At 41.1% G+C, this 125,412-nt stretch overlaps 3 protein-coding genes, 1 long non-coding RNA gene and 1 other non-coding gene across 15 annotated transcripts in view; 1 reads left to right on the forward strand and 4 right to left on the reverse strand.

Annotated features, from left to right (window-relative positions):
• The first annotated feature begins 20,098 nt into the window (after positions 1 to 20,098).
• Positions 20,099 to 81,255, forward strand: TARBP1 (TAR (HIV-1) RNA binding protein 1). 6 transcript variants are annotated; one of them, XM_043477076.1, is made up of 30 exons: positions 20,102 to 21,082; positions 23,045 to 23,142; positions 25,593 to 25,662; positions 27,792 to 27,940; positions 30,261 to 30,313; positions 31,578 to 31,675; positions 34,195 to 34,330; positions 34,959 to 35,055; positions 36,162 to 36,251; positions 37,416 to 37,557; positions 42,319 to 42,418; positions 43,296 to 43,468; positions 53,360 to 53,457; positions 56,236 to 56,397; positions 59,961 to 60,148; positions 60,574 to 60,835; positions 60,941 to 61,129; positions 62,487 to 62,668; positions 62,846 to 62,917; positions 64,208 to 64,328; positions 65,056 to 65,166; positions 65,845 to 65,994; positions 67,783 to 67,869; positions 70,479 to 70,675; positions 72,438 to 72,519; positions 74,486 to 74,657; positions 79,053 to 79,244; positions 79,808 to 79,932; positions 80,347 to 80,483; positions 80,846 to 81,255. In XM_043477076.1, exons 1-30 carry the CDS (start codon positions 20,143 to 20,145, stop codon positions 81,012 to 81,014), a joined length of 4,842 nt encoding a protein of 1,613 aa, XP_043333011.1. In that variant the 5' UTR covers positions 20,102 to 20,142; the 3' UTR covers positions 81,015 to 81,255. The 6 variants fall into 6 exon arrangements, 3 of the variants coding, with proteins under 3 accessions (XP_043333012.1, XP_043333013.1, XP_043333011.1); XM_043477077.1 differs by lacking the exon at positions 80,846 to 81,255 and having other exon boundaries at positions 20,100 to 21,082; positions 79,746 to 79,932; positions 80,347 to 80,426; XR_006270947.1 differs by lacking the exons at positions 79,053 to 79,244; positions 79,808 to 79,932; positions 80,347 to 80,483; positions 80,846 to 81,255 and adding exons at positions 72,722 to 72,819; positions 73,412 to 73,874 and having other exon boundaries at positions 20,100 to 21,082; positions 74,486 to 74,622.
• Positions 81,256 to 84,801: 3,546 nt separating this feature from the next.
• On the reverse strand, positions 84,802 to 93,315 carry LOC122446637 (cytochrome c oxidase assembly factor 6 homolog). Of its 3 annotated transcripts, none has more exons than XM_043477079.1 (3): positions 92,780 to 93,315; positions 92,430 to 92,589; positions 84,802 to 85,155 (listed from the first exon to the last, which is right to left on the reverse strand). In XM_043477079.1, exons 1-3 carry the CDS (start codon positions 92,782 to 92,784, stop codon positions 85,060 to 85,062), a joined length of 261 nt encoding a protein of 86 aa, XP_043333014.1. In that variant the 5' UTR covers positions 92,785 to 93,315; the 3' UTR covers positions 84,802 to 85,059. The 3 variants fall into 3 exon arrangements, with proteins under 3 accessions (XP_043333014.1, XP_043333016.1, XP_043333015.1); XM_043477081.1 differs by having other exon boundaries at positions 92,972 to 93,291; XM_043477080.1 differs by having other exon boundaries at positions 93,096 to 93,284.
• A 4,521-nt stretch (positions 93,316 to 97,836) lies between these two features.
• On the reverse strand, positions 97,837 to 97,943 carry LOC122446850. Its single transcript, XR_006271010.1, has one exon. It is a non-coding gene; the product is annotated as a U6 spliceosomal RNA (small nuclear RNA).
• Positions 97,944 to 99,497: 1,554 nt separating this feature from the next.
• On the reverse strand, positions 99,498 to 104,633 carry LOC122446638. The gene is made up of 3 exons (XR_006270950.1): positions 104,542 to 104,633; positions 102,871 to 102,981; positions 99,498 to 99,582 (listed from the first exon to the last, which is right to left on the reverse strand). It is a non-coding gene; the product is annotated as an uncharacterized LOC122446638 (long non-coding RNA).
• Positions 104,634 to 125,251: 20,618 nt separating this feature from the next.
• Positions 125,252 to 125,412, reverse strand: part of SLC35F3 (solute carrier family 35 member F3) — a 416,096-nt gene continuing 415,935 nt past the window's right edge. For all 4 annotated transcript variants that reach the window (XM_043477108.1, XM_043477111.1, XM_043477109.1 and 1 more), the window contains one exon: positions 125,252 to 125,412. This exon is cut by the window's right edge and continues 1,335 nt beyond it. The gene's annotated coding sequence lies outside the window, so the exon portion shown is untranslated.

Raw genomic sequence — 125,412 nt, forward strand, 5'->3', positions numbered from 1 at the left:
CCCCGCGTCTAGCTCCAGTTCTGAGAACAAATGGGAAAGAAGGCTCCGAAATTCTACAGACAAGGGGAAATGCTGCTGACGTGTCCCCGCGAGGGACAGGACAGGAAGTGCACAGCTGTGCCGTATGCTGCTTCACACGCTCCTCTGCCGACGAGCTTTCTAAAGTGTAGAAGCGTTGCAGGGCGCTCCGTAAGCGGAGACACACACACACTTTTCCTCTGGGCCCCGGGCCAGCGCTGGGGCAGACGGAGGCCGCGCAAGTGCACTGCGGATGCCGCGCGCCATCTGGTGGCCAGGAGCTGACATTGCGGGCACCATCCGGGCCTTTACCCCATTGATGTGCAGTAATTTCACGGAAGGAGCATTTTTGTTGTTCAGTTGCTCAGTCGTGTCCGACTATTTGCGACCCCTTGGACTGCAGCACACCAGGCTTCCCTGTTCTTCACCATCTCCCAGAGCTTCCTCAAACTCATGTCCATTGAGTCGGTGATACCATCCAACCATCTCGTACTCCGTTGTCCCCTTCTCCTTCTGCCTTCAATCTTTTCCACCATCAGGATCTTTTCTAATGAGTTGGCTCTTCGCATCAGGTGGCCAAAGTATCGGAGCTTCAACTTCAGCATCAGTCCTTCCAATGAATATTCAGGGTTTGTTTCCTTTAGGATTGACTGATTTGATCTCCTTGCAGTCCAAGGGACTCTCAAGAGTTCTTCTCCAACACCACAATTCAAAAGCATCATTTCTTTGACACTCAGCCTTCTTTACAGTCCAACTCTCACATCCATACATGACTACTGGAAAAACCATAGTTTTGACTAATGGACCCTTTGTCGGCAAAGTAATGTCTCTGCTTTTTAATATGCTGTCTAGGTTGGTCAGAGTTGTAGAAAATGGAGAGCAATGTAAAATAATCCTTCCCTTAGACACAACGAGGGGCTTCCCAGGTGACGCTAGTCCTGCCTGCTAATGCAGGTAGATGTAAGAGACACTGGTTCAATCTCTTCCCTGGGCTGGGAAGATTCTCTGGAGGAGGAAATGGCAACCCACTCCAGTATTCTTGCCTGGAAAATCCCATGGACAGAGGAGCCTGGCGGGCTACAGTCCATAGGGTTGCAAAGAGTCGGATGCGACTGAGCATGCGTGCACACACATTAGACACAAGGAAGCCAGCTTTGCCTCCACTTGCTCATTCCTTTCAACCTTCCTCATCCACAAACGTGCCTGTTCTTTAGATTTTCTTTTGAACTCATTGTGACATCCTAACAGTTCCCTCACTGATCATGACTTCAATAAAATCTTTAACACATGTTGATTCTATATTGGGATAAGAGTCATCATTTTCCTTCTTTGAAAACTTTCCCTTAATGTATTGATGTTATTATTCTTGGGTGTGCTCATAACAATGGGATTATAAAGGACAATGTTTTTTGTTCTTAAAAGATACACACTGAAGCATTTAGGGTGGAGTGTCATGCTTATAGTTCATTCATGCTTACTTTTAAACGGCTTGGCGTGTGTGTGTGCATGCACAAATTCTCTCACATACTATATATATATATGGAAAAAGAAAGAAAAGAGAAAGTATATATAGTAAAGTATAAACAACCAGTGAATCTAAGTGAAAGCCATATGATGTCTTTGAGTGGTGTACTACTCACTCAACTTTTCCATAGGTTTGACAATTTTCAAAATTAAAAAAAAAATTGGAAGAGTAAATTTATGTCCTGCTCCCAGTTAAGCGTGTAGCTGGCCTGTGTCCTGTACTTCTGGATGTCCTTTACTTCAGAGTGCAGTCAATTACAGACACTTGTTAGCCATCTGACTCTTGGCAGTGGGTTCCACAAATAAGAATAAGTAAATGAAACATTGATGTTTCTATTGTCACAGGCCTCCATTTTTTCAGATTTTTTTTGATGTGGGATCTTAATTCCCCAGCCACGGATCTAACCCACAGTCCCTGCAGTGGAACTGCAGAATACTAACCATTGGACAACCATGGAAGTCCTCCATTTAAAGCAAAAAAAGTTAATAGCACCATGTGAGCAGGATAACGTAGAATTTTTTTAACTAGATTTCTCATACTCCCCAAGAGTATTTTTAAAGGAAATGAGTCTTTTAAGATGAACCCAGAATCTGAGGACCACTTAGAGCATGTTCATATACAAGCTTGGGGTGCTACTTTCTGGGAGTGGGTGGGCATTGAGGTTCATATCTCTCAATCGCTGTACAGTTATTTCCCCCCCTCCCCTCAGCTTGACATCATGATGGTAATATGGTTAAGGACCCCATGAATTGCAATTGTCTGCTGCTTGAGTTGGGACTGTAAGATTTGGAGCTTTTAACATCCTTCAAGGCATGATGGCAAGGTAACAAAGAAGGAAGAAAGCCAGCTGAATGCTCAAACGCTGTGTCATTTAGTGTGAAGGTTTGGGATTGAAATTTTCTGCCTGAAGGAAGCAGAAAAAATGAGTTTTTACAGAAAGCTGCTGTTTCTAAATCTAAAAGGCGCACTAAAAATAGCTGCAGGGACTGAGCTGCCCAGAGGCTTCTTGAGTTGCCCGGTGGGAGTTCCTGCTTGGAGAATCTGTCCTTCAAAGATGCTGCTCCAGATAGCCCCGATAGCTGGTGTGTGCGGGGCTCTCTCCAGGGCTGCCTTTCATCCGGCCACGAGGAAGCAGGGGCCGGAGTGGACAGAGATGCTTCTTAACTGAAGGCGACCCTGGAGGAAGACTTTCTCCCTCTGACAGAGGCTGATGGTTCTGAGAGAGAAGCACCGTGTGGGCGGAGACCAGACCATTCTGAAATCGACCATGAGCACATGAGTTTTGGCCACGACTAACTTCCCCGTTGTCTCAGAGGGTAAAGAATCTGCCTGCAATGCGGGGGACCCAAGTTTGATCCCTGGGGTCAGGAAGATCCCCCAGAGGAAGAAATGGCACCCCCCTCCAGTTTCTTGCCAGAAAAATCCATGGACAGAGGAGCCTGGTTGACTACAGTCCATGGGGTCGCAAAGAGTCGGACACAACTGCGCAACTAACACACACACACTCACACAGACTCTAAAGGGAAATGTCTTTATCCATCCCCACTGACATCACGCTCGTTAAAGCCGTGATTTTTTCTTACCTGGGCCATCTGCCATAGTCTCTGATCAGGGAGGGCCTTCTATTGCCAATTTTGGCCACTCCAATTCATTCTACTAATGAGTTCCAAAACCATGTTTCTGTATCCCAAAACAGTTCAGGTTTTTCTGTCTATTTTTAGTTTGACTTTAAACAAATCAAACACCCAATAAACCAAGCAAGCAACAACGACAACAAACCCCAAATTCTTCAATGATCGCTACCTTTTCTTGAGTTAACCTAACACCCTTACCCGGCCCTGTCTTTCTAACCACATCAGCCACCTCTTCTTTATTTGCTTCACCAAGTGCCTCCTCTCTCCACCAAAATCTGCAGAGAGAAAGAGGAGGCATTTTCCTGTCTACACTGGGCTGACGAGAACTGCGTGTTTCATATTCATTTTTCTAAGCCCGCATAGTGTTTAGTATAGTGCCATTCCTGAAAAAGGTGTTCAAGAAGTAGCCTTTGCAGTATATACTCGAAGAATTGAAAGTGGGCATTCAAAAAATGCTACAAATGAACCTACTTACAAAACAGAAGTAGAGTCACAAATGTAGAAAGCAAACGTATGGTTACCGAAGGGGGAAGGGAAGTGGGGGAGGGGTAAATTGGAAGGTCGGGGTGGACATGCGCACTGCTCTGTATAAAATAGACGAGCAACAAAGATGGACTGTACAACATAACACTCCACTTGGTCCTCTGTAATGTCCTACCTGTATGGCAACAGGGTCTGAAAAGAGAGGATATATGTAGATGCATACCTGAATCACTTTCCTATACACCTGAATCTAACACAACATTGTAAATCAACTACCCTCCAATAAAAAGTGAATTAAAAAAAAGAACACAGAGACTCAAAGAGACATTTGTACATCCATGTCCACACGGCATTGTTCACAAAAGCCAACAGATGAACGGATACACAAAGTGTGTTAAATCCATACAAAGGAATATCACTCAGCCTTAAGAGGGAGGAAATTGTGACGCATGTTACAGTGTGGGTGAGGTTGGAGGACACTGCGGTGAAATGAGCCAATCAGAAAATGACAAACACCGCGTGATTACACGTACACGGGATCCTTAGAAAGGCCACAGTCAGGGACACGGATGCACAGTGCTGGTTTGGGGTAGATGGGCGGGGGGAACGGAGGGGGAGTTGTTTAGCAGGGACAGAGTTTCAGTTTTGCAAGATGATTGCACAGCAGTGTGAATGTATTTGATGCCACTGAACTGTCCACTTAAGAATGAGGAAGATGGCACATTTTATGTTATGTATATTTTCCGTGCGTGCATGCTAAGTTGCTTCAGTCAAGTCTGACTCTTTGTGACCCTTTGGGACCATAGCTCACCAGAGTCTTCTGCACATGGGATTCTCCAGGCAAGGATACTGGAATGGGTTGCCATGCCCTCCTCCAGGGGATCTTCCCAACCCAGGGTTTGAACCCGAGTCTGTCTCCTGCATTGGCAGGCGGATTTTCTTTACCACTAGTGCCGCCGGGGAAGCCCATGTGTATTTTACCCCAATTTTGAAAGAGAAAGAAATAGGCCTGGAATGCTGAGTTAAGGAGTTTTGGGATGATTTCAACTGTACTTTTGTAGTGCTGCTCTTTCAACACAATGGCTAGACTTTTAAAACATGCAAATCACATCCTTCAACATTCCCTTCTCCCCTCAAAACTCCCTACAGTGATTTCCCATCAAGAATCAAGTCTGGAACTCTTAATCTAGTCTATTGGCCTACCAGGCCAGCCTCATCTCTCCCCCACATTCCCCCATTCTTTTGTCTTTCACAGGCCTTATTTCTGCTCCCTCCCATCTCAGGGTTTACCCCAGGGGAACTGGTCAATTCCCCTCATTCTTTAGATATCAGCTGACGTACCTATTATGAGGAAGTCAGGCCTAGCCCAGGCCAGACTGGGACCTCTGGTTGCAGGCTCTCAGCATGCTCTTGCTTCTTACATAGTGCTTGTCATAACAGTTATTATTTATTAAAAAAATTTTGGATTGTAAGCTCCCTGAGGACAGGACTACTCACTGTCCTCCACATAGTGCAGGTACTCAAGTATTTGCTGGGTGAACAAGTCTGATTTCAAGTTGTCCTTATTGATGTGGACTCTTTCTGCCAGTCCCATCTGCAGGGGTGTGACAAGTGCTAAGATCCCAGAAAATGTAAATACATTTGCATACATCTAAGGTTGGGGAGACAGTGGAAACAGTGTCAGACTTTATTTTTTGGGGTTCCAAAATCACTGCAGATGGTGACTGCAGCCATGAAATTAAAAGACACTTACTCCTTGGAAGGAAAGTTATGACCAACCTAGACAGCATATGAAAAAGCAGAGACATTACTTTGCCAACAAAGGTCCGTCTGGTCAAGGCTATGGTTTTTCCAGTGGTCATGTATGGATGTGAGAGTTGGACTATAAAGAAAGCTGAGTGCTGAAAAATTGATGCTTTTGAACTATGGTGTTGGAAAAGACTCTTGAGAGTCCCTTGGACTGCAAGGAGATCCAACCAGTCCATCCTAAAGGAGATCAGTCCTGAATGTTCATTGGAAGGACTGATGCTGAAGCTGAAACTCCTGTACTTTGGCCACCTCATGTGAAGAGTTGACTCCTTGGAAAAGACCCTGATGCTGGGAGGGATTGGGGGCGGGGGGAGAAGGGGATGACAGAGGATGAGATGGCTGGATGGCATCACCGACTTGATGGGCATGAGTTTGGGTAAACTCTGGGAGTTGGTGATGGACAGGGAGGCCTGGTGTGCTGCGATTCATGGGGTCGCAAAGAGTCGGATATGACTGAGTGACTGAACGGAACTGAACTGAAGGTCCACTTTATTTTGGGGGGCTCCAAAATCACTGCAGACGGCGACTGCAGCCATGAAGAAAAGTTATGACCAACTAGACAGCTTATTAAAAAGTAGAGACATTACTTTGCCAACAAAGGTCTGTCTAGTCAAAGCCATGGTTTTTCCAGTAGTCATGTATGGATGTGAGAGTTGGACTATAAAGAAAGCTGAGCACCAAAGACTTGATGAACTGTGGTGTTGAAGATTCTTGAGAGTCCCTTGGACAGCAAGGAGATCCAACCAATCCATCCTAAAGGAAACCAGTCCTGAATATTCATTGGAAGGACTGATGCTGAAGCTGAAACTCCAATACTTTGGCCACCTGATGTGAAGAACTGGCTCATTTGAAAAGACCCTGATGCTGGGAAAGATTGAAGGTGGGAGGAGAAGGGGACGACAGAGGATGAGATGGTTAGATGGCATCACTGACTCAATGGACATGAGTTTGAGTAAACTCTGAGAGTTGGTGATGGACAGGGAGGCCTGGTGTGCTGCGGTTCATGGGGTCGGAAAGAGTCGGACATGACTGAGCAACTGAACTGAACTGAACTGAACTGAACTGAAGGTTCACTAATGTAAGCAACACCAAGCTCTGCCATAGTCCCTAACCAATGGGAACCTGTATTCACAGAGAACTGTGATCATGTCTTGAAATCATGGCCCCACCCATTCATAGGAACATCACATTTCCATCATGTCAGTTATAGATAGAAAAAGTAGTTGCCCAGGGACTTCCCTGGGGGTCCAGAGGTTAAGAATCTGCCTTGCAATGCAGAAGACGTGGGTTTCATCCCTGGTTGGGGAACTAAAATCTCACATACCTCAGACCAGCTAAGCCCACACACTGAAACTACTGAAGCCCAGGTGTCACAACTAGAGAGTCTATGAATCAGCCATGAAAGATCCCACGTACACAATGAAGACCTCGTGTGCTGTAACTGAGACCCCACGGAGCCTAATTAACTAATTATTTAATTATTAATTATTTACAAAAGTTGCTCAAGTACTAGACTTAATGCTAGTTTACCAATACCTAGATTTTCAAATTGAATGCAAACAAGATTAAGGATTATTTATCTCCTCTCCAGGCAACCCTTGCAGTTGGAAAAGGAATTGGAAGGGAGTGGGTCGGGATGGGGGCAGGGCTTCCCAGGTGGCTCAAGAACACGCCTGCCAATGCAGGAGACATAAGATCCTTGGGTCAGGAAGATCCCCTGGAGGAGGGCATGGCAACCCACTCCAGTATTCATGCCTGGAGAATCCCATGGACAGAGGAGCCTGGCGGGCTGCAGTCCCTGGGGTCACAAACAGTCTGACACGACTGGAGTGACTTAGCGCGCACGCAGGTTGGGGGGGGGGGCGCATTTGGCAAAACCTGACAGCTCTCACCCTCCCGCCCTTTCTTTGTCCTTTTAAAAAATTTGGCTCACACCTCTCCTCTCGCCAACCCCTGTTCACCTGCCCACCGAAGTCCTGCTCTTGATTCTGACCTCCTGAAGTTAGATTCAGAGTCTGCTCTCACCATCTGCTGCTGGGTAAGGGGTGGAATGCTGTGTGTGTGTAGGAGAGAGCAAGGTCTTTTTCAAAGTCTGTTCATCTGTTCTCTGGGTAGAGGATCTTAGAAAACAATACACCCTGCACAGTGAAGAGATCAGCCTCCTCCTAGCATAGCTCCTGTGTGTCCTTAGGTTGAGTGGCTGTCTGCCTCCTCCCACCCCCCTTCTTTTTATCTTAACCTGGGGAGCAAGATGTGTGTGTGCATGTTCAGTCACTCAGTCTTTGTGGGCCCATGGACTGTAGCCCGCCAGGCTCCTCTGTCCATGCAATTTTCCGTGCAAGAATACTGGAGTGGGTTGCCATTTCCTACTCCAGGGGATCTTCCCAATGCAGGGATCAAACCCATGTCTCTTGCATTTCCCGCATTGGCAGGTGGATTCTTTACAATTGCGCCACGTGGGAAGCCTGGGGAGTGAGATAAATCTGCCTTGTTGTGCTGATTTTTATAAGCTATGCAGTTCAGGGATCATATAGTGGATGAATACTAAATAAATTCATCTCGATTGATTGATTACTTGATTACAAAGAATTAAATAAAAAGCACCTATTTCCTCCAGACTCAGAAACATTGAAATATTTATTAGCCAACGAGAAAACACTGAACTTAAATAAAAGTACCCACATTAGAAAGATATGAGATTATCAACTTAAAATTACAACAATCTTTTAAAATGAACTTGAAACACTCAGCAAATACATCTTTTCCTTCTTACTTTATAAACACTGCATTTAATAAACAATGTTCTCAGGCATACTCGGTCATGATTCTCCAGAGAAACAGTCTAATAGGATATGAGAATATAGAGAGAAAGAGATTTATTTTAAGGAACTGGCTCACCAGTTATGGAGGCTGACAAGTTCGAGTCTGCCATGAGGGCTGGTGGTGGACGACCCAAGAAAGCCAATGGTGCAGATGAAGTCTGAAGGCCACCTGTTGCAGTGTTGCCTCTTACTTAGGGGTCTGAAGCTTTTTGGTTGTTGGTCTATTCAGACATCCCCTGACTGGGTGTGGCCCATCCACATGAGAGAAGGCAATCTGCTTTACTCAAAAGTGTGTGTGTGTGCATGCGTGCATGCGTGCTATGTCACTTCAGTCATGCCTGACTCTTTGCAACCCCATGGACTGGAACCTGCCAGGCTCCTCTGTCCATGGGATTCTCCAGGAATGAATTCTGGAATGGGGTGCCATGCCCTCCTCTAGTGGGTCTTCCCAACTCAGGGATCAAACCCCCATCTCCTTCATTAGCAGGTGGGTTCTTCACAACTAGCACCACCTGGGAAGTCCACTCAAATTTATACCAATGTACTATTAGTCTCCACTGACCTCCAGTAGCTTAAAAAAAGTTGAAAGTTGGTTAAAGCTCAACATTCAGAAAACTAAGATCATGGCATCTGGTCCCATCACTTCATGGCAAATAGATGAAGAAACAGTGGAAACAGTGGCTGACTTTATTTTTCTGGGCTCCAAAATCACTGCAGATGGTGATTGCAGCCATGAAATTAAAAGACACTTACTCCTTGGAAGGAAAGTTATGACCAACCTAGACAGCATATTGAAAAGCAGAGACATTGCTTTGTCAACAAAGGTCCATCTAGTCAAGGCTATTGTTTTTCCACTAGTCCTGTATGGATGTGAGAATTTGACTATAAGGAGAGCTGAGCGCCAAAGAATTGATGCTTTTGAACTGTGGTGTTGGAGAAGACTCTTGAGAGTCCCTTGGACTGCAAGGAGATCCAACTAGTCCATCCTAAAGGAGATCAGTCCTGGGTGTTCATTGGAAGGACTGATGCTGAAGCTGAAACTCAATACTTTGGCCACCTGATGCAAAGAACTGACTCATTTGAAAAGACCCTGATGCTGGGAAAGATTGAGGGCAGGAGGAGAAGGAGACGACAGAGGATGAGATGGTTGGATGGCATCACTGACTCAATGGACATGGGTTTGGGTAGACTCCGGGAGTTGGTGATGGACAGGGAGGCCTGGCGTGCTGCGGTTCATGGGGTCGCAAAGAGTCGGACACGACTGAGCGACTGAACTGAACTGAACTGAACTATTAGTCTCAACCACAGATACCTAATTTGACATGTAAAGTTAATCATCGCACCTCATATGTACACATTTACAAAGAAAGAGAACCCGATAGAGAACACACTTAAGTGAGGACAAAAACATAGTGCCACCCTGCCCGAGATCTAGAACCAAGCCTGAAAACCACATGCGGGGTGAGTGATACTGACAGCACCTGCTCTGGGTAGTGTAAACCAGTCCTGCCTTAAGGAAGCAGGAAAAACAGCAACCATACCATACCGATGCACGCAGCCTTGAAAACCATCTCAAGGCCTCACCTTTGGAGCCTTGTCACAGCCCCAAATGAGGAATCAGCAATATCTACTTACTGTTTTCTGGCTCTAAACCCAGGATAAACATTTAAATCTGTGTGCCAAACCCTCTGTCAGGTCTCCTACTCACCCAGCAGGGAAAGGAAACTCCCAGTATTCCAGGAAAAGCTCTTTGAGTCACTGCTATTATTGGTGAGAATTTGATTGGCCTGATAGGCCCACGTCTGGCTCAAAGAAGCAGGTAAAGGGCTTTCTGTAGTGTTCAATCGCTTATCAGTGGGCTAGAAAAATAAAGACAGCCAGTAATGGATTTTACCTCCTTCTTTATTGCAGATGTAGCTGTTCAAGGCCCCTCCAGGGCTCTTCCACTGGCGACAATTCCCTGGGCTACAACCTCTCCTGCAGTGATGAGCTGCTCGATACAGAAGCACAATTCATCATTTAATAGGAATCCTCGTGTGCCTGAATATATTGCCACTGCCTCCCTAAGCCAGACACAGCAGAGTGAGATTCTGCCAGTGACAGAAAGCCTGAGAATTCTGATTCTGCCTCGCAAATAGAGTGGATGAGCAGGCTTTGTCCTGTACTCCCTGCCTGCCAAACTCAGGGATCTGATGAGAACCATGATACCCAAGGCCCCCAGATTGAAGCATTCCCTGGGTAATTCTACCATCACTGCATCAGGGAAGCACACCCACGCAGGATCACTTTGTTTGCAGAAAAACCAAAAAGGGAAGGAAAGATGGGAGGAAGGGTGATTCTTAGATTGCTTTTAAAAGATACGCTAGTGGAAAGTTTGACGGATTTCAAGGCCGTTTCCTTGGGATCTCAGGTGAGATACAGATGTATTTTGCCCAGTATGGGCATGTCCTTCCTGGGGACCTCAGTCATACCCCATCCATTTTCATAGTTAGGCTGGTAAATTGCCCAGCTCCCCATACCTCTCCTTTTGTGCATCTCCGAGTGAGTGAGGCCATCTTGAGTAGAGATGAGGTAGTATCTATCTATAGCAGCATGGTTTTCTGAGTGTTGAAAGGATGGCTCGTCCTGAAAGTTTTTATCCTCTCCCTCCCTTAATTCCTGTGAACATCTATAATGAGTGAATAGGGGCTAGAGCAAGGCCAGCACTTCTCAACCCTCTTGTGGAGCTTTAAAAAAAAAAAATCATATGGGACTTCCCTGGTGGTCCAGTGATTAAGACTCTACACTTCCACTGTAGAGGACAGAGGTTCAAGTCCTGGTCTGGGAACTAAGATTTCACATGCCACGTGGCACAGTTAAAAAAAATTTTTTTTGGATGCTTGCACCTTGCACATGAAGTTTCTGGTTTCCCTGGTCTGGGATGAGGCCCAGACATTCTGTGTGAAGACGCTGCTCCCAGGGATTAAAGATTCCTGATGATTCTACTGGGTACTGAGATGAGAATCTCTGAGTTAAGCCAACAAAAGTAACAATCTTCTTTTTTTCCTGGAAAGGCAGAGCTAACATGTACATATTCAACAGATGCTAGTGACAGTCCTTACAAACTTTACCTTGACCAGTCCCCTGAGTATGAGTTGGGGAAAAGGAAAAAGGCCAGTGGATGCCCAGAACCAACTGTGCAGCCTCCTCCTCCTTTGTTGGACCAGCGAGGACCCGCAGGGCTTGGTCCAGCCAGTGTGCGTTTCAAGGCAGGAATGATGGTGCTCATTTGTCAGAAAGAGGCTCCTCTGTGAGGAAAGAATAAGATGTTCAAAACAAACTGAGCTAATAATACTAAATAATATACAACTGGGTAGGAGTTCTTATCAGGGAGGAATGATTGGCTGCACATACAGAAAAACCAACAAAAGAAGCTTACGCAAATAGGGGCCGATTTTTCTCCTAGAACAGTAAGTCCAGAAATGGATACTTGCTAGCATGGTTGAGCACCTCCAAGGAACCCAGGCCCCTTCTCAGTCTCCTTCCTTGCACCTTTCATGCAGAGTTGGCCCTTTGCTCCTTGTTCTCTTGTGGCTTGGAAATGACCACTGGAGAAGCAGAGAACACACTGCTTTCAGGCAGACAGGAGTAGAGGAGGGATGAGGCTGCGATGGTCTCTTTTCTTTCATCAGAAAACAAAAGCTTTCCCAGATGGTCCAGTGGCTAAGACTCTGCTCTCCCAATGCAGGGAGCCTGGGGTTCAATCCCTGGTTAGGGAAATAGATCCCACGTGCCGCAACTAAGAGTTCACAGGTAGAAACTAAAGGTCCCATGTGTCACAGCTAAAACCTGGCGTGCATACATGCTAAGTCACTTCAGTAGTATCTGACTCTTTGCAACCCATGAATGTAGCCCTCCAGGCTTCTCTGTCCATGAGATTCTCCAGGCAAGAACACTGGAGTGGGTTGCCATGCCCTCCTCCAGGGGATCTTCTCAATCCATGGATTGAACCCACATCTCTTATATGTCCTGAATTGGCAGGTAGGCTCTTTACCACTAGCGCCACCTGACCTGGCATAGCCAAAGAAATAAATATTTTTAAAATTAAAAAAAAAAGAAGAAGAAAAGTATCATCTCTTAAAAAAAAAAAAAAAAAAACCCACAACCTTTCCCAGACTACACAAGCCAACTTCCACTTTAGTCTCACTATCCAAGACTGGGACTCAGAGCCAGCTCTCACCCCTAACTGTAAGGATGGTTGGGTCTTGTGAGCATGAGATCTTGCCCCAGGGGTTAACATATTGTCATCTCGAAGGAAACTGGAATTTTGTGAGCAAGGGAGAAGAAAGTATGAATATCGGGTTAATAACTAATGGTGTCTGACACTGAGCTCCACAGGGAATTTGAGTTTTCTAGATGTTGCCCTTCACACAAACCTATTATCGAGATTGTGTTGGCAATTTTCTCCTTGGAGATTCTCTGAAGGGTTTTCACGGGAGACATCACAAAGCCAGAATCAGGACTCTATCAAGCAGCTTGCTCCCATTCTTAGATCCTCAGAGGTTTACTGAAGACTCTGGCTGAAATCTTGCTCTGCAATTGCTATTTTCTTTCTTTCTGTAGCTGTCTTCCACTTTGCAGCTATGACACTAAATGGAAAGGACGGCAGAAGCACACTGCGTTGACAATAGCACCATCTTCTGTCCAGAGAAATGTCAGCTTCTTGACAGATCAGAGTTTTGGGTTATGCCCGTTCGTCCCAGAGCAGACATGCATGTAAGACACATGCACTTAAGAAGTCTTTGAGTGGGGTCTTGAGCCCTGTGTACCAATCTTTTAAAAAATATTTATTTTATTGAAGTATAGTTCATTTACAATGTTGTATTAATTTCTGCTGGACAGCAAAGTTACTCACTATACATATGTGCATTCTTTTTCATATTCTTCTCCATTATAATTTATCACAGAATATTGAATATAGTTCCCTGTGTTATACAGTAGGACCTTGTCATTTATCCACTCTATAGTAATAGTTTGCATCTGCTGACTTCAAACTCTCAAGCCAACCCTCCTCTGCCCCCTCCCGCCTTGGCAGCCACAAGTCTGTTCTCTATGTCTGTGAGTCTGCTTCTGAATCATAGATGCATTCACTTGTGTTCTATTTTAGATTCAGCATATAAGTGATATCACATGGTATTTGGCTTTCTATTTCTGAATCACTTAGTATGATAATCTCTAGGTCCCATCCATGTTGCTGTAAATAGCATTATTTCATTTTTTTTTATAGTTGAGTGGTATTCCATTGCATACATGGAATCAAGGTCGATCATGGCATCCGGTTCTATCACTTCATGGCAAATAGATGGGGAAACGTGGAAACAATGTCAGATTTCATTTTCTTGGGCTCCAAAATCAATGTAGGTGGTGACTGCAGCCATGAAATTAAAAGACACTTGCTCCTTGGAAAAATAGCTATGACGAACCTAGACAGTGTATTAAAAGGCAGAGACATCACTTTGCTGAAAAAGATCCATCTAGTCAAAGCTATGATTTTTCCAGTAGTCATGTATGGTTACTGAGAGTTGGACTATAAAGAAAGATGTGCGCTGAAGACCTGATGCTTTTGAACTGCATCAGTTGGAGAAGGCTCTTGAGAATCCCTTGGACTGCAAGGAGACCAAACCAGTCCATCCTAAAGGAAACCAACCCTGAATATTCATTGGAAGGACTGATGCTGAAACTCAAGCTCCAATACCTTGGCCACATGATGCAAAGAGCTCATTGGAAAAGACCCTGATGCTGGGAAAGATTGAGGGCAAGAGGAGATGGGGTGACAGAGAATGAGATGGTTGGATGGCATCACTGACTCAATGGACATGAATTTGAGCAAAGTCAGGGAGATAGTGAAGGAGAGGGAAGCTTAGTGTACTGCAGTTCATGGGGTCGCAAAGAGTCAGACACAACCTACTAACTAAACAACAAGTATCCCATTGTAGATATATACCACATCTTCTTTATTCATTCATCTGTTGATGGACATTTAGGTTGCTTCCATGTCATGGCTATTGTAAATAGTGCTGCTATGAATACAGGTGTACATGTATATCTTTGAGTTATAGTTTTTTTCTAGATATATGCTCAGGAGTGGGGTCAGTGAATCATATGGCAACTCTATTTTTAGGTTTTTGGGGAAACTCCATACAGCTCTCCATGTGGCTCTACCAGACTAGCTGCTATTTCAACATCAAAAACAGGTGCCAGTGTGGACACTGTTAGAGTCACCCCTGCCTTCTCCTGAGCTGCTTCACTCTCGCTCACATAGTCATGGATTCATCCACTACTCTCTCCAGCCCCCCTCGGACCCCAAGCCTGCCCACGCTGTTTCCTCAGGCAATAGTGTGTGTGCTTCTGAGGGAAAAACTCCACTGTGCTTGGCCTTGTGGGCATGGGTACCTGGCAGTGGTCTCTGAGGACCGTTTCCTGGGATGTACTCCATCCTCCACCCCTGGATCTCACAGCTGACCGGCCATCCCTCCTACTGTGCAGCACAGGGAACTTTACTCAGTGCTTTACAATAACCTAAAAGGTAAAAGAATCTGAAAAAAAAATGCACACATGTATGTATCACTGAATCACTTTGCCGTACACCTGAAATTAGCATAACATTGTAAATCAACTATACTTCAGTTAAAAAAAAAACCAAACTAGTCATAAACCCTAATTCACTTACAGACAAAACAGGAAACTTGCAAGGAGTAGGGGAAGCAAACTCTTCTAAATGCCTTTCACACACGACTTCCAATTCCATCCCTCATCTTCATGGGGATGGACAAGGGTAATTGGCTGTTTCTCACACAGGTCTCTTCTGTCTATCAAGGCAGCGTACTTTGCATGTTGAACTAGGTAACAAGGACTTCAGCTCTCAAATGCTCATGTTTGAGTCATTATGTCCCAGAGAAGACTTTCAAGATAGTGGAGGAGTAAGATGGGGAGATCATCCCCCCCGCCACTCCCTGCAACAAATACATCAGAGGTTCATCAACATGTGGAACGGTTCCTACAGAGCCCCTTCTGAGCACTGACAGAAGACCTCAGACTTCCAAAAAGGCAAGCCAATCTCACGATGAGGGAGGGCAAAATGCTGTACATCTGAAACTAACTAGTTATAAACTAGTGTCCCTGGAAATCTTCCAACTGGTCAATGTATAACTCGCTCACTATAAAATACTGAATTCTTATTCACTCAGTTCCAAACGTTTTTGAGTAGCTACCATGCTTCTGGTACTACATTTGGTGTGTAAGCTACACAATAAATTAAAACTGAAATCCTCATTTGAAAAGGAGATCATGAGCTATGGCAGAAGCACACATATTCATTCATTCATTCCTACCACATTCCTAGACCTTGGGAGTGCAGATTATGTAGATAGTAAACGTAATTGCAATTGCAGATTTTGCATTCTTGATGTTTCAGAGGTAATGTAGCAGAATGCACAGCTTTGAGTCAGTTCTGTCGCTTTTTCACTGGGTAACACCAATGAAAGAGGGTGACACCCTCTTCCCGCCTCAGTTTCCTCATCTGTAAAATGAGAAAAATAACAGCACTTCATTTCGGAGTTGTTTTGAGAATTCAAAACAGTATTATAGGTAAAGATATTACCATATCTTCTTTTTAAGTATGATAAGTAGCTGTTAGCTATTGTTATTACCACAACTGAAAGTTGGGGAAGACAGAAGTACCATTGAGGCCTTGTGAAGGGCTTCTTATAGATGCCCTATAGTTTGGGTCTTCACTGAGGAGTAGGGGATAAACATGTCTTGAGCGTGATACAACCAGAGGTGCAGATGCTGGGATTAGTATGATAAAAGATACAGCCCATGATATGATAAGATATGATATAATATGAATGAGTGCTCAGTTATGTCTGACTCTTTGAGACCCCATGGACTGTAGCCTGCCAGGGATTTCCCATGGAAATCCCTTCATGGGATTTCCCAGACAAGAATACTATAGTGGGTTGCCATTTCCTCCTCTAGGGGATCTTCCCCACCCAGAGATCAAACCTGAGTCTCCTGTGTGTCTCTTGCATTGCAGGCAGATTCTTTACTGCTCAGCCACCAGGGAAGCCCATAGCCCCCCCATAGCCACCCATAGCCCATGATAAGCCCTCAAATTGCTCACAGGGGGGAAGGAGACAAAGAAGTAAACCTGTGGTTACAACAGTGTGACAAATGCTGTGTAAGAGATATGCTAGGATGTTTGGGGAGTTTGGAAGAGGGGGACACCACCTAGGTGGAATGGGTGTTGGTAGTGGGAGTGAGGTTTAAGGAATGACTTTCTGGGACTTCCCTGGCAGTCCAGTGGTTTGGATTCCATGTTCCAAATGCACGGTGCATGGGGCACATGTTTGATTCCTGCTCAGGAACGAAGGTCCTGCATGTCACATGGCACACCCCAAAATAAAAAAACAAACAAAAAGAAATGACTTTCTGGAGAGATGATAATGTGAACTGTGTCTTGAAAGGAAAAGAACTAGTCAAATGGAGAAAGAGTCTTCCAGAAGAGGGAAAGCCTTTTGAAAAGACAAAGTGGGAGCACATGGCATGTTTTGGGGACTTAAAAATCTAGATGTACATGGGACATGAGGACAAGGAGGCTGGAGAGACAGGCAGGGCCACCTCAAGAGGCATCTGGGATGTCATGCTAAGAAATTCAGCCATAATTCTGGGGGCCATGGCAGCTGGCTTAATTTTAGGAAGGTCATCCTGGTAGCAATGTGGCACGTACACTGGGGTGGAGAGTGAATCAGGCAGGAAGTTATTGTTGCCATCTCAGTAAGAAATGAGGAGAGTCTATATTAGTGTGAGACAGAGAGGTGGGGACACTAAGAGATTTAGAGACTTTCATGGATAGATTTGAGGAGCAATTATATGTAGGAATCAAAGAAGAGAGGAGGCAATCTATTTGTAACCAAACAGGACCCTACGGGGCCTTCCAGGCAGAAATCACAGCCCACCACTATGTCCTCTGCCTGCCTCTTGCTTGTAAAAAAAAAAACTTTAGGCTACCAGACCTTCTCTGAGTTACAGAGTACTTTTAATCAGAGAAGTGAGTAAATGCAGAAAAAAAGGAAAACAGTCAAGCAAAACAAAATGATAATAGTTTAGGGACTTCCCTGCTGATCCAGTACATAACACTCTGCACTTTCACTGCAGGGGGCATGGGTTCCATCCCTGGTTGTGGAACTAAGATCCTGCAAGCCGCCTCATGCAACCAAAATAATAATAATAATAGTTTAGGCACTCGAAAAAGTCAAGAACCTTTAGTTCCATCTCATGGGCTGCAGGTAATATCCTAGGCCATGTTCTTTAAGCTGTTTTGCAGATACTGCAGCCCCCACCAGGTTGAAGAAGTTAATGGTATGCTGCCCACAAGCACATAACTCCAGACCAGAAGGAACCAGAAGATTGAAGAAGGTTGATGATGTTGACTCCTGATTACCTCACTACGAACCAATCAGAAGAACGTCCATGAGCTGATCATACACTCCACAATCTCTCTTCCTTACCCTATCTTTAAAAACCTTTCCCTGGAAGCCTTCAGTGAGTTTAGGCCTCTTGAGTACTAGCTGCCTGGACTCCTTGCTTGGCATCTGCTACAAACTTCACTGCCACCTGGTGTCAGTAGATTGGCTTAACTGCACATCCAGGCAACAGGACCAAAATTTGGCTTGATAACATTTTGGCTCCCAGGTTTTTTGACTTGGGTAACTGAATGAGTTATGGCCCCTCCCCTAAATAGGAAATATACAGGAAGAAGTACATTGGTGGGGATAGTGATGATGGGGGAAGGGATGAAAGGATTAAGATAATAACGTGACCTTCTTAAAAGTGGAGATTGAGAGTGATGCCTTGAGGGACATTCAGTTTGGTAGGCAGTAGGTAGGTAGATAGGTTTGGAGTTGGGGAGAGATTTGGTGCTGGACATCTAGATTTTTTTCATCATTAGCAATGTAAATCGTAGTAGAATCTGTAGTTTTAATGAAGCTATTCAGGGAAATTTTAAAGAGTGAGAAGAACAGTAATCTAGAGATGTAAGTCTGGAGATATCCATATGAGCAGGTCAGGAACAGAAAGAAGAGGATGGAGAAGAAACAGCTGGGGAAATAAGAAAAAGAAAAAACAGAATAAAGGTATATGGTGAAAACTAGAGGAATACAGGGTTTCAAGAAGAGGAAACCCTTAAGAGTCCTTTGGAGGTTTCAGTCTTTAAAATTTTAGCCATTTGCATGGGTGTGAAGTGGTATCTCTTTGAGGCTTGAATTTGCATGACTGTGAGGAATAATGATTCTCGATACCTTCCCAGATGCTTACATTAACCTATGTTTATTTGCAAAAAGTCTGCTCAAGACTTTTGTCCATTTTTGATAGATATATAAAGAATATATGTTGAAGGAAACTGATGTTTATTTATTTGGCCTTGCCACAGGGCATGAAGGAAGTTGCCAGGCCAGGGATGGAACTCATGTGCCCCCTGCAGTGGAAGCACAGAATTTTAACTACTGGACCACCAGGGAAGTCCCCGCACTGATGTTTTTTTAAATGTTGAAGGCAACTGATATTTACTGATACAACCTAAATCATTGTCGTTGTTGTTTAGTCATGTCCAACTCTTTCATGACGCAGTGGACTACAGCCTGCCAGGCTCCTCTGTCCATGGGATTTCCCAGGCAAGAATATTGGACTGGGTTGCCATTTTCTTCTCCAGGGGAACTTCCTGAACTTGTCTCCTGCACTAAGCATGTATTTTACCACTGAGTCACCAGGGAAGACTTACAATAAAAACCTTTTTTGTATGCAGTCAATGGAAAACTGAATGACTCTGAAACTCGGAAAAAAATCTTGCATATATGATGTTGGATAACTTTAAATTATATATTTAAATTATATAAAATGTAAATACAAAAATCAAATAACTTTAAATTGCATAAAATACACTTAGACTTAAGTAACTTTAAATTACACTTTATCCATTGTGCTTATTACACATCAAGCTCTTTAAAGGGGCAACTGTAACTTCTCCATGGACTAACGGAAAGATCTTTGTGGTGTGGTTGGAAGGCAAAGAAAACCCACCTCACTGATTCAGTTTGCCTAGGATTGAGCCGGAAACCAAACCAGTATGGTGCATGCTTAGGTGAGGTTTTTGTGTTTGTGTATTTAGCAGTAGACGCTGTCAGAAATACAGAAAATATAGACAAATGAACTATTTAGGGACTGCATGTGGGAGCACAAGCATTGTGTGGGAAGAACTGCATGCTGGAGTCAGCTTGGGCATTTGACTGCCAGTGCTGGTGTGGGCATCTCGTTTTCAGCTCTATCCCTAGCTCATTCCTACAGTACTTTGCACGGCTCCTGAATCATTCTTGTGTTTTCAGTATTTATTTTTTACGCAGCTGTCGGGAGCCCACTGCAGACCCACTATATCGAAGTCTTTGTGGGTGGTGCCAGGCTGCTCCTTTTTAAAAACAACCTAGGTGATGGTGAGTGCACCTTCCAAATGTACCGCTGGCCCATTCTCATGGCACTCTAAAATGATTTAGAGCCCCATGGGCAGGCCAATCCCCAATTAAGAATCGATGGAGTTGGTGTAGATACTACATTAACGTTTCACGAGAGAGCCTCTTTTCTTCTTTAAAAAGTTACCCAGGCCATTCTGATGGGACCTGCCCAAAGCGCGGCGACCTGGACCAGGGCGGGGCTGCAAGCCCCCTACCTGCGGGCGCGTGCTCGGAACAGCCGCGCACGCGCACGCACTCGCGCACGCTGGCGCCTTCCTCTGGGCGCCCGGGGTCGGCGGCGCGCGGGGCAAATGGAGTGGGTGCTGGCGGATGCGCTGCTCTCGCAGAGCCGGGACCCCCGGGTCCTGCTTGGGGCGCTGTGCCGCGGGGAGGCATCTGCGGAGCGCGTGGAGACCCTGTGTTTTCTTCTGCAGCGACTGGAGGATGAGGAAGCGCGCGGCGGCGGCGGCGGCGCGGGCGCGCTCCCGGAGGCGGCGCGCGAGGTCGCCGCCGGGTATCTGGTGCCGCTGCTGCGGGGCCTGCGCGGGTGCCCAGCGGGCGGCGCGGATGACCCCGGTCCCGCGGCCCGCCAGCGCCGGCGAGTGCTGAGGGCGGCAGGCGCTGCCCTGCGCTCGTGCGCCCGCCTGGCCGGGGGCCCACAGCTGGCGGCCGCGCTGGCTGAGGAGGCGCTGTGCGACCTGCTCAATGCGGGGCCTGCGCCCGGCCTCGAAGGGGCCGCCGAGGCGGCCGTGGAGGTGCTGGCGGCCGTGGGGCCCTGCCTGCGGCCTCACGAGGACGCGCCCCTGCTGGAGCGAGTGGCGCGGGCCGCTCTCGCGCTGGCGCTGGGTGGGGACAAGGCGGGGCCTTCCCAGGACGCTGCGGCGCTGGTTGCCGGGCGGCTGCTGCCGGCTCTGGGCCGCTGCGGCGGGGCGGCGCTGCGAGCTGTGTGGGGCGGGCTGGTCGTGCCCGGGATGCCTGAGGGGCCGGGCCGCGTCGGGTCGCAGCTGCTGATTCTGAGCGCCCTGGCTGAGAAGCTACTGCCCGAGCCCGGCGCAGACAGCGTGCCCGCCGCGCGCGAGGGGGGCCTGGACGCCCGGCGCTGCGCGCGCTTCTGGAGCACGGTGCAGGCCGGACTGGCCTGGTCTGAGGACGCCCTGACGCGCAAGCGGGCGCGCTACCTGCTGCAGCGGGCTGTGGAGGTGTCGGCGGAACTGGGGACCGACTGCGCGTGCGCCGCCGACGAAGGAGCCGGTACTTGCCTCTCTGCCCCCAGGCCCACCCCTACTTGACTTTCTGCGAGGGAGGCCCTTCTGCTTCCGGGGCCTTCTCCGCGATTCTTCCAGAATTTGGTTATTCTCGTGGTCCCCATAGAGCCTGAAAAACCTTGGGAACCTCATCTCAAGGGTGTTCTCTGAACTGTAGCAAATCACTGCAGCATTGTTAGAACAGTCCGCATTTAGGATGAATTCTCTTGCCCAGAGCGGGTGGAATACTGCATTCGTGGAATAATTTAGGAACTAGTCCAGCAGGATATTAACAGACCAAAATTGCACTATATAGTGGACTCATTCAAATAGAAAAGAAGGAATAGCCCTCATCAAATTGAAAGGAAAAGTATTTACATGTACTGACCGACGAATTGAGCCTTGAGTATTAGAATTTTGTCATGGGAAAACCATCACAATCCTTCGGTAGTTCTCTTAGGAGGATTTATTAATATTAGTTAAGTATATGGGCCTTAAATCGACCTTTGGCGGAGGGTATTTTTGCGTTGATTTAATAGAATGAGGTTTTAATTTTTTTATTTATTTTACGTTTTGAGCCTGTGCATCCTACCAGTTTTTTACAGGATAAAAGTAGACAAAATAGCAAGGCCTCCCTTTAGTTTGGTTTGTTACTGTTGATCAGTTTGTTCACTGAAATAAATGTGTGAAAATACACTTCAGTCATCTTAAATTTATTTTGATCTATCAAAGTCCAAAATGGATTGATTGAGTCAAAACTGCCTTAATGGATGGAAAATTTCTATCCTTTCAACTGTGGCTGCCTACCTATTTATACTAGTAAAAGATTTTTGTTCCACTGAAGTTGTGAGTAGATTAGATTTTTATACACGTTTAAAACATCAGACAGTAGATATTTTAATAGCCCGCAAGTTGGTGATCATCCAGTGAGAGTTGTCACTGGAAAACATTTTTTTAAATTACCAAAGTTAAGCACTCATTTATTTTAAAGTGTCAATCATTCTGCAGTTTTAAAGATAAGGAATAGTCTTATGCTTGCCTCCCATCTATATTTCCTTCATTTCAAAGAGCAGCCACTTTTACCTCTTTTAGTTGATTATTTTGGTGTCTATCCCTATATCTTGACGTAATCTCTAGTAATATCATAAAATCCTTTATCCTATTTGCAATTTTGATTAAATGTGAGTTCAACAAAATTACAACTAGGACAGTTCACCAGTGATCTATGTAGTAATCTATGATTTATTTTTTCCTTCCTGCAAGTTTTCCCTATATTTGTCATTTATGTTTGGTTGCCTCCATACTTACCACTAATTCAGACCTAGATTCTTAGTTAGCTGTTTAAATCTTTCCTGTGCAAAGTGAGATCATCAGTCATTATAAATTTTCTTGAAGAAGTCTCTTCTGAAGTCCCATTACAAGCTCAGCCTTGTGCACACCACTGACATTCTTAGATCTGCCTTCACTTTCATCTGGGGGACTCCCTTCACCTGATCTTTTGTTGAAGCTCTTTTCCTGGAGTTCTTATCTTCAAGATCTTGAATATCTGATAATTTAATCAAAGGTTCCTTTATGTCTTTTCTGTCAGTTCAACCTGACACTTTTTTAGTTTCTATCTCCTGGAAATCCCCATCTGTTTGTGCCTGTTGTCTATCTTTTCCATTAGATCCTTTAACCTACTAATCATAGGTATATGTAAGTTCCATTTTTGGACCATCTTTGAGTCTGATTTTGTTTTCTGTTTTATCTCTTGGCAATGAGATTACCTTTTTTCAGTAGCAACTGCATTATTTATGCCTTAGAGATAGGTACTCTGTTAGATTGTTGGGGTTGAGTCACTCTAGTTGAGCTGGCTTTGGATTTTGTTATTGCTGTAGTTGGCATATTGTTGTCTCCTTATATTTAGAAACAACATTTTCTATTTAGAAACTAAATCTAGAAACTGATTTTCTTTTTTAAACCATATCAGGCCCAAGTCTGTTTTGGTGGTCTGAGAAGAAAAAAGATGAACTTCTAAAGTTTTGGGAAAACTATATTTTAATTATGGAAACTCTTGAAGGAAATCAGGTAAGTGTTTTCATATTTTATCAAATCCTGTATAGGTGCAGTTTCTTTCTTTTTTTTCCCCAAACATTCTGTAGAACCAGTACAAAAAGGTCAACTTGGATATAGCATAATGGAATACATTAGCATACTTTGTTTTCCAGCATGAGTGAGTGAGTGAGTGAAGTCACTCAGTTATGTCCAACTCTCTGCAACGCTATGAGCTATAGCCCAACGCTATGAGCTATAGCCTGCCAAGCTCCTCTCTCCATGGGATTTTTCAGGCACGAATATTGGAGTGGGTTACCATTTCCTTCTCCAGGGGATCTTCCGGACCCAGGGATCAAACTCAGATCTCCCACATTGCAGGCAGACTCTTTACCATCTGAGCTACCAGGGAATCCTGTTTTCTTTTCCAGCATAGCTGCAATTTAAGGTTGAATGTGAACTCAGGAAGGAGGAGAGTGAAAGAGCTGGCTTAAAACTAAATATTTAAAAGAAAAAACTAAGATCATGGCATCCAGCCCCATTATTTCATGGCAAATAGAAAGGGAAATGGTGGAAGCAGTGACAGATTTCCTCTTCTTGGGCTCTAAAATCACTATGGATGGTGACTGCAGCCATGAAATCAGAAGACAGTTGCTTCTCAGCGGGAAAGCTGTGACAAACCTAGACAGTGTGTTGAAAGGCAGAGAGATCACTCTGCCAATAAATGTCTCTGTAGTCAAGGCTGTGGTCTTCCCAGTGGTCACGTACGGTTGTGAGAGCTAGACCGTAAAGAAGGCAGAGAGCCAGAGCAAAGAGCCTTCAAACTGCGGTGCTGGAGAAGACTCCTGTGTTCCTTGGGCAGCAAGGAGATCAAACCAGTCAATCTTAAGGGAAATCAACCCTGAATACTCATTCAAAGGACTGATGCTGAAACTGAAGCGCCAACTTTTTGGTCACCTGATGTGAATAGCTGGCTCATATGTAAAGTCCCTGATGCCTGGAAAGATTGAAGACAGAAGGAGAAAAAGGGGTCAAGAGGATTAGATGGCTGGATGACATCACTGATGCAATGGACATGAACTTGGGCAAACTTGGAAAGATGTGGAGGGACAGGGAGGCCTGGCGTGCTGCAGTCCATGGGGTCACAAAGAACTGGACACAGCTGGGGGACTGAACAACAACAACGTAAACTCAGGATCAGGAAATTAAAGAATACTTTGGTTGACTTAATTTATCATTCAAAGGATTTGGTCTTATTTGATCTTCCCTTGACATTTACTTTTAAAATGTTTGTTCGTTTTTAGTTTCTCTACGTTATAGATAATCTCCAAAGAAATACACAGTGAGGAAAATGTTACTTAAAACCTGAGATCAGTTGTTATTAAGTAATAATGACCCTTTGATTTTGTAGGCTTGCTTTCTTTTCTTTCAGTTCTTACATCTTTGCATTCTCTGGTTCTGAGAATAGAAACCTGAAAAAAACCTAAAAAAAAAAAAAACATGAAAAATTATTTTCAGTTGACTTTGAATTAATATAGGAACATGGAATTTTTAAATTAGGAATCTCTTTAGAGGTTAACATTTAGATTGACATTCATTAGAATCATCCTGGTGCCTTATTAAAGTATCAGTTGCTGGATCTGGTCTGCAGAGTTTCTGATTAGGTCTGTGGTGTGGCCTGAGAATTCAGATATTTTACATATTCCCAGGAGATGCATACGCTGCCGTTCTAGGGACCACACTTGGAGACCTGTTATAGGGGTTCCCAGTACGTAAGCTGGAGATCGCTGGGGGGCCAGCCATCATGGAGTCACTGTGAGGTGTCAGTCTAAACCCATTGTTTGTTGACTAAAGGAAAGAAGTACTCATATGTGCTAAATGTATGTAGATGTGGGGATGAGGACTAAACGAAAAACAGTTCTAAATTTATATAAACTATGGTTTTCCTTAATCAGTGCATCCATAACACCCTCACTGTTCAGAAACTCTTAAGTTAGTTGCCTTTAGTTTGTAGGATATGTACATTAGACGCTGGTATTTGCAGGAGTCTAAGAAAAAAGAGCGTTGAACCCTGAGCTGGCTCTATGTCTAAATGTGTGGCCTTGAACAACCTGAGTGACTAGAGAAAGCATTTCAGTATTTTTTCATCTTTGTAATATTGGTGGTGTCAGCCGTACCTGCTTCCCAGGACAGTTAAGGATCACATGACATAATTTATGATATTCTATAAATGTAATGTTACTGTAACTATGTTCTAGGTTATATTTATTAGCTTTGCCATATTCAGTCTTACTTGAATTTGTATGATTTAAAAACTGGAAAAATCAGGCACCTTCTGCACATTTTTTTGCATGGGTGTGGTGGGGTCAGGGAGGGTGGAGGTTGTGGGGGGAAGAACAGAAGAGTGACTTACATAAATATGTAACAATACTTTGGTTTTTAAAGGTGAATTTTCATTTCCTATGGCTTTTTGCTTTTGTTTTCAGATACATGTTATAAAGCCAGTTTTACCAAAGCTAAACAGTCTGTTTGAATACGCAGTGTCAGAGGAAAATGGTAATGGTTGCTTTTATTTTGATTTTTTATGATGCATCATTTTCCCCCTTATTTTATAATTAATTCTTGTTCATTGTGGAGAATGTTATATGCATATATAAATTCACTGCTACCAGGAGACAGCTGCTAATATTCCAGATACATACCTTGTGAATTGTTCATAATGTTTTTTCTCACTCAGCAGTATATCTGAGTGCACTTACCTATGTCCTTAAATAGTCTTTGAGAATTTAGTTTTAAATGGCTGCAGAGTTTTCTGTAATTTAGAGGCATGGTAATTTTATAAACTTATCATTATGGAAAATTTCAAACATTTACAGGAGAAGAGTTTGTATGATGAACCCTATCACCTAGCTTCTGCAGTGATCAACTTGTGGCCAGTTTCTGCCTTATATTGCATGTGGCCTCATTTGCTCCCTCTTCATCAAATGATTTTGAAGCACATTCCTAAACAGCATATCATTTCATCTGTAATTATTTCAGTATATATCCTTAAAAGATAAGGACTCTTTGGTAATGTTTTATGTATGGTGTATTATTCATTTTTTAATAAGCATTGTTTGGTATTATATATACTAACTGCTTTTCAGCTTTGTTCTCTTAATATATCTGTTTCAGTGTTAAAGTTGCTTTCTTAGAGTTTCAGCCATTGTTCTGTAGGTTGGACTTCTGGGGAAGGGAAAATTCTAAGATACTATTTTAAATATAGTTTTTAAGTCCTTAATCAGTACTATATTATGAGGGCTTTTTAGGAGAAATAAAATGAAACTGGAGCTTCCTAAAATTATCTTACGAAATTAAGTTTAGATAAATGAGACAACTAAACGCAGGCTAACGTTTGTATTCATATGAATGATGAAATGCTGCATTATCATGTTTACACGTGAGAGTTAACCTAGGCAAATGGGTTTCAGTGCCTGCTTTAGATAATTACAACTTTAATAGTGTGACCCCTTAGGAATTGAGCTTTATTCAGCTGATTGCTATGGTTGTTTTCTGATACATTGGAATTTTTCACAGACTATAAGAATCTATAGTCCCACCTCGGGCTAGAATTTAATTAAATCCTGTTGTGACTTCACTTACGCATTTACTGTTAAAGTGATTCTCTTATTACCACATTTTGCCCACAGCTCTCGGCAAAACAAACCAAATAGCAGTGACATATTTTGAAAAATTACCACTGCCAAAGAATTGAACAAGCATCTTGATGTAAATAACATACAAAAATGGACCGGTTTATTTATAGAATGCTATGAGTTTAAAATGCTGAATTTTTTTCCTAAAAATGTTAAGGATATTTGAAAAGAGTTAAAGTATCTCTAAGGTACATACTTATTTCATTTTTTGTTTCTCACTCATTCATGTATTTACTTACTAGATGCACACTTAGTGTCCAATACTACGGAGCACTGGGGTAAGTGGTGAGACAGAAGAACTATTTTTCACTTGATTTTTGGTCTGTTTTCCACGGAAAACTGGCTTTGATTATAAAGTTCTAGACAGACAACAAAGAAGTGGCAGGAATGGAATACTAGTGAGGCCATTCCTTGGTGAGGCAAGCAGCTGAGGCCTGCCTTAGGGGTGACTCAGTGGGGCAGACAGCTCTGGGTGCAGAAGCCCTGAGATGGCAGCGGCGCCGTGGGGCAGAGACCAGACTAGTGGGGCACAGCTTGGTGGTGCGGGAGGGGTGGCCTGAGGCTGCAGTAGTTGTCAGGGGCAGTTTCATGCCTGGTTTGGATTTTGTTCTGAGTTTTGAGAAGCCACTCAAGGGTTTTAAACAGAGGAAAGACAGTTTCGGGTTTCTGTATGAAAAATGGATTGAAGTAAGGAGAGAGAATTGGATGAAATCACCCCAAACCTGAAGTTCCAACCTGGTTGTGTGGAGTCACATTTAATTTTGTACACTGTAGTCACCATGACATTCGCTTGCAGTCTTTCTAAATGAAACTGAAAATGGAAGACCAAATACTGAAGTTCCTTTGGTTATTCAGTAATTAAACACCTTTGAACATGATTGTTGTAATGAAGTTAATGTGTTTGTGTGTGTGTTTATTTATGAATATATAGTCTATGTGGAGCAATTTAATGTGAGAATCAAAGTCAACTTTGGGTGTTTATTTTCACAGGATGCTGGCTCTTTCACCCATCCTGGCATCTGTGTATTTATAAAAGAATGTTTGAAAGTGAAAACAAAATCCTGACTAAAGAAGGCGTTACCCATTTTTTGGAACTGTATGAAACAAGGATTCTTCCATTTTCACCAGAAATTTCTGAGGTAATGGCAGCCTCTCCCTTCCCTTGTTCCCTTTGTCAGAAGATAAGAGGCGAAGGCACTTGTTGTATTTTATGTGATCTTCAAAAGTGTATACTGGGGCTTGAAAATTGCAACTAACACTTTAGAGATTTGGTGAAAACAAACCCTTTATCTCTAAATGAGGCTCTCATACTTGGACTTTGTCGACAGGCTGCCTGCATCATTACCGTGATGAAAGGTAGTCCTTTGTTATCTGTATTCTGAACAAAAGTCAGCAGCATGAACCCTGGGATAGAAGTGTGTTAGATCACAATAAACTGTGGAAAATTCTGAAAGAGTTGGGAATACCAGACCTCCTGACTTGCCTCTTGAGAAACCTATATGCAGGTCAGGGAGCAACAGTTAGAACTGGACATGGAACAACAGACTGCTTCCAAATAGAAAAAGGAGTACGTCAAAGCTGTATATAGTCACCCTGCTTATTTAACTTATATGCAGAGTACATCATGAGAAACGCTGGGCTGGAAGAAGCACAAGCTGGAATCCAGTTTGCTGGGAGAAATATCAATAACCTCAAATATGCAGGTGACACCACCCTTATGGCAGAAAGTGAAGAGGAACTAAAGAGCCTCTTGATGAAAGTGAAAGAGGAGAGTGAAAAAGTTGGCTTAAAGCTCAACATTCAGAAAACTAAGATCATGGCATCTGGTCCCATCACTTCATGGCAAATAGATGGGGAAACAGTGGAAACAGTGGCTGACTTTATTTTTTTTGGGCTCCAAAATCACTGCAGATGGTGATTGCAGTCATGAAATTAAAAGATGCTTACTCCTTGGAAGGAAAGTTATGACCAACCTGGATAGCATATTAAAAAGCAGAGACATTACTTTGCCAACAAAGGTCCGTCTAGTCAAGGCTGTGGTTTTTCCAGTGGTCATGCATGGATGTGAGAGTTGGACTGTGAAGAAAGCTGAGTGCCGAAAAATTGATGCTTTTGAAATTTGGTGTTGGAGAAGACTCTTGAGAGTCCCTTGGACTGCAAGGAGATCCAACCGGTCCATCCTAGAGGAGATCAGTCCTGGATGTTCATTGGAAGGACTGATGCTGAAGCTGAAACTCCAGTACTCCAGCCACCTGATGCAGAGAGCTGACTCATTGGAAAAGACCCTGATGCTGGGAAAGATTGAGGGCAGGAGGAGAAGGGGACGACAGAGAATGAGATGGTTGGATGGCATCGCTGACTCGATGGACATGGGTTTGAGTAAACTCCAGGAGTTGGTGATGGACAGGGAGGCCTGGTGTGCTACGATTCATGGGGTCGCAGAGTCGGACACGCCTGAGCGACTGAACTGAACTGAGTGATACTGTCTCCATGGTTCTGAAGCACTGAATTACTGCTCTTTGTCTAGTGATGCTACTCCTCCGGTTCTGAGTCAGTGAACTCCTATCTGCTGCACTGAGCAGGGGCTGCCTTTTGAACTATGTTATGAGAATGTGTACTTCCACTTCTCAGAAATCACACAAAGTGAAGACACTGTGAGAATTACAGCTGTGATTTTAAGTCCTGTTATGATGACGTGAGTTGGATGATCACAGACTTAGGAACAGTAATTTACCTCTCATTTAGAGGTAACCTAAACATCCCTAATTATCCAAGTACATGTACAGTGTTTTAGTATGCATCCTTTTTCTACATTCTCCTAGCCTTCTTGCACTTCCTGAAAGCTTGCTTTTGTCTACTGATGTTTTCGAAGATATACTTTTCCCCATTTATCGTCCAGGCATAGGTGCTTAAGTTTTCTCTTGGGTATCTTTCTGTTTTTCACTGAAGTGAAGTTGCTCACTTGTGTCCGACTCTTTGCGACCCCATGGACTGTAGCCCACCAGGTTCCTTGGTCCATGGGATTTGCCCGGCATGAATACTGGAGTGGGTTGCCATTCCCTTCTCCAGGGAATCTTCCCGCCCCAGGGATCAAACCCAGGTCTCCCGCATTGTAAGCAGATGCTTTACCGTCTGAGCCACCAGGGAAGCTATCTCGTTTTTCACTAGTCACTACCTTTATTTTCTACCATGTGTTCTTTCTTTGGATTCCTTTCCTCCTCCTCAGCACAGCACATGCTCTCTTAGTATTCTATACATTTTTATCAGGTTGGAAAGTTTGGTGTAATACCTGGGATTAAGGTATCCTCCAAGGCTATCATAAATCAGCCTGCAGCATAAGAGATTGCTTATAACAGCTCTTCAGTAACCCTGCATAGGATGTACAGTTAGGGCAAGTTGACTTTTCAAAATTACAGTTACAGCTTAACGTCAAATTTTTTTTCCTGTTTTTTTTTTTAGTTTATCATTGGACCATTAATGGATGCACTTTCAGAGAGCTCTCTATACAGCAGGTAAACATGCATTATATTTAGCAGCAATGCAGTAATATGTATTTGATTATAAATTTAATATGATTATGAAATATGACCAGATTGTTAATAATGCATTTGGTGGATAAATATATGTTGCCTCATAGACATTCTGCTTTTTCTTACCATGTTGTCCCTTCTGGGTTTGTGATTCTTCTTGTCCTTCTAGTAATTATATCTGGTGTTTCTCTTTTTCACCCATCCTTTCTTGGGCTTTGGGGAAGGACACCTCACATAGGGACTTTCTTTCCCTTACTCCTGACTTCTGCCCGCTTGGAATTTATGGTGCCTGCAGTGCAGGAGACCCAGGTTCAATCTCTGGGTAGGGAAGAGCTCCTGGAGAAGGAAATGGCCACCCACTCCAGTATTCTTGCCTGGGAAAAACTATGGGCAGAGAAACCTGGAGGGCTTCAGTCCATGGGGTCACAAAAGAGTTGGACAAGACTCAGTAACTAACACTTTCACTTTTGTGTAATCTAATAGAAAATACTCTTGACAGTCAGCTTCTTTAAAAATTTTAAATCAACCTGTGCTAAGTTATATTAATATTCAGTCCTGTTTAATATCGAAAAGACATATCAATGCTTGGTTTGTCAATTATTTTTATTTTTCGAATAACTCATTACTGTTGAATAGTTTTCTGAAGCAGACAGAGAGCAGATGTTTTACTGGAGAGCAGTAAAACCAACTTGGTGGTTTCTGAGAATTGACAAACACATTTATTATGAAATACCTTCAATTTCCTCCCATACTAGTGTGTTCAGTTAACAGATAATGTTCCTGGCAGAAGCAAAATAAACAAAAAAAAAGTGTCTTTAGTAGATGTTAGCAATTAAATGCTTTTGCAAAAGTGGTTTATTACTAACGTATGTCTTTTACTTAATACTTAAAGATTTTAAGTAGTATGTGTTAGAAATAATAAAATATAATTTTACATTATCATTTCTAGACTTTTCTTAAAATGATACTATTTGGCAAGATTGATGCACATGTGTCAGATTAAGTGTCATAAAAAGAAGATCTATGCCTGCTTAGTATAACCTGTTACTAACTCACGTCAGTTTTTCTGGCATATCCTGATGTTTTTGTAATCAGGGATTCTCAAGATTACTGAAAAATAAAATGCAGGTTCAGAAGAAGATGGTGTTATTGCTGAAAGACGTTTGAGCCGTATTGCACTTAGTCTCAGTATGCTTACTTGTAAGTAGATTTTATATGTTTGTTTTTTAACCCCCTTTGTGTGTAGGTCCCCAGGCCAGCTGATAGGAAGTGTTTCTCCATTGGGACTGAAATTACAGAAGTTTTTAGTCACTTATATTTCTTTTCTTCCAGAAGAAATAAAGAGTATGTATCAGTAAAGAATTTCTTTTTAACTCATTAGCTTAAATTTTAAAATTTTTTTACAATGTTGATTATAAGCACCATCCTACTAGGAGATTCCTAGGACTGTTATAATCAGTATTGTCAAACTAGTTCCTTTCTTTCAGGATAATGTAAATTTTGTCAGAATTATACAATTGTCCATTGAAATTTAGTACACACTTTCACCTTTGTATATAGCACGGTACCAGTATTGGAATCTGTAGCATGGGAGTGATTATGGAATATATACTGCAGTTTGCCATTCTTTCTAAGTATCTCTATTCGGTTTCAAAAATTAGCAAAATAAGTCAAAGAAAAAAGGAACCTGGGCTTAGGAAAAAGTTATAAACAGAATATCCATTGTGTCAAAACTGTTGCTTTATACATACTTAGAAAGATTAAAAAAGAAGAAAAACTTTTTATAAGACCTTGTATCTTAGAAATGTCCCACTTCTTCGGATTGGAGACCTGTGTTTCTTTCTGATGAGCTCTGTTGGTAAGCAAAGCATGGAACCAATGTTGTCTTGTTTGCCGAGTAGCAGGATTTCCTCTACTAAGCCTTTTCTTCATTCTAGGCTTTGTGATGTAGAAAGTGACCCTGGCTATGAAATATATGTATTTTTTCCTTTTGTATTAATATTTAATCTGCATATAGGATGAACAATGACCAAAGGTAATATGTATTCAAAAGTCAGGAAAGAAAGGGAAAAGATGGCCGTCTATATATCACAACCTTAGATTTACAGAAAATTGATTGTTTTGGTTACTTTTTAAAAAACTAGAGTGGAGAAGGTAACTGCCAGAGCCATTCTTTTGTTTGCTAGAGTTCGGAAGTTTATAGCCGGGGGAGTAATTTTCTGACCACATGGGCGCATCCTGTGTGTATATCACAGTGTGAGTGAGATGCTGGTGGTCAGCACCCTGCAGAGTCTGAGAGCCTGGTGTTTGTGGTTGTACCAGATGCATGACACCCTTGTTAATGTGGTGGGTGAGTGAGAAATAGAAGCTTGACAGTTGCCTTCTTCCTTGTGTCCTGAGAGAGGCGTTAGGCAAAAGATGGGAACTTAAATAGTCCAGCAAGAATGAGGGCAAGTAAACTGTCTACTTATAGGTTTTACTTTGTAATTTTTTTCTGTCAGTGATTCCCAGTGAATATATTAAGCATACCTGGTTTTGGGCTAGGCATTTTGGGAAATACAAAATACATGTCATATCTTTTCAGAATTGTCCAGTGATTTCTTAAAAGTGATTTCTTAAAAGATTCCTACAATGATGATCTGAGGAAACAGACGTTTTCATTGACTGTGTGACTTAAAGACCCTTAAGACATCACACATTAGCAGAGAAAGCAGGATAGAGCACCATTGTTGTGTATCTCAAAATAGTTAAAGTAATTATAGTGTAGGTAAGAAATAGCCTGTGAGAAAGAGCTAATATTACTGTTTGCAGATTCCAGAGGCCAGATACCAATGGTATTTTTCTTTAACATCTCCAACAAAAGAATGGTTTCCAACAGTAAAAAATTTATCTTTTACCTTAACTTAAAAATAATATATATATATATATATATATATATATGTAAAACTGCTTGTTATCAGAGTATGTACAATATAGTAGAATACTCATCTTACTAAAAGGGAATGAATTTGAAATAACATTGATTTTTTTTTCCATCAGTTTTATTGAGATATAATTCACACATCATAAAATTTACCCTTTTAAATTGTTCAGTTCAGTGGTTTTTAGTATACTCACAAATTTGTACAACCATCACCACTAATTTCAGAATATTTTCATTATCCCCAAAAGAAACTCCATGTCCATAAGTAATCGTCTCATTTTCCGTCTCCCCTAGCTTCTGTCAGACACTAATTTATTTTCTGTCTCTATAGATTTGCTTATTCTAAACATTTCATATAAAAGGAATCATATAATATATGGCCTTTTATTTTATGTCTGGTTTCTTTTTGCTTAGTGTAATGTTTTAAGATTCACCTATATTGTAACAGGTATCATTCCTTTTTGTAGCTGAATAATAATGTAATAATAGTATTATAGATACTTCACATTCTGTTTATCCATTCATCAGTAGATATTTGGATTGTTTCTACTTTTAACTACTAATAAGAATTACTCCTGTGAATATTCATATACAAGTTTTTATATGAATATAATCTTTCACTTCTCTTAATTATATACCTAGGGGTGGAATTATTGGGTAATATGATAACTCTGTTTTTAATTTTTAGAGGAGCTACTAAACTGTTTTCCACACTGACTGTACCATTTTACATTCTCACCAGGAATGTCTGAGACTTTAGTGTCTCCACATCCTGTTAACACTTGTTATCATCTGTCCTTTTGATTAGAGCCATCCTAGTGGGTGTGAGGTTGTATCTCATTGTGGTTTTATTTGCGTTTCCCTACATGGTGTCTGATGATTTGAGCATCTTCTCATGTGCTTGTTAGCAACAATGATGTCTTAAAACTTTTTCTTTCAGGTAGTTTCCTGTTAAAGTTTATTCAGAAGATGACAAGCAGACACTGGTGTGCTGTTCCCATCTTGTTTCTATCTAAGGCCTTGGCAAATGTCCCAAGACGTAAAGCCCTAGGTATAGAAGGACTTCTTGCCCTCAGGTAATTTACTCTGTGTATATTCATATGTGGTTATTTGTCATAGCTTTCCTTAGCAAATTAAGTTTTCTCTTCTGCTTTAATCCTTGGTGAGTGGTTTTAGTTAATACTGGCATCCTGATTTTTCATTCTTAATTTTATAGAAGCAAAAAGCAAATAAAAAAATCTATTCATGGAGATTTCCGTTATGGTCCAATGGTTACGACTCCACACTTTCACTGCAGGGGGCACAGGCTCAATCCCTGGGTGGAGAACTAAGATCCCACATGCTGTTGAACTTAACTTTGTTTTATGAATTACTAATTTAAATGTTAATATATGCCATAATATATGCTGTTGGATTTTGACCACTTTAAAAATAAGGCCAATGTTTTTATTAAATATCAACATTAATTACCAATTATTTCCAAAAATGTGCTTTGAAAGTGTCTTGTTAGTTTTCAAAGATTCTTTTTCATATTAAAATTGCACTCTACTAGAGGCCTTACTTATTTAATAGCTTTGCAGCTCTCCTGATAGTGACTTTCTGCGTTAGAAAGTGTAGATATTATAAATCAAGTTGTCAGTAACTACAGATGATCACAATATTCTCTGAGCCCATGGGAGTGCGTGTGTTTTTCTGCACCCTCAGGGACGTTCTCCAGTGCACCATGATCACACATCAAATCCTGCTGAGAGGGGCAGCGCAGTGCTATCTCCTCCAGACGGCCATGAATCTGCTGGACGTGGTAAGCTGATCTTTCTTACTCACGTTAACTTCAGTTCGAGAGTCTTTCTTAGTGAGCGGGAGTTCATTAAAGAGTTAACATAGCAGGCCTGTGATGCTGCCATTAGAAAGCCCTGTTCATAAGATTGGCCCTTGGCTGGTGTCTGGAACCTGGATTTTGGGAGGGCTCCCACCATCCCAATACCGTGCCTGCAGGGGTCATGAAGACAGTGTGACCTTTACTGAACACCTGGTTTCCTTCTGGGGCTCTGGAGTTGTAGGTGCTGTGTGCAGGCCGTGTGTGAAAATACTGGGCCGTGGTTCTCTAAGCAGCCCTCCTGTAGGCATTTTACCTGTTGGTAGGGAAGCTCGCGACCATGCTGGGAGAGCTTTCTTGGAAGCTTTGACCTGGTTCTCTGTATTTTTTCTGTACATCTTCCAGGAACTTGACATTCAAAGAACATCCTTATTCTGTTTTTCACAGAGCTCTAGTAACACACTATTGTTGAGAACAGGGGTCAGCAGACTCTTTTGTGAAGGGCTGGATTGATATATTTTAGGTTTTTTGAGTCATACAGTCTCTATTACAGCAACTCAACAGCAGCCGTAGACCATTTACAAATAAGGGGGCATGGCTGTGTTCTAGTAAAACTTTACTCACAAAACAGGCTGTGAGCGACTTTGCCAACCCCAGACTTAGAGCAGGGTGTCTTAATTGGAGATGTGTGACCTTAAGGGGATGAAAAGATTTGGGTGGTTTTCTGAAGGCTGAGGGTCGTGTGTGTGGATTTGAAAAACTAAGATTCACTTTTGATGTAAATAATAGGTAATTTCTTATAGGATGTTTCTGGTTTTTGCTTTTAGATTGTGACCACCTTATCTCAGAGATAGTAATCTCGATTTTAAGGAAAATAGATTTATAAAGTAATCTTTCATTTTATATAATGGTTAGCTGTTTATAATCAAACTCTTCATTTTGAAAGTTGAATACTTCCTTTTTAAAAATATAGCTCTTGATTTAACTAATAGTATTCTACTTTAAATAAAATGCTAGATTGGTTTTACAGTGATGTTCATTCAGTTAAACATTTTTAAATGAGTAATTTTTTAAAACTGCCCTGCCCGCAGGAGAAAGTGTCACTATCTGATATCTCAACTTTTCTCATGTCAGTGAGACAAGAGGAGTCCTTAGGACGGGGAACTTCACTGTGGATGCAGGTGAGACTGAAAATAACGATGGGGTCTTTGAAAACTTTGTGAAAAATTGTTTCTGGTTGAATTCATTACTGGCCTTTCTTGTTATCTGTCAACAGAGGTTTTTGAAAATTGTTTATTTGCTTTGAGTGGACCTAACCAATAATGCTATTAGAAGTGGGAGACAGAAAGTGTTTGAAATAGAGATGGAACTATTCTAGAGAAGATAGTATTAGTGGGCAGATCTCGATTCCAGATGAGATGTGTTGGGCGTACTGGTGATGTTAGATTCAACAACAGCGACACAAACATCTACTGAGGTTCCCAACCCTGACGTTTTGGTGATCCGTAATTCTTCTGACTTCTTGCATTTCGCTCGTCATGAAACCCTAAATGTCTTGCAGTAGATGGAGAAAAGTCCCGACAATTATGAGTAAAGTTGGTATAAACGTTTGCATACAGGTTTTTGTGTGACCATAACTTTTTAACTCATTTAAGTCAGTTTCAACATATAATAAGCATGTGTTTAGTTTTTTTAAGAAGCTGCCTTCCATATCCATGATTCCTCCATGTCAGGACCCATATAACCATGGATATGAAATGCCATAGTATTTACTATTGGAAAAAAATCCACGTGTAAGTGAACCTGCAGTGTAAACCCATGTTGTTCAAGGATCAATTATATTTTAAAATGCATATATGATAGAAAATAAACTTGCAAGGAGGGTAGGAGCTTTCCTTATAACTTATATTTCAAATTCTACATTCTCTCAAAAATAAATCCTTGTTTTAGTATATGAAGATGAAATGAATTTTAAGGTTGTAATTTGTTTTACATAATGTGTTATTATTCATAGAGATGTTCTTTACATCACCTTATCAACATGTACATTTTATATTAGATGCTTTAAAAATTCTTGCCTGTTAATGAAGTTTATAAATTCTTTGAGGAGTTTAGAAAACACACACATGTATGTGAATATACTCACATACATACATACATATGAACTTTTTTTTCTGTATGAACTGTGTGTGAAGCTCAATCATGACAATAAACGTTCTGTTACTTTGTTGTGTTCAGTTATCTAAATTCAATTTATTGTGGAAGAAAGAAAATTAATTAGGGAAATTGTAAGCCCTTTGTTCAGTTAGACTTTCAAAATAAGTGATAACTGTTTTCTTTTTCAGCTCTGTGATTGGTTGCGTATTAACGAAAGCTGTTTCAGGCAGTCCTCAACTTGTAGCTCCATTGGACTTCACGAGACTTCCTCTTTAAATGCTTATGTCAGGAACCTAGTACAAGAGTATATTAGATCACCTGCCTGGGAAGGTAAGTCTGAGATCATTTTTATGGACTGATGTAACCAAAACATTTTCTAAGAACTTTCTACTGGTTTTTCACATTGAAAATATATACCAAATATATGCTGATTTATGGATGTCAGACTTGTATTTCAGCCAAATAATGTGAATAAATGTTATGTAAAAATACTGTTTCCTAACTTGCACTTTATCTGTTCTAAAACTTGAAATTTTAAACTCTTAAATGTTTTAAGAAACTAGTAAGCTGTCTGAGTAGGGATTGAACACAAATAAATTTATTAATTTATTCTACAATTACTGAATCTTTGTCAGCTAGATTTTGCAGATGTGTGTTTGAAGCCTCTGTAGTGGAAATATTTGTAGATAAATTTGTTTATCTTTTGTTTGTTTTCAAAGCATTATATTTAGTGTCAGCTGATTATGAAAAGTAATTTTAGAGAAAAATTATATTTGAAAGAATGGTTTTGTTAGTTTCTTTTTTTACCAGATACTTAGCAAAGATCAAATCCACTAAGTGAGGGAAGAACTATTAGCAGATTCATTAATTAGGATTCTTTCTACATTTCTAACGCTTCCTCATCATTAAAGTCATTAGTGATAATTTGGGTAAATTGCGTCTTTGAATTTAACATGTCTTCAATTTCCTAGCTTTGTCTCAGACTAAGTCATTTTCATCTCCTGATTTCTCTAATCTGATTATGGAATAGGTCTTAAATGATCAGATAATTATCCTTCCAAAATACATGAGTTTATCTGTTTGTCCTTTTCGGAATGTTTTACTTTTGTGTTTTTTTGTCTTTATTGTCTAGTAAGTTTACTGTTACTTGGAAGTTTCTTTCGTTAGGCCTATAAAAGTGAATAAATTTTAGTCCCTACTGGAGGGAGCATAGATTAAACTCCCTGAAATATCTATATAACTTGTCTTAAAACTCAGTCTATAACAGCATCAGGTCTGATTAAATCATTCAAAATTGGATAAAGTAAGATTTTTAGAGTTTCTTCTTTAACATTTCTGGGACTTAAACTGTTTAATATAATTTAAGTTTTTAAAAAAACTGATCTCAAGTACAAAGGAGGCGTGTGTGTATGTATGTGTAATATTTTTGTTTGACTCTTAATGCCCTTGGCTAAGTGCCTTTATACAATTTTAGTTTTATTATCAATTACTGGGCAGTTTTCAGAACAAGGCAATACATTGCAAAGCAAACACGATTTAGCTTGAATTTTTGAGCATAAAATACATATAACATTCAGATTTGTTTTTATAAAAAAAAAGTCAGCTCAAACATTTTTTAATCAAATTTTACACCTAAAGTAGTTTTTGGGGGGGTTTCATATGGTCAGTACAGCTAGATTTTACACAGATTATTCAGCAATTGTATGTCAGGTGTTTTCAAAGTGCCAGACGCTGGAGTTACAGAGATAAAAGATATGTCCTCTGCCCTCAGAGAACATAGGCCAACACGGGAAATGATAAGTAAACAGCTAACCTTAACACAATGCCTTGAAAGCCATAAGCACTGTGATGGGCCCCAGGGCCAGGGCTACTGATCCAGAACCTGTAGCCCTGTGGGGGTCAGGAGAGGTCACGGATGAGGCAACACTTAATAAGTGAGTAGAAATTAAGGTGGACGGGGAAGAGTATCCTGCAAGGCTTGGGTGAACTTACATCCAGGGAGCTTGAAAGCAGATAGACATCCACCAGTGTCTGTCTATAGCATGGAGCCCAGGTTGGAATGGTTAAGAGGTGGTTAAGAGAGGATGGATATATATTCGGTAGCTATATATGTACCATATCATATATATGATATGTAACAAAACAATGCAGCAACAACTAAAACCACACAAAACCAGCATCATCAACAAGCAAAAGTGTTGGAGCACTTTCAGAGCAGGTGTTCTGAATCAGAGAAGGTGAGACAGTTCGCAAACAGCAGTAACTGTGTGTCAGAGCTTGGAATTGTTGAGATCAACCAAAGAGTGAAATATATTGAAGAAATTTGTACTTACCCAGTTCATCAGAAAGGGTGCCTACTTAAAATGTAACCAAGATACCTGAAGATAGGAGAAGTCCCAAAGTAGTATATACTATAGCTGTACAACCAGTTTTAGAAACAGCTTTATTGACATGTAATTGACGTACATTAAATTGCACATATTTAAACTTAATACAGTGTGATGGGTTTGACCTCTGTGTATTGCTTATGAAACCATTAGCATAGCAAGATAATGAACATAGCCATCACGCCCCAGTGTCTTCACGCCTCTTTGTTACCCCAGCTCCTGCTTTCACCTGTTCCTCTGCATCCACCCTGACTTGCTTTCTGACACTAGTTTGCATTTTCTAGAATCACAGTCAGTTTTTAGAATTCGTAGTAGGGTTAACTTGCATTAAGATGACTAAGATAGCCAGTGACCTTTCGTTTCTTTAAAAGCATCCTTGCCTATACTTTTCCAGCCTCGGTGAGAGAAGAGGGAAAAGGTGTAAAGAATTCTTTGCCAGTGGTTCTCAGAGCATGATTTCCAGACCAGCAACATCAACATCACCTGGAAACTGTTTAGAACTGCAAATTCTCAAACTCCGTCCCACACAGAGTGGGAACAAAGTCTGGTGTGGGGTTTACCCTCTGTGTTTTTAACAGGCGCTCGGGGAATTCTGACACAGGCTGCGGTTTGAGACCCATTGTTCCGCAGCCTGGCTTTCTTTTAGTAGGGCAGCAGGGGGCTCAGGAAAGCAGCCCTACAGGAAAAACCTCTGCCAGAGTGCGCTCCACTGAGTGGTCAGGCATCTGTTGTAACTGACCCAGTCCTGTGGCTCTCCTTAAAGTCAGGAATCTTTAAAAACCCACTAAACCTCTGATTTACAACCTTCCCTTTCACTTATCCAAAGTGAAAAATTGTTTAGGACTTCAAAAAGTGCCACTGTGATTGGAAACATTCTCAGATAGCACCCCTACCCTACTCCCACCTCCTAGAAGGTCAAAAGGTATCTCATTATATGATTGCTAGAAAATGTAAGGAACTGAGTAGCATATTGGTACTTCGGTTTAGTCTTCGTTAATGATGAGTTTTTGTATGTAAATGTGGGATATAACGGAGTAGGCAACAGCAACCCACTCCAGTACTCTTGCCTGGAGAATCCCAGGGACAGAGAGCCTGTTGGGCTGCCGTCTATTGGGTCACACAGGGTTGGACATGACGTGACTTAGCAGTGGGATATAAAACACTAATGTGAGTAAAAAGGGTTCAGAGAACAAGTTTCAATAATTCACTCATAAAAAACACGTAAATTTAACCTACTAAATTATTTTGGAAAGCACCAACATTTAGATTGTCTAAAAAATACACATTTCTTATTAACCACTAAATAGTATTTATAACATTTTAAAAGAATAATATAAAATAAAGTTTATTCTTTTGTTGTGTTTTTAAACTAAATTATCCTCCATGCAAGTGTGTTTTTAGTATTGTCTGTCTTCTGTACTATTCTAACAAATTTGTATCAAAATAAATTACTCCCAATATATATTAGAATATTTTAAAATATGTTTTAAGTATTTGAACCACTGGTCTGGAAAACTAGATTAACTAAATTTTTCTTGAAAGTTGAGGTGAAGAGTATCATCTCATGATAGAATGAAAAGGAGCTCTAGCTATGATTTATTTTACTTTACCTGGCTTTCAGGAATAGGAAAATACTGATTTTATCATTTAACCATGTTCTTCCAAAAATTGTTCTAGAAACTTTGCATATATTACTTAATTTTTATAATAAACCCAAGGAAAGTCACAGGTTTATTTAGTTTGATTTTATAGAAGATGACCTAAGCTTTCTGAGAGGACAGTTGGCTGTCCCAGGCTCCCATAGCTAATAAGCAGGGTACCTGAGGTTCAGACAGGAGTCTGAGATGCCAAAGCCTTTGTATCTGTATCCACTCCATCCCCTTCCAGTTCCATTTTAGGGAACTCTCACCTCTCATCCAAGATGCCAGAATTGCCTCTTAACCGGTTACCTTGCATCTAGCTTTCTCTATAATCTCTTTTCCACATTATACCTAGAAAAATCTGTTTAATATACAAACTTTGATCTTACAGAAGTCTTCTCCCCTTCTTTGTATACATTCACTTTGACCTGTACTGGCTTCCTTCTGCTTTTGGGATGAAGACAGAAACCCCCCATGCCTATAAAGTCCCTGGTCTCTCCTGCCTGTTCGTGTAAGGTATCTTTGGTGCTCCCTCCCACTGTATACCCCAGTCCTTTTCATGGAACATGGCGTGCTGTCTGCTGCTTCAGGGCCTTGACAGGCTCTTCCTTCTGCCTGGGAGGGTCATGTCTCCCTTCCCCTACCTCATTCTTTCCTGGCTTTTGTACCCAGCCCAATTGTCATTTCTTCAGGGTGACTTTGTCTTACTCTCTAGTATAGAGTGTATACTTGCACGATTTAGAACACTTACTGCTATTGTCATTTTACATTTCTCTGAATATTCTTTGATGAATGCGCCCCTCTTCTGCACTGTGAATTCCATGAGTATAGGAGCCGTTGGGTCTGCGGCCAGGGCCTGGTCTGCATTTGGCATGCAGAGATGTCTGTGTTCACATTTAAGTATGTAAAAATGAACCATGCTGTGGGGTGTTCTATATTTCTTCTCAGCTGTATTTCTCTCATGTAATACTGATAAAACATATTCATTTAACTGTTTTATTTTTGAAACATCATCTTCTTAGGATTTTGTTAATGCTTGCAAACCTTAACTATTGTTATTTAAGGAGGAGAAAACAGCTGTATGCCTGATTGGTTTGAAGCTAAGCTTGTTGCTATGATGGTGTTGCTGGCCATAGATGTAGAAAGAATGAAGAGTCAATATAGGTAAGTGTTTTTAAACTTGAAAAAAAAGCTTTTTTTAAAAAAAGGCTAATCCTGTTTATAGTCCATATTCAGACTTTTCAGTGATTGGTATGGAATTGATCACAGCTTATTAAAGGAGAAAATTAGAACATGGCAACATACTTAAAGAAATATTTAACAATAAATTAATAGTGCCAGAGTTTTAAACTTCAGAAGTTAAAAAAAAAAACACAACTATGTGTGTGCAAATCACTGGTTTTGTGTAAGAATATTAGAAGAATGGGTTGTAAGGTCCTAGCATAAGATTAAGTAAAAACAATTACTGGATTTTACCTCTTTATAAAATATGTAAATTTTAAAAAATAACATAATAATGATAAAACAGTCCCATTTATATTTTGAGAAATATGAGCAGATTGTCACCAGATTATAATTATTGCAAAAAGCAGCTTCCTTAAGTAGTGTATTTGCATATAGTGAAAATCTCTTTTCTAGACAAGGTTTCAGTATTAAAATTGGTTATAACAGTTTTTCACAAATCTGTAGTTCTTTATATTTTTTGTTAACGTGTCTCATTCCCTTGACTAGTATATATTTGTTTTGTTTTTTTCTGAAATATAGAAGCGAGGTCTCAGCATTTTAATTTGCTGGTAAATTGGATCTAGGATTTTGTTCACGCTTGTTCCCAAAACCAAGGACGTGTATTGTTCCTTGTGCTTTCTTCTCCAGCGAATTGCTGCTCTCGCTGAGAAAGCACGAGTGGAAAGGCCCGTCCTGACAGGTCGTCCTTAAGAGTAATTCCGTCCAGTGGAATCTTTAGCTAACCAAAACTGTAGGTGGAAGACAGTTTCTTTATGCTTTTGAAATGCTTGATTTGGGCATGTCTTTTAATGTCTAGTGAAAAGCGGAGGACACAGAATGTATTAAGGATATTCTTAGATCCTCTCCTGGATGCCCTTGTGAAGTTTGGTACAAATGCCTACATGCCCTTGCTGAAAACTGACAGATGCCTGCAGTTGCTGTTGAAGTTACTGCAAACTTGCTTGTTGAAAGGTTCCGGTACCCGAGATGGTGAGGATCAATAGTTTCTGTTGGTGTTTTGCCAGGTATATCGTTGGTACTCAGAATGGGAAGCAATTCCTGACCTTTTTCTTTAGCTTCATACACTCAGCAAACACTTGCCGAGTGGTGCTGGGGAGGCAGCGACGAAGGAGCAGACAGCCCATCCAGAGCTGACGTTTTCATATTTGCATTCACTGTGCATTATTGATTCTGTTGATGGAATGTGATTTCATTTGCTTTTGCTTGTTTTGTTTGTTTGTTTCTATAGGTTCTCATTGATTTTCAGACTATTGAAAATGATCACTATTTCATATATATTCTAAGCCAAGATCCATTTCTTACTGACACTGTGTAACATGTTGCAGAAAGTAAACTAAAGCGTTGAGAATAGCAATAATTTTATAATCACTTGTGCACAGAGGAGCCTGGAGGGCTGCAGTCTGTGGGGTCACAGAGAGTCGGAGACAGCTGTGCGTCTGAGCACGCCGGCACACACATGTCCCTAAGCACCTCTATGTAGAAAACACTTCACCCAGGAAGTACATTGTTGGTGATGGAAGCACTGTGCACTTTCTTCCTTAAACTGAGATTTGTGTAAAACAGTGTTTGAAAACCCATGGACATCAGATATTAGAATTATCAGCGGGTAAGCCTTGGTTCCCAATATTTCTGATCAATTTCGTTTGGAATTTTAGAAATTTTCCATTTAGGAAAGAATATTCTAGAGAAGCTTTGGTATCGGTTAAGCTGGAGGATAATATTGAAAGGCTAGATTTCCATATAGACTTGTGAAATATTATAAAAGCTAGTGTCCAAGTCCTGATATTTTTGATAATGATAGCAGAGCCAAATGCTGTGTACACAGCAGTAACTTTTTATAAGATTTTACTCCTTTAAGGGCATAAACTTGTGTTCATTTGACACATCTTGACTGTTGAAAGCAGTTGACTCAGTACCCTCAAGTGCAGGACTGGGACATGGGTGCCTTTTGGAAAATTACTGGGATATTTGATACACGCAAGAATATGAGATAGTTGTATATAAATTATGATGCAAAATAATTATACATCCGTGAATGCAGCACCATTGCATCTGTTGCTGAGAACGAATTTACCCATAACTTCTCAGTCCCTGCGTTTTGCCTCCTTACTTTGTTTTTACCTGTGTCATTTCCATATACTTAAAAAATGATTTTGCCACATAAATCAATTTTCTCACAGTACCTTATCTCATTTTCCTGCTTTTAAGCTTTATAGAAATGTTACTCAACTGTCAAAAGTCTACTGTAACTTTTTTCACTTAGTACTCCTCTAAGATTAATCCATGTCCTTTCATATAAAGACTTCCTCATTTTCCCTGTGATGTTACCTTCCACAGTGTGATGACACCACAGTTAGGTATTCTCATATTGCTGGATGCTGGATTGCATTGAGTTTACTGCTTTTATGTACAGTGCTGATTTGAACGCTTGTCTACATGTCTCTTCTAGCTTGTGTGTGTCTCTCCAGTATATGTACCCCCAGGACCAAAATGAGTGGTTCTTAGGGTATGTGTGTATTCAGCTTTTAAGATAATACAAAATTACTTTTCCAAGTAGTTGTGTACATATTTTGTGTTCTTACTTGCAGAATGTAAGTTCCCATCACTCCTCATGCATCTCTCTCGTTATACTGTGAGTAAGAGCCAAGGAAATTCATGTTTAGTTTTGGTAGTAGTTGACTTCCAGATAACTGGCAAAACATGTTAGTTTAGTTAACTTTATTTTTAATTGAAGTCTAGTTGATTTACAATGTTGTATTCATTTCCACTGTACAGCAAAGTCAGTTTTTTCTGTATATATATATATATATATACACACACACACACACACACACTTGCATTTTTAAAATATTCTTTTTCATTATGGTTTATCATAGGATACTGAATGTAGTTCTCTGTGCTATACAGTAGGGCCTTATTTATCTGTCCTATATATAATAGCTTACATCTGCTCATTTAGATCTATTTAATTAAATTAATATAGATCTAAATCCTGAAAGAATTTCTTTAATAGGTAAAGAGGAAAATAGTTATTTTCATTTTATAAATGAGTAAATAATCTAGCAACTAACTGCAAGTCCTAGGATAAATGAACACATAATGGTAAAGTCAGAAATAACGAGGTACAGTCAGCCCTCCATATTTGTGGGTTAAACCAACTATAGACTGAAAATATTCAGGGCAAAAAATTCTAGAAAGTTCCAAAGAGCAAAACTTGAATTTGCCGTGCTTCAGTGCATTCTGCAGCAGAGCTTAGCTAAGCCTCGATCTGCTGTGAAATGTGTAATGTTAAAACACACTCCTGGGAAATGCAGACACATCTTCACCTACTGACGAGCCATAGTGGCTTATGTGGGAAAACCCATTTTACTTAAAACTTGCCCAAAAGATGTCTTAAAATGTTCAAAATAAACTAAAGCGTAATTCATAACTGGTGAAACGGTCTCTGCTGCCTCTGTCAGCTTAAAGCTCTAAATAAATGATGTTCCAATGTTTTTTTTTTTTTTATTCACAGTAACTGTACAATGTTTATTTTTATATTTGAGGAAACATACCATTAGTCACATTATAACTCTCCCCTTGTTACATTGGATTCTTCAGGGCCAAGTAACTGACCTCATCACACTCCTGTCCTAACTACAGGCTGAATTTGTCAAAATAGTGGGTATGATCCTTTTCGCCGAGTGTCACTTTTTTCCTGAGTTGCTTTTGTTTTCTGGCTTTGATCTTTTGTGTCTCTTTGAACTTTTCTTCCCAAATTAGGTTTTGATTAGTTTTTAAATTGTGGTAAAATATATGTAACAAAATGTACACTTTAAACGTTTTTAAGTGTATGCACAATACTGCGCGACCATCACCACAGTCCATCTCCAGGACTTTTTCGTCTTCCCAGCCAAATCTCTGTACCTGCTAGATGATTACTCCCCATCCCAGCCTTCCCTCCCCAGCCCCTGGCAACACCAGGAACTTCTGTCGCTGGAAATTTGACTGTTCGAAGTGGAATCATACAGTACTTATCCTTTTATGTCAGGCTTATTTCATTTAACATTAGTGTGTTCAGAAGGTTCATCTGTATTGTAGCCTGTATCAGAATGTGGTTCCTTTTTAAGGATGAATCGTGCTCTGTTGTATGTGTATGCCATGCTTTGTAATCCATTCATCTCTTGGTGGATGTTTAGATTGTTTCCATTTTTTGACTATTCAAATAACGCTGCTATGAACATTAATGTACAAATGTCTGTTCAGGTCCTTGCTTTTAGTTCTTTAGGGTACATACCCAGAAGTGGAATTGCTGGGTCATAGGGTAATTCTCAGCTGTGTCCGACTCTTTGCGACCCCATGGACTGCAGCACTCCAGGCTTCCTATTCCATCATCAACTCTAGGAACTTGCCCAAACTCATGTCCATCAAGTCGGTGATGCCATCCAACCATCTTATATTCTGTTGTCCCCTTCTCCTCCTGCCTCCAGTCTTTCCCAGCATCAGGGTCTTTTCAGATAAGTCAGTTCTTTGTGTCAGGTGGCCAAAGTATTGGAACTTCATTTTCAGCGTCGGTCCTTCCAATGAATGTTTAGGACTGATTTTCTTTAGGATTGACTAGTTTGATCTCTTTGCAATCTAAGGGACTCTCAAGAGTCTTCTTCGACACCACAGTTCAAAAGCATCAATTCTTTGGCACTCAGCTTTCTTTATAGTCCAACTCTCACATCCATACATGACCACTAGAAAAGCCATAGCTTTGACTAGATAGACCTTTGTTGGCAACATGATGTCTCTGCTTTCTAATATGCTGTCTAGGTTGGTCATAGCTTTTCTTCCAAGGAGCAAGCATCTTTTAATTTCATGGCTGCAGTCACCATCTGCAGTGATTTTGGAGCCTGAGAAAATAGTCTCTCACTGTTTGCACTGTTTCCCCATCTATTTGCCATGAAGTGATGGGACTGGATGCCATGATCTTAGTTTTTTGAATGTTGAGTTTTAAGCCAGCTTTTTCACTCTGAGCTCTTTCACTTTCAACAAGAGGCTCTTCAGTTCCTATAGAATCATGGTAATTCTGTGTTTAATTTTTTTTTTTTTTTGACTGATGTAAAGCCTGTGGGATCTTAGTTCCCTGACCGGAGATTGAACCTGGACCCCCAGCAGTGAAAGCGCCAAGTCCTAACCACTGGACAGCCAGGAAATTCCCTTTGTGTTTACGTTTTTGAGGAACCACATGTTTTTCATAGCAGCTGTACCATTTAGTATTCCAGTTGGCGTTGCACAAGGCTGTAATTCCTCCACATCCTCGATAACGCTTGTTATCTTTTGTTTTTCTTATTTTTGATAGTGGCTGTCCTCATGGGTATGGAGTGGTGTCATGATTTTGAGCTAGCTTTTTGATCAGTTTAGGTACCGCTTTGGGGATTCGGGTTGTGACTGTCAACCCCAAACATCATTCTGAACCTGTGCACAGGTTTGTATACTGTGATGCAGTGTTAAAGTTAAGCGTGTGGCAGTGACTGGCGGTCCAAGTGAAAGAGAGGTTCTTGAGTCCTGTGGTAACTGATAGGAAACACCGTGGCAACCGCGATGACGACACTGGAAACATGAATAGCATCAACTTCTTCGTGTCACTTTGTTCTCTATTCTTCAAGCCCTAACCCTAAACCTTCCCTTGTAATCTCAAATTAACCTTTTTTCAATCTAATGGGTTTGAATGAATCTGTGAAAAGTAAATATTTTTTATGCTATAAGTTTGAGATATGAGTTGAGAAATAAAAGGCAGAGGTTATAGAAGAGAGTTGTTTTCTGTTCTTACCATATTCATCAGTCATTTTCTTGGTTCATAAAAAGCTTTAATTCGCAACTGTTTGCTGGTGGCTGCTTAAACTGGCAAGTGACTCATCCATGAGATACTTCAGAGGCCGTAATAGGGCTGTCTTTATGATAGGTAACATGAATGTTTAAAATTAATACTGTGATTTTTAATGCAGTGTGTAATCTTTTAAAAAATTTATCTGAAAGTGATAGATGCAGCATTTTGTTAAATACCTATTTAAGTCTTTTGCCTATTTTTAAATTGAGTTGTTTTCATAATATTGTATATAATAATGAGAGTTTGTTATATATTCTATTAATAGAGACAAGTCTTCTGTTGAATATGTGATTTAAAAATATTTTTCCCAAATCTGGTGCTTCTCTTTGTCACTCTCTTAACAGGATCTTTTGTAGAACAGAAGTTTTTCTTTTGATGAAGTCCAGTTTATGTATTATCTGATTTTATTTATTTCTTTCTGACTGTGCATGGTCTTCATTGCTACATGGGCCTTTTCTCTAGTTGCAGCAAGTAGGGGCTACTCTCCAATTGCAGTGCGCGAGCTTCTTGTTGAGCACAGGCTCTAGGGCACAGACTCATAGTTGTGGTATACAGGCTTGGCATGTGGGATCTTCCCAGACTGGGGATCAGGCCCTGTCTCCTGCAGGAGACAGCTTCTTTACCACTGAGGCACCAGGGAAGCCCCTGTTCTATGGTTTTTTAGCTCTCAGATCTCGGATGTAAGCAGAGGTGATTTGCTAAGGCGGGAGGTGAGGTGGAGGTTCGCTTTCTGCCTGTGAGTTTCCAGTTGCTCCAGGACCCCTTGTTGATGAGATCTCCTTTTCTCTGTTGAATTGTCAAAAATCAATTGGCTGTGGTGGAAACAACCCAAAGTAGACGGATGCATGAATAGATGAGCGATGCACGACTGTAGAAAGGGGCACAGAAGTGCTGACACACGGACCTTGAAAGTATTAAGTGAGAGCAGCCAATTGCAAAATGCCATGTAACACGTGATTCCATTTGCCTGAAGCATTCAGGATAGGCAAACCTAGAGAGACAGGAAGTAGCCCAGTGACTGCTTAGGTCAGGGGAGAGGGTGAGGGTTATAGGGGTGGTGGCTCCAGGGGGTGGGCTTTTCTCTCTCTGGTGACGAAAATGTTCTGAAATTGACTGGTGACGGTTGTACGTGTCTCTGACTGTACTGAACACCATTGAAGTGTACACTCTTAGTGGGTGAATGGTAAAATATGCCATTTATAGCGCAATAGAGTTGTTTAAAAGCAGCTGGCCATGTCTCCGTGGGTCTGTCTCTGGGCTGTTTATTGATCTGTGTTTCTGTCCCTTTACCATGATGCGCTATTCTGGTTACTGTCGATTTACAACAAGTCTTTAAGCAGGTAGTGTGATTCTCTCAAGTTTATGCTTTTTCGTCAAAAGTATTTCGAGCTCTTCTGGTGCCTTTGCCTTTCAATGTACACTTTATCATCAGCTTGTCTGTATTTACCAAAAAAAAAAAAAAATCCTACTAGAATTGACTGGAACTGAATTGAATGTAAAGATCAGTTTTTTTGAGAATTGCTTTATTTATTGAGGCTTATAATTCATGAATATGGTTTATCTCCCAGTTTATTTAGGCTGTCTTTTATTTCTTTCATCAGAGTTTTTTTTTTTTTAAGTCTTCAGCATCTATATCCTGTGCAGGTTTTGTTAGATTTATGTAACATATCTTTGGGGGAAAGATTATTGTAAATGATAAATTTTTTAATTTTTTGGTTTTGAATTGTGCTTCGCTAGTATACAGAAATGTGATTAATTTTTGTGTTGTTGACCTATATCCCGTAACCTTGATGAAGTGTACTTATTAGTTGAAGTAGTTTTTGTTTTTTTAAGATCCTTCGGATTTTTTTGTAGACAGTGATATCATTTGTGAATGAGGACAGTTTCATTTCTAGGGTTTTTCATGGTTTATCCTTTAAATTTCTTTAGGATCTGGAGTCTGAAGTGATTCATTTTTAACTCCTGACAGTAGTAGTGGTGATCCTCTCTTTCTTCTCTTTAAGACTGGCTAGTATTGACCTTTTCAAAGAAGCAGCTTTTGGTTTCATTGATTTTTCTCTGTTGCTTCTTCTCTTTTCAATTTCATTCATTTCTGTTGTTTGCATCTTTCTGCTTGCTTTTGGTTTATTTTGCCTTTTACTGAAGTTAAGGCGGAAGCTTAGATTATGATTTTAGATCTTCTTTTTTAAAATGACATCAAATGCTGTGAGTTTTCTTTAGTTTTGTATTATTTGCATCCCACAAATTTTGGTATGTTGTATCTTTAGTTCAGAATTTTCTTTTTTTTTTTTTTGAGACTTTCTCTTTTACCCATGAATTATTTAGAAATGTATTTGGAGATTTTCCTGTTATCTTTCTGTTATTGCTTTTTGTTTTAATCCTCTTCTAGTCGAGAGAGCATACTTTGTACAATTTCAGCTTTTAAAAATTGTTAATTTGTTAGGGTATGGTTTATTTTGGCCTGTGTTCCATGTACACTTGTAAAGAATGTATATTCTGCTATTATTGGGTGTGGTGTTCTATAAATGTCAGTTATATCCAAGAGTTTTGTGTTGTTTTTTAGTTTTATATTCTTGGAATTTAGGAATGTTGAACTCCAACTATAATTTTGGATTTGTCTCTTTGTACTTTTACTACTGGCAGCTTTGCTTTGTGTATTTTGAAGGTGGATAGGTAGGTTGTGCTTTTTCTCGGAAGTTGACTCTTTTATCATTATGTAATGTCCCTTTTTATCCCTGATTATTTACTTCACTCTGAAGCCTACTTTGTCTGATAGTAGTATAACCACTTGTACTTTCTTTTAATTAAAATTTGCATAGTACTTTTTTTTCTGGCTTTGAACTTTTAGCCTATTTAATGAGCATTATGTTTAAAGTGAATTTCTTATAGACAGCATATAGTTGGAGCATGATATTTTGTCTCTTCTGACAGTCTGTGTCTTTTATTTGGTCTAAACTATTTGCATTTAATCTAATTATTTACATATTTGATTTTAGAGCTGTCACTTTTTGTATTCTGTTTATTTTCCTGTTTTTCATGTCTTTCTTTCCCCTCTTCTGGCTTCTTTTGAGTAGTCTGAACATTGTTTTGTCTTCCATTTTAATTATCTTTTGTGTTTTTTACTAAATATCCAAAGTTTTTTGTGTGATTGCTATAGGGATTGTGATGTGCATACTTTTTTACAGTCAGCTTAGAATTAACATTTTACCAACTTGAAATTCATATAGAAATGTTACTACTTTATGTGTCCCTTAATCTCCTCTCCCTCATTTATTATAGTTGTCTTATATCTATGTTTGTTAAAAACGGTACCAGACAATGTTGTGTTTTTTGCTCATAAGCATCAAACACGTTTTAAAGACTCAAGGGAATAGTCTCTTGTATTTACCCAGATATTGAAATTTTTTTTTGCTCTTTCATCCTTGACATTCCACGTTTTCCCGTGGCACTGTATACCTTTTGTTTGAAAAATGTCTTTTAATATGTCTTTGGAGGCAAGTTTGTTGGCAATGAATTCTCTTAATTTCCCTTCATCTGAATATGTTTTTATTTTGTTTTCTGAAGAATATTTTTGTTGAAATGAAATTCTGGTTTGCTAGGTCTTTTCTTCAGCAATTTAAAAATGTTCCATTTGTTTCTGACCTCCACGGTTTCTCATTAGAACTCTGTAATCATTCACATCCTTTTTTTTTTTAAAAACCTGGCCATGCTGCACATGCCATGTAGGATTTTAGTTCCCTGACCAGGGACTGAAACTGTGTCCCCTGCAGTAGAAGTGTGGAGTCCTAATCACTGGACCACCAGGGCATTCCCCAATTTGCATATTTTACTGATCTGTTTTCAAGTTCACTGATTATTTTCCCTTACGTTTCTTTTCTGTTATTGATCCCATCCAGTGAGTTTTAAAATTTTCAGTTATTGTACTTTCAATTACAAATTTCTATTTGGTTTTTGTGTAAGTCTTCTGTTTCTTTGGTGAGACTTTCTGTTTTTCATTTATTTCAAGAGTAAATGTTGACTCTTCAGGCATGTTTTAATAGCTACTTTAAAGTCTTTGTCAGATTATTCTAACATCACTGTCATCTTGGTGTTGTCATTTGTAGATTATTTTCCCATATGAGGTAGGAATTTTCTCATATTTTATCTACCCAGTTATTTTGGATTGTATCCTAGATCTTTTGAATATTGTGTTATGAGACTCTGGATCTTGTTTAGATCTGTGGACAGTGTTGATACGTTTGTGTGGCGGTCAGCCAGCCTGGCTTGGTTTAGGCTTCAATTTCTGTTGCTCCAGCTTCTATGGGTGTTGATTCACTGTCAGTTTTGTTTTCAAGTCTTTTGCAGTGCTGTCTTGACCTGTGCCCTGACTGCTGCATCCAGCGGCCAGGCTGGCACCTGTGCGGTTGTCTGTTCAGTGCTAAACATGTTTGACCTTCTGAGTAGCATCATATCCAGGGCCAGCAGTTCAGGGGTGAGCCTAACCACCCTCCACACACCACTTGCTGGGGCTATTTTCCTGATCACGTCCCTCTTCGGAATCTTCGAACTACTTGCTGTCTAGTTCTCTGAGTTTCTCCTTTTTAATTTCCTGACCAGATAGTGGGGGCCCAGTCTGCTGCCCACCTTCCTGACTGCTCCTCCTTCGAGGGGTCCAGTCTACAGCGAGACCAAAGCAAACTCACCACTGTTCATGGTTATTACTTGCTAAATCCATCTGCTGCTTTTGACTTTTGAGAGTCTTCACGTGACTGTTTCAGATATCCTGTCCCAGCTTTGTAGCTGAATTCAGTGAGAGAGGGCAATGTGCTTTTGCTGCATCTTATCCAGAACTGAAACTCTTCAATGATTTTTAAGATTAATTGTAGATAATCCCTACTGTTATGTTACCAGAATTCATTTTTGATAAGTGATTCACACATACACCTAACAGAGTTGAACTTTTGCTAGAATATATGATATACTTATTTCTATAATTTTAGTTGCATGCTTTTTTTTTCTCCATACAGATGAGGTATTTACTCTTCTTCAGAACTTTATCATGTCTACTACAGAGAGCATTTCTGAATTTATTCTCAGACGACTTACTATGAATGAACTAAGTACTGTAAGTATTTACTTGAGTAACTTCAGTCTTTTCATCAGTATTTTGAGTGATTACTGACTGGCCGGCACTGTATTGAGTTGAAAGGAAAAGTTAATATGATATTTTCTTGAAAAGTGACCTTGGGGGGGCAGAAAAAATTGAAGCTAGGAGACTAGAGTCTCCTAGCTCCAGTTCAATCAGTGTAACTGATTCTAGGAAAGTTATGTTGAGCCTCAGTTTCCTCATCTGCGAAGTGGAGATAAGATACCTGCTTCCTAGAATTTAGAGAGTATCAAATGGTATAACATATTTGAAGTACTTAGCATAGTCAATGCGTATTTGGTCCCAGGACCCAGAGATTCTGACTTGGCAGGTTTGGGATGGGACTGGCTGTCAGTACACATGTATTTTTATGTCTGTATGTGATCTTCAGATGAAGTTAGAGTCGGGGACAACCAGTCTGAGGTCAAGAGGATGCTCTATGAAGACAGGTATCTGCTCTGTCTGTGCTCACTGCATAATTGTTCTTTCTAGGACATCTGAAAAAAAATTACAAAGTTTTCTCCTTTTCTTCGGGAATATTTTGAAAATATTAATTTTATAGAAATGCCTGTAATTCTTAATTTGGGAGGGTTTGACATTCTCTAGGGCAGGTGTTGAAACAGTTAGGATCATTACATTGTCAATAGAGTGAGAAAGCATACTTATTTTAACAACTTTTATTAGAACATCCAATTAAGGACATTTGTTTGATAGCTGATAAGCAGTTGTGAAAATACAAAAAGGCAAGTTTTATACCAAAAAACCTGAGATATTTTGATAATGCAAGGAACAAACTCCTCTGGAGGGAAGTGTGTTTATCTTTAGCATTTTTCTTATTCAACAGCTGTTAACAGTAGTTTTGGTACACCTAAATTTCCAAGAAGACATTTAATAAAGAAGTAACTTTCCATATTTTGTTCCCCTATCACTTTATTGTTATCAGTATTACTTTTCCATTTTATTATAGAAGTTTTCAGACATACACAAAAGTATAGTGAACTCCTTGTCCGCAAGGAGGGACAGAAATAATATTTTTGTTTGTTTGGAGTCTGAAGCTAAAAATAGCTTTAAAGGGGGGAAAGTTATTGTGATTTTGTCTTTCAGATTTTAAAAAGTGAACTCATTTCCAAAATAACTTTAAATTATTATATAAATCCACTCTGTAATACATTTGGAATTAGAATTCCCAATTAAGTGCATTTGTTTGATAACTTATTATAGTTTAATAAAAATCTCTTCCCCACTTTCCTTCCCCTCAGCAGCGTGATAGTCAGTATTTAACAACAGGCTCTCCCGCACATGTCCATTCTCTGATGTGTAGCTGTGAAAGTCAGTTTTTCAGGCTTGATTTGGGTCCCTTCTTTCCTCATTTCCTCCTGTGTAGGTGACCTCATCTGCACACCCAGGTTCAGTTACGCCAGGCACCCTCACATCCATCTCCACCTCTGACTGTCCTGGCGGAATGCCGTTCAGCCAACTGCTGTTTGATAACTTGAGCTGGACTTTCCACACATTTAGTGTTTGAAATGGAACCTCCTATCATTCCTATAGGAGGTTATCCATCCTACCCCACGCCCCTAGGTCCGCTTCTCAGTGGATGTGTGTGATCCAACAGGTTTCTTTCAGCCTAAGACTTGGGAATCCTCCCTGGTACCTTTATCCATCCCTCTCACCCCTGTGTTCAATCTGTCACCAAGCCCTGGAGTTGTCCCTTCTCTCTGCATTGTGTCCTAGCGCTTGGCAAAGTGCCTGGCATCTAGTGGTTGCTCAGTGAACACTGATAAACTGAATGAATTCTGTGTTTCCTGTGTGCCGCAGAAGCCTGAGGGTAGAGTACTTGGCACTGTAATAATAACCAAGGCCACCTCTCAGGGCCCATATCTTCAGCATGCTTTCTCTCACTTAATTCTTACCAAAACCTTGTGATGGAGAGATACAGCCTCCCGATTTTACAAATAAGGAATCTGAGGCCCAAAGAGATTAGGTCTCTTGTCATAGGTCACAGAGCTAGACTGAACCCAGTCTGCCTATGTGTAGGAGTTTAGAAGACCTGCGTTTAATTCTGTTGCCCTGCTTACTAGCTCTGAGACGCTGGGTAAGTTGTTTAACCTCTCTGAACTTAGTCATCTTCTTGGGCAAGTGGGGCAGTGACCATTCCTTGTAAGAGTGGAGTGTGGGTTCGCTCCCTGGGTTGGGAAGATCCCCTGGAGTAGGAAATGGCAACCCACTCTAGTATCCTTGCCAGGAAAATCCCGTGGACCGAGGGGCCTGGTGGGCTGCAGTCCATGGGGTCACAGAGGGCCAGACACGACTGAGCGACTTAGCGCACACACAGCCTGGAGGCATAGTTCCTGCCATCCGTGCCAAGTCTCTTCAGTCATGCCTAGCTCTGCGCGACTGTACGGACTGTAGCCCGCCAGACTCCTGTCCACGGGACTCTCCAGGCAAGAGTACTGGAGCGGGTGGCCAGTGTGCCTTCCAGGACGCTCATAATCCAGCTGGGGAGCCAGCTCCGTGCTGAGTGAGTCGTGACATGTGCTGTAACTCTGAACGCAGTGTCACTGTCTGAGCACAGAGGAGGGTGTGCTCAGCTCTGCCTGGGGAGCTGATGGAAGGCTTCTTGGAGGAGATGATCTCTCCCCTCTCAGTGCCATCTTTCAGTACTTTTAGATAAACTAATTTATTTCCTGTCTGAACTCTCCTGGTTTTGTGAAAATCTTGGACCCTGCTTGTTAAGTGTTTTATTATGTGTCTTAGGTTCCAGATCTGGATCGTTGCCATTTGTACCTGATGGTGTTAACTGAGCTTATAAATCTCCACTTGAATGTTGGGTGGAAAAGAGGCAACCCTATTTGGAGAGTTATTTCTCCTCTGAAGAATGCGTCTGTTCGGCATCTTCAGGAGATGGACCATGGACAGGTATTCCTCTTTGCTTCATGGCTTATAGTTATGTTGAATAAGGCATGCATGGAATACATACTTGACTGTTAGACAATATTTTGATATACAAAAAGCATCTGCCAAAATTTAATTTTGAAAATAATATCCTTTGTTCATAATATTCGATGAAGACTGAGACTCCTGTCATAATATGTAACATTGTATTGTATATAATAGGTATATAGCAAAGATATGGTGACTTGAGTCTTAAAATCATTTAGATACAGAAGGTGGGTTTTCACTAGGTCTTTTGCCCAGGTACCAGTCAGGGACACGTTAAGGTGTCCAAACTCACCAGTGTGGTGTCTGGAGCCTCCGTACCTAGCCTTCTGCCTCACTTTCTAGCCTAGTCTGCATCCCTCTCCCCCTCCTTCCCACAGGACACCTGTGCTGCATTCCTGCTAGGCCACCACACGGGGCTTCCCGGATCACAAGCGCATCCTGCCTCATCTAGGCCTCCACTTGTGTTTGCTCCTTCCACTGAGAATGCCGTCCCTTCAACATACACTTGCCAATAGTAGCTGGTCCATCCTTAATGTCCCAGCTCATATTACATTTTCTCTTAAAGGCCTTGGATTGATGTCTCATTCTTTCCTTCATTTATCTATTACTTTTTATGCCTTCATTTTTGTACTTATTTCCATTTTACTTGCTTTTGGAACAATTTATGTGTATATGTCTTCTCCATTAGATTTTAGTACCTAGAGGCATTTCTTAACATGATATAATAAGATGTAGTGGTTATGAGCACAGGCTTTAGAATTAGACTTCCTGGTTATGAATCCTGGCTTTATCCTTACTAGCTGTGTGACCTTGGGGAACTTACTTAGCCTCTCTGTGCTTCATTTACTATACCCACAAAATGAGGGTTATAGGGTTGATGTGAAAATTAAAGCTAGCTCATTAATGGTAAACCTTTAGAACAGTACCTGGCACATGGAAAGTCCTCAGTAAATGTTAGCTCTTTGCAATTAACACATGGTAAGGGTTTTTTAAAGCTGAGCTGAATCATAATCTAGTCTGGGCTGCTAATTAAAATAGCTCCTTGATTCCTTTAATAATCTAATTTTTGAAGTAGTTTTCAAGAAGTGTCCTAGAAGAAACTTGTAAGGAGGACTGATTAATCCTTCAGTATCCTGTCCACTGCGTATTAGTGTAATGAAGGGACATTGTGAATTCTGAATGTGGACCAGAACTGTGAACCAGACCTCAGTGATTTTTAAAGATTGGCTTGCTTTCTTTAGTGATTCACTGAATTACATGAAGGTTAATAGGGACCATATTATGCGACTCAGTGTAACCCTGAATTTTATTTCCTGTATTGGTGGTGTTGCTGAGTAAAATTGATCTATAAAGATACTCAGTTTACTTTGGGGGTGGCAGGGTTAGGTATGGGATGGAATAAGTACTAGAGGGTTCCTTTCTGTAGAGGTGTTAGTCATGGACAGTATTGGGGAGAACAGCTTTAATCTCTCAAAGAAGCTGTTTCCCCTGTCCAGCTTCTTGCCTGCACTCCAGGTTAGAGATTGATTTTCTCTCTGTATGTACAAAGCCAGGCTATCTTGGTCTCCTTCCTTTGTGCTCCTTCATGTAGAGTTCCAAGTGCTTTATGTGAAATAACCGATTTATTTAATTTTCACACCAGTTCTGTGAAGTAGATTCTGTTACTGTCGCCATTGTACAGCAGAGTGAACCAAGGTGTGGTGTGTGTCCACAGTCAGCTGGTGGTAAGTGCCCAGTCAGGGTTCAGACCTCTGCTGTGTGGTTCATGAATCCAGCTCTTATTAGTAACTGCTGTGCTGCCTCACCTTGCCAAAAGCAGAATACAGCTGACTGAAGGAATTGTGTATGTATGTGCAAGGAGCCTTTTTTTTTCCTTTTTAAATGAATGGATATCTCTCCCTCTCTCTTTCTTTTTTTTTTGGTGGTGCCATGTGGCATGCAGGTTCTTAGTTCCATGACCAGGGATCAAACCTGTGCCCCATACAGTGGGAGTGCAGAATCTTAACTGCTGGACATCCAGGGAAGTCCCCCCACCTTTTACTTTTAATTCTCCTTCAACCAAACAGTTGAAATAAGACTCACTCATAGGAAGTTGTATCCAAGTTGTCTTTTGGTTTGAATTGCTGAATTTTTGTTGTTGTTGTTCAGTCACTAAGTCGTGTCTGACTCTTTGCGACCTATTAACTGCAGCACACCGAGCTTCCCTGTCCTTCACCATCTCCCTGACTTTGCTCAAACTCATGTCCTTTGAGTCAGTGATGTCATCCAGCCATCTCATCCTCTGTCACCCCCTTCTCCTCTTGCCTTCAGTCTTTCTGAGCATCAGGGTCTTTTCCAGTGAGTCAGCTCTTCGCATCAGGTGATCAAAGTATTGGAGCTTCAGCTTCAGCATCTGTCCTTCCAGTGAATATTCAGGGTTGATTTCCTTTAGACTGATTTGATCTTGCAGTCCAAGGGACTCTCAAGAGTCTTCTCCGGCACCATAGTTCAAAAGCATCAGTTCTTGGGCACTCAGCCTTCTTTATGATCCAACCCTCACATCCATACATGCCTACTGGAAAAATCATAGCTTTGATTGTGTGGATCTTTGTCAGCAAAGTGGTGTCTCTGCTTTTTAATTTGCTGTCTAGGTTTGTCATAGCTTTCCTTCCAAAGAGCAAGTGTCTACATTTTGTGGCTGCAGTCACTGTCTGCAGTGATTTTGGAGCCCAAGAAAATAAAATCTGTCATTGTTGCCACTTTTTTCCCATCTATTTGCCATGAAGTGGTGGCACTGGATGTCATGATTTTCAGTTTTTGAATGTTGGGTTTTAAGCCAACTTTTTCACCCTCCTCTTTCACCTTTTCCTAGAATCTCTTTAGTTCCTCTTCACTTTCTGCCGTTGAAGTGGTATCAGCTGCACATCTGAGGTTGTTGATATTTCTCCCTGCAGTCTTGATTCCAGCTTGTGAATCATCCAGCCTGGCGTTTTGAATGATGTACTCTGCATATAAGTTAAATAAACAGGATGACAATATACAGCCTTGAGGTACTCCTTTTCCAATTTTGAGCCAGTCTGTTGTTCCACATCCAGTTCTAATTGTTGCTTCTTGTCCTGCATACAGGTTTCTCAGGAGACAGGAAAGGTGGTCTGGTATTCCTGTCTCTTGAAGAATTTTCCACAGTTGTGATCCACACAGTCAAAGGCTTTTGCGTAGTCAATGAAGCAGAAGTAGATGTTTTTCTGGAATTCCCTTGTTTTTTCTATAACCCAGCAGATGTTGGTCATTTGATCTCTTGACCCTCTGCCTTTTCTAAATCCAGCTGGTATATCTGGAAGTTCTTGGTTCACACACTGCTGAATTTTTATTACCACTTTAAGTTTGTTCACCACCAATTTGTACAGAAATGGTACAACCAAGTTACGTATTTTGGATTTCCTTTTCTTTCCTCTGATATTCAGCAGCAGGCACGAAGCAGAAAAGGTGGGCATGAGATTCCCACAGACTGGAACTCATGTCCGTACTGGTTACAAAAGGTTGTCCCATTTCCTCCCCAGGAGCCCACACTGGGTAGACAGATTCAGAGAGCTGTTAGCATGGCTGCCTTGGCCATGGTGTGTGAGGTCATCAGCCAGAAGCCAGAGCTACAGCTGGACTCTCTGGATGTGGGTCCCCCAGAAACGTTCATCTCATCACTCCAGCTCAATCAGACTCTGCAGAAGCCCCACACGGAGGAAGAGAGCAGGTGTGTTTACCCCTTGGAGAGCAGCATGTACACAAAAGGCTTCTTTTTGCTAATGTTTAAAAATCCACTTTTGTCTCATTGAGGTAATTAGTGGTCGCACACCCTTACTTAAAGAATTATTTAAGCTTTGAGAACAGGCTTCATTCGGATGATAATATATTATCACATTATTCATCTCTATTACTGGAAACCCATTAACTTTTCTGCGTTTAGTTTTCAGTGAATCATTTAGAGTGAAAACACCTGCTTTCAGAGTAGTTAGGAAATTGAGTTTTCTGCGGTTTCCTTGTTTTTTGGTAGACAGAATAATTTAATAATGACTGTTTAATTTCTCCCCTTGTAAGGATAGTGTACTACGACATGCAAAAGAAGCTGAAACAGATCTAAGGAAGGATGGGGTTTGTGACTTGACTTTTTTGTCTCAGTTTTTTTGAAGAGTCATCATCTTCCCAAGGATGGGGGAAAATAGTTGCACAATATATTCATGATCAGTGGGTCTGCCTCTCTTTCTTGCTGAGAAAATGTCACACCCTCACACCAGCCTCAGAGGGTGAAGTTCTGGAGCCCACTCTGCCTGCTGTTGCCATGGCAGTGAGGACTTTGCAGTCTGCACTGGAAGCCCTCACGCTTCTTCCTTCTGAGCAAGTCTTACCTGTATTCCGTTGTATGAGAATTTTGGTGCCCAAGGTAAGATATAGTGAGACATAAATTGAAGAATAACCATAGGAACAGACATCAGTTTCTGACATTGTGATAATCATGTGTTTCTTTCTTTTTATTTTCCCCTACCAGCTTCTGACCACCTCTGAACCACTCTGCATGGAGTCTTTTGACATGGCCTGGAAAATCATAGCCTCTCTAAGCAACACTCAGCTGATATTCTGGTCTAATTTTAAAGCTTTTGTTCAGTTTGTTTTTGATCCCAAAGTTCTTACCATTGCTGCGAAAATCAAGGGCCAGGCATATTTCAAAATAAAAGAGGTAACTTTTTAAAAATTGAGATGAAAATGTACATAAGATTTAGCATTTTAACCATTTTTAGGTATACTGTTTTCCAGTCTTGTTAACTTTATTTACATAGCTATGACACATCCCGAGAACTTTTTAATCTTGTGGAACTGAATCTCTGTCCCCATTAAACATCCCTCCCCACCACCACCCATCCCTCCCTCACGCCCCTGGCAAGCCACCATTCTACTTTCAGTTTCTATGAATCTAATTACTTTAGAGAAAAGAGGGAACTTTTTTGTTTTCATTTTAGTTTGTGTGGCTTGTAGCACATGAGGAAGAGGAGAGTTGTATTTGTAACTCCATATTAGTTTGTTGTTATTTTTTCATTCAGTCAGTAAACATTTTGAACCTTCTTTAGTGTCATAAGCAAGAACAAGAAAATCTGTTAGATGTAAAGGCGTAGGTGCAAAATGGTAGCCCATGAACCATATCTGCCTTCCAAATAATTTGGTTTCTCTAATCAAGTTAAAAATTTTTAAATAGTTTCCAGCTTTTAAGAATTGGGAAATTTGCACAAAAATCTCTATTTCTTCTTCTCTTGGAAAATTGCATGATTGGCCAGCTCTGGTCATTTCTGTGTGAGAGCAGCGGCTGGGCGTTGCCTCGTGCTTGACTCCTGCAGGTGGGCACGCCCTTTCTGCTGCTTCACTCCAACCACGGCTTGATTTCTTCTGGACCCTGAGGGCAAATTCAGGTGCCGTTTGTCAGTGCATCTGCGCCACTGCTTTTCTTGTGCAAAGAAATATTTCTTTGAATATAACCTTATTGAAAGGTCTTTCTGGTTTCTGGAGCCATTTGTGTTTACAATCACTGATGCACGGGAGGGGACTGCATCATGCCTGGGATGCACGTACGCTCCCAATCCAAAGGGGACGATGGAAAATAAGCCTGTATATTGCCCTGCCGTCACTGTGCCGCTTCTGTCCTTTCCTGCCACTCGGTACACACTTAGAGACGGTGGCTGCTTTTGCTTTGGGGGAAGGGAAGCCTCTGGCAAGTGCGAAGAAAACTGAACATGTCAAGGGTGAGCTGTTTTTTCTGCCTTTCATTCTATTCACTTTGGACAGTTGTTGCTCTGGGAAAGTTCTGGGTGAAATCAGTATCAATAACATTTCATTTATTTTTAGTATTAAGAAATGAAAAGTTAGCATTCTGTAATTGGTTTTCATCTTTCAAATGATAAAAGAGTTTTTAATTTTTTAGACTATTTATGGTTATGTTAAAACTATCATTTGAAGCCATTCAAGTAACAAGTTTTGGCAGCACAGATTAAAAAGAAAAAACTTAATTGGTCAAATGATAAAATAACTATTGTATTTCATTCCAGATTATGTACAGGATAATTGAAATGTCTGCTATAAAAACTGGAGTCTTCAATATACTGATAAGTTATTGCTGCAGATCTTGGGTAGTTTCTGCTTCAAATGTGTCTTTATCAATTGCTAAAAATTACAGTGAACTTGTCCTTGAGGCATGTATATTTGGAACAGTGTTTCGGCGTGATCAAAGGTAAAAGATGCCATTATTGCAGCCTCTCATAATTTTTTATATTAAGTGTCTATTTGGGTAGAATTGTGCCTTTATATTAAGACTTTCAATTAGAAAACTATTATTTAACTTTTTATTTGGGACTTTAATTTTTTTCCTCTAAAACTTGTTCTTTGTTGCATGTTTTTTTATGGAAAGGCTTATTCAGGATGTACAGACGTTCATAGAAAATCTTGGACATGAGTGCGCAGCAAATGTTGTTATTGAAAAGTAAGTGTGATGGGTCTTCCACATCTTGATATAAATGGAATATTCAAAATATGACACATGAGAGATATTCTGTGTAAGATATTGCATGAGCCTTTGCAGTTGTTAGAAATTATATTCCTTTGCTAATATATTTTCTTCAGATCTGTCACTGTTTACTAAAATTTGATAAACTTAAAAATTTGTGCAGAAGTCCAGCATAAATAAGGAAATAACTATGGGAAGCATACAGTCCCTATTCCTCTTCTTTTTCTGGGTGAAGGAGTGATCATCGGAGCACAAGTTTATTCTTTTTTGGTTAAAAATCACTATTTAACAGTCCCTCTGCTCACACAAAAATAAAATTAGTTGGAATAGACTCTAAAGTTTTGATGTCTGGGATAAACCTATGATCTAACTGCTGAAATCATTGAAGTTTTTAAAAAGTTTTTATTTTCTCACATAATTTTCAAAACTTTGTGTGTGTAGGTATTTATAAATAGTATTGTCATGAGTTTAGAGTTTAGGACAATAAATGATAATTGTGTCTAGTTATCAAATGTGTTAATTATTCTCAGAGTCACACCTATGTTTTAAACCATCTGCCACTCATTAAATATATACATTTGTCATTGCTCATTGTCTTAATTAATTTTTTGTTTTCTTGGCTGGTTTCGTATAACAATAAGTAAAATTTTTCAGTTGATGGTTCCAAAATATTTTGATTTCTACTAGACAGACGTAATTAGTTTAAAATAACATTTGTTCACATTATAACAGTTTTAATGAACTTGGAAATACTAACAATTTGAGTGAATATATCTTTCTACATCTGGATACTGAAAATGCGGGGATGCTCAGCACACACAGTGCTTCCTGAGTTGGCCCGTCACTTAGAGACGTGCATTCACGGTGCGCAGTGAGAGCAGCATGATGCCGATGTGCATTGAGGTGCTGACGTGTGTTCTGGCCTCTGGGCAGGAGGCGTCTGTGGTCCTCCAGGAGCCGTGTCGTGAGCTGTGTTCTCTTTTGTCCACAGATAAGATGTTATTGGCCCAGTATCAGTGTGGGCATTGTTTTACCAGAAGTCTGGGTAAATTTGGGTTCTTTCAGACTTTTTGTACAGGCGCTCCTGTTGATGTATTTTGTTTATCTTCCACTGTCTACCCTAAATTTAAATTTATCCTAAACGTTTATCCTAAATTGTCATTAAATATGAAGCTACTTAAAGTTTTGATATTTCAAAACTAACATCTTACATGTTTTTTTTTTTTGAAGATGTATTAACATCATCTATCATTTTATATTTTTTAGTACCAAAAGAGAAGACCATTATGTGAGAGTTTGTGCTGTCAAATTCCTGTGTTTATTAGATGGCTCAAATATGTCTCATAAGTTGTTCATGGAAGATCTTGCAATCAAGCTATTGGATAAAGTGAATATGCTTTATTTTACCTTAGAGTGTCTTAACTTACCTAAAGCGCTGGCAGTGACATAACAGAGGTAACCCTAGCATTTGTGTCCAGACAACACGGACCATTAAAGCAGGAGAGAGCGCCGATGACGCAGAAGGGCCTGTACTGCTGTTCCCCTGTGTCTGGTGTTGTCATTGCCCTGTTCCTTTACTCCTGTCTTAGGGCTGTTTGTGTCAAACTGCAGGTCCCGTTATTCCAGACGTACGTAGTCAAGGGGCCTGGAGAAGCCCATGGACAGAAGAGCCTGGGGGGCTACAGTCCATGGGGTCGCAAAGAGTCGGACACGACTAAGCAGCTAATACTTTCAGTATATGGCTAACATCCCAGTCTCTTCTCACCCACGTGACCCCTCATCTCCATTAACTGGGCACAAGGAGAGAAGTATATTTCCAAGTACTTTTCATATTAAGCACAGGTGTATGGTTCCTTTTCTAATTTTAAAAGAAGGTAAGTTTAAAAAAACAAAAGCAGGTAAATTCATTGTTTTGAAAAGAAACTTTAAAAAATGTCATAAAACAAAATAAAAGTGTCATAAGAAAGTGTCTTTTTTATCCTTCTACCTTTCAAATAATAGGCTTCTATGCCCAGTTTATACCTTTTAAACTCGAAGTTGTCATTGATTTTGTTTTCATTACTCAAAAATTCAGTAGGTATTTTAACACTGACCCCTCCCTCCTTCCCTCCCAGGATGAATTGGTGTCCAAATCAAGAACTCGATACTATGTGAACTCTCAGCAGCACAGAGTGAAAAACCGAATATGGCAGATTCTGCTTGTACTTTTCCCCAAATTTGATCAGGTATAACATTAATTATATTTGTACCTTTAAGCATAATGTTTTCATATGGAAGCTGTTATATGCTTCTTTAAAACTGAGAAAGTAATCTGCTTAAAATGTGTATTTCAGTTCTTAAAGTTATTCAGAAGTTTTTTAATAGATTATTAAGACAGTTAGGTGTCATGGAAGTAAATTGGAAACTGATTTAAATGGTCCCACTTAATATATTTTTCCATTAGTATTTTATTATAACATTTTAACATATATTTATGCCACAATAAAACTTTAAGCTGTTTTTTTTTTTTGTGTTTTTTTTTTTAATAGTGACTCTTTCTTAATTAAAATTAATAGCCAGTCACAGTGGTTAGGACTTCAGATTTTCATTGCTGTGGCCTGGATTTAATCCTTGTTCAGGGAACTGAGAACCCGCAACCCATGCAGCATGGCCAAAAAAAAATTAATAGCCATTTCCAAGTTGATAAGAGACTAGATTTGAATTGGTCCCATCACAAAAAAAGAAATTATTATGTGACATGATAGAGGCATTAGCTAATGCTGCGGAGTTGATGGTCATACTGCGGTAAATAAACGCATGGCATCAACATTCTATAAACCTTCACCTTGTTATATGTTAATTATAGCTCAAATTTTAAAATTAATAATGATAACAGTCTAATTTGTCAACTTTATTTTTCTCAGGATTTCTTGAATAAAATTATTGACAAGATTTTCCAGGCTGGCTTCATCAATAATCAGGCATCCATAAAATATTTTATAGAATGGATTATTATATTGATTCTTCATAAATTCCCTCAATTGCTTCCAAAGTTCTGGAACTGCTTTTCTTATGTAAGTAGAGGAACTGTTTTCATGTTTTTTTAATGAAAAAAAGATTTGGGCTATTTTGGGAGATTGTTTCACTTTATAGATTTTTTTCTGTTGCCCTGCCCCTAATATACTGACATCCTAAATTGTGTTTGCAGGATTTAAATTAATTTAGGAGACAGAAAGCTCTGGCATTTATCTTGAGTAAAGCATAATTTTTATTTGAGAGCTTTTGTATTCCAACAAACAAAGATGGAAAAGGCTTCTGTTGTTAAAAATTGAGGGAGAATAGGTGCCTTCTATATTTTTATTTACCACGCAGTGTCTTTGTTTGATCTTTGATATAAGAACGATGAGTCTCCCTTCTGTACACAGTCTCTCCTTAACCAAATGATTTCTCATCCCTTGTTGGTAAGGATGTGAGCTGCCATTCCTCTTCTGTAATCACCTCTCTGCTGTTTTTCCTGGTTATGCCAGGCGGGGTGATTCTGCATGTGGTGTCTGCTGGGCTGGGGGCTGCAAAGGCCTCCTCCCCCATGTGTTTTCACTTCGGCTGCAGCTGTGGGGCCAGCCGAGGTGCCAGGCACCCCTGTCTCAACGCGTCTCCAGCTGGGAGGCCAGGCCTCTCTCTGGTGCACAAGGTTCCAAGAATGAGCATTTCAGGAGGACGTGTCTAGGTGTTCTCACGCTTCCCAGCCTCTGATCACATCCTGCTTTCTCATGGCTCATTAGCCCAGAGCAGATGCGCGACCAAGCCCCCAGCCGGGGACAGGTCTGGGTTAGGGCATGAGCGTGGGGAAGCTTGTTTCCCTGGGGACCCCCAGGTGACTGAGTACCCCTCTCATCACCTGAGTACCTTTCCTGCTCATCACCAGGCTGTTTGTACTGTGCTCTGGCCTGAAATGGGCTTCTTAATCATCTTTGCCTGCACAGTGGAGTTTTCCAGATTGAAGTTCATGTGTGCCTTGGTCTTTTCTTAAAGGAGGCTATCTTCCTGAGTAGTTTGGATCTCCTTAGTGTGGGTTTTTGTAGCTCAGAAATAGTTCTTGTTATAATGGGAATTTTAATTTATTGTTTGATTGGATTTATCTTTCCTCCATCTCCATGTAGGCAAGAATCTTACCTATTGTTGTTTTCTCCTCTTTCTGCAACAGTTACTGGTCCATGCAAAACATTCAGTAACTACGCGTTACATAAAGAGATTAATCATCAAATGTTCCTCTTGGAGCAGTTTCTGAACTGTAGTGTCTATAGTCTCCAGTCTACCTGGCATTTGTCAGTTTTTTAATTACTAAAATAATGTGTAATTCCAAATCACTTACCGAGAAGGTTTCCAAATTCCGGTTTAATACTTCTACAAGCAGTTTTTCCTCGTGACTTTTTAAAGCACCTGCACAGTCCCATGTTTAACCTTTGCTGCTCCCCCTCCACTTGGGGACCTTTGCCTTCTGTCTGCCTGAGCCTTTGAGTGTCTTCTTCATTTGCACTTGTTCCCTTTCCTTCCTGCGTCCCATGCCACACCCGCCCTTCCGACTCTGCAGTGAGCTAACCCTCACCTCCACCCTTGCTTAGTCCTCAGTTGAGTATCTAGTGCCCCTGTGTCTGCTGAGGGTTGCGCCTGTGGGCATTTGGCTCTAGGTTATCCCCGTCCTGTATTTGCTTGTGTCCGTCTGTTCCGCCTCTAAGCTATGGCTACATCAGAGAAGAGCTGGCCTCTCATCACCAACCCCATGGCATCCAGCCTGGTGCCTTGAGGGACGTGGGCTCACTGCAGCCGTGAATGACAGTTTGGTGTATCTGATATATTTTCAGGGTGAAGAAAACCTTAAAACAAGCATTTGTACGTTTTTATCAGTTTTGTCACATTTGGACATCATTACTGAAAATATTCTGGAAAAGGTGAGTATAAATTGTTTATAAGAAGAGCTCAGGCTTGACCATGAAAATGGAATTTGTATATCTGTGTGGACTTTTTTCATGTGGCTCATTCCCTGTGTGTTTTGCAGCTTCTTTGCTTCCACCCTCCCACCAGTGGCAGATGCACTTTGACACAGAGGCGTAGTAAGGTGTTGCCCACATGCACACACACACTGAGGTCTACCTCAGCCCATGTGATGGTGGGATTCTTAATTTTATATAAGCATTTATGTAAACTTACTTAAATAAGACTTCCCTCATTATATGTAACTGTTCTTTAGCCAGTGGAGTTATTTAACACATGTTTGTACAAAGAAACTTATGGTTAGAGTATTTACAAGCCATTGTGTTCTTGAAGGTTTATATGAAATGCTGTCATTATTCAAAGTGTGAGGCCAGCTCTTCCATCTTTCTCAGGTTTAGAGCATCTTCCCTAGATAAGTAGAGATCCTAGCTAATTCTGGTTCATCACTGTGGCAACTGTGAAGAACTCAGGGAAGCCTGCCAGTAAAATTTAAAGTTGGCTTAAAACTCAGTGTTCAGAAAACTTAAGATCATGGCATACGGTCCCATCACTTCATGGCAAATAAATGGGGAAACGATGCAAACAGTGAGAGATGACTCTTGCTCCTTGGAAGAAAAGCTATGACCAATCTAGATAGCACGTTAAAAAGCAGAGACACTACTTTGCCAACAAAGGTCCGTCTTAGTCAAATCTATGGCTTTTCCAGTAGTCAAATATGGATGTGAGAGTTGGACTATAAAGAAAGCTGAGCACCAAAGAATTGATACTTTTGAACTGTGGTGTTGGAGAAGACTCTTGAGAGTCCCTTGGACTGCAAGGAGATCCAACCAGTCCATCCTAAAGGAGATCAGTCCTGAATAGTCACTGGAACGATTGATGCTGAAGCTGAAACTCCAATACTTTGGCCACCTGATGTGACAAACTGACTCACTGGAAAAGACCCTGATGCTTGAAAGATTGAAGGTGGGAGGAGAAGGGGATGACAGAGGATGAGATGGTTGGATGGTATCACTGACTCGATGGACAGGAGTTTAAGTAAGCTCTAGGAGTTGGTGATGGATAGGGAAGCCTGGCGTGCTGCAGTCTATGGGGTCCCAAAGAGTCGGACATGACTGAGCAACTGAACTAAGATTTAGAGCAAGATTCTATATTATTGAATCTGCAGAGAATGCACTGCAATGTTGTAAACTCTGGGAGAAAATACAGTTGACCCTCAGTCTGCACGGGAATTAGGGGCACTGACCCTCTGCCCAGGGGCAAATCCACATACAGCTTTACAGTCACCGTAATACAGGGTTACTCACCTGTATCTGCAGATTCAGCCAACTGCTGACCAGGTAGCACTGCAGTCAGCATTTAGTGAAAAAAGCCACGTGTAAGTGGACCTGCAGAGTTCAGACCCCTGTTGTTCTGCAGTCCACTGTCTGAAATAAATGTTGTATAGGTTTGAAAGTGAGGTAAAAATAGTCTGGGAGTAGGTTTCCTAGACTTTTTCAAAGTGTTATCTTTAAACACAGCAACAGTCAAGTTCGTTGTTAACCTTTTTTCATCAATCCTAAGCCAGACCTCTCCCTCCAACACATTTTAACCTGAAAAACCATGGTAATATCTTAAAATCAAGGGTGTGTTACAGTGTCTGGCAGCCAGATGGCAGTCATGTGAAAATTTGTGCTAACACCTTCTGGTAAGAGTAAGAAACTCTAGCATCAGATACCGTCGTGTGTTATCCTTCTGCTTCAGATATGTGCAGGGAGGAGATGTGCTTACAGTCTGGAGGGAAATAAGATAGACAAAAAGCTGCACTGTTGCCGGGCTGTTAGCCTGGTGCGGCCAGGAGCATTTTCCGGTGAGCCATTTGGTAGGAACATTAAGGTAGCTCCTGGTACTTTATCAAATGTTTGACTCCATCTGGCTTCCACATTATTTCACATCACTTCCTTTGCCATTCAGTATCTGTTGAACTGTGTGGTTTACAGATTAGGGACTATTATTACATAAAAATCTTTAGGCTGTGAAGATGGGAAAATCTGTGAATTCACTAAAAAAGACTACAGCGAAGTTTAAGTTATCTTACTGTTCTTCTCCCCACTTCTTAATTTTCCTGCCACCAATCAATGTTATGTGGGTCCAAAGTCACCATTAGGGAAAACAGAGTGGTTCAGACCAAAGACCAGGCAAAACAGCACTTTGATGGGATAGCTTGCCTTAGAAGTAGTTTCAAGTTCACCTGAAGTAGAGCTCTTGAAGAATATTTCTAACTTTTTCAGCCCATGGTAAGGTAATAAGTGATGGAGACTGTTTAAATACAGGTTATATTACAGTTAGCATGAAAGTGCTTTGTTCAGGTTGACCTCGGTACTGGTGTATGGGGGAAACGTGTGGCAGCATCATAAATAAGAACTCAGGGGCGGGAGGATACTTTCCTTCTTGAGGAAAGGGCCCTGGCAGTGTATCTTTAACCTGTCTGAGAATGATGATGCAAAACCAGTGAAGGATTGTGTTTGGTCCTACAGGAGAGGGTCAGATGGTCCTGGTTTACATATGAAGAATGATTCTTTCTTTTCAGAAACTAATTCTGAAGCAAGCCCTTATTGTCGTGCTGCAGTGGTGCTTCAATCACAATTTTAGCATTCGACTGTACGCGTTAGTCGCTCTGAAGAAAATCTGGAGCATGTGTAAGGGATTACGTGTTGAAGAACTTGAGGCTTTAACTTCTGTTATTGAATCCAGTCTGAGCCAAGTGGAAAACATGCACGGAGCAGGGTAAGCAGGCCTTGGCCTTTCCCCTGGTCCAGCAGAGCGTGTGGGGAGGTGTCGGGGGTGCCCGGTCCAGCAGAGCATGTGGGGAGGCATCGGGGATGCCTGGCCAAGGAGTTGGGGGTGCCCGGTCCAGCAGAGCGTGTGGGGAGGTGTCAGGGGTGCCCGGTCCAGCGGAGCGTGTGGGGAGGTGTCGGGGGTGCCCGGTCCAGCGGAGCGTGTGGGGAGGTGTCGGGGGTGCCCGGTCCAGCGGAGCGTGTGCGGAGGTGTCGGGGGTGCCCGGTCCAGCGGAGCGTGTGGGGAGGTGTCGGGGGTGCCCGGTCCAGCGGAGCGTGTGCGGAGGTGTCGGGGGTGCCCGGTCCAGCGGAGCGTGTGGAGAAGCGTCGGTGGTGCCCAGCCGCAGCAGCTTCTCGTAAGCACATCACAGGCTGTGGTATGCGGAGCCTGGGTCAGGGAGCATTTAAGCTGCTTGCTATTTGATGTGCAGTTTAATTACAGTTCTAAGTGCTATCAGCTCCATCATTGACTTTTTTTGCCTTTTTAAACTCTTGATCTTTATCTTGAAATGTTTCCCGTCAGTGCAGCTGAACGCTAGCATCCTCTACTGTCAAAGAACCACTGAGAAACAGGACGATCTGACTTTAAAGCCATGTGCTCGTCACCCCTCCAGTGTCCCCGTCAAAGCTGGGAGCTTTTCCTTTTTCTTTTCTAAGAGAACTCGGTTCCCCAAACAGAATCCTACTCAGATGATTGATATTAAACAGATACGACACTGCTGCAGTGGATGGAGTTGGGAGGGGCGCACAGTGCAGAGCAGAACCCAGGGGACGGGAGCTTGGACACGTGTTGGGGTGTTATCCTTTGAAGAGGCTTTGGAAAGCCAAGGGGCAAAGACACCAGCTGTGTAAGGAGGGGGCTGATCTCTCATCTCAGGTCTCCTGTTTGTTACACCACTGATGTTGAGGCCTGGTACCCAGTGACAGGAGGGACAGGAACTCAGGGGTGAAGAAGGTACATTGGTGGGAGTGGAGAAGTCATCTTGAAATTCTGGCTTTAGCTTGGGGGCTGTTGATCATGAATTTAACCCAAAACCTTCTGATGGCCATGTTTTATAATTTTTTTCCTACCTCTTTTGCCTTTTCAGCCTTGTCAGATTTTTGGTTTTTTGTTGTATTGTGTGTGTGCTTGTTAAAGTTAAGAATTTAAACCTTTGTATTACTTCTGTTTGACTTATGAACACTGCTACTATTTGGCTGCATGTCATGAATCTTCAGAGTAGAAAAAGTGACCTATGTAATGATTTTCTCTCGTGGAAAAAAACTTTAAAAGCCTCTGTGGCCAGAGGGAGATGTAAGACTCCCAGCCTAGCTTGCTCACACAGTTCCCTTTTAGGATTCTTTCTCCCGGGGCATGTGAGGTGTACCTGGGGTAGCTGTTGTTACATGATTTTCCAGTCACTGACCACCATCTCTTTGAGGGAGTGGAGACCTGGTTTTCATTCTTGTTGAATTGTTGTTGTAGGACTGGGAGAGAGGTATTTAATTTCTTTGTCTGTTTTTCAGTTTTTATTTCAAAATGTCGCATTTAGGATCAGCTGTTAAAAGATACTCAATCTTGAAGATAGAGGTGTACAAATCTTGGGGCGAAATTCACAGATTTTCTGCACATTCTAAATTCCACAGTGCCTGTTTAAAAGACCTAACTGGTTTTCACTCTTAGCAGAGTAGATTCACTACTTCTGTTCCTCAGATGTGTTTTTAACCCTTAGGAGCGCGAAGAAGAACTGGCAGCGCATCCAGGAGCATTTCTTTTTCACAGCGTTCCACCCGCTAAAGGATTACTGTCTGGAGGTGAGCAGAGAGGAGCATGTGTGAATTTTCCTCCGTGCTTTAGCCCTGACGCATCCTTATCTAATGAGGCTAACTGTCCCTGCAGCGCTGCCTCCCGTTGTGAAGTTCTCGGTCTTACTTTGCCACCGCGTGCAGAGGGCTCGCTCGGCTTCGCTCTTCAGCAGTGAAAATTGGCTAGTCACTTTCACTTTCTGTTTCTCAGGCAGGGTCTGGCTTGTAAACCCTGGAAGGGGGAATATTTAACTCTGAACAGAAATCTGTTCTCACATTAAAAGGAAATGAGTGAAAACATTTGTGCAGGTGAGATTTGTTGTATGAAGCCCATTGTTATGAAAGATCAAAAAGATCTACTCTTTTAAGTGCGTATTTTAGGTTCTAGATGATTGAAATTGTATAGCAAATGATCCATCACCTCACTGATCGTAATAGATAATGTGCTTATGTAATTTTAAGAACCATAAACTTATTTATTACAGTAAGCATGTGAATTAATTAACAATATATAGATTATTAAAATTTATGTAAATGATTACTACTTTGTTCCTTTTTCAACTGTAACTATAATGTTCTGCCTTTGATTTTTAACTATGTGACCTAAATTTAAATACATACACACACACACACACACACACACACGACCTGGGACCTTTCCTCTAAGGAACTTGGAAGTATCAGTAACTTAAGCTACTGTGCATAGGAGTTTTTGTTGTTGCTGTTGGGTTATTTTTGTGTGTGGATTACTAATAAGCTGGCCTTTTAAAAAGAAATATAGATATTTGTTTATTGTGAGATATTCATCATAGAACATTATTGTGTGGTTTCTGTTGCTTCATTGCAAAAATTATTTAGGAGTTTTCAAATATTTTAACATACTCTGTTCTGTGTCCCTTAGTGCCCAGAATGCTTTGTTTGACATCTTTCTGAAGGACTCTTAATAACTTTGTAGTGCTAAGTCAGACTTTTCTATTCACTTCTCCAGCAGGAGTAAGTCCCTTGCTTCCCCTCTTCCTTCATCCTGACTTTGACTGCCTCACCCTCATATATTTAATATATTTTGTTGTCCATTAATTATATGAACCATAACTGTGTACGTGTGAATAAAATAATGGCTCATGAGAACTGTCTCTTTATACATTTGGAGCTATGCTTAGTAGCTACTTAATGAACACTTAGTTGCATCCAAGCTAGTTTAAGCTTGCATGAACATTGCTAACAAGGAAAACCGTATTCATTCTAAATGCTGTTATGAAGACTTGCACGTTTGTTATTTCATTTTTAAATTGCCTGTTGTGCTTCTGCTTCTTACGTGCCTTGTCACCTGTGAGGATTTCTGGATCTCACTTTTCTTGTCATAGGTAAGAAAAGGGAAGGAGGATTGTTATGTAATGAATGAATAACTGCTGTTTACACGGTGTAATTTACAAATCACTTCCATGTGCTGTTTTAACCTGATTTTACCCTCATTTTATCAATGAGGAAGTTGAAGCTAAGACAGACTAAAGGCTTATCTGACATCACACAGCTAAGATACAGTTGATGCAAATCTAGACTCCAAATCTGTATAATGACAGTGAGGGTAAAGATCTGGCATCACAGGACCTTGAATTTGTCTGCTTATGGAGGTATTTGTCGATAAACAGTGCCCAACACTAATGCCAATCAGTTCCCAAACACTTTTTGCTTGTGTTAATGGCATGGTATGTAGTACATACAGTAAGAAATACTGGAGTGGAAGATCTGCCTTCTCTCAAGGATTTCCAAGTCAATCCCTTAATTTCTTAGAGAAGATAATAAATTTAGATAAGACAGTTGCTACAAGATGTAAATGAAAGGATGTAATCTGATCAGACATGATAGTTTGGGAGAATACGTCAGTAATAGTAAGTTATACTTTAAACATGTTATCATGTATTTCTTTATTATTTTTAAGGGGCAAAAATTTTAGATTTTACAATTCTCCTTTCAGACGATATTTTACATCCTTCCACGCCTCTCCGGCCTTATTGAGGATGAATGGATTGCCATTGGTAAATTTACCAGGTTCACTGACATTCCTTTAGATGCAGGATTTCAGTGGTACCTTTCTACAACTCAGCTGTGTGAACTAAAACCAGGTGACTGGTCCCAGCAGGACATAGGTAAGGATTTTTGTTTTCTTTTTCCCCCTGTTGTCTGATCAGGCTCACTGATTTATGTTACTTAGAAAAGATAGTTGATTACTTTTTCATTGATGTGATGACCTCAGCTCCTCCTGTGAGAGAAAAGACAGAAAGTGTGGTGTCACTCTGACTAGTACTTCTGCTTTTAGAAGTACGGTATTATTTATTCATTTACTTTAGAAGTAGGCTTTTAAAATTATTTATTATTATTATTTTGGGGTTTACTGGGTCTTCTTTGCAGCACTCAGGCTTTCTCTCTAGTTGTGGCTTACTGGGGTTAGGTATCCAGAGGCATGTGGTATCTTAGTTCCCCAACCAGGGATCAAACCCGCGTCCTCTGCATTGGAAGGTGGATTCTTAACCACTGGACCACCAGGGAAGTCCCCTGACTAGTACTTTAATCTAGCCAGTGTCAGTTGGTTTTGCTCTTCAAAGCCAAAGAGAGCCTCATCTGCTTTACTATGTAAAGCTAAAGGCTTCTCTCTTCTTTGCCTTCTACTATATATTTCTGAAAACAGATTTTTTTTTTTTTAAGGGCCAAATTAAGCAGTCTCTTTCCTTCTCCCGTTTGGGAATGAAGCCGAGCTCTGCATTCCCATTCTCGCTCCTTCTGGCTGGACATCACTTATCTCTTACATCTTCTCCTAGGCTCCAGCCCTTACCCTTGCCCCACTTCCCTGCAGCTTTCTCTAGGACCTGCCTTTCCCTGTTGATCACCTCCTGCTCCTTATTCCCCTCAGTCAAGCTTGCCCTCCCAAAACCTAGGATCAAGTCCTCCACCCATTTTTAAAACCACAATGAACCTTAAGAACTGTGTAGTAGTGATCTGTATTCCCAGCATTTTTGCCACTCACATTGTCCTCTTCACTTCCCCTAACCCAGAACCATCCCTGCAGCTTCTTTCAGAAAAGCAGAAGTTGTCTTTGTCTACTTCTTTACTATACCTGACTTTCTGTAGCATTTATTTGCTTGTTTCCTGCTACCCTGATTTTCCTCCTCAGTCTGACTTTTCTTCCTCTCCTTGAGCTCCCCCACTTGTCCCTTAAATTTATACTTCTCTAAAAATTTTAGTGTTTTTAAGCATCTCTTGGACAACATGTTAAAAGTGCAGATTCTTGATTCCTGCCCTTAGATTTTTAACTCTGGAGGACAGTTCTGGGAATGTGCATTGTTTAATAAAATACTGTGGATGTTCATGAATGCATTTTAATACTATCACCTTAAATTTATTTACTCAGTCTACAAAGATTTACTGATTGCCTGCTACATGCTGAAAGTTAAAACAAAGGCTCTGCCCTCAGGGCACTTAATTCCTACATGAGCACAACCCTACACAAATGGATAAGATGTCATAGCAAAAAAGTACTGTGGAGACAATAAAGCAGAGTAAAGAAATGGTATGACAGAGGATTAAAAGACCTTTTTCGGGCTTCCCTCTTAGCTCAGTCGGTAAAGAATCTGCCTGCAATGCAGGAGACCCAGGTTTGATTCCTGCGTCGGCAACATCCCCTGGAGAAGGAAATGGCAATCCACTCCAGTATTCTTGCCTGGAAAATCCCATGGACAGAGGAGCCTGGCGGGCTACAGTCCATAGGGTCGCAAGAGTCGGACACACTTAGTGACTAAACCAGCACCAAGGAGCTGAAGCTGAGCAGAGGCAGACAGGAAGTGGGAACAGCTGAGGCAAAGCCTGGAGGAGGAGCCTCCCTAAAACAGAGATCAGCGAATGTGAAGACCTGTGGGCAAAAGATGGGCGACGAGCCATTTCCATGTGGAAGGGACAGCCTGCTGGGAAAGGAGAGAAGGGGGCAACAGCACATCCTGACATCTGATTCGAGGTCCACTGTGGAGAGGGATGAGGAGTTACTGAATGGGGAAAGGCTGCAGAGGTCTTTGTTTGTTTTGGGCAAAGAGAGATATTGCAATATGATTTCTATGTTGTTCAGTTGCTAAGTCATATCCCACTCTTGGCAACCCCATGGACTGCAGCATGCCAGGCTTCCCTGTTCTTCACTATCTCCCTGAGTTTGCTCAAACTCCATTGAGTCGGTGATGCCATCCAACCATCTCATTCCCTGTCATCCCCTTCTCTTCCTGCCCTTAATCCTTCCCATCATCAGAGTCTTTTCCAGTGAGTCACGTCAGGTGGCCAAAGTATTGGAGCTTCAGCATCAGTCCTTTCAGTGAATATTCAGAGTTGATTTTCTTTAGGATTGACTGATTTGATCTCCTTGCAGTCCACGGGACTCTCAGGAGTCTTTTCCAGCACCACAATTCGAAAGCATCGGTTCTTCAGTGCTCAGCCTTCTTTATGGTCCAGCTCACATAGTCGTACATGACTGCTGGAAAAAACCATAGCTTTGACTGTGTGGACCTCTGTCGGCAAAGTGATGTCTCTGCTTTTTAATACAGGTTTATCTCTATTTATCTGTCTAGGTTTATCATAGCTTTTCTTCCAAGGAGCAAGCGTCTTTTGATTTCATGGCTGCAGTCACCATCTGCAGTGGTTTTGGAGCCTGAGAAAATAAAATCTGTCACTGTTTCCATTCTTTCCCCATCTATTTGCCATGAAGTGATGGGACCAAATGCCATATTCTTAGTTTTTTGAATGTTGAGTTTTAAGCCAGCTTTTTCACTCTCCTCTTTCACCTTCATCAAGAGGGTTTTTAGTTCCTCTTCTCTTTCTATGCTGAGACTTAAATCCTAGGATCCCTGGGTGCCTTCATTTTTTCTTTCCATTCTGTTTGCTCTCCTTGCACATTTTTTACTCTTTTACAGCTGGAAACCACCACCTGTGTAACTGCACCTTTCAGATCTTTGTCTCTCCCAGCCTGGGTCCTAAGCCTGCTGGCTGCTTGCACCAGCTCTTCTGTAAGCTCCTTAAACTCAGTATCCAAGCCCACATTAGCTTTCCACCCGGAGGCGGCTCCTCAGTATTCCCTTTCTATCAGCGGAGTTGCTGGCTCTCACAGAAGTCGTTCTTTCCTGTTGTCTCTTGCCGTGTCTATCCATTATAAGAGCTGGCAACTCTGCCTTTCCTTTTCAGCCCCTCTTGCATCATTGATTGAGACTTTTTGTCTTTGCTGGGCTAGTGCAAAAGCCTCTCAATGGTTTTCCATCCCCAACTTCTCCTCCACATCACTTTTGAGGATTTTTCTAAAACACAAAACCAGTACTGTTAAGCTCTTCTTAAAACCCTGTACTGCCTCCTGTCTATAGAATGAATTCTTTATCGTTATAAACAAAGCCCTTAGTTCCCGGTCTGAGTCACGAGCCCTGTCCTGCCGCATCTGCGTGTGTGCGCATGCCACGCCCACAGCCTGCACTGCGCTTCCCACGCGCTGCTCTGCAGACTAATCCCCGCTCCCTTGACCCCCCCTGGGTCTTGCTCTTTGCCTCCCCACATTGGTGACGCCTCCCTGTGTGCGACACCGTCAGTGAAGGGCTGCCTCACCGTCCTGTTCGGGTCTCTTCCGTCCCCAGGAACCTCAGTGCCCCCGTCTGCTCAGTCAGGTTCGGAGGGGGCCAGGTTTTGAGGAAGAGCCTGGAAGGAGGACCTCAGTCCTGAACACACAGTTAGACAGGTCGGTATGTTCTGTGTGCTCAGCGAGTTGGTGAAGAGATAATTGTTTCAAAGAATAGTCCTTATTTTAGAAAAAGGCCCCCAAGTACTTGTAAGATAAGATAAGCTGTTTATGTTGTTTTCTGGAATACAGTATTCCTACAGAAAATTCCAATCTAATAACACTATTTGCAGGATACAGCATTATTTTCTGTACATCTAAGAAAAAATGCTACCAAACTATGGATGTGGGCCTTATGGATTCTAAGATGCTTCCAAATCTTGGGTATGCTAACATGGAAAAAATGTGCATCTTTTACTTTCATAAATTGTATTTTGCTTAGTAGAGTTTAATTTGAATATTTGAAACTATTATTGAAAATGGCAATTGTATCTGAATCCAGCTAAAGTTCTTTAGTTAAAAATCTCATTTTAAACTCTTCATTTAAGCTCTTAAAAATATATACATGAGACTTTCCTGGTGGTCTAGTGGTTAAGAATCCTCCTGCCAATGCAGGGGGACACGGGTTTGATCCCTGATCCAGGAAGATCTCGCGTGCCTCGGTCCCTGCACCACGACTACTGAGCCTGCGCTCTAGAGCCTGGGAGCCGCAGCTGCTGAAGCCGGCGCGGTGTGGGGCCCGCGCACCGCGGCGGGGAGTAGCCCCTGCTCAGCACAACCAGAGAAAGCCTGTGTGTAGCAACCAAAGTTCCCAGCACAGCCAAAAGCAAATGAATCTTATATATATACATATACACACACATATATGCATTAAATGAATAGAGGTTTATATTTTCTTTTTCCTTCCCAGGTTCCAACTCAGGTGAAGCAGATAACCAGTCAGAGTGGACTGATGTTCAGAAGAAGATTATCCCGTGGAAGAACCATGTTCCAGACTTTGACCTGGAGCTGGTATTTCAGGATCGTGCTGCCAAACTTGGAAAGTCAATCAGCAGACTGATTGTAGTGGCCTCACTCATTGATAAACCAACCAATTTAGGAGGTAAAATGACAGTTTTCCGGGGGGCTTGCTTACAGTCTTATGATCTTGAAAATCTATACTCAACCCAGTGCCATTTGGGGCGTCTTGTCCACATTCCACCTTCTCCAGGTGGGATTCCTCTCTCTCAGAGGAACGCCCAGGACCTGGTGGGCGTGGCGCTGTCCCGCGCAGGGCTGTGCCGGCCCTGTGAGGTGTTCGGGGCCGCGGTCCTAATCCCCGCGTGCCCCGCGCAGGGCTGTGCCGGCCCTGTGAGGTGTTCGGAGCCGCGGCACTGGTAATCCCCGCTTGTCCCGCAGGGCTTTGCCGGACCTGTGAGGTGTTCGGGGCCGCGGCACTGGTAATCCCCGCTTGTCCCGCAGGGCTTTGCCGGACCTGTGAGGTGTTCGGGGCCGAGGTGTTCAGGGCCGCGGCACTGGTAATCCCCGCTTGTCCCGCAGGGCTTTGCCGGACCTGTGAGGTGTTCGGGGCCGCGGCCCTAATCTCCGCGCATGTCCCGCGCAGGGCTGTGCCGGACCTGTGAGGTGTTCGGGGCCGCGGCCCTAATCCCCGCGTGTCCCGCGCAGGGCTGTGCCGGACCTGTGAGGTGTTCGGAGCCGCGGCGCTGGTCATCGGCAACCTCCAGTGTGTCAGAGACAAGCAGTTTCAGCACCTCAGCGTTTCAGCAGAACAGTGGCTTCCTTTAGTGGAGGTGGGTGGAAAGTGGTTGATTGTTAAAATTTTCATTCACCAGACTTCCTGGTGCTGTCTTCACCTGTCAATCCTTTTGCAGTAGTCCAGCCTCTCATATTTTAAAAATAATACTAAAAATATAGCCCACTCTGTTTTCCCATTCTTTTTATTATCTCTCACACTATTATATTTTTAGAAATCGTCAATAATGTAGACTTTTTAGTAAAATGTGTCCTGTTGTAACTCACTCTGGTTTTATAAATGTATATGATGTTGGGAGCATTCTTTTTTATAGTGTATAATTCTGTCCTTTTCCTGTTAATAGATTTCAGTTCCATTAGAAATTTTTTGTTTTTGTTTTTTACTTCTTTTACTCTCAGCAGGGCTGTAAATGAACAATTTAATATTCTGCTCTTTTTAAACTAATACTAAGGTAAAACCACCTCAGCTGATCGATTATCTGCAACAGAAAAAGGCAGAAGGTTACACCATCGTGGGTGTGGAACAGACTGCCAAAAGTTTAGACCTAACCCAGTACTGCTTTCCTGAGAAGTCTTTACTCTTGTTGGGGTAAGAACTTTGTCTTGAGTCTCTGTCTCGAAAATGTTTCAGAAGATTTACAATTTTACCTGGGCTCCTGATCCTACACCCACACCTGACTTTTGACTTAAAGGTTTATGAAAAGCGTTGCCCCGCCGCCGCCCCCCCCCCCCCCGCCCCCCCAGGTTTTCCTTTTACTTTACCTCTTGGGGGTGGTCCGGTGAACACAGAATCAACCCATAAACCTTGTTACACTCTTGTTTATTTTTCTGGTACCATAGACTTGTTTCATTTTGTTAACCTGTCTCTTCCAGTAATATCCAGGATGTCTAAGAAAAAACATTGCTTTTTACAAGAAAACTAACCTTTCTTCTTCCATTTCTCTTCACCAGCAATGAACGTGAAGGGATTCCAGCGAATCTGATCCAGCAGCTGGACGTGTGCGTGGAGATCCCTCAGCAGGGCATTGTCCGCTCCCTCAACGTCCACGTGAGCGGGGCGCTGCTGATCTGGGAGTACATCAGGCAGCAGCTGCTGAAGCAGGGGGGCTCCACAGCCTGAAGCCCGCGCCTCCTCCCAGACAGGCTGTCGTTGGTGCTGCCGAAGTGTTTTAAAACTGCCTGGACTCATGAGACAGCTTCTGAAATCGACTGGGATAATTTGTTTTTTTTATTCACAGTTTAATGCCAAAACTTTGTCATGTGCCTTAACTATATTACTATATATGTTGTCCCCTTTAATAAACATTTTTAGCTAAGTTGTATTGCTTCTTTAATAAAATATTTTAATTGTGGAAATAAAACAATTTTAGAAAGATCTTTTCCTTCTTAGAAACTAGTATTGTCAGAAATGTGGATTATGGTGGGAGAAGGCAGGATTAAGGCGGCTGCAGTTATCTATGAATACTGTTCCCTTGCCAGGAGGAAGCACAGGGGCTGGGGCAGAGGGTGGAAAGAAAAGTTTCCCCATGAGGAAGAGTCACTGGCTTCCTGCTGCTGCTTTGTATCCATTTCTCAGGGAGGAAATGTGCCTGGCAAGGTGTCAACCCAGTGTCCCTATAAAGTTCGTAATTTATTTTTAAAGCCATGAAATAGGCCATCAGTTCAGTTGCTTAGTTATGTCCTACTCTTTGTGACACTATGGACTGTAGCACACCAGGCTTCCCTGTCCATCACCAACTCCCGGAGTCCACCCAAACCCATGTCCATTGACTCAGTGATGCCATCCAACCATCTCATCCTCTGTCGTTCCCTTCTCCTCCCGCCTTCCATCTTTCCCAGTATCAGGGTCTTTTCAGATGAGTCAGTTCTTCAAATCAGGTGGCCAAAGTATTGGAGTTTCAGCTTCAACATCAGCCCTTCCAATGAATATTGAGGACTGATTTCCTTTGGATGGACTGGTTGGATCTCTTTGCAGTCCAAGGGACATCAAAAGTCTTCAACACCACATTTCAAAAGTATCAATTCTTTGGCGCTCAACTTTGTTTATAGTCCAATGCTCACATCCACATATGACTACTGAAATAAATCATAGCTTTGACCAGAGGAACTTTGTTGGCAAAGTAATGTCTGCTTTTTAATACACTGTCTAGGTTGGTCATAACTTTTCTTCCAAGGAGCAAGCATCTTTTAATTTCATGGCTGCAGTCACCATCTGCAGTGATTTTGGAGCCCCAAAAAATAAAGTCTGTTTCCATTGTTTCCCCATCTATTTGCCATAATCATTCATATAGTTTTTAGGAAATTTTCCTATGCCACCTTTGCTCAGGGTTCAAATAACGATTAGATAGTAGTCTGTATTCTTATAAGAGTTGTCTACGGGGACCCAGAGGAGGTGACTTACTCTTGCTCATCATTACCAAAAGTGAGATGAACCCTCAAGGGTTGATTTTCTGTTTCTGTTCTTCTGAGGGTTTTGTTATTAGGATTACTTTATTATTTAATGGTAACTGTCACCTTCCAGCAGTGAACTTCAGTCAGGTCTGGGTCCGTTTAAATAATGTTTAGATTTCAGAATCTGTTACCTGTATATGTTTTTCTTCTGCAGCTTTATTAAAACAATTTTTGTTTTGCATTAGAGTTGCAAAGATACTACACATGCACTTGACCCAGATACCTTTAATAGGGTCTTACATAACCAGACGTTCATCAAAACTAAGAAATTAACATTGATAATGGTGCTGTTCACTAAGCAGACAATTCTGATCTATGTCCAGGCTTCCCATTTCCCACTGATACTTTTTCTGTCCCAGGAGCACTGACATTGGCATCCTGGATGCTGTATTGTTTCTACTCCAGTCTCCTCCAATGTCTGACAGTTACGTGGGTCAGTTCCTTTCTTACCCATTCTTTTCAGTGAGTTTATGTCATATATTTGTAATAGTTAGACTCATTTATCAGTCTTCATTCCAAACTAGAATTATTCCAAAGTCCTATTGGATTTTAAAGTGCAGAAAGTCACTCTCTATAGTGTATAATTCTTGTGGCTTTTGACAAGTGCACACCACGATGCCACAGAAAGCAGCTTCAACACCTAAAAATTCCTTTGTTACCCCTTCAGAGGCAACCTCTTTCTCCACCAGCAGTGAATACCAGTTTCTGTTTCTCTGCATCTTCATCAGCACTTGGTACTATCAATTTTTTTTAAGCCATTCTAATAGGTATGTAGTGATAAACTATTATGGCTTTAATTTGCATTACTCTACAAACAATGGAGTATCTTCATAATATGTTATTTATAACACTATGAATAGATTCGTGAAAACACATAATTTGCCCATTTTTTAAACTTGGGTGATTTTTTTAAAATAAGAGCTCATTATTTTGGATATAAATTCTCTATGATATATACGACTTGCAAATATTCTCTCCCAGTTTGTAATTTATCTTTTCATTCTCTCAATAGTGTCTTTCACAGAGCAGAAATTTTTAATATTGATAAAGTCCAACTTAGCTTGCTTTATTTCCTTTTATGGATTGTGCTTTTGAGGTCATCATCTAAAAATTCACTTCCAAACCCAAAATCATGTAGACTTTCTCTATTAGTTTTATATTTGACATTTAGGTCTATGATCTATTTTGAGGTTTTTTGTATCTTTTAATAAAATGCAGTTTATACCAGCGCTCATTTTACTGTGCATGGACATCCTCTTTACACCTTGTCCAAACTCAGCTGACTGTATCTGTGTGGCTGTATTTCTGGACTCTCTTCTGTTCTGTTGAACTGTGTGTCTATCCTGCCAATACCATATTGTCTTTAATTACTTGAGCTTTACGATAGCATTAAAATCATTTAACATAAACCTTCCAGTTTTGTTCTTTTCAGAATTATTTTGCATTTCCATACAAATTTTAGAATCAGCTTGTCAACATATACCAAAAATCCTGAGATTTTTATTGGGGTTAATTTGAACCCATAGAATAAACTGGGGAGAACTTAACAGTTCCTTAACAACACTGAATCTTCTAGTTCATGAACACAGTACCTCTCCAATTAAGTTGTTCTCCTCTGATTTCAATGTTTTATAGTTCTGAGGATATAGGTCCTACACATACTGTTAGATTTATATTTAAGTATTCCTTTATTGTTTTTTAGTGCTATTGTAAATGGCGTATTTTAAATTTTAGATTCCAGTTGTTCATGGCTGGTATACACAAATATGATTTTGTGTATTGATCTTGTTTCCCGCCACCTTTCTAAGATGCACTTACTAATTCTAGGTGCTTTTTTGTAGGTTCTTTGGTATATTCTATAGAGACAATCACATTGTCCATGAATAGAGCCAGTTTTATTTCTTCTTTCTTTCCCATTTGTATGCTTTTTTTGTCTTCACTGAAGTAACTGGGAATACAATACAGTGTTGAATAGGACAAGTGGGGACATTTTTATCTTGTTAACTGATTTTAGGGGAAAAGCATTCATTGTCTTGTTTAGTAACTAACTCATGTCCAACTCTGCAACCCCATGGACTGCAGCCCACCAGGCTCCTCTGTCCATGAGATTTCCCAGGCAACAATACTGGAGTGGGTAGCCATTTCCTTCTTTAGGGGATCTTCCCAACTCAGGGATCAAATCCACATCTGCACTGGCAGGATTCTTCACCCCTGAGCCACCTGGGAAGCCATTCATTGTCTTATCATTAACTATATTAGCTGTAAGGTTTTTTTGTAGATGGTCTTGGTTATTTTACCTGTTTATCTGAAGTTGAATCTTCAATTCCTCATTTTTTGGTGGCTGTATTAAAATGCTAACTCCCAGGACAATGGAAATCTATCTACTTTTTTCAGTATATATCTCTATAACAGTATTTGCCTACTCCCCACCCTCCAACAGCACAAAGGTACACATGTTTTTATAATTAAGTTTAATTTTTTTCTTAAAATATATATTTAGTAAATTAAGCATATTTCATATCACTTTATTTCAATTCTTCATACTTTGAATAATGTAATCTTGTTACTTGATCATTTAAATTAAGAACCGTATATATGAAACAGGCTTTGGTGTCTGCCATCATTCAAACTACTATTGTCCCAGAGTCAAAGCATTTTTGAATGTCCAGAAAATGTAATTTCAACCTTTCTGAAGTCAAGTGTTCAGGAACAGCCTAGGACTTTGCAGTCATTTTCGAAGGCTGGAAATCTCCTGCTTCAAATTTTTCTTTGAATTTTAAGTAGTCTCTTCTTTTATCAAAATATTTTATCTGTTGAGAAAAAAGGGTTTGAAATAAGGGTAAGGTATACAGATTAAACAAAAGGAACAAACTTAAATGTAAGTAATTATTCAATATAAATTATGTAAGTAGCCTAAGTAATTTACATTCTAGACTCTCTAAAGGGAGTGTAGACCAGTGAGTTCTAACCCTTCTTGGGTTATGAACCCTAGTGAGAATTTGAGTTTGCTGTGGACCTTTCTCAAGAAGTCTATCTGTGCTTAGACACGTAAAATGTGCCACGAGGGTCCACAGAACTCTCAGGTCATAAGACTTCATGATTTAAGACACTGTACAAGTTTTTCTTATCAACTGTGAGTTCAATAAGCTTTATAATTCACCAGCCATGATATTTCTATTTATTTTTGGCCGCACTATATGACATATGGGATCTTAGTTCCCCGATCAGGAATCGAACTCACACCCCCTGCAGTGGAAGTACAAAGTCTTAACCACTGGCCCACCAGGGAATTCCCAGTCAGTCATGATATTTTTATTAAGTTTATCTTATCCAGAAACATACATTTAAGGAGATACACAGTTAAAAATTATATGTATGAACTATGAATAAGGAAACTGATGGTAAAACTTTGACAACTTAAAGATTTCATTTTATTATTTCTATTTACACCCTCCTCTTGCCACAGGGAGTCTGGAGTATCTTAAAGCCCCACATCCTGAAACAGTAAAATCACAGAAGTAGAAAATCAAGGCCAGCCACAAAATCTGCAGTGTCTTTATCTGAGCTGTTCCGCAGACAAGGCCAAGGCAGGATACGACACACATTTTCACTATCAGAACAGAAAAACTTTCCTTAGGATTTAATTGAATGTTTCAGTGGAGCCCAAGTAAGTAAAAATGAGCTTAGACTGAGAATGCAAAAATCTGCCCTGCCGTGTCTCAAGCTGGGATAAAAGATGTTAACATTCCTCCAGAGGACATACTGCAGGCAAAGACTGTCCTAAGAAACCCCTTTGAGTGACTACTGCTTTCTTATTCACCAAAAAACTCTTGTTCTCCAAAATCAAACTATCAGAAATTTGCTCTTTACTTTGGTAAAAATGAAACACCCCCACTTTTGCCTGGGGGATCGGACTGGCACTTTGACACAAAGAAGTAGTCCTGATGGCCAGCTCCGGTGCAGGACTTCAAGTAAGGGACTTCTGAGCATATGACATTCAGCATTTATCTTTGTAGGAAATAGGACCCTGGGTCCACTTCTCAGTCCGGAGTTGATGGCCTACTTACACACAGAGCCCATCAAAGCACCACTTCATTTCAATTTCACCTAAATCCTACCCTTCCCCGAGCTGTGATAACTGCTTTCCACTTGGTGAGATGCCCACAGCAACTCCAATGCACGGGCTCCCTGGTCACAGCATGCTAATAAATCTCACTGTCAGACTACATACCTCTGGTGGCCTTGGGCTGACTGAGCTGGGATGGATGTCATATATAAAGGATATCAGATGAAGTAGACAATGTCCTAACATTTCTGTGACAAATCAATAGATCTTTGCATTTCTCCTGTTTCAACTGCCTAAGGGACAATTCCATTTAATGGTCCTACTTATATTTCACTCCCAACTTGTCCAGAACTTACTTCTCTACAAACATGTTTTTCCTCCTCTGTCCCCTATTTCAGTGACTGCATCACTATCCACCCAAACGCTCCGATCTCTTTCCCCATCTTGATCGCTACAATACAGGCCCGCACCATTTCTCACTTGGATTGCTGTAATAGCTCTATAACTGGTTTCTCTACCTTCAATCCACCTGTCACACCACTGCCAAGTATCTTTTGGAAATCTCAATTTGATCACGTCACTGGTTATTTAAAGATCTTTCAAGGTATCCTTATTGCCTTCAAGGGCAACATGCAAACTCCTTGTTTGTAAGGCAAACGAGGTCATTCAAGACTAAATCTCTACCCGCCTGTCTATCCTCTGGGTGTACCTGAGGATACCAGGTACACCAGCCCCTGAAATGCTAGCCACCCAGAGCCACCCCATCTCCCCAGTGTGCTGATTTCTCATGCGTCCTGCTTCCATGCCTTTGCATATACCATACTCTGCTTGAAAATCTCTTCTCTCTAGTCTTTACCACCTGATTCAGGTAACAGTAGAAGGCCCTCAACATGTGCTCCTCGACGAGGCTAATGTCCAAAGAGGCTAACAAATCAACAGGCATTCCTTGAAAAGCACTGTATATATACAATGCCAGTGTCCTCTAAGTCAGTAAATGAGATGCAGTATAGTAGCATGAATACCAAAATACTGGAATTTCTGAGACATTTCAAAGGTTGACAGGGAAAAGACAATATCCAAAGCTGACACTGCTGTTCAGTCACTAGGTCAGGCTCAACTCTTTGCAACCCCATGGACGGCAGCACGCCAGGCTTCCCTGTCCTTCACTATCTCCCGGAGTTTGCTCAAACTCATGTCCACTGAGTTGGTGATGCCATCCAAATTGATATTAGGATCAAATATTATATCTTGGCTGTCCAGTTGCTCTATTTGTGGAAGACTGCATTGGATGATGCTAGAATGACAGACCTGATCCCTGCTCCTTCCTAAGTTAAAGAACCAATAGGAGACTTTAAGTAGGATCATAATACAAGGCAAACTGACGAAAGGGCTAAGCAAGGTGGCGTGCATGCTTGCTCAGTCGCTAAGTTGTGTCCGACTCTTTGTAACCCCACAGACTGTAGCCCACCAGACTCCTCTGTCCATGGGATTTCTCAGGTAAGAATACTGGAGTGGTTTGCCATTTCCTTCTCCAGGGGATCGTCCCAGGTCAGGGATCAAACCCAAGTCTCCTGCTTGACAGGCAAATTCTTTTACCACTGAGCCACCAGGGAAGCCCAAAGCAAGAAGGGAGGGAAGAGTAATTTGGTTTTGTGATGACATATTAGTTTTATGACCTACATATTATATAACAAATTTGGATTTTTAGTGTTTTACGATAGAAGCATTCACTGTAAATCTCTATTTGGTTCTACTTTTATCTCTACTCTTCCTCTGTGACTTCAGCTAAGTGAAAGAACACAAACTCTGGAATCAGAGAGACCTTCATTCTAATCCTCTCCCCACCACTTTACTGGTTAACTGATCTTGAACAAATTATTTCACCTCTCTGAGCCTTCGTTCCTATTATATAAAAGAGATACAATGGCACTTCACAAGACTGAATGCAAATTAAAGCAAATGCAAACACATCTCGCCTAAAATGCACTCAGAAGACACCCCATCACCTCCCTCCCTGTTACCCTCTCCACCTTCTCATACACATCTCTGGAAATCTCCTTCATTTTTATTCCATGGCAATCGGGTAAGACTTCAACAAGTCTTGAGTAGAAAGCAAAGGTGTAACAGGAGCAGGAGCCTGAGGGCACAGGCTAGAAAAGACAGCCCAACTCGGACTGAGTCTGAAGAAGACAGAGGTTTTCCATGGGTGCGTGTCCCTGTCAAATGCAGCAGAAGTTACTTTGAATACTTTGCCCACACTCCTTGTTTCTTGGGGGCATCTATAACTTTTCAGGATGTGGTCATTTTCTCTAACAACACTCATGTCATAACTCAGATGGTTTCCGTATCCACGTGGTTGATCCTTTCAACACCCTGGCCTCTCAGCTCCTTGACCTCTTTCTTCAATGATTTTTTCCTCCAACCTACCTCACTTCCAGGATCAAAGCCTAGCCCTCATCCTTACCAACAAACATAGCCCTGCCATAACCCCAATTCTGAGCATTTCTGTTCTCCAAACGCCCCCTCTTCACTTTCTAAGACCCTGATGCCAACAATCCATTGATCGCACCACCTTGTCATTGACCATCATCCCCCTCAGACCCTCACTTGTCCCCTTACCCTGAACCCAAAGCTCTTCAATGGCTTCCCCTGTCACTCAGAGGAAAAGCCACTGTCCCCGGCTTCTCAGTGCCTCATATCCTAACTTCTATTCTCTCCTTGCTGTTCCTTAAGCACACTGGACCGACCCTATTGCAGGGGTGTTGTGTTACCCTGCTTCACTCCTGAGAACAGTCCTTCAACAATTCCCACTGTGGAGCCTGACACTCTCATCTCTGGGACTGTGTTGATGTTAGTATTTTTGCCTGAGGTGGAGAGCAGGGGAGGAGGGGCCTGTTGGATACAAGATGAGGAAGAAGTCATTCGTGTATACGCAGAGGTCAAGGTTGGTCCTTGAGAACATCCAAATAGAGAGCTCTAGAGTTAGAGAGGATGTCGATTTGGGCCTCAACACCTAAGTGGTACTTCAAGCCGTGGCTGCAGGTAAGACTGGCTTGGGAAAGTTAAGCAGCATAGAAGGGAACTCTACAGAGTATGGATTTAACAGACACAGGAAAGCCTCCCAAAAAGCTATGGCTGCTGGAGACGAGGAAAACTAGGGGAGTGAATTATGAAGGAAGAACACCACCAAGGAGGTGAAGTGAAAGTCGCTCAGTCGTCTTCGACTCTTTGTGACCCCATGGACTATACAGTCCATGGAATTCTTCAGACCAGAATACTGGAGTGGGCAACCTTTTTCTTCTCCAGGGGATCTTCCCAACCCAGGGATTGAACCCAGGTCTCCCTCAATGCAGGTGGATTCTTTACCAGCTGAGCCACAAGGGAAGCCCACCAAGGAGGTAATTAATGCTTTTGTATTTAAATAAACCTGCATTACGACTAAGTTTCTAGAACATGAGATTTGCACAGCCTAATCCATGGGTTCTTTTCTTGCATGACAGGGATGAAAAGAAGGATGTGGATCAGAGGACAGCATGAGGGCTGGACTCAAGACTACTGAGCTTGAATCCAGGCTCTGCACTTACATATGACCGGTGCCCTCAGAAGTAAAATGGGGTAACAAAGCTACTGTGAGGAATAAATTACATAGATGATGCACCTGAAGTGCCGAGAGCCTGTACTAATAAATGTTAGCTGTGACTAGCATGCGGGAGCCTGGAGAGAGGGTGGGCCTGCATGCCACGGCACTCGGCCTAGGTATGAGTGGAGGAGACATCAATGAGGAAGCGCGGGCTGACACTAAGAACCCTTTATGACGCTGAGGACAGAAGCTGCCCTGAAATCAGGGAGACGGGAGGGTCCATTAGCCATTAGGACAGAGAAGAAACTATGTGTTTTGGTGGGGAGAAAGAGGAAAAAAAAAATAAGGCTGACGTGGACTTTTCAAAGGGGCTAAGACAGTAATTCCAGCTGCAGCTATCCACCAGAACCACCTGTTGAGCCAGAGCCCTTTTAAAAGAAGCTTCCAGAAGTTTGCAGATCTGAGATGAGGTCTGAGACATAGCTATCTTTTTTTATATTTCCACATGATTCTGACATATAAACCTGGAGTGGAAAATCCTGGCTAGGCTGTCAAAAGACAGGTCTCAGGGTGAAGAGGTTCTCCTGCGAAAATGTGGGGTGGGGAAGGGTGGAGATGGAACCTACCAACACTCACCTCAAAGGGCTTCATCACTCCCATCCTACATCCCTGTTTCTAAGTGACCACAGAGCCAGTGAGCAGAGAGTGAGAAGAAGGGCCTCTTGCATAGACAGGAACAGTATCCAGGCCTTGAAGGAATTTGATGTTGGCCCAAACTCCCCCATTTTCCACCCACTTTGTAAACCAGGAGTTAAGTCTCTGTGCATCTATCTAATGGGAAAACCAGAGATGTAGAATATTTGCCCAAGTTATTATTTAACCCAATCACCAAGCCCCTGATTTATCACTTTTCAGTTTATATGTCAAGTTAGACATCTGGTTGTCATAGTAATCCCATGGACAGGTTACACTGTGCTGCTTTTACACACACAGACTTCACCTAAAGCAATTATCTCTTCAATGCCTTCATCCTCACCCTCCATCACAGCCTTCTTGTGGTCTTCAAGCCTCAGGTTTTTCATCTAAAAATTTGAGGTGTGAAAAGGTGAAGGTCATAAACCCACTTCATCTCTAAAATGATCTGTTCTCAAACTGCTTGGTACAGTTTGGAGGACCATGATGGTGAGAAATCAAACCAAAGTTCAAACCTCACACCAGCCAGCTGAACCTGACTTAGAACTATGGTTCTGCCACTTACTGACCAATACAGAGCAAGCAAGTTATTGCAATGCTCTGGGCTTCTGCTCTCTGCTCCGGAAACTGACAGCAACAACATCCAACTCAAAGGGTGTTAGTGAAGAGCATCAAGCACTTACTGAGCCTGGTGATGGTAGGTGCCGTTTCCACCCCTTCCCATTTGAAGGACAGGCCCTACAGAGCATGACCATGTGTCAGCGAGGTGTTTGGAGCGGCTGGTGGCAGAATCCACCATGCAATCATTTTGTTTCTTCTACTCGCTAAGCTCCTTTGTGTTTCAGGTATATGAACACATGATTTTGAGCGGCCAACAGGGAAAGCTTTATTTCTGACAGCAGCTCTAGGACAATGAATCTGCCGACTCTTGCCCAAGATTAAATACTATCCCTTCAGAAGATCCTGGATAGGGATTTCCCTGGTGATCTAGTGGCTAACACTCTGTGCTCCCAACACAGGGGACCTGGGTTTGATCCCCGGTCAGGGAACTAGAGGGCTTCCCCAGTGACTCAGAGGTACACAATCTTCCTGCAATGCAGGAGATACAGAGATGTGGATTTGATCCCTGAGTGGGGAAGATCTCCTAGAGGAGGAAAATTCCATGGATAGAAGAGCCTGGAGGGCTACAATCCATGGGCTTGTAAAGAAGGAAGCGAAACTGAAGTTGTGTTGGACTCTTTGCAACCCCATGGACTGTAGCCTGCCAGGCTCTCCATGGGATTCTCCAGGCAAGAATACTGGAGTGGGTTGCCATTTCCTTCTAAGAGTTGGACACAACTGAACAACAACATGGAACTAGATCCCACATGCCACAAATAAAGATCCTGCATGCCGCAACTAAGACCCAGGACAGCCAAATCTAAAAAAAAAAAAAAAAAAAGAAGATCCTGCAAAAATTTACCAACTTAGGGGGTTGGAATTTTTTGGTTATTGTTCACAGTAGTCTTGAGTCCAAACCCCAGTTTGTTTCTCAAGGAACTTTTAAAGTGTCAGGTGACATTTTCCAAAGGTCTGCCTGATATGTACATAAAACAAGCCTGGATTACGGGACAAGGTTTTCTCTGCTGCTCACTGAAACTGTTGACTTGACACACCTCAGAGGGGGCTTCATTTCATAGTTCACCACTCACTGTAAGCTCTATGTATTTTGACAGTGAACAGCAACATGTGCAAGTGTAACTTACCCACTGTTGGGGACAACTTGATTCAAATGAGCTTCTTAACTTCTTGCACTTGGAAGCGTCCTCCGTGTTCTCATCCAAACACTTCCAGTACTCATCGCGGGCTCCCCAGCAAGCCTGCCTTTCTTTCATAGATGGGGCTGCCATTCCTAGCGGGCTCAAGCTGTCAACCAAAATATGTGATATTAACAAAGGTCTTATAATACCAGAGGAGGCAAGCCAAAGAAAAAGATATTGTCGTTCCCTCCGACCCCCTCTTCTTAAAGTTATGCCTCCGGATTTTCATGATGCGACCGCAACTAATCAGTTCTACAGGAACATAAAAGCACTCGCATGGGAAGCTTATCCCTTACTCCATGTAATTGCTCCACTGCTGAGGTGGCAGCTTGGTCTCAAAAAGCCGCTGTCAGATTCACGGCTCCCACATGGTCTGTCACTTAAGCCAGTGCGTGTATTCTCTCGAGACTATTTCCCCAACGGTAAAACGAGGGTAGCACCGCCCACTTTACAGGGTTGCTGTTATAAATGCAGGAGGGCAAAATCACCAAGCAGGACAAGGAGTGCTACTTCGTCTGGCAGAAGAGAAGCCCGAGGCTCGCGGAGAGTCAGCTACGTCCCGGGTCCATAGCCTCTCGGGCGCGCCCCACCCGGCCCCGCCAGCAAGCCCACCTCTCCGCACGCCCAGAACCAGGTTCCCTTCGGCGCCGACGGGAGGAAAGAATCACGCGGTCCAACAACCGGGGAAGAAGGGCGTGGGGCCGAGTTGGCGCCGCACTGTCGCCTCGCCCGCTTGGGCAAGTCACTTAGACCCCCACCACCTCAAGGAAACAATTCACGTAGGAAATTCGCTGGCCTTGGAATGACCCTTACGGGTTACCGTTCTGTTCCAGGAGGGCGGGACTTCCGGTTCCTTTCTCTTACAGGTCGGAGTGACTTCCGGGCCTGCTCCGGCGAAGGGGGCGGGTCCTGGGGGTCGTGGAGGTGAAAAGTGAGTGGGATCCGTTTACTCCTCAGAGTGGCCTTGGCTTTATTAATATCTCAGTGTCTGTCGCCCTACAGTATTTCGTAATTTTAACCAGCTGTGCTCCTTTCATGAATCTAAGTTTTTATACACATTGCGCCAAGCGCCGGCCGGAAGATTTCATGTGCGAGCCCTGCCGGAAACGGCGACTTTGTGTGGAAGTTGGCACCTGAGGTGAGAGAGGGAAGAAACCTCCAAAAGCTCTGAGGGCTTAACTCCTCGCTTCTTAGATTAAAAGACAAAAGGAAATGGCCCCAGAAAGAGGCGGTGACGCCTCGGGACACATGGCAAATAAGTGACTAAGCTGAGAATCCAGGGTACCAAACTCCGGTTTCCTGATTCAGATTTGATCCTGTTACATCTCTTAACATCATCCACATGGCAAATAAGTGACTAAGCTGAGAATCCAGGGTACCAAACTCCGGTTTCCTGATTCAGATTTGATCCTGTTACATCTCTTAACATCATCCATCACCTTTTCCTTGTTGGAACTCTTGTCGCTTTCTTCTATAGATGATTTTTAACAAGCCTTCCCCAGTGACTGTTAAGCAAAAGAAAATCAGAAACGGTATAGAAAATCTGAATAAAATGTGCGAATTTGACCTAGTGAATACTCTCAGAAAAACAACCAAAGTCAAGAGTATAGGTTTTTTGGAAAGTGAACATACTACCAACATCAACCCCATACCTAGCTGTAAAGTGACTCTCAACAAATTTTAAAGGTCATTCGGCATGTTTTTTTTAAGCACATGTTAAGCTAGAAATCAATACAGAATTATAAAAATAAGTCCATATAACCCACAGCGAGTCATAATGGTAATAATGAGAAAACACTTTGAGCCAAACAATAAAATACAGTAAGAACACCTGTAGAATAAAGCTAATGAAGTACTTAAAGGAAAATTTACAATCTTAAGTAAGTATGCTAGAAAAGAGGCTGAAAGATCTTTAGCTAAACATCCCCTTTCCAGAAGTTAGAAAAAGGAGAGCAAAATTAAGGCAAGTAGGAAGGAAATAATGCTAAAAGCAGAAATGAAAGAAATGTTAAATAAAATATTGGTATGTCAGACACTGCCTGTACTGCCTCAGGAGAGTCAGCTGTGCACACCTCTTCCCAATTCCATGATCAGTAGTATCATACTGGTAGCTTGAAATTGCCTCTGATGGGAATCTTCACACTGTGGAAATCAAACAAGATAGTGTTTTATTTTGTTCAGAGCCAGTTCACTAGCACATCACTTCATACAGTAGATTTTTAAAATCCAAAGTTGATTTTTTGGGGGGAAAAGACTAATAACTGACAAAAATTGAATGGGATTGGGCAATAAAAAGAGAGATATTAACAACTTATACCAGTAATGAAACTGTAGTTTAGAAATCAAAAGAGAACATCTTATAAACAACTTAATGCAAGTATAATTTAGATGATTGTGCAATTGTCAAGAAAAACAACTAGCTCACTCAAGAAAATATGAACAGTCCCAAACCATTATATAATTTGAATCAGTAGTAAAGAATTCACACACAAATTCCACATTCATGTTTCTACCAGTTGGTTCCACCAGACTTTGAAAAATTCCATCTTGTATTGTGTAAGGCTACCATAACTTTTGTACTAATTACAGAATCTCCAAACCTTGAAAACCCAACTCTTTGGAACTCATTTGGTGGGAAAAAAAAAATGTGACTTAGTGACATGATAATCACTTATATATCACTTAGCTGATGATATGTTTTGCTGTGGAAATATTGGTGTTTTTGATCATAGGTACTGGCCCATTTCTTGTCATATAGTGTACATTGCATGTTCTGTGGTACCTTTCCAACATCCAAAAAGTATGTATTCCAGGACACATCTGACTCCAGGTATTTCAGGTAAATTAGGACCTATATGAAAGAGTGATTTTAAGACTTTAGGATTGAGAATAACTTTTTTTAGCCATAAAAGAAAAGATCAGTAAATTCAACTACATTAAAATTAAGAACTTCTGTTTACAAAATACCACCATAAAGTGAGTGGAAAAGTCACAATATGGAAGAAGAAGTTTACAAAGCATATAATGAGGAATTAGTACCCAAAATGTATAGACACCTACAAATCAATAAGAAACAGATAACCTAATACTAAAAATAGGCAAACGGCTTAAGTAGGCACAGCACCTATGAGGAAATATAAATGACAATAGAAAATATGCACATCCATATTAGTAGCCACAGAAAAAAATGAACATGAAAATCACAATGCCATACTAGTAGGCACCGACCAGACCAAAGAATAATTAAGTCTGACAGTAATAAACTTTCAAGCAGGATGAAGCGGAGAGAATACTCGAACACTAATTAATGGTAGTGTAAATTGATACAATCACTTTGGAAAACTGTGACTTTAGTAAAGTTGAAGATACACATTCACTGTGACAGCAGTTCTATTCAGAATCTCTTATATATGTGCATCTTTGTAATAGCTAAAAACAACAAACAATCCAAACATATCAACAATAGGATGGATAAATTGTTATGTGGTCATACAGTGAAATATAAAGCACCAATGAAAATTGACAACCATTATAGCCATTTATAATAACATGATGAATCTCAGTTCATCAGAAGGAGGCAAATCAATGAAAGACTAAATACATTTTCACTTACATCAGATTCAAAAATGCAAAACTCAACTCTACTGTTAACGATACATACATTAAATAGTAAAACTGTTAAGAGATACAGGATGTAACCAGGGAGGGCTTCTGAGGCGCTGACAATGTTCTGTTTCTAAAACTGGATGTTTGTTTTATACTTATTCTCTGAACTGTACAATATATCTTATACACTCTTCTGTGAGTAAGAATGAATATATGTCATATATAATTTTTAAATAGAGTAGTTGTTTGGCCAGATAAAGGTCATCTTTGGTACATATGAGTCACTGAAAGGTGAAAATAATGGTAATTCAGAATACTTATAGTGTGATTATAAGGTTTTAATGAATTTACCATCTTACGTGCTCTTCTAGATCAAAAGTCAATAGTCTCTAGTGCTAACTGCCACTTGGGCAGCTAAGCAGTTCCTGCTGGTATGCCTGGGGCACAGCGCATGTGCATGTGCTCAGTTGTGTCTGACTCTTTGCAGCCCCATAGACTGCAGCCCACCAGGCTCCTCTGTCCATGGAATCTTCTGGGCAATAATACTGGAGTAGATTGCCATTTCCTCCTCCAGATCTTCCCGACACGGGGATTGAACCTGTGTCTCTTATGTCTCCTGCATGGGCAGGCAGATTCTTTTTTTTTTTTTTTTTCATTTATTTTTATTAGTTGGAGGCTAATTACTTTACAATATTGTAGTGGTTTTTGTCATACATTGACATGAATCAGCCATGGACTTATATGTATTCCCCATCCCGATCTCCCCTCCTGCCTTCCTCCCCACCCAATTCCTCTGGGTCTTCCCAGTGCACCAGCCCTGAGCACTTGTCTCATGCATCCAACCTGGGCTGGTGATCTGTTTCACCCTAGATAATATACATGTTTCGATGCTGTTCTCTCTAAACATCCCACCCTCGCCTTCTCCCACGGAGTCCAAAATTCTCTTCTGTACATCTGTGTCTCTTTTTCTGTTTTGCATATAGGGTTATCATTACCATCTTCCTAAATTCCATATATATGCGTTAGTATGCTGTATTGGTCTTTATCTTTCTGGCTTACTTCACTCTGTATAATGGGCTCCAGTTTCATCCATCTCATTAGAACTGATTCAAATGAATTCTTTTTAATGGCTGAGTAATATTCCACGGTGTATATGTACCACAGTTTCCTTATCCATTCGTCTGCTGATGGGCATCTAGGTTGCTTCCATGTCCTGGCTATTATAAACAGTACTGCGATGAACATTGGGGTGCATGTGTCTCTTTCAGATCTGGTTTCCTCAGTGTGTATGCCCAGAAGTGGGATTGCTGGGTCACACGGCAGTTCTAATTCCAGTTTTATAAGAAATCTCCACACTGTTTTCCATAGCGGCTGTACTAGTTTGCATTCCCACCAACAGTGTAAGAGGGTTCCCTTTTCTCCACACCCTCTCCAGCATTTATTGCTTGTAGACTTTTGGATAGCAGCCATCCTGACTGGCGTGTAATGGTACCTCATTGTGGTTTTGATTTGCATTTCTCTGATAATGAGTGATGTTGAGCATCTTTTCATGTGTTTGTTAGCCATCTGTATGTCTTCTTTGGAGAAATGTCTGTTTAGTTCTTTGGCCCACTTTTTGATTGGGTCATTTATTTTTCTGGAATTGAGCTGCAGGTGTTGCTTGTATGTTTTTGAGATTAATCCTTTGTCTGTTGTTTCATTTGCTATTATTTTCTCCCAATCTGAGGGCTGTCTTTTCACCTTGCTTAAAAATATGGAACGCTTCACGAATTTGCGTGTCATCCTTGCGCAGGGGCCATACTAATCTTCTCTGTATCGTTCCAATTTTAGTATATGTGCTGCCGAAGCGAGCACCAGGTTCTTTACCAGATGCAACACATTAGGAAGTCCATGCCTGGTCCACAGACAAGGAGAATATTACCAAAGAGATTCAATGAATTGCAATAACGCCCTTTCCTCCACCCCTGCTTATTCTCAAGAAGCTCTGTGGTCTAGCCAAGAGCAAAAACAACTAGAAGAGAGAAATTTTGAGGTTTTGATATGGTAAATAATAAAAACAATAATGCAGGATAAGAATTGCAGAGGCCAGATTCACTTACAAAAATCTTGAAGACTGTGGGCAAGTAAAAGAATATGGGTGCCATAAAATGATTTCAGATGTGCTGTTTTGACCCAAAGGGAGTGTAATCTCCATCCTATGTTTGGAGAAGAGAGGAGGCGAAGAGAAGTCAGGGTGAAGAGGTAGAAGGCATGTCGTATTGCCATCAAGAGAAGCTTCGTGTGGGTGTTCTCCAGTCTGAACTAAGTAGCTCCCCAAACCAGTGGTGGGCAGGGCCAGACAGATCCAGTAGCACTGAAAATGTATGTGTTGTTTTTCTGTTGCTGCCCACAGACTTTTATTTATAATCTGTACTGTTTACAAAGCAGTCATCACAGACACCTACTCAGGGACACAAACAAGAAAGATTCCTTTGACTTCAGTGTTGCTGCAGAGATCCTTTGGAATTCTTTTAGATCTCTGTGGTGAATCCTTGTCTACTCCTTCCTATTAACTATAGATGTTCCAAGATGTTGCCTTTTTTCCTCTCTCCTTTTCTTTGCATTCTGTTTTCCATGGTGAGCTGATCATAGCCACAGTTTGCTTTTTTTTTTTTCCCAAAAAGACTTGCAAGTCTGTGTTTTAGTCCTAAAAGAACATTTGTACCAGTTCTTTCTTTCCAAGTCCATAAGGTTTATCTCCATCTGTTTGTCCTTCCATCACTCCAATAAGGTTAAAATTGGGAACACATAGTATTCTTTCTCCAGAACAGCTTCTGCTTATAAGCTGTTCTTTTCATCAATTCTGTAAGTCCTTTGACCTCTAATTGGAAACTGTTGACTCTTCTTTCATGCTCCTTGCTCTGTATTTACATAACTAGTTTACTTCACAGGTCTTAAGCACCTGCACAGTGCTAGGCACCATGGTTGGCCTTGGGGATACAAAGATAAGTAAGGATAGATCTTGGCCCTTGAGAAGCTCAGTCTTGTGGAGGACATAAGCCATCCTGCCCTCTAATAGAGAGTATTAAGAGCTATGGTAGAGGCATGCACCAACTACGATGGGAGCCTGGAATAGGAATTAAATCAAGAAAGGAAACACAGGCAGTGTCAGAAGTTCAGTGGATAAGAGTGTGACTAGGCGTGAGTCCTACCCTCTCCCTCTGCCACTGGTGTCAAGCTGTGGACTTTGGACATGTTACTGAACTTATATACACATGGGATTCCTCAACTGAAAATGTGGATGATTAGAAAGCTACTTAGCTTTCTTGTGAAAGTTAAATGGAATATTCCAAGCAAAGCATTTAGAACAGCACATGCAAAGATTTCATTCATTCATTCACTCACTCAACAAATGTTGATTGAGGACTTACTGTGTGCTGGGCACTGCTTTAGGGGTTTGCGAGACATCAGAGAACAATATAGATGAAAATTCCTGTTCTGTGGAATGTGAAATCTAGCAGAGAGACAATAAGCAGTAAACAAAAAAAATTCTGAATATAGTGTGTTAGATAAGTGCTCTAGGAAAAAGTGAAGATAAATATTAGTATTACTATATTTTAGAGGTCACTTGATCTTGAATTTAGAAATCCTTATGTTCCATTAAATCTGTGTTAATTGTAATTTGCCCCATTATTTTATGTACCCCTAAGAAAAGAAAGTGGAAGTTGCTCAGTGTCTGACTGTTTGCAACTCCATGGACTGTAGTCTTCCAGGCTCCTCTCTGTTCATGGAATTTTCCAGGCAAGAATACTGGAGTGGGTAGCTGTTCCCTTCTCCAGGGGATCTTCCCAACCCAGGGATTGAACCGAGGTCTCCCGCATTTCAGGTGGATTCTTTACCATCTGAGCCACCAGGAATGCCCAACAATATTGGAGTGAGTAGCCTATCCCTTCTCTGGGGTATCTTGCCAACCCAGAAATCAACCCGGGGTCTCCTGCATTGTAGGCAGATTCTTTATCAGCTGAGCTACCAGCCAAGCCCATCTATTAGGGGAGCCCACTTAAGAAAGGAAAAAGCACCATAAGTTAAACTATAGCACAATGGTTTTTCATTACCTAAGATTCTTAAACTTTCTAAAACCTATTTAAACATAGAAGGATGAATTTTTTAAAAATTATATCACAGCAATACAGAAGAAGGAAAAGCAGAAATTGACTAAGGTGTTCCTGAAACTTCTTTACATTTTAAGTTTCAGTCCTCAGAATCTCATTCTGATTCAGTCACTTTGGGCACTTTAAGCAACTCCTCTTACCTTATCTTCTCCCCTCCCCTCCTCCTGTCTTTCCAGATCCACTGAAGAGCTGAAAACAATTCAGCCAACTTTGTAATTAGGTACAAGGAGCCTACTTGCCGGGAGTCAGCACATGAGATCCCACCCATGACAAGGTCATGAGGAGAAGACCTGACAAGCAAGGCAGATCAGGACTTCAGGGATTTCGAAAAGCTGCCCCGGCACTCACCTTAAAGATGATCTCTGTCTTTCTGATGCCTGCTTCAATAGACTACTCCCTAATTTCTGTGACACAGGTAGAAGGCCTTCCCCGATCTCTCTCCAAACAGAATCAACTTAGAACTTTAATTAGTATGTCCCCCGGATGGTGGTAGCCTATAAAATTATCCAAGATGAAAAGAGTGTTTCAATCTAGACCCATTTACTGGCATTCTAGTCTGCTTGGCAAATGCATACTAATGCACATGACTGCTCACAACACCTTAATCATAAATAGCATAAAGAACCTGATCACACAAAAGGCCCTAGTAGGCACAGAGCCCTTCAGGGGGTGAGGAAGCACTATTAGAGAACACAAAAACATTATTCTAAAAGTGGTTATTGGATCAACATTTGCTTGCTGTGTTTTTGCTCTTAATGTGCTGAGGTTGTGCAGTGGAAACTATTGTTAATATAGTTAAGGATTTAGGAAAATAAGAGTTTAGCCCTAGTGTGTAAACAATAAGATAATTCTTAATTTTAACCAAGAGTGCTAAACAGAGGCTGCCTCACTGGAGCTGCAGAGTCTTTGTGTGGTAAACTTTTTAGATAAATTTAACTGAGAACTTCTGCAAAAAGACTGACCTTTGTCTTAACAGGATTGTATTTCTACTATGTTGCAACCTGCTGTACCATGAGACTGCCACTTTTCTGTTTTCTGCTAAGCTCAAGGCCAGAAGATAATGTACAGAAATTGACTATGAAAAAAGACTCTCATAGACAAAGAAGTATGCAGAGAACACCTGGTTTCGTGAAGGACAAGCTGATGCAATGTTAAACTAACTCTGTGTGCTTATCGTCCCCTTAGAAATGTACCAACTTAGGGTATAAGAGATACGGTGAAAACCAAAGCATTGCCAGACCCTGTTGAACACGCCAGTCTGGTCTCTCTCTCTCTCTCTCTCTCGACACTGTTCATCCTGAGGGTACCCCTGGATCCTGCTGAGGCTAGACCCCAGCACCTACTCTTCACTCCTATTTTAGGAATGTTGCTTAAATACATCAGTGACCTTCCACAACCTGGCTCCCTTTAACATTTTGATTCTTAGAGGTCAAGAGTGCCCCATTCTGACCTAGATTTTCTTAGGCCACGGACACTCAACTCTGCAAATATGGATGCTAGTGCTTTTTATGTATATGCACACACAGGTAGTGACGACTGTTATGACTGGGGTCTGGAATCTGTAGGATGCATTTGATTGTCCGAGGTGTGGAAATGCAGGAACAAAAATGAAGTCACTGAAATACTACATTACTAACTACTTTTAGGCACTGGGCTAAACATTTTACACTTATGATCTCACTTAATCCTTTTATCCATTGAAGTAGGCCCTCTGTTACATCCGTTTTATAGAACTAAATTATCCAATAGAAATGTAAGGCAAGCCACATATGTAATTTAAAACTTTTAGTAACCATATGAGAAAAGTAAATTAGAAACAGGTGAAATTAATTACAATAATACAGTTCCTCACTTCATCCTGTAATCAACCTAAAATATGAATAAGATATTCGGCTTTTCTTTTTTCATACCAAGTCTTCTAAATCCAGTGTGTATTTTGAGGGGAGATTTAAAAATTATTTTTTTATTTTTTGGTCTCACCATGCAGCATATGTGAGCTTAGTTCCCCAACAAAGGATTGAACTTGTGCCCCCTGCAGTGGAAGCTCGGAGTCCTAATCACCGGACCACCAGGGAAGTCCCCAGTGTGTATTTTAACTTAAAACACATCTTAGTCTGGACTAATCACATTTCAAATGCTCAGTGGCCGCATGTAGATAGCAGCTACAGTATTAGATAATATAGTTATGGATGACAGCCAATTCAAATTGTTTAAGACACATTAAATGTTAGTTGCTTAGTCATGCCAAACTCTTTGCAGTTCCATGGACTATAGCCTGCCAGGCTCCTCTGTCTATGGAATTCTCCAGGCAAGAATTCTGGAGTGGGTAGCCATTCCCTTCTCCAGGGAATCTTCTGGACCCAAGTCCCCTGCAATTCAGGCAGATTCTTTACCATCTGAGCCACCAGGGAAAGCCATTAAATATGTGGCAGAATGGATTCTCCAACTCAGGTATAGATATAGCTATGAGACTAATTCTTGACATGTTAGTAAAAGTATGTTTTTGCAACTATGGAAACTTTCTTAAAAAGATAACTGGTGTGATCCATAATGCAAATTTGGGCCTAAAAGGAGCCTGACAGGACCCCTTCATAGAGTTAGAGGTGTCCTGCCAACACTGGGCAGCCTACCTCTGGACTTTTGCATAAGAGAGATATTTCAGCTCTTGTCTTGTTGAAGGTATCACTTCAGGTCTTTGTTACATGCAGCTGAAGAAATAAAAAGGATTTGATAGACTCTTCCTGAAAGACAAACAAGAATAAGATGGATTATAAGAGGAAGAGAATTAGTGGATCAGTCCATTAAATCCAGTATCCTACTAAAAGTTTAAGAAAGAGAAGGGAGGAAATTTCCCAGAACCAAAGGACACAAAACTAGCTTGAAATGGCTCACGGTGTGCCCAGCAAAAGTGGAAAAGACTCAAACTGAGGCATGTTATTGGGAAAGTTCAGAACACCAGAGAAGCCCCTGGGACTTCTAGAAAAATAATGAAGACTATTTACAAATTATTGGCAATCAGAATGGCTTTGTGTTTCTCAAGAGTGGCATCAGAAGCCAGATGGCAACAAATCCAATGTCCTCACAGTTCTGAGGGAAAATTATTTGCAGCTTAGAATTTGAGAGCCAGTTTAAAGAAAACTTTCAGTCAAATATGAAGGCAGGATAGAGACATTTTCAGATTTTTAAAAAACCTCTCATATATTCTGTAAAGAAGCTATGGAGAACACCTTTCCCCAGAACAAGAAATTAAATGGAAGACATGACATGGCATCCAGGAAGGAGGATCTCTGGCACAAAGAGAAATCTCACAATGATATCTTTGCAGAGAGCAACCAATAGGTTCATACCAAAAGGAAGGCAGGTATTTTCAGGAAGTAAATACAACTGTTAATATGCATATGGCAGAAACATTAGTACATTTGAGAAAAAAAGATAGTTTGAAATTCAGACTCCCTAAAAGGGCTAGTAGTAAGCCTCAGTAAAAAGGAAGGAGAAAAAAGTAAAGAAATATGTAAGTAGTATATTACATGGTTCAGCAATGAACAAGGTTGGTATAACCACAAAAATGTAAATACCAACTAGTCGTTTAACCAACAATCAAAATAAAGTCAGGGGATGAAGGGAATATAAGCAGGGTGGGGAGAGGAAATAGAGAGCTAACAGAATAAAGGCTTAGTGTGAAGTAGCCAACTGGCTTCACTTCACTTCACTTTTTTTTTTTTTAATTTGTTTTTTAACTGAAGTATAATTGCTTTACAATTTTGCTGTTTTCTGTCAAACCTCAACATGAATCAACCATAGGTATACATATATCCCCTCCCCTTTGAACCTCCCTCCCATCTCCCTCCCCATCCCACCCCTCTAGATTGGTACAGAGCCCCTGTTTGAGTTTCCTGAGACAAACAGCAAATTCCCCTTGGCTATCTATTTTACATTTGGTAATGTAAGTTTCCATCTTACTCTTTGCATACATCTCACCCTCTCCTCCCCTCTCCCCATGTCCATAAGTCTATTCTCTATGTCTGTTTCTCCATTGCTGCCCTGTAAATAAATTCTTCAGAACCATTTTTCTAGATTCCATATATGTGTGTTAGAATACAATATTTATCTTTCTCTTTCTGACTCACTTCAGTCTGTATAATAGGCTCTAGGTTTTCATCCACCTCATCAGAACTGACTCAAATGTGTTCCTTTTTATGGCTACAGCTTACTTCTTACTGGTTGTGTGATGTTAGGTAAATTATTCTATTTCTTGTCTCTGAGTTTCCTCATCTGTAAAATAAGGAAATAATACCACTTACCTCAGTTACTGGTTTTCATTTTGTTTTCTGGCCATGCTTCTTGACTTGCAGGATTTTAGTTCCCCAACCAAAGACCGAATTCAGGCCCTCAGCTATGAAAGTGCCAAGTCCCAACCACTGGACTTTGCCAGGTACTTTGACCTCAGTTATTGTAAGGATAAAGTGAGTGTGTGTTTGTGTGTCCATATACAGTTTAAGCATATAAAACGTACTGGTAAAAACATTCTACACAAAGTAAATACTCAGTGAGGGTTTATTATCTTATTGTAGTAACACTAATGTGGTGGGAAATGCTAAGTCACTTCAGTCGTGTCCAACTTAAGTCTATACTCTCTCTCTAATCTATATTCTCTAAATAGACTTAGAATTTAAAATGCCAGTGGTGGTGATGGGTTAGTCACTAAGTAGTATCCGACTCTTGCGTCCCTATGGACTAGCCCGCCAGGCTCCTCTGTCCGTGGGATTTCCCAGGCAGGAATACTGGAGTGGGTTGTCATTTCCTTCTCCAATATGCCAGTATATGCATGCCACTTAAAATATGAAGATAAAAATAGAAGAGACATGTGGGTGGGGGAAGGGCAGCAAAAGAAGGTAGACTCTTTGATCTCTTTGATGTAACAAACAGCTTCATGCCCAGACTAATATGATAAAAGTAAAACTTATTTCTAAACAAGGTGCCCTTAGTCCTCAAAGCACTCTGCCTGTTGGAAGGTCATTGAGTGAGCCTTTAATGAGCAATTCCTGCTATCCTTGGGTAAGGACGTTCAATCTACTTTTCAGCTCACTTCTCCCCCCTTAAGCCAAGTCATCTTTGCTCACTATAAAGCCTGTCACTTAAAGCCCAGTGAGTTTAGACAGCAAACTGAAGGCCAAATGAACAAGGTTGGCATAACCACGGTAATGTAAATACCAACTATTCATTTAACCAACAATCAAAATAAAATTAAGTTAGGGGGATGAAGGGACTACAAGCTGGAGTGGGGTGGGGAAATAGAGAACTAATAGAATAAAGGCTTAGTGTGAAGTAGCCAAGTGGCCTCACTTCAAATCACAGCTTACTTCTTACTGGTTGTGTGATGTTAGGTAAATTATTCTATTTCTTGTCTCTGAGTTTCCTCATCTGTAAAATAAGGAAATAATACCACTTACTTCAGTTACTCCTTGATACTCCTACCAAGTCAAATGGCCCCACTCCAGAGTCTCAAAACAAGCCCTACCCCATTTTCTCTAATAGAGCTTAGAGGTTCAAACTCTGAACCTGTCATTTACTAGCTTCATAATTTTTGGCAGTTCACTCACCTCGCTATGCCTGTTTGCTGGGAATTGCAGCAAGTCTGCAAGGAAATCTTTAGCTGATGCTCTGCACCCTTGTCAGTTAGCTTTTAAGGAATAGTCATAAATACCATGTTAGACAAGCTTTCAGTTAACATCCCCTGAACAGGGAACAGAGCACTCTGAAGACTCTTCTGTAAGGCAGAAAGCATACTCTGAAACTGACCCCAGTCCTTCATTACACTCATAGTCTCATGTACTTAAAAGAAAGATCATAGGATGACAGCCCGGCTGTGGCCCAGTTGCTAACCTCACTGGTTAGACGCTGGGAAGAAAATTTTGTGCCTTCACTCATCACATCTGATGCAAACATATAACAAAATTAGGAAATAAATCTTTTCTTTTCCATAATAAATGTCAAAACACATGTGGGGATTCAAGCTCCCTTGTGGTGTATAGAGGAAAGGAAACAGTATTAGCTATTACAATTATTTGCATATCTAACGCTTCTTTTTCTGACAGAAACAATCACTGCTATTAACAAACATGGACATAAAAGACCATCACCACCAAGAACATTTCAGGTCGGAATAACTATTTAGTTTTTCTTAGATGATGCTCTTTCATCCTATTAAAATTCAAAGTGTTTCTTTGATACAGACCAATGGGTTTCCATGGAAACCTGCTTTATTACCTAGACAACTAAGGGCTCATACTGGCACTGTTAGATTATTTTAAATTTTTCGGGAAATTCAGGCCTACTTAGATAAAAATTATGCTTCTTGGCTAAGTCAAAACTATTTCATTATTCCTTTGTGCCTTGAAACTTTCCAGTTAACTTCAGTAAACACAAACAATAATGAAATTTCTAATTGGTCCTGTGAATTCTACAACCCTTTATATTAGACAGATAGAAATTAAAGGAGTATAGTGGACCAAAGGTTTTATGAAGGATCTGTTTGACAAAATCCATATTTTCTTTAAAGACTGATTGAAGAACAGTCAGTTCAAGGTTGAGATTCAAGTGTCTGGGGGAAAAGACTTTGCAGTTTAAAAGAATACACAGTAAATTTCAATAGCTTAATCTTAGAGGGCTAGTGAAAGGTAAATTATGTGTATTGAAATAAGAAATCAATAATATCTGCTATTACTGTCAAGAACTGTGAACTGGATGCCATTATACATGAGTATTAACATGGTTGGATAAGCCTAGCCCAAAGAATCTGAATACTCAACCTGGTGGGAGGTTACTTTTAGAATTATGACTATGGTTATGACTTTTATGTATTTTGTAGTTGATTTAGAGAAACATAATCAAGGATGCTTGTCAAACCTATGTGGGGTCTGGGAATGGAGAGTAGTTCATGGTTTTAATGAAAGACTCAAGGATACCAACAGGCTAGGATGATGGACTGCAATAAACAAGACAGAATCACACTACTCCCCTGCTTAATCAGTTCTAGTGGGTTCCTATTGCTGACCAACAAATGCCCTAATGCCCCAGAATGGTGCTGAAGACCCTCACATTAGGACAGCTTGTTTTCTGACCTTATCTTCTACCACTCCCCTACCTCTCTTTATCGGAGCCATTTGCTTTCCCCAGATCTTGCCCTTAACATTCTGCCTTTCTTCTTGCTTTTTCATTCATCCGAAGTGCCTTGTCATCCACTTCTTTCTGAAAATCCTATTCATTCTGTTAGACCCAACTCAAAAAGTTATTTCCTTATTGAAGTAGTTCCCGACCCCTCCAGATCTAAATAACAAGAAGTCAGCCTGAGAGTCAACTGTCTCACCCTGCCTTATATTAGGGGTCTTGGTGACCTTGATCAGTCCTCATTTTAACTTCTAAGTTTCTTAAAGATAGGAGCTGGTTCAGGGACTTCCCTGGACATCCAGTAGTTAAGATTTCGTGCTCCCAATGCAAGGGACATAGGTTTGATCCCTGGTGGGGGAACTACGATCCTGCACGCTGCATGACACAGCCTAAACAATAAAAAAAAATTTTTTTTAATTTAAAGATAAGAGCTGGTTCAGATTACATTTTTAAAGTATTTGTGGAACAAACAAATGATAAATGTGAAATCATATTTGTGTTCAAAACAAAATTATTTCAGGAGAATAGGATGGAATGAACATCTAACTAAATCTTAGGGACCTTACCATAAGTAAAATAAATACTGTGAGTACTAAAAGCTGATGTAAAATAGGCTACACTGTCCAGATGAGAGAACAATTTTTGTGTTACCAGATATGAAACAATGATCATTCTATATGAGCTCTGATTGTTAAATGCTTAAAGAATTGCTGCAAAGTGTGACTGTAGGGGGAAAGGCTTCACCTGCAGGGTGTAAATTATCATTTACCTTGCCAATAACAGCATATCCCTCCGTCCGGAACCTGATTAGATCTCTCCACATCCTCAGACCTACAGAGACTAATAACCTTGAATTCTGTGTCTTTGGCCATGATTCAAAGGGGAACACACTGGCCAAAAAGGAACGGATTCATCTTATGGTGGGAAATAAAAATGTTGGCAGCTCTCAGTCTAAGAACCGTGAATTAGGATGGGGGCAGAAGGATGACCTCCACATGTTAAACTGAAAATGTGTGGGTCAAGTCAAGAGCCATGAGCAAAGTGACCACTGGAGGGAGGGGAGTGGAAGCCAGAAGCCTGCAGAGTCCTGCAGTCCTGAAGGTTCAGAGGGTCTATGGGTCCCTAAGGAAAGGAGTCTATGTCTGGGCAGTTTGTGTTTCTGTAATCCTTTCTGTTTTGCTCAGAAACCATGCAGGCAATAGGACTGAAACATATAAAGTGTTGAGAGAAAACCTCCACCAATCTCGAATTTTGTATCCCAAAAAATTATCCTTCAAAAATGGAGAAATAAAGAGACAAAAATGAAGGGAATTTGTTGCCAGTTGAACCTGACTTGCAAGCAACAAGTAAAGAAATTCTTTAGAGAGAAGAAAAAGAAAATAGGTCAGTGACTTGGATCTACATAAAGAAAGGAAGAGCTTTGGAAAAGGAATAAGTAAAAGTAAAATAAAACTTTTATTTTTCTTATTTCTAATTGATCTAATGGATAAGTTTATTAAAATAATAACAAGGCATGCAATTATGTATGCTTATGTATCTTTTTATGTGTATGTATCTATATATGTTTATGTATGTGTGTGTGTGCTCAGTCACTCAGTTGTGTCCAACTCTTTGCAACCCCATGGACTGTAGCCCTCCAGGCTCCTCTGGAATTTTCCAGGCAAGAATACTGGAGTGGGTTGCCATTTCCTACTCCAAGGGATCTTCCTGACCCAATGATGGAACCCACATCTCTTTCGTCTCCTGCATTGGCAGGTGGATTCTTTACCACTGCACCACCTGGGAAGCCCATGTTTATGCATGCTTATATATAAATAAAATTAGGATTATCTTATTATAATGTACTCACACTACATGTGACATGGTACAGTGTTATTTGAAAGTGGTTGGGTTAGTTGTAAGCATTTGTTACAGAGTCTAGGGCAACCACAAACAAAAGTTAAAAAAAAAATAAGTATAACTGATATGCTAGGAAAGAAGAGAAAGTAGAATCATAGAAAATGCTCAATATTGAAAACAAATATATAAAATCTACTGACAATTGGTTTTCCTGATAGTTCAGTTGGCAAAGAATCCGCATGCAATGCAGGAGACCCCAGTTGGATTCCTGGGTCTGGAAGATCCAATGGAGAAGGGATAGGCTACCCACTCCAGCATTCTTGGGCTTCCCTTGTGGCTCAGCTGGTAAAGAATCCACCTCCTATGCGTGAGACCTGGGTTTGATCCCTGGGTTGGGAAGATCCCCTGGAGAAGGGAAAGGCTACCCACTCCAGTATTCTGGCCTGGAGAGTCCCATGGGGTCACAAAGAGTCAGACAGGACTGAGTGACTTTCACTTTCATTTCATGAGCTCAGGGGATGACTCTTTGCAGATTCTGACTTTGAATTTCAAAAAGGTCTTTCTGAAGATGATGTGCTTTGCCTCAGAAGAGTTTTTCCATAACCAAGGTAGTGAGACATGTTGCAATAGCTGTAGACATGTTCCCAAAACAGATCTGAATAATCTTCCCTGCTTTCTCACTTCAGGGGGTGCTCAGAGGCCCAGTGTAGGCCAGACAGAAACAGGAAACCAATGAATATAGTGATTACTGCTATTTCTTGTTGCTGTAAAGCTGGAACTGTATCAAATATTGAATTTCATTAATAGACCCTCAAAAGTAATGCTTGGCTAAGTTGGTAAAGAATCTGCTTGCAGTTCAGGAGACCTGGGTTCAATCCCTGGGTCAGGAAGCTGCCCTGGAGAAAGATATGGCAATCCATTCCAATATTCTTGCCTGGTAAATCGCATGGACAGAGGACCCTGGCGGGCTACAGTCCATAGGGTCATAAGAATCAGACATGACAGAAGCGACTGAGCACACAGCATCAAAAGTAATGCATTACATCAAAACACCATAAATGATGAAGAATCACTTTAGTTTCCAGTTTTATTAGTAAATGTTTAGAACAGTTCCCAGATTCATACATGAGAAAGACAAGTACAGATGAAAGAGTAAATGTGAGCTTTCATATACACAGAATTTTTTAGAATCGATTTCTTCATCATAAGTGAAGTATTAAATAACTTGGTAAAAGCCTAAAAGAGTCTCAAGATTCCCTATGGTTGAGTTGTTTGGAAATATGTACTGCTTCCTGCAAACATCTATTATTAATTCTAATGTTAGTAAAATCATCTGTGTAGTACACACTTCCGAGCTCCCATAAAAGTTAAAAGAGCTTCTATTTTTAGTTGAATTTTCTGCTTGTTGACTTTCCATCAGAAGTCCTCATGGAACTCTGTCTGCCAGACTTTGGCCAGGGAGCTGCCCTCCGTATCGATTCTCTGCTTGCTCGATTGATCTAGTCACATTTCTGTGTTGAAAGCGGCCGCTTTCAAGTCCATTAGCCACTTTTAGGAGCACAGAGCCCATATAACAGTCCCAGATGGGATTCTAGGACCAGTCTGCCTTTCCTGCTCTGACAGCTTGTGACGGCCCCCGGCTCCACTCTTTGTAAGTTTTTAGCAGATGTCTGCTGTCTGCTCCTGCCTAGAGTTCCATCATGGTGCTTGGTGAAGAAGGGACATCTCCCTATTGGTGTTTTTTGCATAAGCTCCTTCTGGTCACAGTTTATGTATCATCAGGTAAAGGTGGATATTTGAAAGGATTAATACTCGTGATTATGCCCTACTTCTCTAACATTATCTTCTACCATAAATATTGTTTTTCCCTTTGCTTTTAGTAGTCCTCTCCCACTTTATTTACCTTGAAAATGCCCACTTAAGTCATATCTTCTCTCTGAGGTCTCCCTGGGCTCTTTCTTTTCTGGGCCATTAGTCAGTTCTCAGAGAAGACAATGGCAACCCACTCCAGTACTCTTGCCTGGAAAATCCCATGGGCGGAGGAGCCTGGTGGGCTGCAGTCCATGGGGTTGCAAAGAGTCGGACACGACTGAGTGACTTCATTTTCACTTTTCACTTTCATGCATTGGAGAAGGAAATGGCAACCCACTCCAGCACTCTTGCCCGGAGAATCCCAGGGACGGGGGAGCCTGATGGCCTGCCGTCTATGGGGTCGCAGAGTCGGACAGGACTGAAGCGACTTAGCAGCAGCAGCAGCAGTCAGTTCTAGTCCCACCCCATCTATCCTTGGATATATGACCATTATATTACTTACCAGATTCTATTTTCTGTCTCCATCCATAGCTCAATGCTTTTTTAAAAAAAAAAAAAGTGGTAAAATAAATGTAACATAAAATTTGCAACTTTATCCAAGCAAATCAGTGTCATTAATTACATTCAAGTTGTTCTGTAACCATCACCACCAGAAACACCACCAGTGTTTCTGTAACCATCACCACTAGTATTTTTAAAACTTTTCACTCCAAACAAAAACTCTGTTACCTATTAAACAATAACTCCTCAATTTCCTTCTCTCCCTTCTGGGCCCTAATAATCGCCAATCTACTTTCGGGACTAGAACTGACAAATGGCCCTGCTTTGGGCCCTAATAACCGCCAGTCTACTTCTAAGTTTATGACAGTGTCTTTGGGATACCTAATATTCCAGTTTCCTTATAAAAGTGGAATAATACAGTATTGTCCTTTTGTGACTAGCTTATTTCACTTAGCACAATATTTCCCAGATTTATCCATATTATAGCATGCATCAGAACTTCATACCTTTTCAATGACTGGATAATATTTCATAAAACATAATGTATGTCTGCATATTCTTTTGTTCATCCATTTTCATATTTTCATAGACACTTGGATTGCTTCTACCTTTTGCCTATTGTGGATAATGCTGTAGTGAACACTGGTATACAAGTATCTATTCAAATTCCTGTTTTCAGTTATTTTGAATCTATACCTAGAAGTGGAATTGCTGGGTCATCTGGTAATTCTTGGGCTTCCCTGGTGGCTCAGATGATAAAGAATGTGCCTGCAATCCAGGAGACCTAGGTTCAATCCCTGGGTTGGGAAGATCCCCTGGAGAAGGAAATGGCAACCCATTCCAGGATTCTTGGCTGAGAATTCCATGGACAGAAGAACCTGGCAGGCTACAGTCCATGCAATCACAAAGAGTCGGATATGACTGAGCAACTAATACATACACACAGCTGGTAATACTATGTTTAGATTGTTGGGAAACTGGGAAACTTTTCCATAGCAGTTGTACCATTTTATCTTCCTACCAGCAGTGCATAAGAGTTTCAGTTTCCCCACATACTCATCAACACTTTGTTTTGTATTTAAGAAAAAAATATATATATATGTATAATTATTATAGTCATCCTAGTAGGTATGAAGTGGTGCCTTACTTTTGACTTGCTTTTCCCTAATGTTTAGTGATGCTGAGTATCTTCTCATGTGCTTATTGACCATTTGTATATCTTCATTGGAGAAATGTTTATTCAAGTCCCTTTTGCTTATTTTAATGAGTTATTTTTATCTTTTTAATATTGAGTGTTAGGAGTTCTTTATATATTCTGATTATGAGATCCTTGTCAGCTATGTGAGTTTTAAATATTTCCTCCCATTTTGGGGACTTCCCTGGTGGTCCAGTGGTTAAGACTCTGTGCATTCATCACAAAGGATGCAGGTTTGAACCCTGCTTGGGGTACTAGATCTCTCATGTTGTTCAATGTGACCAAGAAATTCTGTAGGTTGTATTTTTTACTTTCTTGACAATGTACTTTGGTGCACAAAATTTTTGATTTTGATGAAGTTCAACTTACTATATTTTCCTTTGTTTCTCATGCTTTTGCTATTATTGCCACATTAAAGTCATGAAGATTTACTCTCAGCTTATCTTTGAAGACTTTTAAGATTTTTTTGCTCATATATTGAGGCTTCTGATTCATTCCGAGCTAATTTTTGTGTATGGCATAAGATAGGGTTTGAACTTCATTCTTTTGCATGTTGTCCCAAGACTATTTGATAAAGAGACTGATCTTTGCCAATTGAATATGCTTGGCATCCTTGTCAAAAATTAACTGATCATAAATATTTGGGTTTATATCTGGATTTCATTGCTATTCAATTGGCCTATATGTCAATCCTCATGCCAGTACCACACTGTTTTAATTATAGCTTTGAAGTAAGTTTTAAAATCAGGAAGTGTGAGTCTTCTGATTTTGTTCTTCTTTTTCAAGATTGTTTTGGCTATTTGGGTCTTTTGAAATTCCATAAGAATTTGAAGATTAGTTTTTTCAAATCTGCAGAAAATAAAGGCTGTTGCAATTTTGACAGGAATTGGCTTGAATCCGTATATCACTTTGGATAGTACTTATATCTTAAACAATGTTAAGTCTTGCAATCCACGAACATATGATATCCTTCCATTTACTTAGGTCTCTTTAACTTTTTTTTGGCAATGTTTATAGTTTTCAAAGTACAAGTCTTTCACATCCTTGGTTAAATTTACTCCTAGGTATTTTATTTATTTATTGTTGCCATTGGTAGATTGAATTGCTTTCTAGATTTCTCTCATGGGTTTTTTTATTGCAGAAATCAGAGCACAATTGATTTCTGTGTGTTGATCTTGTACCCTGCAACTTTGTTGAATTCATTTATTAGCTCTAGTACCTTTTCTGTGAATTCTTTAGAATTTTCTGTATATAGGATCATGTCATCTGAAAATAGAGATAGTTTTAGTTTTTCCTTTCCAATTTAGACATCTTTTCTTTTTTCTTGTCCAGTTGCTTTGGCTTGAAATTCCATTACAATGTTGAATAGCAGTGGCAAAGGCAGTTATCCTTGTCTTATTCCTGATCTTAGGAAGAAAGTTTTCAGTCTTTCATCATTGGGCATGAAGTTAGCCATGAATTTTTCATAAATAACCTTCCTTATATTGAGGAAGTTTCTTTCTATCCCTAGTTTTCTTAGTGTTTTTTTAATCATGAAAGGGTGTTAGATTTTGTGAAATTCTTTCTCTGCATCAATTGGGATGATCATGTGCATTTTTCTCCTTTGTTCTATTAATATATCACATTGATTGTTTTTCTTATGTTGAATTATCCTTGTATTCCAAAGGTCAATCTCACTTGTTCATAGTGTATAATCCTTTTAATGTATTGTTGGACTTGGTTCATTAGTATTTTGTGAAGATTTTTGAATGAATATCATAGGGGGGCTATTCATCTATTTTTGTGATATCTTTATCTGACTTTGGTATCAGAGTAATGCTGGCCTCATAGAAAAAGTTAAAATTTATTCTCATTTTGTCTATTTTTAGGAAGAGCTTGATAAAGATTGGTATTTGTCAAATGTTTGGTAGACTACAACTATGAAGACATTCTTGTCCTGGACTTTTCTTTGCTGAGAGGTTTTTGATTACTTAATTCACTCTCTGTTGAGATTTTCTACTCCTTTTTGAGTCGGTGAAGGTAACTGTATATTTATAGGAATGTGCCTTTTCTTCTAAGAGTACTAAGGCTTTTGCTCTTATATTTAGGTTTCTAACCTGCTTATTTAACTTATATGCAGAGTACATCATGAGAAACACTGGGCTGGAAGAAGCACAAGCTGGAATCAAGATTGTCAGGAGAAATATCAATAACCTTAGATATGCAGATGACACCATTGCCAACATTTGTTGGATCATGGAAAAAGCAAGATAATTCCAGAAAAACATCTATTTCTGCTTTATTGACTATGCCAAAGCCTTTGACTGTGTGGATCACAATAAACTGTGGAAAATTCTGAAAGAGATGGGAATACCAGACCACCTGACCTACCTCTTGAGAAACCTGTATGCAGGTCAGGAAGCAACAGTTAGAACTGGTCATGGAACACCAGATTGGTTCCAAATAGGAAAAGGAGTACATCAAGTCTGTATATTGTCACCCTGCTTATTTAACTTACATGCAGAGTACATCATGAGAAACGCTGGGCTGGATGAAGCACAAGCTGGAATCAAGATTGCCAGGAGAAATATCAATAACTTCAGATATGCAGTTGACACCACCCTTATGGCAGAAAGTGAAGAGGAACTAAAGAGCCTCTTGATGAAAGTGAAAGAGGAGAGTGAAAAAGTTGACTCAAAGCTCAACATTCAGAAAACTAAGATCGCGGCATCCAGTCCCATCACTTTATGCCAAATAGATGGGGAAACAGTGGAAACAGTGACAGACTTTATTTTTTGGGGCTCCAAAATCACTACAGATGGTGATTGCAGCCATGAAATTAAAAGACGCTTACTCCTTGGAAGGAAAGTTATGACCAACCTAAATAGCATGTTAAAAAGCAGAGACATCACTTTGTCAACAAAGGTCCGTCTAGTCAAGGCTATGATTTTTCCAGTAGTCATGTATGGTTGTGAGAGTTGGACTATAAAGAAAGCTGAGTGCCGAAGAATTGATGCTTTTGAACTGTGGTGTTGGAGAAGACTCTTGAGAGTCCCTTGGACTGAAAGGAGATCCAACCACTCTATCCTAAATGAGACCAGTCCTGGGTGTTCATTGGAAGGACTGATGCTGAAGCTGAAACTCCAATACTTTGGCCACGTCATGCGAAGAGTTGACTCATTTGAAAAGAGCCTGATGCTAGGAAAGGCTGAGGGCAGGAGGAGAAGGGGATGACAGAAGATGAGCTGGTTGGATGGCATCACTGACTCAATGGACATGAGTTTGGGTAAACTCCAGAGTTGGTGATGGACAGGGAGGCCTGGCGTGCTGTGGTTCATGGGGTCTCAAAGAGTCAGACATGACTGAGCGACTGAAGTGAACTGAATCTATTTTGAATTAATATTTATACATGTTATAAGGTAGGGTTTCATCTTCATTCTTCTGCATGTGGTTGGTTATCTAATTTATTTATTGGTACACAATTGTTCATAATATTTTCTTATAATTCTTTTTATTTCCATAAGGTTAGTAGTAATGTTCCACCCTGTCATTTCTGATTTTAATTGAGTTTCCTCTCTCTTTTTTGTCTTTGTCAGTCTAGCTAAAGATCTGTTAACATTTTTGATCTTAAAAAACACAACACCAGTTTTTAGTTTTGTTGATTCTATTGCTCTTATATTCTCTATTTTATTTATTGCTTCCCTGGTTGCTCAGTGGTAAAGAATCCACCTGCCAAAGCAGGAGATGCAGGTTTGATCCCTGGGTCAGGAATATCCCCTAGAGAAGGAAATGACAACCCATTCCAGTATTCTTGCCTGGGAAATTCCATGGACAGAGGAGCTTGGCGGGCTGAAGTTCAGGGGCTCGCAAGAGAGTCAGACACAACTTAGTGACTAAACAGCAAGTAACAATTTTACTTATTTTCACTGTAATCTTTATTATTCCTTCCTTCTATTAGCTTTGGGTTTAGTTTCCCTTCTTTATATTCTTCCCCCCAGACTAAAGTCAGGTTATTGATTTGAGATCTGTTTTTCTTTTTTAAATGAATGAATGTGCAGCTATAAATTTCCTTCTGAGCATTGCCTTTGCAGCATCCCAAAAGTTTTGGTGTGGTATTTCTTGTTTTTATTTGTTTCTAAGTGTTTGCTAATTTCCTTTGTGATCTCTTTTTTGATGCATTGGTTGTTTGGGCATGTGTTTTTTAATTCCCACAAATTTGTGAGTTTTCAAGTTTCCTTCTGTTATTGATTTCTCATTTCATTCCACTGTGGTCAGAAAGGATAGTTTGTGTGATTTCAATCTTTTAAATTTATAGAGACTTGTTTTGTGGCCTAGTATATGGTCTGTCCTGGAGAATGGACCACGTGCATTGGGGAAGAACGTGTATTCTACTATTGTTAGGTGGAGTGACTGTATTTGGAGACAAGACAAAAAAAACTATCATTGACTTTAATTAGAAAGCAATATCAGAAGGAAACTTATATAGAAAATGTTTAGTCTACAGAACTTTCATGCTTATTGAAGTCTTTGAAAGTCTCAGGAGACTTTTCTTCCAGAAGGGCCATAGACAGAATCACTCAGCAGAGAAGTTTGTCCTAAGAGTCTTTCTCTCTGAGCAGTCTCCCCACAAGCAAGTCCTGGGGGACAAGGCAATCTGCTTGGCCCCTCCCAGCCATATGGTCTTGTGAAAGTCCCTTGATAATTACTTAATAAAGCCATAGAATATTCTGCGGGTTATAAGTTACTTTCACAAACATATCCTTGACAACCCTGGGGACCAGGTTTCATTGCAGTTTATGTATTATGATTGATTTTAGCAGTTGACATTTAAGAAGCAGATGGCCCTCTCATTGTCCCTGACCTCAAAATCTTTTCATTCATCTTCTGCTCAGAAGTCCTGGTCAGATTTTCTTTAAGTGACCTCTTGGCATCTGAATCCTAGCAGCATTTGTCCCGCATGGGACAAGATGGCAGAACATGGGTTATTCTCTAAGCTTTTATAGAAAACACAAAGCAAAGTACAGCAGAAAAACACTAGAATTCACTAGAATTTCATTTCACTCAATACTCATTCAGTTCAGTTCAGTCATTCAGTCGTGTCCAACTCTTTGTGACCCTATGAATTGTAGCACGCCAGGCCTCCCTGTCCATCACCAACTCCCAGAGTCCACTCAAACTCATGTCCATCGAGTCGGGGATGCCATCCAGCCATCTCATCCTCTGTCGTCCCCTTCTCCTCCTGCCCCCAATCCCTCCCAGCATCAGGGTCCTTTCCAGTGAGTCAACTCTTCGCATGAGGTGGCCAAAGTATTGGAGTTTCAGCTTCAGCATCAGTCCTTCCAATGAACACCCAGGACTGATCTCCTTCAGGATGGACTGGTTGGATCTCCTTGCAGTCCAAGGGACTCAAGAGCCTTCTCCAACACCACAGTTGAACAGCAACAATTTTTCGGTGTTCAGCTTTCTTCACAGTCCAACTCACATCTATACATGACCACTGGAAAAACCATAGCCTTGACTAGACAGACCTTTGTTTGCAAAGTAATGTCTCTGCTTTTTAATATGCTGTTTAAGTTGGTCATAACTTTCCTTCCAAGGAGTAAGCGTCTTTTAATTTCATGGCTGCAATCACCATCTGTAGTGATTTTGGAGCCCAGAAAAATAAAGTCAGTCACTGTTTCCACTGTTTCCCCATCTATTTCCCATGAAGTGATGGGACTGGATCCCATGATCTTAGCTTTCTGAATGTTGAGCTTTAAGCCAACTTTTTCACTCTCTTCCTTCACTTTCATCAAGAGGCTTTGTAGTTCCTCTTCACTTTCTGCCATAAGGGTGGTGTCAACTGCATATCTGAGGTTATTGATATTTCTCCTGGCAATCTTGATTCCAGCTTGTGCTTCATCCAGCCCAGCGTTTCTCATGATGTACTCTGCATATAAGTTAAATAAGCAGGGTGACAATATACAGCCTTGACATATTCCTATTTGGAACCAATCTGGTGTTCCATATCCAGTTCTAACTGTTGCTTCCTGACCTGCATACAGGTTTCTCAAGAGGCAGGTCAGATGGTCTGGTATTCCCATCTATTTCAGAGTTTTACAGTTTATTGTGATCCGCACAGTCAAAGGCTTTGGCATAGTCAATAAAGCAGAAATAGATGTTTTTCTGGAATTCTCTTGCTTTTTCGATGATCCAGCGGATGTTGGCAATTTGATCTCTGGTTCCTCTGCCTTTTCTAAAACCAGTTTGAACATCTGGAAGATCACAGTTCATGTATTGCTGAAGCCTGGCTTGGAGAATTTTGAGCATTACTTTACTAGTGTGTGAGATGAGTGCAATTGTGTGGTAGTTTGAGCATTCTTTGGCATTGCCTTTCTTTGGGATTGGAACAAAAACTGACCTTTTCCAGTCCTGTGGCCACTGCTGAGTTTTCCAAATTTGCTGGCATATTGAGTGCAGCACTTTCACAGCATCATCTTTCAGGATTTGAAACAGCTCAACTGGAATTCCATCACCTCCACTAGCTTTGTTCTTAGCGATGCTTTCTAAGGCCCACTTGACTTCACATTCCAGGATGTCTGGCTCTAGGTGAGTGATCACACCATCATGATTATCTGGGTCATGAATACTCATTAGCAAGAGACAATAAAGGACTTGAGAGAATAGGTAGTTGAGACTGCTGAACAGTAACTTAGCATTTTTTTCTCCGCTAAAAAAAGACAGGAAATTAAATGTTAGAAAATATAAGAAAGTCCAGGCCAAAGTAATGTGTTAATGCTTTTGATGCAATAATACCCTCAGGTAAGCCAGACCTGGGGGCAGCTAAATGTCCAAATGTGCTCTGGACTTTAAATCAGTGCTAATGGTAAGATTGTATTTTTAAAAATTAAGCTTTAGAGAAAGACACCAGGTGCAACCTAAATGGTAATTGCATGCAATAAAAATTAAAGAAAGTCATCAGGCTATAGGTGGATAAGTAAATATGTGCTCAGTCACGTCCACCTCTTTGTGATCCCGTGGACTGTAATCCACCAGGTTCCTCTGTTCATGGAATTTTTCAGGCAAGAATACTGGAGTGGGTTGCCATTTCCTTCTCCAGGGGATCTTCCCAACCTGGGGATCAAATCCACATCTCTTGTGTCTCCTGCATTGGCAGGCAGGTTCTTTACCTCTGCACTACCAGGGAAGCCCAGGTGAATAAGTATATGTCTAATCTAAATGGTATCATTTAAAAAAATTAGTGATTATTATGTAGTGATTAGTTTGCATGAATATTTTACATAAACAAAATAAAAAAATAGAAATAGCCTAATTGGTTGGAAAGATGTGCTAATCAAAAGGCCACAGTAAATGTGGCAAATGCTTGCACACACACTCACACATGAGGTCTTTGAGGAAATCCAACATCTTAGACAGTACCATTCAGCAGAGCTATCTACACGGTATAGATATTTTGCAAACCCTTGATAGGTGCCAGGCTATCAGCATCCCCACAAGGCCCCACTCTGCACACTCCAGATTATAAAGGAAGGTACATCATAAATGCAGTTTCTCACTAACAGGATGAAATCAGCTAACAGGGAGCGTGAGGAGTGAATGTAAGTACATCTGCTTGGTGTAACTAAGTTTGCAGTCCCCATAAATGAAGGTACCACAAAAGAGTGGTCAGGGGCATAAAAAACATCAAACTCTAGTCCCTGATAATGTATCATGTGTATGTTGAAAAAGAACACCACAGTGATATAAGAACAGCTTTTCTTTATTTATACCCAGATTTTCCCCTCGTAGGCATGGCTGCACGTGGACACAAGCATGGCCTTTGTCTGTCCCTAGCCTCTGAGATTCCCCACATCATTAGCATAGCATAGATTCCTAAAAAATATTAGGGGGCCAGCAGGTCTTCTGTGGAGTTACTATTAATAGATGGGGTATAAACACTGGGAACTCCTGAAATTTCTGTCAGGAGATTTTTTTTTAAGTTCTTTTAATTTTTTTCTTATTTCGAAGAGTCCCTTCTTCTGGGTGCCTGTCACTCTCAGAGAGGAAGTGCCTGGAGGCTCCCTCTGGCCCTTCTTGGTGAGGCTGCTGGGCCTGTGGTCCCCTCTGGGCTCACCGTCTGTGTCAGAGGCCACCGCTCATACTGCCGCTGCTGCGGGCGTACACACGCACTTCCTGCCAGCTTGTGGCTCCATGGGTATTCCTCATTTTTTACAGAAAACCTAATTCTTTTTTCAGTAAGAGAAAAAAATTCACATTGTTTTTGTTGTTGAGAGGTAAAATTTACAATACATCATAATACATTGCATTCATAAGTTTTCATTTGTTATGATTCTAGCAACCACACTTTTTGATAATTTAGAGATTTACCTTAGCTGAAGTTTACCACTATTCTAACTCAAGAAAATGACTTTCTCAAGATTTTGACAATGCTAAAATACATAAAAAATATGTAAGACAAATACTATTCTTTAAAAAAAAAATTTTTAATGTATTTTAAATGCTGTGAAAACTTTAAAACCCTCTTTGTTTATGTATTGTGGATGTATTTCTTATGAAACATTCTCATTCATTCTTTAAAGCAGTTTGACCAAGGAGTCCTGCTTGGCCATAATGAGCCCAGATTTAAGAAATGTGAGTACCAGGAAGTAAAAAAAAACAAACAATCCCCAAAATAAAAGTCCAATTTTTCTTTGAATATTCTATTTTTCTCCCACATACTATTCAGAGTTCTTGAACTCAAGGAACAGAATTGCATCTTGCTGTATTAAACAGAAGAGAACTTTTTGGGAGGCTCTTTGGGACTGTATGTATCCAAAGGACCTGTTTGGAAAAAAGAGGAACGGGAGGGACTTGGGGACTGACCGGTCAGCAAGGCTTTACTGGGTTGTTCCTTGGGGTCTGGCCAAGCCCTGGGAGACTGCAGCCCACAAGTTCAGTTCATATGGCTCCCTCTCCACCAGATGCTGGCATCTGAGATGGAGACTCTGCTCTCTTCAACTTCTGCAACAATAGCAAAATGCTGCTTCCAACAAGGATCAGATGCTGGGCAGCCAAAACCAAGCCAACCGCCCCACAAACATCCTTTATATTTGTAAGATTTTGGCAAAGAAATTTTAAATCATTTTGTGAGGCAACCATTTCATAAACCACTAGACTGAGATATAATTCACATATCATAAAATTACCTGTTTGAAGTATACAATTTATGAAATGTTGGCCCATATCTAAGATTGTACAACTCCATTCTAGTTTTAGAATAAATCACTTATATTCAAAACTGAAGATAAAGAACTCCGTGCCATGTATCGTTGGCTAGATCTGGAAACACCCTTGTTCTATGGAGGTCGGTCTCTAACCACAACTTCCTGTCTCTGCATTCTCTTTATCCGTGACAACCCCGAGTAAGGAGGAGCTCCGGGTCTGCACTGCAGCTCGGTTCCTATGTCCACATTCTGAGAGGGATGGGCTGGAGTGGCGGAGGCCCCATATCCTCTTTGTACCTTCCATCTTCGTTTTACTTTTATCCCTTAAGGAGCAAAAGTAGAATTCTTTAGCTCTTTCCAGACTGTCCTCTAGAGGGCAGACAATCACCCAGGGAGAGCAAAAATGGAGCCTGTTTCCCAAAGCCAGCCCACGGTCCCATCAGGAAGAACCCCTTCCCAAGAGTTTCTGTTCATGGATCCTTCCTTGGTTTGTCATAGCTCATCCCAGTTCTTGAAATCTGCGTGGTAGGGGTGGAGGGGGTGGGGGGAGTTGTAGTTTGTATTCTTTCTGGAAAAAAAAAATCTCTCAAATCCTCCAACCCCCAACTCATGTTTATAATGTTCTGGAAGAAACATTAACCTCTCCTGAAAGTTTTAACCTTTTAATTTCACATATATTAATCCTCATCGTCTTTTTTTACTGGAGTAAATTATACGTAATATAAAATGTACCATTTGGACCATTTCTAAGTGCATAGTTCAGTGGCATTAAGTACATTCACATTGTGGTACAACCATCATCACCTTCAACCTCCAGAACTTTTTAATAATCTCACAAAGCTGAAATTCTGTACCCATTGAACAAGGACTCCTGATTCCTGGTCCCTAATAACCACCATTCTCCTTTCTTCTCTTTGAGTCTGACTACGCTAGGTACCTCATATTAGTGAAATCAGTTAATACTTGTCCTATGTGACTGGCTTTTTTGACTAGTATAATGTCTTCAAGATTCATCCAAGTTGTAACCTGTATCAGAATTTCATTCCTTTTTGAAGGCTGAATAATACTCCACTATATGTATTTACCATGTTTAGCCATTCATCCACTGATGGACCCTGGGTTGCTTCTACCCCTTAGCTACTGTGAATAATGCAGCTCTGATGATAGGTTTACAAATATCTCTTTGAGTCCCTACTCTCACATCTTTGGGGTCTTCATAGCCTTTTATGCCCATGGAAGAATAAGGTAAATCTGTCCTGTGTAGGGTTTCCCAGTTTTTCACTTTATGGCTTACAAAGGAAATGTTTGGCTGTGTAACTGGGGAGGTTGGGAGCCCAGGAGTCATGGAGGTGACTCCCAGGGGCTCACAGCACACACGGGAGACACGGCAGGCAGCCCTGTCCTAGACAGCAACACTCTCCAGATTCTGAGCCCATGTACCAGCAGTCCCCAACTTTTTTTGCACCAGGGACTGATTTTTTGGAAGACAATTTTTCCATGGACTGGGGAAGGAGGACGATTTCAGAATGATTCCAGCATTACGTTTATTATGTACTTTATTTCAATTATTATTATATCAGCTTCACTTCAGATCATCAGGCATTAGAATCTGGAGGCCAGGGACACCTGGTGTAGATGCTGTATGTGTGGGTGGCAGGACAAGGTATCCCAAAGAGGCTGTCATCTCCTCTCAATTTGATACCAACCAGAGTTCTTGGCCTCCTTAATCAATAGAAATTGACTAGAGGCCAGACAAGAAACTCAGACAAGGTTTTTACCAGGGCCCCTGATGCAGCCAAGGGAAGCAGGAACAAACTACAGGATCTCTTGCTTGTTGGCTCCCTGAGGTTGGGCAAGCTTGTTCCTTACACGGGGTGAAAGAAGGAGTGTCCATGGGTCGGGCCAGAGGAGTGGCTTAGATGGTTTGCCCACCCCTTAGGCAGTGCTTGAACGGCACCCTTGGACTGCAAGGAGATCCACCCAGTCCATCCTAAAGGAAATCAGTCCTGAATATTCAGTGGAAGGACTGCTGCTGAAGCTGAAGCTCCAATACTTTGGCCACCTGATGCAAAGAACTGACTCCTTGGAAAAGACCCTGATGCTGGGAAAGACTGAAGGCAGGAGGAGAAGGGGTTGGTTGGATGGCATCACTGACTCGATGGACATGAGTCTGAGCAAGCTCTGGGAGTTGGTGATGGACAGGAAAGCCTGCATGCTGCAGTCCATGGGGTCACAAAGAGAGACATGACTGAGCGACGGAACTGAATTGAACTAGGAGGTGCTGTGTGCAGGGGTCATATGCAGTATCCTGACATGATACTTTTGCTCCAGGCTCTTTAAAAATGGTAACTGGGTTTTTTGGTTTATTTTGTATCCTCTGTCCATAATTTTGCCCTAACTGTGCATGCGCATAGTTATTTTTAGTTCCATACAGTTTTTTTTTGTTTTGTTTTGTTTTTGTAATTTGTTGCTGGAGGAGAGGTTTGTCCAGGCGCAGGCACTTCAGCAAAAGGTCTCAGGTCCGAGCCTGCCTCACGGTTCACATGCCCTCTTAGAGAACATGGCCCTCTGTGGCTGGAGGATGAGACATGTAAGACCTCAGAGCCCCTGGCTGCAGCAGCCTGGAACAGCGATACACACGTTACATTAAATTCCTTCTAGAGCCAGGCAGAAGTCAGGTGTGGGAGCAGAGCTGAAGAGACTAGGTCAATTTAGGGACTGAGGCTGCCACTCTGAGGCACAAGTGTAAGGGAGCCGAGGGACGGGGCTGCCCAGGAGAGGGAGGCAGAAGCCATACCAGAGATGCACAGGGGCAGGCAGGCATCCCAGGAGAGAGGCGGTGGGGCAGGAGGATAGGAGGGAAACCCCGCCTCGAGACATTTCCTTCCAGGGCTGGACCTTTGCCCCGCACTTCACTTTTGTGAAAGCAAAGTGTGTTACTCGTTCAGTTGTGTCTGACTCTGCGATCCCATGGACTCCAGCCCACCAGGCTCCTTTGTTCACGGAATTCTCCAGGCAAGAATACTGGAGTGGGTTGCCATCCCCTTCCCCAGGGGACCTTCCCAACCCAGGGATGGGACCCAGGTCTTCTGCATTGCAGGCAGACTTTTTAACCATCTGAGCCACCAGGGAAGTTGTGAAAGCAACTCTGTCTGCATTAAGAACTTTCTTCCCTTGAAGTGGCAGTATGGTTTTCTGTGCCTTGAGGGTGCAGGAGGATGGGGCTTGCTGGGAGAAGAATATCAGGTGAGGAAGCCAGAAAGTCAGATCTACCTAGTGGGAAAGGAACAAAGTTGCTGCCAAGACAGCACAAAATGCTTCTTTTTTAAATAGTTTATTCATCTGTTTGGCCAAACAGGTAATGGAAACTGAGAATAATAATTTGCTAAAAAGTTCAGGTCATGAGTACCCCTTTCCCCTAGGAAACAAAAGACTCCATGGTTACAGAGTGCACCATTGGGTTATGACAACATTTC

The sequence above is a fragment of the Cervus canadensis genome, chromosome 8, assembly GCF_019320065.1.
Source record: "Cervus canadensis isolate Bull #8, Minnesota chromosome 8, ASM1932006v1, whole genome shotgun sequence".
In the NCBI taxonomy this organism is placed as follows: Eukaryota; Metazoa; Chordata; class Mammalia; order Artiodactyla; family Cervidae; genus Cervus; species Cervus canadensis.

Bases quoted from the DNA above. Each gene is read 5' to 3' on its own strand.
- TARBP1 (XM_043477076.1), top strand. From the start codon at position 20,143: ATGGAGTGGGTGCTGGCGGATGCGCTGCTCTCGCAGAGCCGGGACCCC. The intron at 34,331-34,958 runs GTAATTTACTCT...CTGCACCCTCAG, and splicing joins GAAGGACTTCTTGCCCTCAG to GGACGTTCTCCAGTGCACCA. The intron at 74,658-79,052 runs GTAAGGATTTTT...TTTCCTTCCCAG, and splicing joins CTGGTCCCAGCAGGACATAG to GTTCCAACTCAGGTGAAGCA.
- LOC122446637 (XM_043477079.1), bottom strand. The intron at 85,156-92,429 runs GTAAGTTACACT...TTTTCTCAACAG, and splicing joins CAAGTTGTCCCCAACAGTGG to ATAAAATATTTTGATAAAAG.